We start from the raw sequence: 121,896 nt of genomic DNA on the forward strand, positions 1-121,896 counted from the left end.
TATGAGGTGGTAATCAAAGGAAGCTAAACAGCTATATCTAGCCCAGACTGTTATTCCCCAGCAGAAGCAGCTCTATAAATTCCCTAGAGATCAAGTCACAAGTAACATTCACTAACTGTACTCATAACCCCCAAGAGTTCCTAATTAATGTCAATAGAAGTTCCTTTAATGACAAGGAGGTTAAATGTTAAGATTGCAATGAAAAGTTACATTCTCATCAAAGAGGCAGGTTTTAGGTTTTTTGTTTTTTTAAATAATTCAGTATAGTCATTCTAACTGAAGTCACCTCAGTAAGATAATTCAGCTATTTGTGACATATCAGACATCTGGTTTTGCCTCATGTATTTAGTCTCATGAGATGTATTACATTATATTTTCCAAAGTTTTGATCATGGAATAATTTGCCTTGTCTAGGATAAATGTTTGCTTGGCCAGGGAATAATATGTGTGGGTGAGAGCAAAATCATAGTTAATTTGGGGGTAAAATTTCTTATAAGAGCAGATATAGGTATTTGTGGAAAAAGTGTTTTAACTTTTAAACTATTCTTTTAAGATAAATTTTAAGTTATATTTCTACAACTTAAGCTCTTTCCTGAGTAGTGTATAAAAGGAAGTTTTAGTGACTGATTGAAAAAATTTAACAGAGATAATTCTATGAAATCAATTTGTATTCTAACTTCAGGAATAGTAATATACCAAAAGTTCTAAGACAAAATTAGAATAAAAAAATTGTCCTAAAGAATAAAGTATCATTCCTGAAATTATACAACACAAAAATACCCTAACATGGTAGTGAAGAGAAGCTGAAAGTAGTGCCTGGATAATAATGTAGTACTATTAAAGGCCCGAGAACGAAGTCTTGGTACTACAAACACAAAATGGGGTCTTTTGTAGAGAGGGTGTGGGATATTCATGTTAACCCCTGAAAAAAATTACATTAGTAAAATGACAAACTTGTATGTGCACTGCTGCTTCATTTAAAAAATGTTTTCTGCTTTTGAACTCTACTGTTGGATTTACTTGGGGTCCTTGTTTCTTGCAGAGACTTTTTTTTTAAAGGAAAAACCTAAAATGGTAATATTGTTAGCCTATTCAGCCACATCTCTTTATCAACCAAGATGAAGAATATGATATCATGTTAAAAGTGCAGTATGTGTGGGGCGCCTGGGTGGCTCAGTTGGTTAAGCGACTGCCTTCGGCTCAGGTCATGATTCTGGAGTCCCGGGATCGAGTCCCACATCGGGCTCCCCGCTCAGCAGGGAGTCTGCTTCTCCCTCTGACCCTCTTCCCTCTCGTGCTCTCTCTTTCTCTCTCTCTCAAATGAATAAATAAAATCTTAAAAAAAAAATAAAAAAATAAAAGTGCAGTATGTGTATGCATGAGTTTTTATAAGGAAGATAAGGGAACAGACATTCTTCCACCTTAGGCGGTTCCCTTAGAACTGATAAAACATTCCTAAAGACTAGAGTACAGATGTACAACATCTGTAATGTCAATTCATAGCCTAATCCATCATCCATACACAGAAGTCAAGTGAGATCCCAAAGGCAAAATTTCCAATTAGTTTTGTCTGGAAACTTTAGGGCAAAGGTAATAAAATCAAGAATCCTGTGCTGATTCACTGGGAAAACATTTGTTTGCCACACTCCTTCACTACGGAACAAAAGGAGTCAGTGGTTAGTCTGGAATGTGATTCATTAGGAATATCTGGGTGATAAATAAATGAAAGGAGATGACAAATGGTTGTACAACTTGCAAAACCTTTGTTTTCTTTAAGTTCGACTTTTAGGGGACTTTAAAATGCTTTTGCAAACAAGAATTCTACTTCTCAAATTCTTTTTTTTTTTTTTTTAAGATTTTATTTATTTGACAGAGAGAGACACACAGCGAGAGAGGGAACACAAGCAGGGGGAGTGGGAAAGGGAGAAGCAGGCTTCCCATAGAGCAGGGAGCCCGATGTGGGGCTCGATACCAGGACCCTGGGATCATGACCTGAGCCAAAGGCAGACGCTTTAACGACTGAGCCACCCAGGCGCCCCTCAAATTCTTTTAATCATTGCTTTTCTCCTCATAGTCAGAAAACAACTTACTTAAGGTTATGGTGTACAGCAAATCACTCTAGAAGGCTAGAGCATAAAATTATTAATTCCAAACGGGCATTGAAAAGTTTAACTAGTGTTTATATTATTTTTGTGAGGAAGGTCCCAAGTTTACAAATTAAGCCTCTGGTCCCTCTCTATAAAATATAGTATCATATGTCAAAAAGCAGTAATTTGGGCATTAAAGTGGGTTTTTTTTCTGAATCTGCTAGTAACTTACTAGATATAATCAGACTTCTATCTCACATTCCTCTTTTGATGAAAAGCCTAGTAGTAGTAGTAGTAGTAGTAGTAGCAGCAGCAGCAGTAATAGTAATAATAATAATAATAATAATGCCTGCACAGCTTAGGTAACAGCAAGAATATAGGAGATTCTTTTTTAAAAAAGATTTATTTATGAGCGGGGGAAGATGGCGGCGGCCGTACCACAGCGGGCCTGGACCATGGAGCAGCTGCACAGCAAGCAGCTGCCCAAGAAGGACATTATCAAGTTTCTACAGGACCACGGTTCAGATTCGTTTCCTGCAGAACATAAGTTATAAGGAAACATTAAAAATGTGGCCAAGACAGCTAACAAGGACCATTTGGTTACAGCCTACAACCATGTTTTTGAAAGTAAGCGTTTCAAGGGTACTGAAAGTGTAAGTGAAGTATCTGAGCAGGTGAAAAATGTGAAGCTTAATGAAGATAAACCCAAAGAAACCAAGTCCGAAGAGACTCTGGATGAGGGTCCACCAAAATATATAAAATCTGTTCTTAAAAAAGGAGATAAAACCAACTTTCCCAAAAAGGGAGATGTTGTTCACTGCTGGTATACAGAACACTACAGGATGGAACTGTTTTTGATACTAATATTCAAACGAGTTCAAAGAAGAAGAAAAATGCCAAGGCTTTAAGTTTTAAGGTTGGAATAGGCAGTTATCAGAGGATGGGATGAAGCACTCTTAACTACAAGTAAAGGAGAAAAGGCTCAACTAGAGGTTGAACCAGAATGGGCTTATGGAAAGAAAGGACAGCCTGATGCCAAAATTCCACCAAATGCAAAACTCATTTTTGAAGTGGAATTAGTGGATATTGACTGAAATAGCAATGCTTCAGATACAAAGACATCAGCAACAATAAAACATGGCCTTGAAGAAACTTATGTAACTAATTAGAGCTGGTTACTATTGTAAGGGAAGAGTCAACTGGAAAATTCAAGAACTCCGATAATGTTTACCCAATCCCCAACTTTTAATATATATAATCCATTATAATTCCCTAAAGTTTGAAATATTTTACTACAGCTGTGTAAAATACTGTTTAAGGAGAAATGACATTCCTTTTACCTCATGTTGTAAACTAAAAGGCTCAATAAAAACATATTCAGTGTCTTGAAAAAAAAAAGATTTATTTATTTATTTTAGACAGAGTGCCTGCACGTGCATGAGTGGGGGGGAGGGGTAGACAGAGAGAATCTTCAAGCAGACTCCTGGCTGAGCATGAGGCTCTGATCCCACCACCCACGAGATCATGACCTGAACTGAAACCAAGAGTCAGAAGCTCAACCGACTGAGCCATCCAGGTGCTCCTATATAACATTCTATAGTAAAAACATATTATGGTAAGTATAAAACTGCTAACCAAAACAAAAAAATGTAAATTCTATACTTCAAGCTCCCAAGTTATAAGGACACCCTGTTGAAGTCATTTTTATTATACTGAATTAATTCGTAATACGTTTTCTTTTTAAAAAATTTTATTTTTATGTAATCTCTACAACCAACATGGGGCTCAAACTCACAACTCTAAGATCAAGAGTTGCATACTCTACCCACTGAACCAGCCCCACATCCTTAGACATGTTTTACTTTTCTTCTCTAAACCTAAACAACTTTTGATCATAAAGTTGATTTAAGTATTCACGAGAAGCGGACCACATATTTATAGAGAACTTTAAAAAAGTTATTATAAGTTGTTTAAAATAGATACCCAACAGGATAGATTTCAGCTAAACTGAATCTCCTTACCTTTCATTTAAGCACACATTAATAAACAGTGATTTAAGGGCAGGAAGTTATCCAGTCTATGCATACCCCTTTTGTTTTGGGAAACCTGGCCCTATGTCCTGGAGACCTTGGTTTCTTCTTTTGATGTGGTGATACTCACAAGAGTTAATAGATGAGTCATTTCTTGGGGAAAGGCAGGGAAAAGAGCTGATCATGCCTTCATCAAAAAAAGCACAAACAGACCTTTTCTAAGAAGGGCCTGTTCGGTCTTCCCGCAAGAGCCCTGAATCACTGCATACTTATAGACAGAGTCATTATACCTATACAGAGCAGTATCAAGTTATACCAGAATCCTACTTTTGCCAATGTCTTCCCTGGTTTGTTTGGTTTTTTTCCCTCTTACAGAAAGATAGACAGGTGAGCTATGAAGCAATAATCAGAAGTCAAGCAGGAAAAAACTAGAGAGATTGGCTAACATTTTTTTAGAAGAATTATTCTACCTCATGGCATTAAACAATTATTATAATATTTCTTTTACTGAACCTACTTCACTATTTCATTTCAATCCATATCCATACAGTTTTCCAAGTAACATTTACTTTATGCATTAAATAGCCAATAGTCACAAAGTATAAGAAATGTCTACATTAAAGGAAAAAAAACAGCTTTTTAATAGCACACTATAAAGTACTATATACATACTATAAAGCACTTGCTCATTAAAGGAAACAGGGAACTATATACAGAAGGGTTCTATAAATATTCAATAGCAATCAAGAGGTCAGATTTTTTAAATGTACAATTTTTACCACATACTTTAGTGATGAAATAATCCTAAACTTTAAAGCAGAAACAGGCCTTTGAATCTTACACAAAGGCCAGTATCTCATAATTAACTTTTATATTTATTTTATAACAAAGAGAAAAATATTTTTATATTACAATGGTCATATTAAACAAATGACTCATTAATACTATTCAGATGATAACACCTTGATGTTATAGCTTCTAATAAAACCTGATCTATTCCACAATGGAATGAATTGTTCCAAAGCTTTTCTACATCCCAACTGCATCTAGACAAGGCAATTCTATAATGTTTTCAATATGTCAATCTCTCTCCCATTCTGATCCCCAAAGGTGAAGGAATTCTATGGTTAAAATATATACGACAAAGGGGGTGCTTGGGTGACTCAGTTGGTTAAGTGTCTGACTTCAGCTCAGGTCATGATCTCAGGGTCCTGGGATGGAGCCCGCGTTGGGTTCCCTCACTCAGCAAGGAGTCTGCTTGTCCCTCTGCACCTCCCCTTGCTCATGCTCTCTCTAAGTAAAATCTTAAAAAAAAAAAAAAAAATACACACATACACACACACACCCCAAAGGGGAAAGTTATATGTAAAATATATTCAGCCTTCTATTTATAGCTCAGTATTTGGGTGCCTTTTACCATTATTGTTGATAGTTACTGTTCTCATTAGACTTCTTTTTCTAGGAGCTGGGTTTATTTGAAAGGAACACAGGGCTTGTTAAGGCTTTGTCCAAGAAACTGCTCCACCTAGTGTCAAAAGTGTTCACATATCACATTATTTGCGACGTTAATTCTTGCAAAAGGACTCAATTCTTTCTGTTATTGTTAAACAGAATAGACTTTATAAATCATAAATGGCACTTACAGTTTACAAATGGCTCTTTAATCATCTGCTTGTCTTGTAACTTCGTGAATAATAATGTACGTGCGTATAAGGAGCATGCCTAAGAGGTATTTCTCATTATCAAGTACCAAAGTTCCTGTTTATGTTAACCTGGTTGTTTACAGGATTATGAATCATATTTTTCTAGTAATGGGAAGTAATCCTAAGGTGGCTACTGAAATAACCCATCAGGTCTCCCAACTGTTTATAACAATCTAAACTTAATCCATAAATTACTTACTTTTCAAAACGCAACGTTGTAAAAACCAGTATTTAGTAACTGCACACATCAAGGATTACAACATGAAATTAGAATTAAATCTTGCCATCATCAGGCAGCTCATTTGAAAGAAATTCTCCCACTTCCCTCCTCACACAAAGTTGGTTTATTTTCCCTTAATGGTTTTCCACACCATTCAAGCATTCGCACAACTATACTCTCTTATAAAACATCATGTTAAATCTAATGTTATGACCTGGAAGAGAGAAGTGGTAATTCTTTTTTTTGGCAAAGGTATGAGTCAAATGCATGTGTCTTGTAAAAATCCTTAGAAGGTGGTTGGGTCACTAAGGCTCTCATACTCAATATGCTTCTTCTAATTTACTACTGTCACCCTGTGAGTTAGAGCAATGGTTAGCAAATTACAACCTGCCGATCAAATGCAGTTGGGCCACCTGTTTTTGTGTATAAAGGCTGATTAGAAAACAGTCTCATTCCTTTAAACACTGTCCATGGATGCTTTCTCATTGCAGTAATAGATCTGAGGAGTTGCAAGAGAGACTGTATGGCCTAAGATATTTACTATCTGGCTCTTTGCAGAAAAAATGCTGACCACTGGGCTGTCTAGCCCTGGGTCAGACCATTATTAAGGTGGAAATTTTGATTCATCCAAACAGAGATGCATGAAAGAGATTAACAGCAGCAACGTTACCTTCATTAACTTGTTGTTTTTACTCTGGGCATAATTTCCACTAGTAAATAAGCATTCCTGGATCACTCATGTTCTAAATCTTCTGAAAGGAAACCTGCTACATGCTTGTTAAGACTAAAATAGATTTGTTAATGGATTTCTGGGAATGAATATCCAAGAGAAGAGTGCTTAGAAGGCACAATCTGAGAAAAATCTGCCAGCTACGGAAGTCTTTTTACATCTGATCTACTTATAAAAAAAATGAGTAAAGTAAATGAATGAAATCAGTGGGCTGCACTAACTTACCAGGGAAAATTTGCTCATGAAATAGCACAAAAAGGAACAAAAAAATACCTGCATTAGAAATAAAATTGGTGCTCCCTTAATTTCCTTTTTTTTTAAGGATTTTATTTATTTATTTGAGAGAGAGACTGCGCAAGCAGGGTAATCGGCAGGCAGAGGGAGAGGCAGAAGCAGGCTCCCCACTGAGCAGGGAGCCTGACGTGGGGCTTGATCTCAGGACCCTGAGATCATGACCTGAGCCAAAGGCAGACACTTAACTGACTGAGCCACCCAGGTGCCCCTACAAATGCTATTTAATTTCTAATTAGTTATTTAGTAAGGATACTTTTCTTTTATCAAAAAATAAAATACCGTACCATACAGACATACCAGAGATCATAAGCAGGCTCATATACACTAAATAAAAAAACCAAAAATCACATTTTAAGTCATTCATTGTGCCTGGTGTTTATCTAAATTTAAGTAAATTTAATGCAAAAAACATATTACAGTGTTGTTTAGAAAGCAGAGAGTAAATGTAGTTTTATTTGCTGGGGAAATAAAGAGGCTGTAGTGATGTTCAATATAAAACTATTATGCAAAATAAGAAAAAGCCATATATAGATTAGGTCATTTTTCATCAACAGTCTTTTTTTTTCTAAAGATTTTATTTATTTATTTGACAGAGAGAGACAAAGCAAGAGAGGGAACACAAGCAGGGGGAGTGGGAGAGGGAGAAGCAGGCTTCTCGCTGAGCAGGGAGCCCTATACGGGGCTCGATCCCAGGACCCTGGGATCATAACCTGAGCCAAAGCAGACGCTTAATGACTGAGCCACCCAGGCGCCCCTCATCAACAGTCTTAACAGTCAGATGTTAGGGACAGTCGGTTTTGCCAATAAAGGAAGTCCAATTATTCTGCCTTATTATGCACAACACCCACCCCCCCCCAGGATTTTTCAAAGATTTTATTTTATACTAACTTATTCAACATATATTTATTGAACACCTACTATGCACCAGATACTATTCTGGATACCAAGAATACAGCAGTAAGCAGGGTAGAAAAAATTCCTGTCCTTAAAGAGCTCATATTTTATTTTATATACTTGGTTTTTTTTTTTTAGGGGGGAAGGAGCAGAGGGAGAGAAAGAGAGAGAATCTTAAGCAGGCTCCATGCCCAGCATGGGGCTTGATCTCACAACCCTGAGATCATGACCTGAGCCGAAATTAAGAGTCAGGTACTTAATCAACTGAGTCACCCAGGTGCCCCAAGAGCTTATATTTTAGAAGTGAAGCTCATACTTTAGTATCTGCATTTTATAGCATATTTAATTTTTCTTATTTCAGCTACTTGCAATTTCAAACACTATCCAATCCCTCAAATTTGAAACCCTTCCTACTGTCACTGCTTTAAATCAGGTAATTACTACCTCTCACCTGGACAGCTGCCTTCTAACTGGACTCATTTTCAGTTGCTTCCCCACCAAATCTACCCTCCACATTGCTGCCAGAGTTATGTTCCTAAAACACGTTAAAACTTGTTTGAAAAACGCTTTACGACACATAAACTCTGTAGTCTGATGTTCAAAGCTTTCCACAATTTGGCACCAACCTATTATCTCGCATGGGTCTTCTTTCCATTTCCAAGATATCCTACTTTCATGTCTCTGCATTCACTGCTTTTCCCTCAACAAACCCATATTATGAACTTTTCCTGTTCTTTCTCCAAGAGAATTCCTCCTTATTTTAGGGGTCCCAAAACAATTTATATCGCTATGAGAGTACTTACCACAATATCCTGCAGCATAATTATTTAATGTAATAGGTATCTTCTCCTCTATATACCCAATTCCTTTTGTAATTCACATAGTATTTCAGAATGTTTTACACTAAGGAAATGTTCAAGCTTTCTGAAATGAACTGAAATGAACTACTAGTGATGATTTTACGAAAGAATTCAATTTTTTGAGACTACATAAGACAACCCATTTGTTTGCAGTCTTAGTTCGAAAAAGTCTCAGAAAAATGAATGTTATCTAAGCGAATATTTCTGATTTTATGAAGTAGTTAGATGCCAATTTAAAAGAACAGCAGGGGTGCCAGTCTGGCTCAATTGGAGGAGGGGGTGCCAGTCTGGCTCAATTGGAGGAGCATGAGTTTGAGTCCCAGGTGGGGTATAGAGATTACTTAAATAAATAAAACTTACAATAAAATAAAATAACTACAGCAGACATTACTCATTTGTATGTAGACAAATGGACTATAAAATTTTTTTTTAAAGATTTGTTTATTTGATAGAGCGAGCGAGCACATGAGCAGGGGTAAACGGCAGATGGGAGAGAATATCCACACAGACTCCCACTGAGCCGGAGCCCAACGTGGGACTCAATCGCACAACCCGGGGCTTGATCTCACAACCTGTGAGATCAGGACCTGAGATGAAAACAAGAATCAGATGCTTAATCAACTGAGCCACCCAGGTACCCCCAGACTATAAAATTCTGTACTAAAACAGAATATTTAAGTATAGCATATATAGAAAAGTGCATTATGCATATATCCTAATTAATTATTATAGCATATCCTCTATCCAGATCAAGAAACAGAAACACACAATAAAGGGACATATCCTATTGGCTGTTAAGACTGATTGTAAAGCGGGGCGCCTGGGTGGCTCAGTTGTTAGGTCTCTGCCTTCAGCTCAGGTCATGATCCCAGGGTCCTGGGATTGAGCTCCGTACTGGGCTCCCTGCTCAGCGGGGAGGCCTGCTTCTCCCTCTCTCTGCCTGCTGCTCCCCCTGCTTATGCTCTCTCCCTCTTTCTCTGTTAAATAAATAAATAAAATCTTAAAAAAAAAGACTGAGTATAAAGTTACTGCAATGAAAACTTTTTTCAATTGGTTTGTCAATTTCTACAAAGTTTTGACTGATATTGAACTGATTTTGTAGATTAAAACTGGGAGAACTCACAGCCTTGCAATATTCTATCTTTTAATTTGTAAATATGATACACTCCTTTTATCTGTATCTTTCTACTTCCAATAATATTTTACAATTTATATAGAGGCCAACCACATCTTTTATTAATTTATTCTTAGATTTTTGCTCTTTTAAAAATGCTATTATAAAATGGTACATCTGAAAAATTTCACTCTCTAAATGTTTACTGTAGTATATAGAAATACAATTGGTTTTTTTTTGTTTTTAAAGATTTTATTTATTTGACAGAGAGACAGCAAGAGAGGGAACACAAGCAGGAGGAGCAGGAGAGGGAGAAGGAGGCTTCCTGCTGAGCAGGGAGCCCGATGTGGGGCTTGATCCCAGGACCCTGGGATCATGACCTGAGCCGAAGGCAGACCACCCAGGCGCCCCTATAGAAATACAATTGTTATATATATGTTGACCTCGCATCCAACAATTACACTACACTCCCCTATTAATTTTCCAGATTTGTGGAAGTTATCACCTCTCTGTAGTTCTGCCAAATTTTTCTTTTTATTTGTTTTTATTTTCTAAAGTAAGCTCTATGCCCAATGGGGGACTTAAACTCATAACCCTGAGATCAAGAGTCGCATGCTCTACAGACTGGGCTAGAGAGGTGCCCCAAGTTTCTTTTTATATGTTGAGTATATATTATTAAACAAATACAGATTTATAACTGTTACATCTTCCTGGTGAACTGAATCTTTTATTATTAAGAATGGATACATTCTGGGGCACCTGGGTGGCTCAGATGGTCAGGTGTCTGCCTTCAGCTCAGGTCATGATCCCAGGGTCCTAGGATCGAGCCTTGCATCAGGCTCCCTGCTCAGCAGGGAATCTGCTTCTCCCTCTCCCTCTGCCCTCCCCCTACCCCAGCTCATGTTCTCTCTAACAAATAAAATCTTAAAAACAAAGAATGGATGCATTCTAGAGGTGCCTGAGTGGCTCAGTCCATTAAGCATCCAACTTTTTTTTTTTTTTTTAAGAGAGAGTGACTGACCGAGCGTGGGGGTCAGAAGGAAAGGGAGAGAGAATCTCAAGCAGGCTCCACACCCAGCAAGAGCCTGATGCAGGCTCCATCCACGACCCTGAGATCAAGTCTCAGACACTTAACTGAGTCACTCAGGTGCCCCAAGCATCTGATTCTTGATATCAGCTCAGGTCTTGATCTCAGGGTTGTGAGTTTGAGCCCCACGTTGGGCTCCATACCGGGTGTGAAGCCTACTTAAAACAAAATTTAAAAAAAGAATGAATGCATTCTATAAACACTTCTTATCTCATACTCCTACTTTGATTTCAATATAGCTACATAAGGTTCTTCTTGGTTGACAATGAATGGGCTCATCTTTTTCCAACCTTTTACTATTAATTTCTATGTATTCATATTTTATGTATGTAGTTTGTATACAGCAAACAATTAAATATTTTTTAAAACTATTTTCTTTATATATTTAAGAGAGAAACAGAGAGAATGGGTGAGAGACAGAGAGAGAGCACAAGCTGCAGAGAGAGGCAGAGGGAGAGGGAGAAGCAGACTCCCCACTGAGCAGGGAGCCAGATGTGGTGCTTGATCCCAGGACCTGGGATTGTGACCTGAGCCGAAGGCAGACACTTAACCAAATGAGTCACTCAGGTGCCTCCATTAAATATTCTTTTACATTTATTTGTACAACAGGAAGGAATATCTATTCTACTTATATTTATATAATTATTGATATATTTGGATTTAAATCTACCAGCAATGGTTACTATTCATCCTGCCTGTTTTATGTTCCTTTTGTCCTTCCTTGTCTTCTTTTGGCTTGGTTTTTTGTTTGTTTTTTTCTTTTTAAGTAGGCTCCATGAACAGCATGGAGTCCAATGCAGGGCTTGAACTGACAACCCTGAGATTAAGACCTGAACTGAGATCAAGAGTTAGATGCTTAGCTGACTGAGCCACCCAGGTGCCCCTGGCTTGATTTTTTAAAAATTACTCAATTTTGGGGGTGCCTGGGTGGCTCAGTTAAGCCTTGGACTTCTGACTTCGGCAAGTGTCATGATCTCAGGGTTGTCAGATCGAGAACCCTGTGTTGGGCCCCATGCAGGGTGGAGAGCCTGCTTAAGATTCTCTCCCTCTCCCACTAGCCCTCCCCACCACCCATTCATATTCTCTCTTAAAAAAATAAATAAAATAAATAAATTTTAAAAACAATTTTTACCTGCCCCTATTAGTTTGACAGCACTACATTTTTGTAGTGCTTACTCTTTTTTTTTTTTTTAAGATTTTATTTATTTATTTGACAGAGAGAGAGACAGCAAGAGAGGGAACATAAGCAGGGGGAGTGGGAGAGGGAGAAGCAGGCTCCCCACTGAGGAGGAGCCTGATGTGGGGCTCGATCCCAGGACCCTGGGATCATGACCTGAGCCAAAGGCAGACGCTTAACGACTGAGCCATCCGAGCACCCCATGTAGTGCTTACTCTAAACATTGTAAGTCCTTGTTTATTACAGTGTTATATAAATTAGTATCTTGCCTTTAACAGGGCAATGCAAATACCTTAGAATAATCTTCAGTAATTTCAATTACTACAATCTGATTTGTAGATGATGTATTTTAATTCTCTTTATATATTTTAATCTCTCAAGACATTATCATTACTATCCATCTTAATTTAAATTTATCCATATATTTACTCTTTTCAATACAGGGTTTCAATACAGAATCACTGGGCTTCAATACAGAATCACTTTTCTTTGATTCAAAGAACACCTTTTAGTATTTCCTTTAGAGAATGTTTGCTAGTATCTTTATTTTTTAGTTCACAGGATACTTTATGAGTATAGAATCCTCCGTTGTTAGCTATTTTCTTTTAGCCCTTTAAAGATACCATTCCAGGGATGCCTGGGTGGCACAGCTGGTTGGGCCTCTGACTCTTGGTTTTGGCTCAGGTTGTGATATCCGGGTCATGAGATTGAGCCCCCAGCTGGGCTCAGTGCAGAGTCTGCTTGGGATTCTCTCTCCCTCTGCCTCTCCTGCTCTTGCGCTCTTTCTTTCTCAAATAAAGAATAAATTTTTGGGGTGGCTGGGGGGGCTCAGTCAGTTAAGTGGCAGCGTTTGGCTCAGGTCACGATCTTGGTGTCCTGGGATCGAGCCCCACATCGGGCTCCCTGCTCGGTGGGAAGCTTGCTTCTCCCTCTCCCTCTCCCCCTACTTGTGTTCCCTCTCTCACTGTCTCTCTCTCTGCCAAATAAATAAAATCTTTAAAAAAAAAAATTGTTTAAGAATAATAGCTAAACTATGTAAAATGAAATGACTGCTCTTTAAATAAAATCAGAGTAAGAATAATGATAGTATCTAAATAAAATCTTTAAAAAAAGATTAATGATAATAGTAGCTATCATTTCTTGAGGACTTTATACTAGCCACTGAACTGAAAAGTGTACATGTGTATTTCATTTAATTCTCAAAACAGGCTTGTGCTATTATCATTCCCATTTTCAGTTGAATAAACTAAGGTTTAAAAGTTAAGAAACTTGCCAAATATCACAGCTAGTAATATTTGATCAAGCATTCAAACCCAGCTGTTTGACAATATGCCTATCACCTTCCATGATAGGAATGAAAGATTTTAGTCCCACAACAAAATCATCTTCAATCACTTGCATATTCCTGAATAATAAAGAAAAGAATGGAATTACAGCATTATATCTGAAACTGGCCATGCCAAGGAAGTATGTCCTACCTGTAAATATTTATGTTACAACAGAAAGAAAGGCTAATAACTGTTAAACTAATTAATATGGAAAACTATTAGGAAAACTTATTTTCCATTAACTGGTATTATGTAGGTATAAATACAGATAAATAATAGAATACGTTTTTAAGTAAAACTTTTTGAGGGTTTCATATTTATCTAGAATAGAATTTGCAAATACAGTACCGTACGTTGATTGTATTAGCAATGCCACCTAGTGGCAGCCAAATATAGACATATTTAAAAAAGTACAGACACACTTAAAAAAGTTCTAGAAGAACTTGAAAAAAGTTCTAGAAGAGTGGTTCTTAACCTGTCATGGGTTACAGTCTTTGGTGAATGTAATATTATAGGTCCCTTTTGCCAGAAAGATGCATATTTGCAAAGACACATAACAACATGTATAATTTCAGGGCATTAACAGATCTCCTGAAGTCCATCTGATGACTATTACAATTAATGGAACAAACAACTAACCTAAAGGCCCAACTAATTCCCCTTGACCCTTGAGAAAAAAATCCATTCACTCCCCTTCCTTTACTCTCTGGTTAGTAATCAGTAATCCTGCATAAACAGTATCTAACTTTTCCTTTGTGGCTAGATATCTGTTCTCTGAAAACTACTAGATTTCCACTGTTTTCAAATCAATTTACAAAATTTAATGGTAGCCCACACTAGTCATTTTTCTCTATTGATTTTCATTAAATTTAATGTGGATCAAACAACTTTTACTTCTGATGTTTAAAGAAGTAATAAGAACCTTCAGGGCATCTGAATTAATTTATAACTTCAACCTAAAATAGAAATGAAATTATTGATTAACAAACTTAAAAACCAAGACAATTTTTCAATTTTATTTATTATTTTTTTAAGTAGGTTCCACACGCAATGAGGGGCTCGAACTGACAACCCTGAGATCAAGAGTCATATGCTCTACCGACTGAGCCAACCAGACGCCAAGATAATCTTTCCATTTTAAAGGCAGATACAGGTATCTAATATTGTAGGAACTTTGAGATCACCATTTAGTTGTACAATGAGTTATAATTACCTAAATGAAACTTTTAAAAGAGGTAACTTTCATACTGAGAAGAACCTAATTGGGAAATTTTGCTTATTTTAAACAGGAAAAATTTCCCTATTTCATTTTTCCCCCCTATTTCATCTTAAAGCCATGATTTCTAGTAAAGAGTACTATGAAGAAGAATGAATGAAATCTTTTCCTTTTGCTAAATTTGGTTTCTTTTTCCCTTTTTTACTACAAATTATTATCAAAAGGATAGTTAAATTTCTGACCAGACTATGCTCCTCACATGGTGACTTGTTTTCTTGATGAGGAGTTATATATGTATATAGAAAATGTGCCAGTTTCATTAGCATAAAAATATATGACATGAGAATGTTAGTATCACATCCCTATGTGAGAATAAAGGCTCATAAATGAAAGGAGGTATAATTAGGACTTTCCAAACACAATCACACTTCACAGATACAAGGCAAGAGGAGTGGTGATCTATAAAGGATAAACTCTGTAGATCATCACCAAGAAAATGTTAAGTTTTAAAAGTACAAACAAATTATTTAGAATAGCTTCTTAAATAACACAGATCAAATTTTTAAACCTTTATTTGATTCTGCTTTTGCTTCTGGTTTCCTCTCTATTTTATCTCTTCTATAACTACAAAATTTACAAGTGGATAGTCTATACTTATTGAATAATTTTTTTCCTCCACATCTGATACCCTATTGGTTATTGACTACCTTCCTCTTGGGAGTACTACATAAGGTAATTTATGTAAAGTGCTGAGCACACAGCCTGGCATATAGTAAACATTCAGTAATTGTTAGGGTATCATTCAGGATAAGCTATAATAACAAACAACCCAAATTAAGTAAATTAACAAACTTTATTTCTCCCTTACTATACATACCCATCGCAGGATGGTAAAGGGAATCTGCTCATTATAGAGTCTCAGGCTCCATCTTCATACAATGGGTGGGTGAAAGAGTATGACAAACCTTGCAGCTTCTGCCAGGAAGCAATAGTTATCACTTATGCTCACATTTCATTGGTCAAAGCAAATCTATGGCTGGAGTTAAATACGATGGAATGCAAAATCTCCCCAAAGGTATGTATACCATAAAAGTAAATACCAAATAAGGATTAAAAAAGAATAGAATCGACTTTAGTTAGTATTACTAGACAAGGACAATGATAAAGTTTGCTATTGTATTAACAAGTAGTACTAACAAGTAGTAACAATGGTGTTAACTTCTTGCAATCTGACGTCCATCTCAACCAGGCAATTGAAAAATAAAGACCGCTGACATCTTGTATTTTCCTTTCGCTCAACTTCCCTGAAAATTATTTTTTGTAGATGCTCATTTTTCTTCATATGCCCCATTACACTTAAGGAATCCTGGAAGGAAAGCCTATGTCTAAATGAAAAGGTCTAAAAACTAAAGATAATCTGGTCAAATGGAAATGTCATATACTAAGTCTTTCTACTTCTTTTTAACAAAGCCTTTACATACTGAATTTGTTTGCTATATTGGTCTTTCACCCATTTTTGATCACCTTTGTCTAAAAAAGTGTTTATCTATTTATTTATTTGATGGGGAGAGAGAGAGAGCGCAAGCACGAGTGCACACAAGCAGGGGAGTGGCAGAGGGAGAGGGAGAAGCAGGCTCTCCACAGAGGAGTGGAGCCTGATACAGGGCTCAATCCCCAGACTCTGGGATCATGACCTGAGCCAAAGGCAGACACTTAACCCACTGAGCCACTCAGGTGCCCCTAAAAAAGTGTTCTTTTGACAACACTGATGCATGATAAAACTCTGAGCAAACAAGGAAGAGAAGTGAGCTTTATCAACTCAATAAAGTACATCTGCAAAAAACCTACAGCTAACATATTTAATGATGAGAAACTAGAGGCTTTCCCACTAAGACTGGGAACAAGGCATGATGTTCCCCCATCACTCCTATTCAAAATCATACTGGAAGACCTAGGTAATGCAGTAAGAATAGAAAATGAAAGGGTACACAGATAAAGAAATAAAACGGTCTTTATTTGCAAATGAGATGATTATCAATGTAGAAAATCCTAAAGAATAAATAAGTCCTGAAACATTGTTATAGCAAGGTTGCAGTACACAAAGTTAATACACAGGTCAACTGCTTTCCTATATACCAGTAATTAATATACACAATCCATGAATCATGTCCCTAGGTAATTACCCAAATGAGTTGAAAACTCATATACACACAAAAATTTTGCATATGAATGTTCATAGCAGCTTTATTCATGATTGCCATAATATGGAAATAACTGTGATGTCCTTCAATAAGTGAATGAATAAACAAACTCTGAGGTACATCCAGACAATGGAATATTATTCAGCATTAAAAAGAAATGAGGTAGGGGCACCTGGGTGGCTCAGTCATTATGCGTCTGCCTTCAGCTCAGGTCATGATCCCAGGGTCCTGGGGTTGAGCCCCATGTCAGGCTCCCTGCTCGGCAGGGAGTCTGCTTCCCCCTCTCCCTCCACCAGCTGCTCCCCCTGCTTGTGCTCTCTCTCTCTCTGTCAAATAAGTAAATAAAATCCTTAAAAAAAAGAAAAAGAAGAAATGAGGAAGCAACTCATAAAAAGACATGGAGGAATTTCTTTCTTTTTTTTTTTTTTTAAAGATTTTTATTTATTTGAGAGACAGAGTGTGGTGGGGAGGGGCAGAGGAAGAAGCAAGTCCCTGCTGAGCAGGGAGGAATTTTAAATGCATACTGTTAAGTGAAAGAAGCCAGGCAGAAAAAGACACATAATGTGTAAATCCAACTATATGACATTTTAGAAAAGCCAAAACTTACAGAGACAATAAAAGGATCAGTGCTTACTAAGGGTTTGTGGGCAGAGGAGAAGTGGAGGGTAGAAATAAATAGGTGGAACACAGGCAATTTTTACGGTAGTGAAACTATTCCATATGATACTATAATGGAGGATACATCACATTACATATTTGTCAAACCCATAGAACTGTAAAACAAAAAATGAATTCTAATGTAAACAATTGGCTTTAGTTAATAATATATCAATGTTGGCTCCTCAATTGTAACAAATGTACCATACCAAAGTAAGATGTTTTTAACAGTGAAACTATCATCATGTTGTACATCTAAAACTAATATATTTCATGTCAATTATACTCCATTTAAAAAACAAAACACAGGGGAAGCTCTGTGTGTGTGTGTCTGTGTGTGTGTGTGTGTAAAATGGTACATGGAAACTTTATCCTTTCTGCAACCCTAAAACTGGTCCAAAAAATAAAGCAAGAATGCAAACAAAGCAAGCCAGCCAGCTACTCAGAAGGAAGGGAAGGGAAGAGAGGGAAGAGAGGGAAGAGAAGGAAGGGAGGGAGGAAGGGAGGGAGGGAGGGAGGGAGGGAGGGAGGAAGGAAGGAAGGAAGGAAGGAAGGAAGGAAGGAAGGAAGGAAGGAAGGAAGGAAGGAAGGAAAGAGGGGTGTGTGGGTTGCTCCACTGGTTAAGCAACCAACTCTTGGTTTTGGCTCAGGTCATGACCCCAGTCAGGGTCATGAGATTGAGCACTGGGCATGGAGCCTGCATAAGATTCTATCTCTCCCTCTGCCCTGCTTGCGGGCTTGCTCTTGAAAAAGAGAGAGAGAAGGAAGGAAGGGAGGGAGGGAGGGAGGGGAGTTCTTAGTCCTTTGCAAATTTCCCTTTTTTTCTGTCCAATCACTGACAGCAGCAACCCATTTGGATCAGGTGAAAATGTCACCTACCTTGCAATATAATTATAGCATCCTTTTAAATTTCTCTTTTTAGATACTTATAATACATACTGAATACCCAAGTGAACACAACACTGTTTTCTATTCAGTTAATGGTATCAATATCTACTCACTCAAGTCAAAAACCAACAATTATCTTTGGCTCCTTCCCACATAACTAAGTCACAACATCTTTATAATTGTACTAGTCACGGGACGCCTGGGTGGCTCAGTTGGTTGAGCGTCTGCCTTTGGCTCGGGTCGTGATCCCAGGATCCTGGGATCAAGTCCTGTATCAGGCTCCTTGCTCAGCGGAGACCCCTCTTCTCCCTCTGCCCTTGCCCCTGCTTGTGCTCTCTCTCTCAAATAAATAAAATCTTTAAAAAAATCATTTATATGATTGTACTAGTCACATTTCTCTAAGATTTGTCTTGTTTCATCCCAATGCTAATACCACTCCAACCACTCTTCTGAAATATTAAAAAATTTATGCCATCTTTTGGCATCATTCTGCTTGCCTTCTCTCTGCAAGTCCTTTTTTGTAATCTCCCCTCCTCTCCATACTTCCTGCTACCTCTAAGGAAGCCTCTGTCTCTCAGAAGGACTATTGTAACTGCCCATCTTCTTTCTCTCCCACTTTCAATCTATCTACCACACTACAGCCAGTATCATGTATTCAAAATGCGGATCTGGTTGTTTTACTTGTACTTAATTTTAGCACATTTAAAATAATTCTAGGGGCGCCTGGGTGGCCAGTCAGTTAAGCGTCTGCCTTTGGCTCAGGTCATGATCCCAGGGCCCTGGGATAGAGCCCCATGTTGGGATCCCTGCTCAGCAGGGAGCATGCTTCTCCCTCTTCTCCGCGCTTGTACTCTGTTTCTCCCTCTCAAATAAATAAAATAAAATAAATAAATAAAATCTTAAAAAAATTTTAAATGAAATAATTCTAAATACTCACAAACAAAAATCAAATTTACTTTGTGGCCTGATCCACTCTGGACCCCAGGTTATTATTAGCAGTGATAATGCCACAAAATTTTTACTTATTTGTTCAGATTTATTTATTTATTTATTTATTTATTTTTAAAGATTTTATTTATTTATTCATGAAAGACAGAGAGAGAGAGAGAGAGAGAGGGAGGCAGAGGGAGAAGCAGGCTCCCAAGGAGCAGGGAGCCCGATGCGGGACTCGATCCCAGGACCCTGGGATCATGACCTGAGCCGAAGGCAGATGCTTAACCATCTGAGCCACCCAGGCGCCCCCAGATTTATTTATTTATGAGAGAGAGTGTGTAAGAAGGAAGGGACAGAGAAACTTAGTAGGCTCCATGCCCAGTATAGAGCCACACCCAGGTGCCCCATCAGAAAACTTATATATGGGGCATTCCTATACACCAACAAGACAGAAGAGAGACAAATCAAGGAGTCGATCCCATTTACAACTGCATCCAAAACCATAAGATACCTAGGAATAAATCTAACCAAAGAGGCAAAGGATCTGTACTCAGAAAACTATAAAATACTCATGAAAGAAACTGAGGAAGACACAAAGAAATGGAAAAATGTTCCATGCTCATGGATTGGAAGAACAAATATTGTGAAGATATCAATGCTACCTAGAGCAATCTACACATTCAATGCAATCCCCATCAAAATACCATCCACTTTTTTCAAAGAAATGGAACAAATAATCCTAAAATTTGTATGGAACCAGAAGAAACCCCAAATAGCCAGAGGAATATTGAAAAAGAAAAGCAAAGCTGGCGGCATCACAATTCTGTACTTCAAGCTCTATTACAAAGCTGTCATCATCAAGACAGTATGGTACTGGCACAAAAACAGACACATAGATCAATGGAACAGAATCGAGAGCCCAGAAATGGACCCTCAACTCTATGGTCAACTCATCTTTGACAAAGCAGGAAAGAATGTCCAGTGGCAAGAAGACAGTCTCTTCAACAAATGGTGTTGGGAAAATTGGACAGCCACATGCAGAAGAATGAAACTGGACCATTTCCTTACACCACACACAAAAATAGACTCCAAGTGGTTGAAAGACCTAAACGTGAGACAGGAGTCCATCAACATCCTAAAGGAGAACACAGGTAGCAACCTCTTCGACCTCAGCCACAGCAACTTCTTCCTAGAAACATCACCAAAGGCAAGGGAAGCAAGGGCAAACATGAACTATTGGGATTTCCTCAAGATAAAAAGCTTTTGCACAGCAAAAGAAACAGTCCACAAAACCAAAAGACAACCGACAGAATGGGAGAAGATATTTGCAAATGACCTATCAGATAAAGGGCTAGTATCCAAAATCTATAAAGAACTTATCAAACTCAACACCCAAAGAACAAATAATCCAATCAAGAAATGGGCAGAAGACATGAACAGACATTTTTCCAAAGAAGACATCCAAATAGCCAACAGACACATGAAAAAGTGCTCAACATTGCTCGGCATCAGGGAAATCCAAATCAAAACCTCAATGAGATACCACCTCACACCAGTCAGAATGGCCAAAATTAACAAGTAAGGAAACGACAGATGTTGGCGGGGATGTGGAGAAAGGGGAACCCTCCTACACTGTTGGTGGGAATGCAAGCTGGTGCAACCCCTCTGGAAAACAGTATGGAGGTTCCTCAAACAGTTGAAAATAGAGCTACCATACGATCCAGCAATTGCACTACTGGGTATTTACCACAAAGATACAAATGTAGGGATCCAAAGGGGTACGTGCACCCCGATGTTTATAGCAGCAATGTCCACAATAGCCAAACTGTGGAAAGAGCCAAGATGTCCATCGATGGATGAATGGATAAAGAAGATGTGGTATATATACACAATGGAATATTATGCAGCCATTAAAAGGAATGAGATCTTGCCATTTGCAATGACGTGGATGGAACTGGAGGGTGTTATGCTGAGTGAAATAAGTCAATCAGAGAAAGACATGTATCACATGACCTCACTGATATGGGGAATTCTTAATCTCAGGAAACAAACTCAGTGTTGCTGGAGTGGTGGGGGATGGGAGGGATGGGGTGGCTGGGTGATAGACATTGGGGAGGGTATGTGCTATGGTGAGCGCTGTGAATTGTGCAAGACTGTTGAATCACAGATGTGTACTTCGGAAACAAATAATGCAACATATGTTAAGAAAAAAGAAAAAGAAGAAGATAGCAGGAGGGGAAGAATGAAGGGGAGTAAGTCAGAGGGGGAGACGAACCATGAGAGACGATGAACTCTGAAAAACAAACTGAAGGTTCTAGAGGGGAGGAGGGGAGGGGGATGGGTTAGCCTGGTGATGGGTATTAAAGAGGGCACCATCTGCATGGAGCACTGGGTGTTATGCACAAACAATGAATCATGGAACACCACATCAAAAACTAATGATGTAATATATGGTGATTAACATAACAATAATAAAAAACAACTTATATATGGCTCTTATGTATAACACAACACAATTTCAGATGTTCCTTGATTAAATCTTCATACTTGCTAAACTAGTATAACATACAGTACTGACTTTAATGAGAGTATAATACGTTCCTTCAAATAGCTCTTGAAGAATTCCTTCTACACTTGTGAAAAGCCTAACCACACTTCATTAAATCTGCACTTTGATCCCCCAGCAGAACTACTTAATTTATGGAAGCAAAGACTTAACTTTTCACTCAAATGAATTTTATAATAAATGATCATTTGTATGTTTCTAAATTCTTTACTGGATACATGGATCAATGGAACTAAAATAATAATGTTTCACATCAAGATATTTTATAAATGTCATTTTATAAAGGTTTCTCATGGATAGGAAAAGAAACAGGAAACATAAAACTTCCTCGTTTCAAATATCTTTAACTTATTGTGCAATTTCTAATTTTCTTTAGAATCCCTTTTAAGATTCGGCAGAATCTGCTACCAGGGTTGCTTTTTAGATACTTCTAAATTAATCAAATGCTACAAATGAATTCCTTAATCTGGTTTTCCCAAGGAATCTCAGAGGAAAGGTCTAGAAAAGAAGGTAACCTATAACCTGTAATTCTTTCTTTTCCCTTCTCCCTCAACCTCTCATATAGCATTATACTTCTAAAACTGTAATTATTTAAGAAAAACTAATATGGATTAGTTCTCTGAGATTTATGTCCCTATTTGGGATAAAATCAGCAACCAATCACAAACAGAATTCTAAAATTTGAGATTTTAAAGTCCTATAAACTTGGAGAAGTTATGAATTACAGATCAATTCTCAAATTATTCTTCAGGCCATTAATTCAGCAGCCTTCTGAACAATCATCCATTAATACTTATCTTCCCTGCTTCAGAAATGACTTCACTAAAGCATAAAGATCAGAAGTGTTTGCCGTGTTGAACTTTATTAGGTAACCAGTACCACTGTGACAACTTTTCACCTGTGTTTCCCCAATCAAGATCAAGCTATTTCAAATATGGAATTGTTTTCAATTCCTCAGGAACAGGAATAGAGTAAGAGAGGCATCCAGGGCACAAAATTTAATGAAACACTCACTCACAAGCCCATATTTACATGACCCTGAAAGTGCCATTTAAATTCTGTGCCTAGATGTCTTGCTATTCATCCCCTGGCCCTAGCTCTGCTATAATTTCAGTACATTTGGAAAACCTACCTTTTATCTCTCTAATTTCGTAAGTAAAATAGTATTTTTAGGAGTGGTACATTTTATATTTTGATTTAAAAGGACTTAAGAAAGCTTTTAATTCTACATGCATAATACTTCATTAATCACAATCAGTAAGAACACCAAAATGACAATCCCGGTGTGTATACGTGGTGTTCGAGGACACGAGGGACGACACCAAATCTCATTTGCTGATTAACAGAGAAAGTAAACTGCTCAAATTAACTCTAAGCCTTACATGGAATTTTGTACATTTAAAGAACTTCAACTATTAAAACAACAATTGCATAAGCAAAAGAACCATTATTCCAAAATCTGGAAGGATAAAAAAACATTTCCTGGCTGAATTAATTTAAGTAAACAATTTCATCTGCCCAAAGGTTTTTCCCTCTTCTCTTTTTAAATCCTCAACCCAAAAGGAAAAACAAAACAGAATTCTAAATCAAACTTAAAACACTTATTTGAGGATGAGAATGCTTCTAAAATGCAAAGGTAAGTAAATAAAAATCTTAGAATTTTAACTTCTGAAGTAAAAGCACCAATTAAAACATCTCTTTCAATCTTGCTTATTGTTATTCTTACCAGATAAAGGAGGAAGGTGTGCAGCCCTGTTCCAAGCCCAACAGAAGACAAAATTCCTAAGCCTATCCAGTAGGCATACAAAAGAAATTGTTTCTCTATACGTTGCACATACTGAAAAACAAAAAGGATACGTTAAAAAAAAAAAACCCAACAGATTTGTTTAACAAAAATGTGTTATTTATCACCTACAATCAAAATAAAACAAACCAACTAAAATAAGTTTCTAGTAGGAAGAAAGCATTAAGAGTAAAAACCCTTTCAAGAGACCTAATTCTTTTTGTATGTGATGGCAGAGAGGCAAAAAATTAATCTAATTGTAATAAAGCTTGTGTTTAGACCTTTAAAATCCTACTATTGCAAATGACATTTATAGGAAAAATGCAAATTACTAATAAGATAACTATGAGAATAAAAGTTTTAAAGATATCTGAAAGTTACAAAGACTCTAAGAAAGCATTGTAATAAATAGTGGTGAGAGTAGGGCAGTTATTTATATATTTGTGAATGGAATATATTCTTGTTTATTCAAGTAAAAAATGGAATAAAATTATTTTTGTATATTTAAGACCAAAATGATTTTTAAACAAGAGCAAGCTGAATGAAGTCCACTGAGGTATGGACTTGTTGGAGGCATTCCAGACACTAGATTCTAGGCTCTCACACTGGCAAGTAAATTCATCAAGCCAGTTCCTTACAAACTCTTAATGACACGCACAGATTTCTTCAAAATATTTAAAAGAAATGCATTTAAAACTATAAAAACTCTGTGACTAGAGGTTAACTGCTTTAAAAAATAAAATACCACTTTTAGAACCATTTCCTATTAGAATACATTAATGTTTTACTATTTTAACAAAAGTTATTAACAAAATGTCCTATTTTCCTTTCAGTTATGTTGTACTTACAGACTACAGGCAAATGAACTTCTCCCTTTTTATACATATAAAACCTACCTTCAATCTAGGATGAATATATCTGTTTGGATGGATCACAGGAGAGTGTTATAGAAAATATGAAGACTTTGGTGCTGATTAAAGGATTCATGCTATTCTGACTAAACATCATCAGGAAAGTTATGTTTGAATCCTTGAAAATAAAAATGATATATGCCAAATATAAATGCTCAGCAGCCACGAACTGCCACAAGAATATTTTTAATATTTGGTCTTAAAAGAAAGACAGTAAGATATCAGTTATGAGATAAAGTTAAAAAACAAAACCAAGTCTAAAAATGTGGAGGGCAGAAATTTTATCAAACCCACAATAGCTCCATTTTGAAACTGTTTGGGGAGGTACAAGGTACAAGACCAGACAAGCTGCTGAACCTCTTACCTGTTGATGTGCTCCTTCAACATAATACGTAGCTATCAGTACAGCCAGCAGCAGTAAAAAAGACACCACAATGCTTTGACGATGCCATAATCTTAAAAACAATTTAAAAACAAAAATAAATGAAATATCTCACAGGATTTATCACTCCCAAAACAAGTCTTGTTGAAGCATTTAGGTTATTTAGCACAGCTATAGGATCAGTTCTTTTGGGCTGAACTCTTCTATTCTTAAACACGATGGTCTCTTGGGGTACAGAAGGAGGTCAAGAGAAGATACATGGGAATAGAACATCCAATTTCTTATCATAAACCCTACTGTGTAGGCTTTGTCATACCCAAAAGAGAGATTGTGTTTACATCCCAACTTCTCACTGGGAGAGGCGTTATAATATAATGAAAAAAGCACTGGCCTTCAAGTTAGAGGACCTGGGTCAGAGTCCCTAAGTATTGACTTAGAGTGAGACACTTAACCAATCTGATTCTGTTTCTTCTTCAAAATCATTAATACAGTTGACCACAACATGGGTCAGAACTGCGCAGGACTAAATGTGGATTTTTTTACAGTATAGTACTGTAAATGTATTTTCTCTTCCTTATGATTTTCTTAATATTTTCTTCTCCTTAGCTTACTATAAGAATATAGTACATAATATATACACAAAGCTTCTGGTCAAAAGTAGGCTATTAGTAGTTACGTTTTTGAGGAGTCAAAAGATATACACAGATTTTTCAATAGTGTGGGGGTTAGCACCCCCAATCCCTATGTTGTTCAAGGGTCAACTATAATCATATATTTGTTTTACTAGTTTCAAAGAGTTGCTTTAAGGATCAAATGAACTGAAAAATGTTACAAAATGTTTTATAAACTGTAAGTACAATAAAACGTATGCTATTATTAAAGATAATAACTTAAAAAGGCAAGCCCAAAATGATAAGGCATGCAAAAGTTCAACTTGCTCTTTATGATATCTGAAACAGGGCTTATAAGTACTAACTTAAAGATATAACACATTTCCATGGCAAAGTCCTTTTTCATTGGCTCAAATTATCAGTAAAAGTGCCACGTATTCTGAACCCTGTCCTAAACAATCAGTATCTAATGTACACAGGCCCAATTTCCCCTAGAGGTAAAGCCAGGAAAAAAAAAATCTCATCTCCTATGTTCTCCTTTGCATAAAAGATTCAATGTGAGACAGGGGTCAACTGTAATAATACTGTAATAATCCAGTTAGCAAATAGCAATATGTTCCCCTAATCTACTTTTCTCCAAACTACAGAAAGGAAAATAAACATGTTAATTAATTCATTTTGAAAGAGCAGTTGGTAGAGTAGGAGAATGTTAAAGATTTCTAAAATTAGTAAATAAGGTTTATATAAAAGGTAATGGAAGACTCTTTACTTTGAGGTCCATTCCTTCAAGATTACTAGGATTTCCAGAGAAAAATACTGCAAGGTAATGAGTGGCTGTCTCCATAGGACAATATTCTGCCTTTCTTCCCGATCCCTCCTCTTCTTTTCATTCATTGAAGAGGGGTCTGAAAAACATTAGTGCAGAAATTTAAACAGAATGTTCACTTTTTCCAATCACTTTCAAAACGTATCTACTTTTCCATCCCACATCTGAAGGATACTTGCATATTAACCTCAAAAAACAAACAATGTGTTCACATGATAAGTCTTAGACAGGCTAGGTGATTCTGCTCTAATCTGAGAACTATTTTTGCAATTATTTTACTGTCAGGACACAAGTTTCCTTTCTTGTATGCTACTGGGATACTAAGTTAGCCCACCTTCTATGAAGGGCAATTATTATCATATCACAGAACAAAGTGATTTACAGTTCAAAATAGGAAGGCAAACTATTTGGTTCCAAATCTTGGCTACAAGTTATGTGACCTTGGGCAAGTTAGTTAACCTTTCTGTCACAGTTCTCCCTTCTCTAAAATGAAGATGAAAATAGTACTTACTTTTTTAGGGTCACTGCAAAGATTAAATGAGTTAATTATGTAAAGCTTTCAGAAGAGTGACACTAAATAACTGTGTAAGTGTACAATTAAGGTCATTATGAAAATTACAAATGCATATACCCTATAACCCAATAATCCCATTTCTAAGAATGATTAGGTATGAGGTGAAATGTCTCTTGTACAAGTTTATTCAACACAATGTTACTTGTCTAAGCAAAAGATTATAAACAACTTAAATGTTAACAGCAGAAAACAGAGCAGTGATTAAAAGTATGGTATACTCAGACAATGGGATACTAAGCAGCCATAACGAAGAAGTTCTTCATGTACAATTAAAGCACAATCACTAGGAAATATTAAGCCAAAAAAAAAAACCCCAAAAAAACCACAGTATAGGAGAGTAAATGTGTCATACTAACATTAATTTTAAATTCCAAGGGGGTGGGCAGCAGGGGAAGAATATATGAATGTACATGCTTTTTGAAAGAAAGGAAAGAAAAAAATAACATGCAAAAGCTGCTAAGATGAAGAGACTATATGACATATGCATGCCTATCTCTGAATCCTGAAACTCTTGGTGAAATGATATAAAATTTATCAATAATCAGAGTAACCAAAAGTCAGATAAGTGCTGCAAAATGTGTTCTGCAAGGCAATGTAGTGATCAAGACAAAGAGAAACTACTATTTCAGATAGCTTGCACTTCTTCCAATATAAGAGAATGTCTATGATATCACCATGCTAGAGTATTATTTGCAATATGTTTGAGATGCCAAACAATTTAGAAGTCAAAAAGAAAGCTATTACAATTAACAGAAGTGGAAAATCTTTCATTGTCCTTTAAACACATTAAGGAAAGTTCCTACTTGAACCATCTATGTAAATAAAAGCTGTAATTTTCAGGGCTTTTTTTTTTGGTAAATATATGAATAAGAGTCAAATATACTGAAATTTACCACAAATTCCAAATTTGGTGAAAATATATATTTGTCACAAATGAAAAATTTTAAATAAACCCACAATGATCACATTCTTTTTTTGATATTTGTGTATTTAGGACTAGTGTAGTAAGTAACTTTATAATTTACCTCTAAAGTTACAAAATAGCATGATAAAACAGCACCAAACAATACCAAATAAATACTTACCACACCGTAAGATTAACAAATAATAATCTTGTACCTAGAACACTGCTGATGTGACTGTGACTAGGCTGCTTCTGCTATCACTATCAAAATTCACCATACAGGCGCTGGCCCATAATTTCATTTACTATGAGGAGTAAACAAAAGATAATTACAGTACTCGCCCCTTATCTGTAGGGGACATGTTCCAAGACCCCCAGTGGATGCCTGAAGCCATAGACAGTACTGAATCCTATATATAATATGTTTTTTCCTATATCTATATAGCTGTGATAAAGTTTAATTTATAAATGAGGCAGCAAGATTGACAGTGGTAATTAATAATAAAACAATTATAAAAACAGACTGTAAGTTAAGTGAATGTAACTCTCAAAGTGTCTTACTGTACTGTCCTTCTTGAGATTACGTGATATGATAAAATGCCTATGTAATGAGATGAAGTTAAGTGAATGATGTGGGCACTGTGACCTGGCATTAGGCTATTACTACCATTCTGAAAAACAGACCATTCTGTTCCTGGACTGCAGTTGGCCACGGGTAACTGAAACCATGGAAAAAGAAAATGCAGACAAGGGGCAGGGGGGACTTCTGTAATCTTATATAAGACATACAAGAATCTTATTTTCTTATTAACAAAAGACAGTAAATATTAGATATATTTCTATTTTACCCCAATGAAAAGGATATCATTTAAACCTGCACATCTTCTCCGTCCAAGCCACCATAATTTACCTGTGAAGTTTCCATTATATTGTTCCTTGTTCATTGCTACACGTCTCTGGTCACAATTTTTTCCATTCTCTGCCATTTCATAGATAGTAACTCTGGAGGAGCTAATAAAGCAAAATAAAATCCAAAGACATGTTACATATTCTGCTTTGCATTTATGACTGAATAAAACTGAGAAACAACATGGTAGTAATATTCTGCATGCTATTTGAATAATGTGTCTACACTTTCATCTTCTCTTTTATAATCAAGATATGAATAATTTGTATAGAAACTCTAACAGAAGTAGTAAAAATATAAAAGCCATGTAGTTCTAAACCTTTTTCAGTCATTCTAGTGATCTTCCAGATTAAAATTTGGAGGCAATTTGTCTACTGCAGAAGGATATAAAATACTAGCACCTTCAAATATTAATAAGCTATAATATCTTAAGTTTTTTGGGGGTGGGGGGAAGGGCAGAGGGAGAGAGAGAATCTATTTTTTTTTTAAAGACTTTTTTGTCAGAGAGAGAGAGAGAGAACACAAGCAGGGGGAGTGGCAGGCAGAAGGAGAAGGAGGCTCCCCACTGAGCAAGGAGCCAATGTGGGACTTAATCCCAGGACCCCAGGATCATGACCTGAGCTGAAGGCAGATGCTTAACCAACTGAGCCACCCAAGTGCACCGAGAGAGAGAATCTTAAGCAGGCTCCACGCCCAGCATGGAGCCCAATATGGAACTCAATCTCACAACCCTGAGATCATGACCGGAGACAAATGTCGGATGCTTAACTGACTGAGCCACCCAGGTGCCCCTAAAGTTTTTCTGAGTCATAATCTAATATTATACACACTACTCAAATTTTACCAATCTTTCACCATTCTTTTAGCATTATTAGAAAAAAATGGATTATACTACCAAACATGTCAAAAATGTTGATACAGATCGAAGACCAATTTTATTTAGGAAAAAATTTTACTGAAAAAAAAATAAAAATTATAAATGTCTAAGATATGTAAATGTACTCTTAATATCATGCTTCATATTACATGTATAGGTATAAATTTTTACTTTAAATCCCTGTATTACAACATATAAACTGTGCTGACATAATTATTCTATACAAAAACACCAGACTGCCTATAACTGTTATCATTCTTTCAGGTGTTAGTAAAGCAAATTTCTACTCAAGAAGCACAGTACTTCAGGGAGCCTGGCTGGCTCCTGATTTCAGCTCAGGTCATGATCTCAGGGTGCTAGGACTGAGATGATTCTCTCTCTCCCTCTGCCCCTCCTCCCAATGCTCGCTCGATCTCTCCCTCTCTCTCAAATAAATTTTTTTTTAAGATTTTATTTATTTATTTGACAAAGAGAGACACAGCGAAAGAGGGAACACAAGCAGGGGGAGTGGGAGAAGGAGAAGCAGGCTTCCCAAGGAGCAGGGAGCCCGATGTCGGGCTCGATCCCAGGACCCTGGGATCATGACCTGAGCCGAAGGCAGACGCTTACTGTCTGAGCCACCCAGGCGCCCCTCAAATAAATAAATCTTAAAAAAAAAAAAAAAAAAAAAGGAAAGGAAAAGCACAGTACTTTGATCAAGTCTGCAACGCAGTCCTTAATACACTCTGAACGTGCCAGGAATCCTGCTAGACCTATATTCAGCTGATTACAATATGATATGGTCATGGATTTAGTCTTCCTATAGTTCGTTAGTTGGAACTATTTTATTCCTTAACTAAAATTTTAACTATAATTACCACTTGCAAAATACATGCTTTGTAAAGGAAAATAAGTGAAAGACTATATGTAAAAAGACTGAGCAAAGAGCATACATTCATCACTTCAACAGAAGGTGTCTTCTTTAGACACAATTCATTTGTGGACACCTTTGTTTTCTTGCATCATTTCTCAATAAGCAAATAAACAGATCAAGAAATAAAGTATAGGTTTCCATTAGCACAGATGGATAGCCTGGAGTAGATGATTATTAAGATTTAAAGTCTGAAAATCTTGATTTGCATCCCAGATTTGTCACTAACTAGTGGTGTGATCTTAAGCAAATCTCTTTTTTCTTCTAGATCTTTTCTTTTGTTTACTTGTTGTTTTTGTTTTTTTTAGATTTTATTTTTAAGTAATCTCTACATCCAACATGGGGCTCATACTCACAACCCCAAGATCAAGAGTCACATGCTCTACCAACTGAGCCAGCCAGGCACCCACAGATCTTGATTTTCTGATCTACAAAGTGAGAACAAATTATCACTGTCACAGGATTGTAAGGATGAAAGAGTGAGTGTATGTGTGTGTGTTGGGGCATGCATGTGTATAACCACATCAAAAGGGTAGGAGGTATATGAAGCAGTAAACTGCCTACACTAGAGAAACTACTTCACTAGTATATGCCTCACTGCTACCATTTCAATGATGTTAGTGTCTTTCATTCAGTGCTTATTTAAAAAATTCTGGAGTCTTGTACCAGGCTCTGAAGACATAAATATGAGTAACACAAGGTCCTTGTCCTCCAAAGGGTTCTTTCCTCTGACAGGGAAGCCAGATGAGCACAGGACTTCACTTAAAATGAAATAGATATATAGTATCTAACTTAGTGGGAAGAAAACAGGTTTTGGAATCTAACAGAACTGGCTTCAAACTCAAACTTCTATGAGCTTGGACAAATTTCTAAATCTCTCTAAACATCAGTTTCTTTAACCTATAAAATAGAGATAACATGACACATATCAAAGGGTTGCTATGAAGATCAAACAAGGTAATGTATACAAAATACTAATAGAGGCGCCTGTGTGGTTCAGTCGGTTAAGCGTCTGCCTTCAGCTTGGGTCATGATCCCAGGGTCCTGGGATCGAGCCCCACATGGGGCTCCCTGCTCCCTCTCCCACTCCCCCTGCTTGTGTTCCCTCTCTTGCTGTCTCTCTCTCTCTCTCTCTCTCTCTCTCTCTCTCTCTCTCTCGTCAAATAAATAAATAAATAAATCTTAAAAAATAAAATAAAATAAAATACTAACATATTATCTCACCTTTCATATGAACTCAATATATATACTAGCTGTAATGATGAGGAAGAAAATACAGGAGCAAGTGTGGGAGCTCAGAGTACAGTACATTCAGAAGAGTTCATAAAAGCTGGAAATTTGATTCTGCAAACTTAAGTCATACTTATGTGAAGATGTTTTCAAAAGATATAGTCCAAGCAATTACAAAAAAAGATAAATGAAGTTATTTTGTGAAAATCTCTAAAACCAGAGCATCACAATAGGTTCATAAAATGTAAATGTTCTCCACAAATCATGCTTTCTGGGCTTTATTAATAAAATTAACTGAGGATATTGAAGTGGACCATATAATAAAGGAGTGCAGGATTTCCTATCTTCTAATCATTTAACTAGAAGCCATATTTAAGTTCTGTAAAAACTTAAAACTGGTACATTCATATTAAGCCAAATTCTGTAGGCAATTTTTTTTCAGAGATGAACAGCCTATTTACCTATATCACAATAAATAAAATGTAATTAATTTGTGGCAAAAACATGAACAAGTCACAAAGGGGCATGTGTATTATGAAGAAAAAATTCTAAAACTTGTCCCTCTGCAAAACACTGTGATAACTGACATTTCCCCAGGCTTACTCTTTTCCGTAGTATCATCTTTAAGAGAAAAAACTTTTGGGTGCCTGAGTGGCTCAGCCGGTTGTCTGCCTTTGGCTCAGGTCATGATCCCAGGGTCCTGGGATCAAGTCCCGCATGAGGTTCCTTGCTCAGCAGGGAACCTGCTTCTCCCTCTCCCTCTGCCTGCCCCTCTCTCTGCTTGTACTCTGTCTCTGTCAAATAAATAAAATCTTAAAAAAAAAATTCATGTACTTAAAAAAAAAAAAAGATAATTTTTATCCAAAATGACTTTAGTCCATTTGAGTCCTTACATATAACAATGGTATTATGAAATTGTTTGAAGATGTTTTTAAAGATATTGCAACAGGAATTTTCATCTGAGCAAACAATGTGTTCTTACACAATATGTTAAAAAAGAAAACAGCTTACTGACATTTCCTACTCAAAAAATTCTCTGGAAAACAAAATAGTCTGGAATTTTGTTTTGTAAGAAATAACCAAGGGAACTAGGTTATTTTCTTTTAATCAGTCTACTTCTTACAAACAAAATAAGTTCACAAAACAAAATAAGTTCACAGTTTTGAAAAACTTTTGCCATTCCCAAAAGAACTATAAATATAAAGCCAAACATGCAAAGAATCACTTGTGTTCTAAATAGTTAAGCTTATAAAAGCATCAAAACTTTTTTGCATTTTAACCATTTTTGAAAATATTTTACACTATTCCTTATCTTTTAAAACTCCCTTGAAAACACCCTCATTTCCTTCGTCCTCGTCTTCCTCAATCACATATACACTTTGCAAAACTGGAATGTCCCTGGAACAACCTGCATCCTTATGGTCTGTCTGACCAGGTAAATGTAACTGGAGATAAACCACCCAACTGCACAGCTACTTTAAATTCATGCACTCTCTCCTCTCTGAAAGTAAATAATGTCTTTAAAAAAATTTTTTTGGAAATTTGTTATGAAACAATGACAGTCAGATTCCTAGGCGTGGGGATAAATCCAAAGTATTCCTAGCTTATTTAAAGGACTGAAATCTCCTCGAACAGGAATCTAGCACATATTCCTGACATCCAGTGGAACTTACTTGCAGTGAGAGTTGTAATATCAATTTTAATAGCATGCAACTAAGTTAAGTTTTATTTTTAAGAACGAAACTGTTGGGCGCCTGGGTGGCTCAGATGGTTAAGCGTCTGCCTTCGGCTCAGGTCATGGTCCCGGGGTCCTGGGATCAAGTCCCGCATCGGGCTCCCTGCTCCTTGGGAGTCTGCCTCTCCCTCTGCTTCTCTCTCTCTCTCTCTCTCTCTCTCTCTCTCTCTCTCTCCCCCCCTCTGTCTCTCATGAATGAATGAATAAAATCTTTAAAAAAAAAAAAGAATGAAACTGTTAAACTCCATAGGTCTGTGGATAGGATTAGAAGACAGAAACAGGAAAGAAGCATAACTCAAACATCAAATAATAATTTTCATTGTGAAAACATATCTAGATACAAGGAATGCTTTAAAAGGTTGCAACTAGCAGTTTTTAAACACAGCTGAAGCATTCAAAATGAAAGCCTGATATTAAGACGTGTGGGGTCTTTTGTTTCTGGCAGAAGTGCTGAGAAAATACTGCCAAAATCAGCTCACAAAGGTTCTTTGTAGGTTGTACATCCACTGCTAAGACTATAATATTTCATTCATTTTAAACATTAGCTACACTTGTAACGCAAAAACAATGTGAAACTAAATTACTTTGAGTTCCCTAAAATAACACAGAAAACATTTATGGATGACATGAAAAAACAACTCCCAGAGTAATATCAATTAGTGGAGAATTTAACAAGATGAAAAGGAAAAGAGGAGTGATGAAGCCATTTGCTCTAATTTTCTTGGCCACTGTATTCCAAAGTAAAATGAACACACTTCCTTTAAAAAAAAATCATTTATTCAAATGATTCTACTTTCTCATAAAAATATTAACTCAGCTTTCTCAATAATGCACACTGTTCTTCATACAAGTCATGCAAAGACAGCCAACTTGAATATTTCTTGCTTTCAGAAGTGTGTATACTTAGACTATTTAGTACATTCATTCACAGACTACTTCAAAACAGCTGTAGATTTTTCTAAAACTATTAAGATTAAGAAATTGCAATTTATTATTGGAAACTTAATAAATAATCTAAGCAAACAGTAATAAATATATTTTGACCAGTGAGGCTTTCATATAGTTTTCCACTTGTGCAGGGGTAAAAAGCCAAAGGTAATTCATACACCATGCACAGTATCAGTGACTATAGGATCATCTGACTGTAAGAGCCAGAGATTATCACATGGTTGGGCGGTGTAAAAGTATGTTCTCTGAAAATTCATTATTTGAGTAAGAATATATGAAAAAAAAAAAGTCCTTGAATCTTTTTGAATTTTTTAAAAAGATGTATTTACTTATTTTAGAGGGAGGGGGAGGGGGAGGTGCAGAGAGAGAGGGAAAGAATCCTCAAGCAGCCTTTCCACTAAACACAGAGCCCAACATGGGGCTCGATGTGGGGCTCAATCCCAGGACCCTGAGATTGTGACCTGAGCCAAAATCAAGAGCCAGACACTTCACCAACTGAGCCATCAGGTGCCCCTCTTTTTGAACTTTCTAAAGTCTTGAGGAATTAGACAACTTAAAACCTCAAGTTAGGATACAATTTAAACGCATTCAAAATCGCAATGTAGGGGCGCCTGGGTGGCTCAGTTGTTAAGCGTCTGCCTTCGGCTAGGGTCATGATCCCAGGGTCCTGCGATCAAGCCCGGTGTCGGGCTCCCTGCTCAGCGGGAAGCCTGCTACTCCCTCTCCCACTCCCCCTGCTTGTGTTCCCTCTCTCACTGTGTCTCTGGCTGTGTCTCTCTGTCAAATAAATAAATAAAATCTTAAAAAAAAAAATCGCAATGTAACTCCCAATAATGGTTTAGTGGGTTATGAGGGTATATATTTCTGGCCTAAACTGTCCCTCAACTTAACTTAGTGAAGTGTAAAATACATTACACAGTCTTCTAAAATTGTTGAAAAGGCCATTGCTCCAGATCTAATTTTTAATTAGATGAAATTTTAAGTAAAAATCCCTATTTTAAAAAGATACAACCTGGAGGACATTTTAGGGACCCCCCCTTTTTGAGAGTTTCACAGATTTGGGGGGAATGTTTATCTCTCATTTTATCTATATAAAATATGATTCTATGTTCTTTTGGGCAAAAACATGACTTTATTTTAATAGAGAAAATATGTAACTTGTAAAATTACAGCTTGAAAAATCTCATTTCTCCTTCTCTCTCAATCTACTAACCGTTCAATCAGTTTTTCATAACCAATGCAATCTCAGCAAAACATATTCACCAAAAAGATGGGGAAGTAATGTCAAGAATTGAAACAGTAAAAGGAGTAACATTCCAAAGTTGGGAGATTCAGCTGTGAGCCCTTGGGAATGTTACTCCACATTTCTGAATCTCTCTTTCTGCATCCAATTATCAGGCACATAAAGTAAATTATGGCCATAATTTTCTTTCTATTCTAATAGTCTAAGAATTCTACCTAGCCCAAGGTTAAGGTTTGGATTTATGCCACAATAACTACTCTGTATAGTGATTAATAGTTTACATACAGACTTGCTAAACTGATACTAACAACCCTTTGTAGGGAACAGTTATTTTAATCCTTACCTTCTACAAATGAGAAATTCAAGGGCTGGATGGGCCCTAAATTGCAATTCAGCAGCATATAAATGGCAAAGTGAGAGTTCCACCTCCCGTTTCCACATCCAAATTCAATGTTTTTTCTACTACACAAAACAGTCTAGTGAGAGTCCTTTCAATTCTCACCAGGGAATTCCGGAGTCACAGAAAAAATAAAATGATAATAAAATAGTTCCAGGGGCGCCTGGGTGGCTCAGTTGGTTAAGCAGCTGCCTTCAGCTCAGGTCATAATCCCAGGGTCCTGGGATCAAGCCCCGCATCAGGCTCCCTGCTCGGCGGGGAGCCTGCTTCTCCCTCTCCCTCTGCCTGCCTACTTGTTCTCTCTCTGTATCTCTCTGCCAAATAAATAAACAAAATCTTAAAAAATAAAATAAAATAAAATAAAATAAAATAGTTCCAAAAGTTTACCATGTTCTAGTATTTCTAAACATTTCCCATCAGTAGGATTAAGAGAACACTCCTCTTTGTTGATTCTCACGAACAGACAAATAATGGGACTGTCATTAAAATTGATGACTTCACCTTTGCTTCTTTCAGTCATTTCTTTGTGGGTTTTTACTGTTTGTGTATTTCTGACAAAATTTCAAATTCAGATTGCTTAACAGACTCCCTACTTTAACTGCCCCTAAATACCTGGGGAATATAAACTAGCCCATACAAGTCATTAATAAGAGAATAAGTTAAATCACAGAATATTTGCAAATGCCAAAGGTACACATTTCAGATTATTTAAATCAAAATAAAGGACTTCATACAGATAATTCTAAGCTTTATGATCTATGAAACAGATTTTTTTTATTATCCACAGTTTGGAAAAATACTAGAACTTGCTATATGTTATCCATCCACTGAAATGGTAGTAGTGTTCCCACTACACCCATTAAGATGGGTAAATGGAAATAACTGTTGGTATTTTTTGGTCATTTAACATTAAAGAGACCAGAATGACCTACAGTATTTTCTACATTGAACTGTCATTCTTTGCCAACTTTAAAGGGTATTTTGGGTTTTTTTCTCTTAAGTATTAAATAGCTTCCTGAAAATAATCATTTAGGGACCTCCACTTCTATCTTAAGAAAATTAGAACCTACTGAGTAGATAAAGTATGGTGTCATTATGTGTAACAATGAATTCTTAGCATCCAAATGGCTTCAAGATAGGGTTTTATAAAATAATAAACTAAAATACTGCACATGGAAAAATGCAAATTAAACTTTTCAGTAACATTTACTATGTGATGTCAGGTACATCTACTAGGAAGTTGGAGGGTTCCTTCCTCTCCATAAAAACTGGACCCTGGATTGGACATATTCTTTGAGAAATCACTGGTTTCACAACGGGAAGAGGCAGTCTCCATGGTCCCCTCTAACCCGCCAAAAAAATAAGTAAACTACACACCAGATCCAGAGAGACTGAATGGTCTAAGAGGTAGGTGGTTGTGAGGCATGGTGGGAAAAGAAGAAAACCTGAGCAGTAGGAAGGAAACTGATAGGAGCAACCGGCACCTGAGAGGGCTCAAGCTACCCTGAGAAAAGATTCTGAGAGCAACATCCCTGTAGGAAGACTGAATTGGAGGTGGAAAGCTGTATTAGTGACTTCTCCTTTAGGCAAAAACCCATGAAGAAAAACAGAATGTCACCTCAAAATATGCCACTTTGGCATACTGATTACTCTGAATTAAAGGCACTTTTAAGAAATGGCACTCTGTTTCTTAAAACGGACACTCTGACTCTCCTTTTTCTTCCTGAAAGCAAGAAATAAAACTCTCATGTAAAAGGTACCCTCCCTGTACCAGGAAGAAGGAAGACATTCTTATCACCAGAGATGGGAACTTGGGGCTGATAAATCTGTACAAACAAACTTTGTTAAATTAACCCTTACCTTCCTAGTTATTTCTTCACCATTTACTACCTCTAGATCAAACTTCCTTGTCTCGTCAATTCTTTATGAATTTATTGTTTCTTGGTCTAAAAGGTATAAAAGCGTCCTGCTCTGGTCACTTCTTGGGGTCTTCATTCTCTTGAAGGTTCCCATTTACATGTGAAAAAAAATAATAAAGTTTGTATGCTTTTCTCCTATTAGTATGTCTTATCTTAATTAAACTGTCCTATCAGTTTAATTCCCAGGTCCAGCAGGAGATCCAAACAGGTAGAGAATATTCCCTCTGCTATAACCACAAGGGCCACTAATGTAGTCCCAAGTCAGAGCTGCCTTTCTAGCTCTCATCAGAAGTAGAAGTAAACCCTCTTTGTAAATTAGGTCTGCTGGACTCCAACAGAATAAGATCAATCAATAAACTCACAAAAGTTCCAGCAAACAAGCCATTATCAATATAGACCCCTCCAATTGGCCCCACCAATCCCCTACCTCTTCAGGACAAGAACCACAGATATCAGAGATTCAAGTACAAATTAAGTATATTATAGAATAGCTATGTATAAAATGTTTACAGAACAAAGGATGCAATTACAAAGATGAACACACAATAAAAACTATCACACCTGAACAGATTTGAAGGAAAGAAAAACAAATGGAACTTCTAGAAGTAATAACTGTTGAAATTAAAAGCCAATGGATGGATTAAATGCATGGATCAAACACAGATGAAGTGAGCTGGATGAGCTATCCAGGGAATTTATTAAGAATGCAGCAGGGCGCCTGGGTGGCTCAGATGGTTAAGCGTCTGCCTTCAGCTCAGGTCATGATCCCGGGGTCCTGGGATCGAGTCCTGCATCGGGCTCCCTGCTCCTTGGGAGCCTGCTTCTCCCTCTGCCTCTCTCTCTCTTTCTCTGTCTCTCATGAATAAATAAATAAAATCTTAAAAAAAAAGAACGCAGCAAAGGTAAGATGGAAAATATAAGCAAATAGACACAGAGGACAGAATGAGAACGTCTATTATTTCTTTAATTGCAATCCCAGAAGAATATAAGGAATGGGAGAAATGTAAATTCAAAAAGATAAAGACCTAAAATTTCCAAAAATGAGTCCATCAATCTAGGAAGTAAAATATAACCCAAGTAGAACAAATAAAAATAAATCCTATCCAGAAATACTGCGACCAAATTGCAGAACACTAAAGTAAAGAGGTCTTGATCTTTTTTTTTTTTAAAGATTTTATTTATTTGACAGAGACACAGCGACAGAGGGAACACAAGCAGGGGGGGTGGGAGAGGGAGAAGCAGGCTTCCCGCTGAGCAGGGAGCCCAATGCGGGGCTCGATCCCAGGATCCTAGGATCATGACCTGAGCTGAAGGCAGACGCTTAACAACTGAGCCACCCAGGCACCCCAAGAGGTCTTGACCTTGAAAGAAGCCGGAAAGAAAGGACACATCGCTAAAAATGGAAGAACAGTGGTGTGCCTGAGTGGCTCAGATGGCGAAGTGTCTGCCTTCAGCCCAGGTCATGATCTCTGGGTCCTGGGATTGAGCCCCGCAATCAGGCTTCCTTCTCAGCAGGGAGTCTGCTTCTCCCTCTGCCACTCCCCTGGCTTGTGCTCTCTCTGTCTTTCTCTCAAATGAATAAATAAAATCTTTAAAAATAAATAAAAAATAGGATGCCTGGGTGGCTCAGTTGTTAAGCATCTGCCTTTGGCTCAGGTCATGATCCCAGGGTCCTGGAATCGAGCCCCACATAGGGCTCCCTGCTCAGCAGGAAGCCTGCTTCTCCCTCTCCCACTTCCCCTGCTTGTGTTCCCTCTCTCACTGTGCCTCTCTCTGTCAGATAAATAAATAAAATCTTTAAAAAGAAAAAAATCAATCAATAAATAAAAATAAATAAAAAAAAGGAAGAATAGTTAGAATAGAATGAAAGCAGAATTCTCAACAGCAACAATAAAAGCCAAAAAACAATGGAATAATATCAGAGTTTTGAGATAAAACAGCTAGTCTACAATTGTGTGCCCAATAAAATAGAGACAATAGTAAGCAATAAATAAGGGTATTTAACCAAGTATTGTAAAAAAAAAAAATAAAAGTGTCTGTGACGATAATTTTAAAAAGAAATGAAATGTGGATAATGACATATAAATTTGGAAGAGAAAGATGAGAGCTAACTTGTCCTAAAGCTGGGGAGCTTCAAAATAGTACTTGATAGAAAAAAGTCCAAATAGTTCAAATATGTCAATAATCAAAATAAACATAAACAGATTAAACTTATCACTTTGAAAAGGTTGCAAATTGTTATTTTTAAAAAATCCATGCTTGAAAGGCTGAAAATAAGACAAAAGACAAAAGTCATTATTAGGGACAGAGAACATAATGATAAAAGGTTTCACTCAGCAGGAAGAAATAACAATTCTAAATCTGAAAGCAATAATACAATATAGCATCAAAATTTATAACGTAAAAATTGTTAAAAATACACAGAGCAATGGATAAATCCAACACTGTACTGGGAGATTTCAAAACAACTGTTACTGATATTTCAAGCAAACAAAAATGATATTAAGCAAAGATAAAAGATTTTAACAACACAATTAAGAAATAAAATGTAGGGGGCACTGGGTGGCTCAGCTGGTTAAACATCTGCCTTTGGCTCAGGTCATGATGCCAGGGTCCTGGGATAGGGTCCTGGGATAGAGTCCCGCATCCGGCTCCCTGCTCAGAGGGGAGTCTGCTTCTCCCTCTGCCCCTCCCCCAAATTCGTGTGCAAGCACTCTCTCTCTCAAAAATAAATAAATAATATCTTTGAAAAAAAGAGAAAATTTCCTTAAAAAAAAGAAATAAAATGTAGGAATAGATTTAGCATCTGACATTTAGAGAATACAAATTTTTTCATAAGCCATTTATCATGATTAAGCCAAGAAACCAGTCTTAACATATTCCAAAGAATGGGCATCATAGACCACATTCCCTGATAACTCAGAAATTATGGCAAACAAGAGGCACCTGGGTGTCTCAGTCAGTTCAGTGGCTGCCTTTGGCTCAGGTCATGATCCCGGGGGTCCTGGGATTGAGCCCCATGTCCTCCCTGTTCAGTGGGGAGCCTGCTTCTCCCTCAGAATCTGCCCCTCCCCCTGCTCACATGCTCTTGCACGCACTTGCTCTCTCTCTCAAATAAATAAAATCTTTAAAAAAAAATTATGTCAAGGGCGCCTGAGTGGCTCAGTCGTTAAGCGTCTGCCTTCGGCTAGGGTCATGATCCCAGGGTCCTGGGATGGAGCCCCACATCGGGCTCCCTGCTCAGCAGGAAGCCTGCTTCTCCCTCTCCCACTCCCCCTGCTTGTGTTCCTGCTCTCGCTTTCTCTGCCTCTGTCAAATAAATAAATAAATCTTTAAAAAAAATATTATGTCAAACTTTAGTAACAAAAATATAACATTTGCACATACTTAGAAGTTAATGCACACAGTTTTAAATAACTCATGGGTCAAAATAAGAGAAAACTGAAAAATGCTCAGAACTACTAGAACTAATAAATGACTTTACCAAGGGCACAGGATAAAAGGTCAAACCAATACTCTATTAAATACCTGGAATAAACAATTAGAAAATTAAATTTTAGAAATTTCATTTACAACAGCATCTGAAAACATAAAATACTTGAGGTAAGTTTGACAACATACATAAAAGACCTGTTCTAAAAAAATAAGGAAAGAAATTGCAGAGAGCCTAAATACATGGGGAAATATACCATGTTCATTATTTGAAAGACTTGATATCGTTATTATGACAATTTCCCTCAAACTGATATACAGGTTTAATACAATCTCAGTCAAAACTCATGCAAACTCTTTTTTTTAAAGATTTTATTTTAAAGAGACAGCGAGAGAGCGCTGCATGAGCAGGGGGAGGGGCAGAGGGAGAAGGAGAGGGAGAGGCAGACTCCCCACTGAGTGCAGAGCATGCTCACTGGATGATGCTCACTGGATCCCAGGACCCTGAGATCATGACCTCAGCAGAAGTCAGATGCTTAACCAACTGAGCCACCCAGGCGCCTCTTAAGCAAGCTTTTTAAAAAATCAAAAGTGACAAGTGGATTCAAATTTATATGGAAATGCAAAGAACTTAGAATAGCTAAAACAATCTGGATAAAGAACAAAGTTGTAAGGCTTGCACACCTGATTTCAAGATTTATTATAAAGCTAGAGTAATGATAATCTGGTTCTGGCAAAAGGACAGATATAGATCAGTGGAACAGAATATAGAATACATAATTAGACCCACATATAGTGGGTCAATTAATTTTCAACAAAGGTAGAAAGCAATTCAATGGTGAAAGGAAAGTCTTTTCAACAAATAGTACTAGAATAACTGAATATTCATATGAAAAAGTGAACATCAACCCTTCTTTCTCAAATTCAACAACTGATTTGAAATGGATCATAGATCTAAATGTAAGAACTAATACTATAAAGCTTCTAGGAAAAAAAGGAGAAAATCTTTGCAATCTTGGAGTAGACAAAGTGTTTCTTAGGATTTAAAAAGCATGAGCCATAAAAGAGAAAATTGATAAACTGGACTTTACCAAGTTTAAAAACTTTTGCACTTTGAAACACTGTTAAGAAAACCAAAAAGGTAAGCTACAGGAGAGAAAATACTTGCAAGATACATGTATCTGACAGAGTTCTTGTGTCCAAAGTCTCTCTCTCTCTCTCTCCACACATATAGTAATAAAGAATGAAGGTGTTTTGTACAGGTATGGAAATAGAGAAAGCAACCAAGAAACAGAACAGAGGGCATTTCAAAAGATTCTTGTGTTTTTTGGAACTCTTTATGGCAAGATAGAGCAGCGGGGAAAGGAGAGATTATTCAAATTGGTTATCCATATAAGAAAAGAAAATTTGGATTACTACTTTGAACCATGCACAAAATTCCATTCCAAATGGATTAAAGATTTAAAAGTCAAAAAGCAGAACTTTTAGAAGAAAATATAAATACTTTTTGCCTTGGGATAGGAAATGATTTAAGACACAGAAAAAAGAGCTGTCCATAAAGGAAAAGACTAATAAATAAAACACTGAAATTAAAACTTAAATTCATTACAAGATATCTTAAGTGAAAAGATAAACCAGAGAAACACATAACTGAAAAGGACTAAACAGGCAGCTTATATAAAGAATTTACAATACTAAGAAAAAGACAACCCTACAAAAGTAAAACAGGCAAAAGACAAAGAGGTATTACAGAGCAGAGGAAATATATATGGCCAATAATGAAGATACCTACTTGATCTCACTTACAATCAAAAAATAAAGATCACAATGAGATACCATTTTTATCCAGTATGCTTTACTATATAACAATTTAGCTCCAAAATTTAGTGACTTAAAAAAAATCATTTAGTATTTCTCATGATTCTGTGAGTTAGGCCAGGCAATTCTGGTCGGGGCTAGGTTGGCTCTTGAGCCAGGCAAGTCTCAGATGGGATGCCTCATGTAAGGTCCCCTAACCCCAGGTTAGTCTGGCCTTTTTTCACACGTGGGCTCAGGGTTCTGAAGAGCCACAAGAGAAGACAGGCCCCAATGTGCAAGTTTTTCAAGTCTCTGCTTATGTCACACTTGCTAATGTCCTCTTGGTCAAAGCGAGTCACAGAGTCAAGGAGTGGAGTAACAATAAATCACATTACAAAGGGGTATGCATACAATGATGAGAATTTGTGACCATTTTGCAATTCAACACTCAATTTTATAATCCACCACATCATTCTTTACATGGATTCTTTCAGCAGAAATTAAGACAACAGCAAAGTTAGGAAGACAACTTGTAAAAAGCTGAATACTGGTATACTCTTGCTAGCAATTCTATGCCTAAACATATAGCCAAAAGAACCTCTTGCACATGTGAAGAGTTGATATGTACAATAATATTTTTAGCAACACCAGTCTTAATAGCAAAAGCTCTAACAACTCAAATGTCCATTGTCAGAAGAACAAATAAATAAAGTGGCATACAATTATACAATGAAATTTTATATAGCAGTGAAAATGGATTTTCATTTACTCATTTAACAAGTATTTACTGCGTACATACTATCTGCTAGGCATACTCTGAGATGCATCACTTATCAATAGTTATTAAGGTACTGATAAATTCAATTATTTAAATTTTTTTTAAGAAAGATTTTATTTATTTGAGAGAGAGAGAGAGAGAAAAATGAGTGATGGGGGGGAGAGAGAGAAAGAGTGAGAAGCAGACTCCCTGCTGAGCAGGGAAGCCTATTTGGGGGGGCGGGGGGGGGCCCACTCAATCCCAGGAACTGGAGATCAGGATCAGAGCCAAAGGCAGACACTTACCCCACTGAGCCGCTCAGGCGGCCGTCAAATATTTAAATTTCTAAAAATAAGACTTGCAGATACAGAGATCCTAGAGACATCCCTATGATTATTTAATAAAAAATTAAAGAAAAATCTTCCATCCCATTGAAGCAGTACTAAAATCTCCTATAAACAGATCTTAAAAACTAATAAGGGGCAGAAGAACCTTGTATATTCTCTTTGATTAAATGCTTTTTGCAATGTGGAGACTTGAAAGTTTCTGGAAGGAACCAGACTCAATAAGGAAGTGGTTAGTCAGATCATCGATTTTAACATCACTGGACTTTAGTCTCATTTAGACCATGGAGCAAGATTTGACAGAGCTGGCCCTTTCTTTTATTTTCTGTTTTTATTTTTTTAAAAGATTTTATTTATTTGCCAGAGAGAGAGAGAAAGCACGCACAAGCAGGGGGAGCTGCAGGCAGAGGGAGAAGCAGGCTCTCTGCTGAGCAAGGGACGGGCTGAGCCTGATGAGGAACTCGATCCCAGGACCCTGGGATCATGACCTCAGCCAAAGGCAGACGCTTAACTGACTGAGCCACCCAGGCGTCCCAGAGCTGACCCTTTCTTAAAAGAATTCTGAATAAGTAAAAACTTTCACATGCTTTATATATATATATATATATTATACACGTATACAAATATATATATGTGTATATATATAAAAAAAAAAGAAAAATCTCGTTCCCCTGTCCCTCATCTAGTACATTCCCTGCCAGATATAACCACTTTTATTACTTTAATATATCTGTTCTTTTTTTTTTTTTTTATCATTTTTTTCTTATTTGTCAGAGAGAGAGACAAAGCACAAGCAGGGGGAGCAGTAGGTAGAGGGAGAAGCAGGGAGCCCAATGCCTCGATCCCAGGGACCTGGGATCATGACCTGAGCTGAAGGCAAGACACTTAACGGACTGAGCCACCCAGGCGCCCCTCTGATAATTCTTTCTTCAAACACTCCTTGGCCCCCTTTTGCCAGTTCTCTTTTACCTGACCTGGGCCCTCTCCTTTTCTCTGTCTCTCCAAGTGATTTTTCTGGTTCTGTAGTTTAAAATCCTAGCCTGAACTTGTATTTCTGGTCCTGATCTCTAGATCTATGCACCTAAGAGCACATTTGGATGATTGCTAAGCATCTCAAATTTAACATGTTCTTTCTTCCTCATTCCCATCTCCCTTCTTGTAACAAACCTGGTCCTCCCCAAATCTTCCCTCTCCCAGTGCTTGGCACAACCATCCACCCAGTTACTAAATCCAGAAGCACAATCATCCCTGACTCCTCTCATTTCCTTACTCCTCACATCTAATCCAGGACCCAGTCCTATTCCAAATATATTTAGTATCCACCTACAGCTCTCCATTTTTTTGTCACCACTCTGGTCCAGGCCATCTTCATCTCTCACATAGACTACTGCCATGGACTCCTAACTTCTCTTTCCATTTTTATTCTTGTCCCCTTCAATTCATTCTTCACATATAAACAAGAGTGGACTTCTTATAAATCCTATGACTTCCCTACTTGAAACTATAGAAGGACTTCCTATTACACTCAATATCAAATCCAAATTCATTTCCATGGCTTGCAAAGCTCTATATAATCTGGACCATGAGTATATTTCCTACCTCATTTCATGCCGCTATATTCCAGATATATTGTGCTAGTCTCAGACAGGCACATATCCACATTAATTCTCTCAGACCCTTGTTTACTTCATAATATTTATTACACTGTGTTTATTCTTTTATTTCTGTATTTACTTTTTTCTCTGTTAGGCTCCCATTGAAATACCTGTTTCTCTATCAGGCTCCCAACTAAAATATGTTTGTCTCTGCTTCCCACTGTTTTCCCCAAAACCTGGTAAAAGACCAAGATACAAGATTTTTGCTCACTGACTGGATGAATGAACAGATATGGCAATAGATGTCATTGCAGAATAATCTTCCCATGCAAAGAAAGTGCTAGAAGATACCATTGAACATCAAATTCTGAAATTTCAATCTCAAATTCTGTTATGACTTACACAAATAAACTATTTACAATAATACCAAAAGGCTGAGAGAAGAGCCTACAGAAATACATCATTTTTAAAAAGAATCTCACATATGTTGTAAAATATACACACAATGAAATGTATACATATTTATTTACTGAACCTTCATAAATACTGAGCAAACAACATGCACCCTGATGTTTATAGCAGCAACAATAGCCAAATTATGGAAACAGCCCAAATGTTCATCAACTGATGGATAAAGATGTGGTGTACACACACACACACACACACACACACACACACACACACACACACACACACGGAATATTACTCAGCCATCAAAAAGAATGAAATCTTGCCGTTTGCAACGACATGGGTGGAGCTAGAGTGTATTATGTTAAGTGAAATAAGTCAGAGAAAGACAAATACCATATGATTTCACTCATATGTAGAGTTTAAGAAACAAAACAGATGAACAAAGGAAAGGGGAAAAAAGAGAGGGAAACAAAATATAAGAGACTCAACTATAGAGAACAAACAGGGTTGATGGAGGGAGGTGGGCGGGGGATGGGCTAAATGGGTGATGGGCATTAAGGAGGGAACTTGTGATGAACACCAAATGTAAGTGATGAATCACTAAATTCTACTCCTGAAACCAATATTACCCTGTAGTTAACTAGAATTTAACTAAAAACTTGAAACAAAACAAAACAAAAATACCGAGCAAACAATGGTCAAGTAAGCAGTAATGAAAAGACATGCTTTCAAAGAGGACTGGGAAAGTTTTCTCTTAGCAACTGCTCTGCAGGCTACTGGATGGTAACAATGATAACAGTCATGGTTAACTATATGCCATTCTAAATGCTTTACTTAAATCTATTCATTTAACCCTAACAGTAAAGGTACTGACTTCATTGTCTACGAGGGAATTGAGATGGCAAGAGGTTAAGTAACTAGCCAAAGGGTTGCACAGTAGTAAGAGCTGGAATTGGAAACAAGGCAATCTAGTTTATTAGCCCTGGCTCTTAACACTATCTACCTAGTCCTTCCAAAAAAATCTATAGACCAAGCTTATTATTAAAGAACTTCAAGAACAAGAGAAAACATCACAATGAACTACTGAAAAGACTATGTATCTTTGAATACCGACAAACTCTTCAGCAATTACCATTAAGCTGGGATAGGATTACTCAGTGGGTTGCCCTTGCTTAATTTAAAAATGCCTTAAGCTTTAAATGCCTTAATCTTATCTGACACAGAAAAGTATCTCCTGTTCAAATTTCTAAAACCTTCAAGGAGCATATTTTTAAATGAGCTTTACAGAGGGTTTACATAATATATAATATCAGTTTAGCAAACCCTATACAAAGCTGCTTCCCAAACAGAGTTTCTTGAAGCAATAAACTCTTTAAAAGTTTACCCCTCAAAATGTTTGCAAGTCTGTGAAGGCAGATTATTAACTAATACAACAACAAACAAATTATCACTTAACTCATCCAATTTGTTTACGAGGTTAGTAAAGATTCTCTAAGCTGGTGTTTATTTTTATACCAAAGAGAGAGAGAGAGACACCAAAAAAGAGCACTAGGCAAAAGAGCAGTGATAATAAGTATCTAGCCCTCTGATCTCCAAAAAAGGGGAGAGACTAAACAGGTTTTGTGAAATCAGTTGAAGCAAAAAGGTTCTCAACAAGACAAAGAGTTAACTATTCCTACAGTGGCTATTTACCCAGAATAAAATAGAGAAATGACTCTAGATTAATAGATAATATAACAGAATATTAAAATTATAAACAGTTTGGAGAAATTTTTTTAGCAAGAACAAAGAAATTAATAGTTTCCTCCTACTTATTACCAACAACATTCATTCAGTAGAGACATGTGTAACAAAGATACTCTTTTCCACTTGTCAGAAAGAAGACACCTTGATATCTGATAGTAATGAAGCCTTAATTCAGAATAGCTGTTCTGAAGAACAGAATTTTCTTTTATCTTTCCTTATTCCATTCCACTGCAAATCTTGCCAAGTACAGTGTTTTTGTTTTTCTAGAATTTACAATAAATCAGCTAAAAAGGGGGGGAAATATATACCTATAAATTCCTTTAATACATAAAAGACATCATTTTCATGCAAACCAGGAAATATTACCAAACCATAAAAACATGCCTGGAGACAACCTTAGCAGAACAGAAAGAACACCTGGGACCTCATTTCCATTTCAGGTTCTGGCACTACCTAAACCACATGACCTCAGGCAAGCCAATTACTGACTGTTTCTGAGGAAGACTATAACGATATGTTCACAGAGGTGGCTTTTAATTCTAAATATTGCTTTCAGTGGGTTTCGGTAAAATGATAAAGTTTTTTTACTTAATAAAGTAAGGCTACTTTTAACCTTTAGTTAATCATATATAAGCACCAAAAACTTCACCTTCCTCTGCACTTGGAAATTCTTAAGTGACAATATATGATGACCAAGAAAGATCAGATTTAAACTCCCAAATGCAAAACTATACTCATTTTCCAGTCACCGACTTATTAACCACAGTGACTAATTCAGTGGGTTACAGTATCAAACTATTCCTAAGTAGCTTTTGTTGGGTTCAAAGGTAGGGCAAAGATCATCTCAGAAAAGTGTGTGATTATTTTCAGATAAATAACACACAATATAAAACATCAAATTGTGAAATGATACAAGCAACAGAATTCTGCACTGATATATTTCCAGCTTTCAGAGTAAACTGACATCACCGTATTTTCATTTCTAGAGTGATTTCCCATTTACTAACTCACTTAATCATTGTGACAATCCTATGAAATAAGTAAGCAGTATTTTATCACCACAATCCAGACCAGCTCAAAAAGTTAGGTAACCTACCAATATTTACTCTGGAATGTGAGTCACAGAAATTAAACTGTATTAATCAAGTACGAGATATACCTCAAAGGGGAAAAAAAGCTTTAGTGTTTTAAAATAATATAGGCAAAGCAGTAAAATATAAAAGATTTCTACTACAGAGTCATTTCACACCCACACAAATTGGCCACATTTATCTAGGTACCACCATCCTTCTGCCAAAGGTCAATAAAACACATTCTAGAATTCATAAAATGTTGCCTAATAATTTCTATCATTTATGCTAAAAATACACAACTAAAATCACAGCTCATAACACAATTAATAGGAAACAGCTGTCAGAACATTAAATTCTATATCATTACAACAGCAGAAACACTTGTACACACTTCTCCAAAAAATCAGTGTAGTCTGTCTACAAAATTTCTGCCACCAGCCCCAAAGGAAAATTGAAAGACATTAAAGTTAGGAAAAGGAGCCGTCTTGCCATGATAGATAAACAGTGCCAGAACCTATAGGAGATTTTTGCATGGATTTGCAGAAAAACAAAATAGTTTAAACCTACTGGAGGTCATTAAGTAATCTTAGTGTGACACAGGGCCACATACGGCTTCTTGGAAGTTTAGAGGTTAAGCAGACCTCCAGGTTTTATTGCAAATACCTCCACTGCAATATAGCAACAAGGGGGGGCGGTCAGGGATTTGGAAGAGGTAGAGAACCCTACTCTTCATAAAGTAGTAGGAAATCCGTGAAGGGTCTTTGCAAAAGATCAACGGAGCGAAGGCCCCATTCCCTTGGCCACCAACGCTTTAGATGGCACTTACATGCCTGAATTTTGTTTAGCAGCGAATACGTTTAGTATCATGTATTACCATGTGTCAGTGGTTGGGGAGGTCAAATTGACAGGTCCTGAGAAACAGCTTGGTCATCAGCAGGGAGGATCTCCATTTACTCTGAGGTCCTAAACACCCAGGCAGGAAAAGATGGGTACTGTACAGAGCTTAGAACAGCTTCCAAGTCCGCGACAATGAGAGCGAATGGTAGGAAACCCAGTGTATGGGTTCACTGTACTGGTAGCCAACCATGAGGAGGTGTCCCAGATAACCTGGCTACCGCCAGACTGAGACATTCAGAGTCAGCAGCGCCCTAAAACACTGCTTGAAATCGAAATCACGGTGCCCCAGATCTGCATGGTCTAAGTGGGAGAGCTCCGGAAGAAGCCAATCTCTGAGGATAGTCTTAGGCTTCCGTCCCCAATTCCACGCGCTGGCTTACCTACCCGCTCTGACCCCGGCTTCTCCGGATCTCAGGATCCTGCAAGCGGCTCGCGACCGACTCTCACACCCGCCGCTGGGGTCTGGCCAACCGGAACTTGCGCGCGTCACTTCCGGTCCGTTCCCCCCCCCCCCCCCGCAACCCCTCGGGGACCGCCTCCAAAAGACAAAAGTTCCCCTCTCATTTCTGCAACCTCCGCGGATCGTCGCCGGATTTCAGCTCGGGTTTAGGTTCGGGACCTGTGGGCGGGGCGAGAGGAAGAATGACTGTTCTCTTCGCGGATCTTGATCCGGAACTTATCCAGGAGTCCCGGAAGAGATAACTCGCGTGATAGAAGCGTGTTCCCTACCCGAAAGAAAAACCGCAGAGGCGCCGAGTGAGGCGGTGGGGAGGTTCTCTGGGTAAGTCAGCCCTTCACAGGGCTAAGGAGAGGGATGTCATTCTCCATTCTCTCTCCACTTAGAATGTTTCGTCCCACTTCATTCCATACCTCCTCCCCCAGCCTTTCATCTTCCCCATAGACTGCTCCGCCCAAGTGGACGCTGGAGCCACTGTTCCTGTTCTGCCAGTCGTCCTTTGGAAGAAGGGACCAAGATCCTGGGAAGGAGAGGACCCAGAATTTCTGGTTCCCATCAACGCCTCCATTCAGGCAGCATCGATGCGCGCTCTCCGAATGTGAGAAGATACCGCGCAGGCCTCACATTCTGTTGAGTACTTACTGAATACCCAATGAGCGTATGAAGTTGTTGAGTCCTGCGAGGAAAGAAAAGTTTCCACGAATATGACCGAAAAATGTGTCTCTGTGTAACACAGACAAAATGTTCAGAGAAATATTTAATCCTTTAACGTGATACCCCCGCCCCCGGCACTAGACGCTGAGAGTATGATGTGCAGTAGTTATGTGTAATTGCTACAGCAGTTCTGTAAATAATTAAGATTGATTGGGGGATGATAGAGACTTTAGAGAAAGGTGTCATTTGAATCACGCCTTCGTGGCTGATTCAAACTTGTGTTTGTGTATTTAAGTGGAGAAAAACAGAAAATAATTTTGGGGGAGAGATTGCTTCTTGAAGGGACCCAGTAATTTGGTGTGGCTGGAGAGTACAGTATGTAGCAGGAGAGTATATTAGAAGGATAAAGTAGGTTGTAAACAAATTGTGTAGTGCTTTGAATTCGTGCTAAGGGATTTGTTTTATTCTTTAGGTGTTTAATCTGGTGGTTTTTGAGCTGGGAAATTACAGGATCAAATTTGTGCTTTAGAAGTACAATTTTAATGCCAGAGGACTAGAGTGAACTAGGACATGCATGAAGCAAATGTGGAAAGATCAGTTGAAGAAGTGAATTTTGGAGGTTTGAGGCCAAGAGATCATTAGGGCACTGGTAGTAAAGGTAAGGAGATAGATTTAACACAGATAAATTCAACAAGGTTTGGTAACTATATGTGGTAGGACAGAGGGGAAAAAGTCCAAGGTTACTCAGAAATCAAGAATACAGAAGAAAGAAGTTTGAGAGGGAAAGGAAGATCCTGAGTTCAGTTTAGGACACAGAGTAGAATACTTCATAGTACTCTAGCAGAAGCTGGAAATTCAAGATTGGAGCCCAGGAGAGACTTTAGGAGTCCTCAGCATATGACAGTTTGAGAATAAATGAGATTGTCACTCTCTCCTAGATGTCAGCTCTATTAAGAGTGGGACTTTGTTTTGTTCAGTGCTCCATCTTTAGGATCCAGAACAGTGCCTGGTACACAATAGGCCCTCCATAAATATCGATTGAATGGAAAGAGAGTATACAGACCATCACTGTCCAAAAGAACTTTCATGGAAGTATTCTAGATCTTAATAGAGTGGCCGCTAGCCACTTTCAAGTTGTTGAGCTGTTGAGCACTTGAAATGTGGCTCAGTGCAACTGAAGAACTGAATTTTTATTTAGTTTTAATTAAGGTTAAATAACTGTTTGACTGATGGCTACTATATTGGACAATGTAGGTATAGACTGAAAGGGCATCCGAATGTTTAAGCAGGGGTAATTATGTACATCGGGGGTGAACAGGACGTAGAGCTAGAGGAGACTGGAAAAAACCTATCAGAAAGATAGGGTGACAGATTAAAGAATTTTAGGGAGGAAAGTTTAAAGAAAAATTATCAGTGAGTTGTGGGGAAAGCTCAAGATGAGGCCTAAAAGGAGGCAACTCTATTTGGCAATTAGCAAATGTCTAATTCCTTAGCAATTTCAGTTGAGTGGGGAAGGGAGGCAGGTAATTAAAGAAGTTTAGAGGTAAAGGGAAGAGGAAAAGTCAGGCAGTGGTTTAAGGGTCAAAGAGGATTTTGGAAAGTTTTTTTTTTTTTAGGTTGGAAAGGCCCAGGTGCAGCTGGTGGAGTGGGATTAATGGGTGGAGTGTGGTTCAGGAGGGGATGGGATCAAGGGCATTGGTGAAAGGGGCTTAGTCTGGTGGAGGAATTAGAATGCACCAGGAGGAGGGTTTTATAGGACATGTTTGTTTAGCAGTGCCATCATTTGTCAGGATTATCTATGAGTTTAAGAATAGTTAGGTTTACTGTAGTCACAAGCGCTGGGTTTATTGGTATGTTTGTAGTGGAAGTACAGGGGCAGGCTGAAACACCTTTTGGCGGAGTTAGATGATAATGTGATCAGGCTGATAGGAGATTAGAACATCCTAAAGAATAAAGATGTTAGGATTAACATGTTAGAGACCTCATGAGATGGTACAGAAGCAGTAAGCTTGTTAATTTCTGGAACTTTTTCTGCTTTCGGTTTTTGCTGACTCTTACTGGTATATATGTTTTTAGATAAAGTTAAGATGATTAGTTTTCTGTCATGATCTCTAGATGAGTATCTTTTATACCACTTTTGCTAGTTATGTTACTGCAGATAAGCAGCTTCTCTGTTGGATCCTTATTTTTCTTTTTTTTTTTTTTTTAGATTTATTTATTTGACAGAGAGAGACACAGCGAGAGAGGGAACACAAACAGGGGGCGTGGGAGAGGGAGAAGCAAGCTTCCCGCAGAGCAGGGAGCCCAATGTAGGGCTCAATCCCAGGACCCCGGGATCATGACCTGAGCCCAAGGCAGATGCTTGACTGAGACACCCAGGCGCCCCTGATCCTTATTTTTCTTGTCTTTAATATGAGGCTTATGTCTTTTTTCTTACTTCCGAACAGCCATAATGGAAGTAAAGGGTTTAGTAAGTTATGCAACACGTAATAGGTCCTCTATATGCAGTTCCCTTCTCCAGATAATACCTGAATCTGGTATATAGGATATTTCGTTACTTTACAACCTAGGAGTTGGTGGAGAAAATCCTTCTGATTGTTGACATGGAGGTTATATATATATATATATATATATAATTTTTATGTAATTGAATTTTTGTTCATTTTGGAGTTTAGTTAGATTATCAGAGAGAAGTCCTGCTGACATGTAAACCTCATGTAGTAAATGATAGATGCATTATGAGATAATGTAGGTTCTAGTAAGAATTTGATATATTTTTTTCTGAATGCAAAAGCATCTAGAGCCATAAAGTACTGTGTCAATACAGCCCTGTCACCAGATGTCACACCAGTGAAAGGAATGAAACTAGGTACTGACAACTTAACGTGTGTGACCCTTTTACCTTCTGGCCACTCTATGTCACTCTCTTTTGATCCCTCCATGTTCATTTCTTTAGGATTCTGTTTTAGCCCTTCCTTCACTCTGTATACTTGTCCCAGTGGCCTCACCACTTTCATCACTTCAGTAACTTCAGATATATGTTGTTTTCTTAAATTTGTATTTCTGGCCTAGGCTTATCATCTGACCTTTAAGGTGGTATATCCTTTTTTATTGTTGCTGGACATCTCTAACCAGGATGTCTTTTGGTCAAACCAAGTGTTATATATCCTAAAATGATTTCAGTATCTTTTACTTTCAAACCTGCTATTTCACAAAAATTCTCTTCATCAGTAAATAGTACCTCTGTTCTCCATTTGTTCAAATCCAGGTCATTCTAAACTTCTCCCTTTCTTTTATCACCAGACCTCCAGTGAGTCACCAAATCATACAGACGTGCCTTGGCCACTTGTTTCCTTTTTCATTGACACTTCTCTTGTCTAAGTGACTATCACCTCATCTAGACTATTGGGAAAGGCAAAATAGAGCAGCATTAAGAACATGGGAATGAAGTGTACTGATACATGCCTGTACATGGATGAACCTTGAAAATATGCTAAGTGATAGAAGCTTGAAACAAAAGGCTACATGTTGTATGGTTTGACTTCTATGAATGTCCAGAATAGGCAAAATGTAGATTAGTGATTGCCAGGGGTGGAGAAAACGGGAAGCGGCTGCTAATGGGTATAGAGGTTTCTTTCTGAGGCACTGAATGTGTTCTGGGATTAGATAGTGGTGATGGTTGGCACAACCTTGTGGATATATTTTAAAAAATTGTACTCAATTATACACTTTAAATGGGTGGATTTTGTAGTATGTGGATCTATCTCAAAAAATTTAACATCTCCTATGCTATCCTCATTTATTTTTTAAAATTTTAAGTTTTTATTTTTAAATAATCGCTACACCCAGTGTGGAGCTTGAACCCACAACCCTGAGATCAAGAGGCACATGCTCCACCGACTGAGCCAGCCAGGTGCCCCCTCCTCATTTAAAATATTTGATAATACTGTACAATCTGCCTACCATATAATTTCAAAAACAATGTCCTAATTTTAACATAAATGAGAAAAGGAAATTTGACTGCCGTCTGTGGCATATAGATTATGCAATGCATAATCAAGGTTATTACTTGTCATCACTACAAATATGGTGGCCCCATGTATTTCAGTATATAAATGCTTACTCTTCCACTAGAAGAAGAAACTGATAGTTTGTGCCAATACATGGAAGCATTATGAGTCCAACAGCCTCAAATGTAGACTGATATAGGTGTTTTATTGGTGACCCAAATACCATCAAACAGCCTTGCTGAGGGAACAGGAATTTCTAAAATACAAAGGATAAAGGATGATCTTCCTTTGTTTTATGATAGTTATACTTCTGGTAAATTCAGTGTATATTAGAACTATGCAAAAAATACTTTGTGTCCATATGTATAATGAAGTTGGGTTCTAGTCTCAGATATTAATCATTTTTCACCTATAATTTGCAGTGGGGCAAATCTTCACTTCGTAAGACTTTTAGCATTCCGTGCTGAGGTCTAGTAAACGTCAGCAGTGCACCTCACTCCAGGCCCATTGTTGTGATAGCCAGAAACTTCTCTGTGCAGTTGGTACCATCCCCATTGAGAACCACTGGATTATGAAGACACAATTAAATGAGCACTATATTCCAGAGAAGGGATGAATTATTCTTGGTTTCCTTGGGTCCTTTAGACAACTTGGTGAAATGGAGTATTTCCTTCCTCTACAAGACTTAGGGAACACTGAGCAACAGAGCTTTATTGTATCCAAGAACAAGATAGATAATCCTTATGTTGAGATTCAAAATGACCTAAACTGCTTTACCTATATTCTTGAATCTTTTAGAATACACAGGGGAAAAAAAAAACAGTACATTAAGATCTAAGATATATTTTGCTTTTTTTCTGGATGACCTCATATAGTTTTAAAATGTTGCTGCTCATATATATTGTCAAGGTGTCTTGTCTGATAAGCCTGTATCTTTTCACTGCTATGTAGTGATAACTTTTTTCCTTTCCTTTAAGATGCTCTCCAAATCCTTGGTGATGGAATATTTGGCTCATCCTGGTGCACTTAGCTTGGCTGCTGGAGTTGCTTGTGGCATGTGCCTGGGCTGGGGCCTCCGTGTACGCTTTGGGATGATCCCCAAAAGCTCACTGAGCGAGACCGACACAGAGACCGGAAGTGAAGCAAGCATCTTAGGAGAGAGTGGGGAGTACAAAATGGTTCTTGTGGTTCGAAATGACTTAAAGATGGGAAAAGGGAAAGTGGCTGCCCAGTGCTCTCATGCTGCTGTTTCTGCCTACAAGCAAATTCAAAGGAGAAACCCTGAATTGCTCAAACAATGGGAATACTGTGGCCAGCCCAAAGTGGTGGTCAAAGCCCCTGATGAAGAAACTCTGGTTGAATTACTGACCCGTGCGAAAATGCTAGGACTGACTGTAAGTTTAATCCAAGATGCTGGGCGTACCCAGATTGCACCAGGTTCTAGAACTGTGCTGGGAATTGGGCCAGGACCAGCAGATCTAATTGACAAGGTCACTGGCCACCTAAAACTTTACTAGGTGGAATTTTGTATGATGGTCCCACCAAGATGTGCTTTGAAACTGTTAAATTCTAACAATAAAAGCTGAATTTCTCCCCCCATCCAGCTTAAGTATTTTTGAGATGAAAATCTGTTTCCACGTTCTTCTATAATGTACTTGGCTCAGTTACAGTTATCTTGGGCTTAAAAAAAAAAAAAAAAAAGTTGATTAAATGATCCTGATGGTTCAAGTGATAGCTGCTGAAACAAATGTTTATGAAAGAAACTGGTCACAAGATTGGGTTACAAGGGCAGGGGGAGGGGGGAGCATTTCCTGTGCATGGTCAGGTCCCTATGTGTTAATAGCTCTTCTTCCCCAAGACAATGTTGCTGTACCGCCTTGAAGGACCAGGGTTCAAGGGTATTCTCATTGGATGCAAACTATAGTTTTCCTGCCATCACTTTTCGGATGACTGATAGCTAACATTAACAGATCATGGTGTAACCCCACACAATGGGTTTACAATCTAACCTGGATTTTTTTTGTCTCAAAATTGAAGTTTTATAGCAGTTGATATAATCCACCTGTGCAGTACTTCATGTTCCCTGACCCACACTGGCCAAAGGTTCTCAGCAGTGCTTCTACATCATGGCCTGTAAGAATTCCTTTTTCTTCCCCCAACTTTCCTAATAGCAAAGGCCTTGAAAAACTTGTAAAATGACCTGTATGGACTTTGACGGTATTACTGGGCCCACAGAAGAATTTACAGTAATTGTGGAATTAATGTAGTGTGTCATCCCAACATCCTACTGTTTCTTTACCTAGAAGTTAAGGAACCAATTATTGAAGGGCACCTTTATTTCCCTTTTGATCTTTATATGCCTATCATAATTCCAGTAATTACTGTTACACCAGCTGCCCAGAATATGAAGGAGGTCCCAGTTCCCAAAAGCTATAGCTTCACGAAGGAAAGCCTTTTAGGGGGATCCTGACAGTACTTCTAAATTGAGTATATCCCTAAGAACTGATGATGCCAGAAGAGAATTTTGGTAACAGATGCACGTTAAGTAGCTCCAACTCTTCATGGTTAACTTCAACAGTTAGCATTAGTTAGCATTTAACTACAACATAAGCAGCACGGTAACACAACTTCAAGTTCTAAGGTCAGTGGAGTCTGGGCAGAACACTGAAGATTACTGCAGCCAGTCTTAGTTTCTAATATTTAGTCAATTTTATAGTTTATGCTGGCATGACAGCATAGGAGAAATTCCATCTGTGAATGATGCCACAGTAGCAACTGTTTCTAAATAGAATGTTTATTCAAAAGTGATGCAACAGCATGTAACTGAGATGAGGAGAACTCAATCGTAAATGCATGATTCTGGCTCAGGTAATTTCTGAGGCTCGCCTCAGAGATGGATGGCTCCAAGTTCAAAGACAGTGCATTCCCAACAGGATGGCCTGCTGTGGTTGACTCAAGTAATTTTAAGAAATCATGGTACATCTACTAGGATGAATTGTACACAAATCCTAGTAAATCTGGAAATACGTTATGCTTATTTCTTAGTTCACCTGTACTTAGTATTTATTTTACAGGGTGCTTAATCTTACAGTTCTCAGGGTATATTCTGCAGAACCCATAGTGTCCTTAAGATAGTTCCATGGGGTCAAAACTATTTTCATAATACTATTTTTTTTTGCTGTGTTGCCATTTGCAAAGGTGGGTAAAGCTGTTGGCACCTTTCACAAATCAAGACAGGAGCACCCTACCTATACAAGTAGTACTTCACAGCCCTATACTCAGGGTAAAAAAAAAAAAAAAAAAAGATTCACTTAATGTCCTTGATAAAGCAGTAAAAATAAATATATTAAATTTGACCTTTGACTATTTCTATTTGTCTTAATATTCTGGGTAATATTAACACTTCTGGTACACACTGAAATATGAATGTTGTCTTGAAAAAAATGTGTGGCTGAATTGTGAGCTGAGGTGAACTAGCAGCTTTTGTCATAGAAGATTTTTACTTGAAAGAACTGACAAACTAGTTATCCATCCAGACCTGGGTGTTTGGCAGATATTTCCTCGTAAATTAAATGACCCAATCATTTTAAGGAAAACAACTGACAGTATTCTGGAAACTTCTGCCTCTCCTCCCAAGTTTCCCAAAACTTTTTCCCAAGACTTTTCTGATGATACCAGTGTTCCTCAAATATTTTTTTTAAAGATATTTGTCAATATTTAGAAGACCTGTACAACTTAGTGAATCAGTATTTTCCATATAACCAATGCAATGATATAACCATAGCAATGATCCCTGGGACTTCATTCTTTTCGTGCATAGGTAAAAGATCCATTCAAAGAGACTAATGGATTTTAATAAAACATCACAAAAAGTTCAGTGTTACGGTTTCAGATTCCACATTTCAACTAACCACAAGTATCTCAAAAGGTACTCCTTTCCTTTCCTAATTACATATCTGCATGAGGCTAGACTTTCTTCACATACTTAAAAATGGAATATACTGATATAATATAGAAGCAAATATGAAAATCCAGCAGTCCTCTGTGAAGATGAACTTTGAAGAGACTTGCAAAAAACAGTGCAATACCACTCTTGTTTTGAGAAATATGGTTGATTCATAATTGTTTAACATGCAATGAGTTTAAGTTATATTTAATGAGTTTAAGATTTTATTTATTTGACAGAGAGAGACACAGTGAGAGAGGGAACACAAGCAGGGGTAGTGGGAGAGGGAGAAGCAAGCTTCCCATGGAGCAGGGAGCCCAATGTGGGGCTCGATCCCAGGACCGTGGGATCATGACCTGACGTGAAGGCAGACGCTTAATGACTGAGTCATCCAGGCGCCCCTAAATGAATTTTTTAAAATTTGTTTTAAATACTAATACAGTAAATATCAACACCTACAATTCCACTTAAACTAAAGCTCTTTGGGACCTTCAATAATTTAGGAGTATAAAAGGATCTTAAAGTTTGAGAACCACTAGTGTGAGAATGTCCACATGACTAAATTTACAGAAAATTCAAGCAGCCCTACTTGGAGATCATGTCAGTGTGTTCCTATTGTACTAAGTTGTACAATGTCTATGTTGAATATCAACAAGTATCGGATTTTTTGGAACAGTGGTACAATGGTACAAAGATCACTGAAAACATGTTTACCTCCTGAGAGGTTTCCCATTATATTTCTCTCCCCCTTCTTCCCTATTTCAGTTAAATTTAAAGAATTATAAAAACTCTTAATGCCCTGTTTTTAGTTCCTTCTCCCAGACCATCATCCTATTCAGAGTAATGTTTGGGAAGACACCTTAAAATAAATCATCAATTTGTTCTACCACTTACTGTATAATACTTTACTGCCAAGTCTTGAGGTAGGTAGGCATTGAGATTTAAACATACTCCTGAAAATAATTCTGGAAAGTACTCATCGTGTTAACATACACAAGAGGGAACATGTTCAGAGGTTCAGCTTGCTCAGGATTTGAACCTATGTCATACACCACAGTTTCTTTCTACGATAGCCCATTATGGATGGTTTATGTGGAAACTGTATCATTGGACATAGTATCACATTAAAACAGGGCTTTTTATTTCTTAAAGTTATAAGAAAACCTTTACTAAATATTTAACTTAAGGAAAAGAGATGAATTATTCCATTGGAAAAACAAAAACAAAAACAAACCGACAGCTGATTCGAAGTACAGGAAAGGTCCAGAAGAACAAATCTTGACTCTGATATGAATGAACTCCCAGGGATCATTGCTATTCTCCCTCATGATTTTGATAATGATGATGAAGGAGGGGGGGTGGGGGTGGGGGAGAGATCCAGCAGAAACTTAAGTACAGCCAGATGTTTGTAGTATGAAAAACCAAAAAAGGAGATGTTTTCTGTATGAAAAACCAAAAAAGGAATTTTCCAGCTAATACTATAATTTTTGATAGGAAAATAAGGGATGGGATGATTAAAAGTGGGGAAGGGCAGGGGTTCTAAGTTTAAAAAAAGAAAAAAGCCTTCCATGCAGCTTATGGTCATTTGCCCTACGTAGAGAATTACAGGGCAATATAAGGCTAGGTAGGGGGCTAACTATTGAGGATTAACAATGAAATGAACTTGAAGTAATATTCTCAGCCATAAAAAGGGCTGAATTCAAACACTGGTTAAAAAAAAAATTACTTAAAGTACTCATAATGTGGGGGCCCTTACTATTCATGATAAGGGACAGTACGTTAACTACATGCTTATATACTTTTATTTCAAGTTAATATAACATCCATATCTGTACATTTAAGTGAAATGCTTAAAAACCTAAGGTACCACTTGGTTAAAATGATGGAGATAGCCAAAATGTAGCCCACTACAGTGCTGTTTCTTCAGACTACTGCATGTACCTTATTTTTTTTTTTTTAAGATTTTATTTATTTATTAGAGAGAGAGAATGAGAGACAGAGAGCACGAGAGGGAAGAGGGTCAGAGGGAGAAGCAGACTCCCCGCAGAGCAGGGAGCCCGATGTGGGACTCGATCCCGGGACTCCAGGATCACGACCTGAGCCGAAGGCAGTCGTTCAACCAACTGAGCCACCCAGGCGCCCTGCATGTACCTTATTAACTACAGTAATGCACATGATGCAATGCTGTGTTTTCACATGTCCCAATCCTCATTCCGCTTCTCTGTTCCTGCCTCACTGTACTGCGCTTCAGTGTCCAATATGAAACTATCACAACCATAGTTCTTTTGGTTTAGATTTGAGAGATATTTAATTAAAACTGCCATTCTACATATTTCCACAGTCCAGTAATTTATTTTAAATTTGAGTAATTTCAAATTCCACAAACAAAACTGAAGAACAGCAATATTTTGTTTGAATTCTCTCTTCTGTACACTCAGTGATCTAAAACACCACAATATCCAACATACACAAACCTCAGGGAAGGGTTAGTAAATACACACAGATTGGAATCATGGTGCGCTTTGTTCCTGAATGGAATGGTCCCACAGAAAAAGCACAGGATACAGCACAACATAGGGGCACCTGTTACATATGAAGTGAGCAAAAACACACTAGCATTTTCTATATGCGTAAGGAGGAAACCTGCAGAGGTTAGAGGGCCTTTTATGCTCATTGAAAAGTCAGGCAAGTTGTCTGTAATGCATTTTTCAAATAATTTGGAGAGCACTGCAATCCAATGTAGGATATGCTGATTAGTGTTGTCTTTGTTGGCATTGACAGTCTTAACATGGTCACATACCAGTATTTTTGCTGTAGCTTTTAAGTCAAAGATTTAAATGCATTTAGACAATACATATCGAAAGCTGTTTACATACACTAAATTTAAGAGATTCAATATTAGAGTTTTTTTTTTCTTTAAACACTACAGAGTGCAAATCAGGTTCTTCACAACAGATTAAGTATTAAGCAGTTCTTCAAAGAATGACGGGAAAGAAAAAAAAAGCCCAAGTGAATAAAACATTGAAACTATTCCCCTTTGAAAATAAATTCTAAAATGATGCGGAATGTGAAATAAGCTTTTAACACAGGTGATCCGAGTTTATAGTTAGAAACAAAAAGTAGTCCTTCATGAAATAAAGATTATAAGAACATGTGCCTGTTTTCCCGTTATAAACTGAGAAGCGGGTAGAGACGACGTTTCAGTACGAAAATAGGCGACTACAGGATCAGCTTTCTGTCTCACATGCTGTACCCAAAGCCAGGCTGCGGCTGCCCATAGGGTGGTGCAGTATAACCATAGCCAAAAGGTGCCTGGGGAGGGACTGCAACACTGGGTCCTGCTGTCAGCATCAACTGGGGCTGACCTAGAAAAGAAAAACATGAAGGGACAGAGGGTGGGGGGGCAGGAGGTGGGAGAAATTGTTAGCATTGTAGGACTGTGACACTCTAATCTCACCCACTCGAACACCACAATCACAACTTAGAATGAGTTTGGTGGTGGCTCTTCTATCACAATTTTGGCATGACAATCACGCTAAGAAGGGTTCTGCCTAAAAAGCCAACAATTCAGGGCAGAGGACAGAACTATAACAGTAACTATGTTATTTCATTTCATTTAAAGCAATATTCACAGGCATGTCTGACATGACTGAGCAAGACAGCTGCCAATAAGCTCATCACTATATGGTATTCGCACATTAATATCTGGTGACAATATAATAAGCATAGAAAAGCTTAATTTTTTAATGGACGTGTTTTTCCCACAGAGAAACTTTTAAAGTTAGATTTAAATTTCTGATTTAAAGGGGTGCCTGGGTGGCTCAATAGGTTAGCATCTAACTCTTGACTCTCAGGTCAAGATTGCAGGGTCATGCAATCAAGCCCCAAGGTGGGCTCTGTACTCAGTGGGGAGTCTGCTTAAGATTCCCTCTCCCCCTGCCCCTGCTCTCATGCATGCGAGATCTCTCCCTTTCTCTAAAATAAATAAATAATCTTAAAAAAACAAACCCACCGATTTAAACACACCTAAATAGTAATGAAATGAAATGGTAATCTAATGCATATCTAGCAAAGAATCTAGTCCTAATTAAGAGAAAACAAAAATAACAAGACATTTAAATATGCATTAGATATGAATACATTAGAGTATACAACCTGTTTCAAATACTGTGTTAACACTCTTACATACTTCATTTTAAAAAAAATTTTTAAGTAAACTCTAACCCCCAACAGTGGGGCTCGAACTCACAACCCTCAGATCAAGAGTCACAGGCTCTACTGAATGAGCCAGCCAGTTGCCCCAACACTCTTATGTATTTTAAATAGTGGTTGACCACATAAAGAAAACCACCTATAGAAAACCTGCCTTATTTAAAGGGAGAAAACGACATAATACCTCTACCCACTCCCCCACAAAAGAAGTATTCTTAATCCCCTGAATGAATGTAAACCTAGGGCAAGGTTTCTCTCAGACAAGTGACCTCATGTCTTTCTTTTTTGTGAACCAAAATTGTTGTTTGTGAGCAAATTCTTTATGGAAAACAGTTTGTAAAAATAACTTTTAACCCCTGATACTGAAATTTTCAACTTCCTAGAAAGACTCTCCATTTAAACACTCTGAACACAAGCCAAATTCAGTAGATGCCCCCAAAGTATTATTGTTCTTACTGTGTTTCCTATCTCAAATATGTCAAACATCTTGCTCGAATCTTTTAACCTGCTTTAATCTAATCATCTTTAATCTACTTTTACATTTATCTTCTCCAACTTTATCAAAACTACAGTCCTCTAAATTCCCCAAATCCTTTTTATCTACAATAAAAAGGAGATAACTGTCATAATATATTTGTATATTACCATTTCCTTTAGCAAGCTGGTCACAATTTTAAGCTTTCCTCCAAAGAATACCTGGCTATAGTGCTATAATTTATATCCTTCTAATTCATTGTTCAAATGAGTCTGTTCACCAAAAGTGAAAGGGAAAAGGGAAGTAGTTCAGAGAAGAAATTAAATTGCCTTCAATATTCAGTGAGAGTCTCAAGATCCTCTCTCTCTGGAAAGTTCTCTAATAGAAATAACCCAGTTCTCTGCCCTGGTTAGAACTTAAAGAGAAAATGTACTCTTTATGAAAAGCACACTAAAGACAGCCTTGGCATGTTCTCTTACCTTCTGCACTTCTGAAAACTAAATTCATTAATATTTTTTCTTAGTAATTTACGAATCAGTGAGCAGGCAATAGGAAAATTTAAGTTATGATCTTAAGTGACTGTTTTTTATGATGTCTTTGCATTTAAGATGACCTTAATGAATAATGTCAATGTCTGCTTTAAGACTGTTTTCAGAAAAAGATGGTAGAATTATTCCTAAATCAATGAGCCTTTGGCACTTTAGAAACTTACTATATTTCTGTTTTGAGGTAGGATCCCTAAAGAATGAAAACATCTGTCTACTACTTTTCTGTAGGGTTAAAAAGAGAGCAAGATTACCATAAACAATAGGTTGCGTCTCTGTAGCTTGTTCTTCCTCTTTTCTCAGTGATTCCGAAGCATCTAACTTATCCACCTGGAGAAAAACAGGTAATGTTACTTAGCACCTCACAAGTATTACAAACCTAGGTTTATGGCAGAAAGTGGAAAAGCCTTAGTATGTTAAATTTTGTCAAAATAAAACAGACTAAAGAACATTCTCAGGCCCCCTCAAATTCATTGGCAATGTTCACAGTTCAGTCAAGGTGATTTTTAGCACTGTCATTATAAACCCTCAGGAAGGAGGGATTTATAAATGCCATAAAAGCTCACGCCAGGCTAAAACTGGGCATGCTAGGATGCAGCCAGCCTGAGGGAGGGAAATAACGAGAAGGAACCACTTTTTCAAAGGAAGTTTAAACCATATCATAGGTAATAATAATGAACTCATGACCAGGCAAGACTTCCCTCCCCAAAGGAAAAGATATTCAAAGAAGTAAATGAGTTAATGACTGGACAAATAAAATACTCATTTGGAATAAGCTATCTTTTGCCAACTGTGCACAGTTTCTGCTGATAATTGTTAGAGGTGCGGACTGAAGTTAAGACACGAAGTGGCTCCATATTCCATCTTTTTAGATAAAGACAGGCTGCATGTTTTAATGCTCTATTTTCTAAGAAGTAGAAATAGTAGTAGGAATGCCTAATTTTTGCCCCAATGTCCTTGAGGAAGAATTTTTTTTTGCTTTTATTTAAGCAAAGAAGTAAATGGCTATTACATGCTAACTACCCTAAATAAAAGTGGATAGTATCAGACAGAACTAATACTGTGGGAGTCCAAATGTTTAAAAAAATAAAGAAAAAATGAAAGAAAGGAGCTGGAATACACAGGTCCTTCCACAAGCTAGCTGAGTGACCCTGGCAAACCATTACACTGATGCTCAAATTTCTGTATAATGATAGCTGAATAAGATATTCTGCAAAATTTATTCTAGAACTAACATGATTTGGTTCTCTAATTCTGTGAAGAACTGGGGAGAAATATTAGGACAGTGGGCTTATGGGATGTCTACTATACAACTTCCACCTGCATTTTAAACTATATTTGTCTTTTAAACTATATTTAAAAGTCTATCATTATACTTGAGGTAAAACCAAAACTTCAAATTTTGATGTTATCTATTACTCGTGGTTTTCAAAGTCCTAAGTGTGCTGGGTGAGATGAGGGGCAGAGTGCAGGAAAAACTTTTAATGAATGTTCATGGCATATTCCTCAAAAAGGCAAATAGTGAAAACCACAAAAAAAGACATGCAGACTTCAGTGAAAAGCTATAAAGACTGGGTCCTAAAGAGGTTAAAGTAGCCCATAGTTTCTATTTGAAACTATTTAAAATAGTGTGTGTGGGGGCGCCTGGGTGGCTCAGTCATTGAGCGTCTGCCTTCGGCTCTGGTCATGATCCCAGGGTCCTGGGATCGAGGCCCGCATCGGGCTCCCTGCTCTGCGGGAGACCTGCTTCTCCCTCTCCCATTCCCCCTGCCTGTGTTCCCTCTCTCACTGTCTCTCTCTGTCAAATAAATAAAATCTTTAAAAAAATAAAAAAATAAATAAAATAAAATAAAATAGTGTGTGTGGGTCTTCACATAAGTTATTAAGGTCAGGACAGTATGTTGTATTTTGTCCCATATTAAATATTATAAATGTAAATCAAATGCATGCTAGTTTATCAGGGAATAATTTGAGAAAAGTAAGTTTGAGAAGAAAGTTGAGATGCCTTCAGATAAAATGTGGTTTTTCTACACTAGGAAAAGGGTTGGTTATGTTTTTGTATGCTATTTTCCTATTTTATAGCCTAAGTGTTCATGTGTTAAAAATTACCCCAATATCAAATTAAAAACAACCATGGAGAAGTACCATACAAAATACCCAATATTTGGCATTTAAAATTAAAAATTATTTCAGCTGTATACTTTAAAGCAAGTCTGTGCCATCAGGGTCAGATAGGGTTTTGCTAACTAAACAGTATCCAAGAGTAAGCTGAAGAGGTTATACAAAAAAGTACATGGATGAGTGTACATAACTTCCAAGTTATTAGAAGAAAAATCAAACACCAACCAAAAAAAAGTCACCACTGCATAATACATTTCCAGACTTTTCAAGGAAAAGAATCTGAAGTGAACACATGTTTAAACATTAAGGTCAGAGGTGAATCTGAGTCAGATGTTCAAGAAAGACGTCCTACTAAAGTAGTACACTGAAGATTTAGAAGAACTAGCAATATCACAATGCCCAGGCATGGACACAGGCAGGTTGGGCATAGGGGAAAAAAAACAAAAAATAATAACTCTGAAGGAATAGCATCAAATTAAGCAAAAAATTTTTATTTTTCTATATAAGAGGACAGCCTCTGGCACAGCAACATCCAATTTTTATTTCCATGACCCAATTTAGATTGCTCAAACAAAAAAAAAGCAGGGAAGGCTTTTATGAACACAAGCTTTTGTTAAGAGCTGTAACAAAAGTTTCTGATCCTTGGATTTAAAAAGAAAAATTAGAGGTAAGCATGTCACTGAGTTCAGTTCCATCTGTACTATTAAAAATTCACTATAATGTAAAAGGCTTTTCCACAAAGACTGCAATATGCTGCAGAGGAAAAGTTAACATGCAGTCAGTTATTTTGGTGTATGTGTGCATGAAAAAAAGGCAAAAGTACTGAAGCAAGAAGTGAGATCTGAAGATGATTGTTGCTATACAGGCTCTCAAGAAACACACACAGCCCACAGCAATGCTTTAAGAGTTTCAAAAGTAGTATGATGTAATTGCAATGACTGTTGTACATGCTTGATTTAAAACAATGCATAACACTGCAGTTCAATTACCTGTTTTTCACACACACGCTTTCTAACTGCCTTGCTTACTAGCTGCTGAAGGGCCTCACACACAATGCATTTTACTCAGGTTTGCCCTAAGTTCCAATGGTGATTCCAGTTTGGTTCAACATAATTCCAAGGCATTGTCCCCCACCCAAATTCTTTCAAATTTGTTTCAACTTTCCTTTACCTTCCCACCCTTTTATTACAACAATCTGATACCAAACATAAGTTTGTTTCTTATACTGGGATGGAGACAAGCCAATGAAGGAAGCAGCAACCAAAAGGTGCCTAATTACAGGAAGAAGTTAATATTGCTTTGTTATATACAGAAATACTCCATGTTGCTTAGCAACAATTATAGCAAGCTACTCTCATGATCAAAAAAGTTTTGATTCTTCTTGAAAATGGACTAGCACCATAAGAACTGGACACCTGGAGAAACATGAGGAAAGTCTCTTCGGAAGCAGCTAGTATCTCTTGTACCTACTTTCAGCAAAAAATTAGTAAGAATCAAGAGATCAGAAACTGGATCACAGTCCTTCAATACCAAAAAAAAAAAACCCCAAAAAGCCTTTTAGGGCATATATATACATACATAAATTCAACAACTGTCAGGCAAGCTCACAAAATAAAACCAGAGGCTGCTTAAATTTCTTTAGAGTATTATGAAAATCCTATTATGGTCCAGATACCCTGACAGGGAAGAGAAATTTCCTGAAACTTTGGAATTAATATGGAAACTCACCATGCTCGGTTTTTAATAATATATTTAAGAGAGACTGTGAACCAACTACTGATTAGCCTCCTTCCCTTCCTAAAGCCTATTAGCAGATTAGTAGCAAACATCTACTAATGTCCTACAGCTCTATTATAGTTATGTTTCAAGGGACTTGCAGAGGCTTTAGTGAAAATTTATTGGGGGGGAAAAAGCAGCAGCAGCAGTGTAGAAAAGGAAGGGGAAAAAATCATGCAAATTCCTTAGACTTAGTCCTCCAGACTTAAAGATGGAAAAGAATCAACTTTCACCTTTTCCTTTATTGCATCAACCTGCAAAGGAATTCAGAAGGTGCAGCTTAGAAAAAAATCAAATTCCATATTGAGCATAAAAAGGTAGAATCAGCAACAAAGGTTTAGGGGAGCAACATCTAACCACAAAAAAAGGCATGAGAGAAGTGAAAATAAAGGGCATACTGGAAGCAAAATTTAGAATTTTTTTTAAACTTCAGAGCTTATTGCAGAAGAATTTATGCTAGAGTCAGTGTGATAGAAAGCAGCTTATCGCTAGTAAAACTTACAGCATTTCGGTTAACAGCAGCTTAGAGCCAGGTCTCTTAAGTTGGCATTATGCATATGAAAAGAAGCTATTCTCATCTATGGCTAATATAAGGCAACCATTTTCTTACACCGGACTTCAAGCCGTTTTTATACCGAAAATGTTAATTCTTAAAAAGTTATAACTGAACACAATGGTATCTACTTAGATGGCAGCCTAAGGAAATATTCATACTGGGGGCTATTAGTAGTACCTTTTTTCCCCCCTTTACTCAGGCATGCTGAAGAGATCAGATGTGAAACTGATTTTAATAAGCACATTTTGCTTTAACAAATGGATCCTTTAGGACCATTTTAAAAAAATGTTCTACAGTAAAAGAGCTAGTAACTGTTGAGGATCAAGGGAGTAAAAAAAATATTATGACACCAAAAAGGGACACTAAGATTAAGTGAATTTTGTAAGATGATTATACCCACAGCTTGTTTAATGCATTTTGAGGTAATATGTTGTTAATTATTAACCTGCTATGACATTTTTAAATTAGGGGTTAAGCTACCAAAATACTGAAAAGATAAATGGGATGTTATAAAGAATATAGATTTTGCTTCCCCAGAAGAAACAGGCAGACATATTAAAGTCAAGAAGCAACCAAATAAAAGGGAATCTATACTACTAAGTTATGGATATCTGAGTTATAAGAACTGATTTGAGGAAGATGTTATTTTGGGCAAAAAAAAATCTTTTTAGTAGAGGATTAAAAGAAACCCAAACATACAACATAGGCATAACACTATTTACCCTCAGAAATACATGGGAGGGTAAACATTCTGACAAGTTAGTTTGAATTCCCTTTCCGTTCAATGTCCTCTGTCAGACACTACAAATTTCTGGAGAACAAAAATATTTTATGACAACCAAATGACTTACACTTCTAATAGAGAAAAAACATTTGGAAAAATAAATCTGCTGCATGTGGAATTTTATATATCCTAAAGATAAGTAGTTCTGAATACACCCAGAGGCACCATTACCTTTGTCAAGTATTCCTTCATGACCTGGATGAAATAGGGCATGGCAAAATCCATGATATTGTGCCTCCATGCAGTTTCCAGGACAACATCTGGCCTTAAAAGATCATAACAGGTAAAAAGACAAGCTCCAAAGCACTCTCTTTTTTCTTCCTGCAAAAACCACTGTAGGAGTTCTTCAGCCAACTCAGTATCTTTAGATTCAGAGGCATACTGCATTGCATCCTATTCAAAGGAAAGGATGAAGGTCAAACATTAAACTCAAATATACTAAACTGGCAAAATGAGTAATACAATGGGTGAGAAAAACATCACCGTCACATCATTTAAACTGAAATTTGCTGAAAGAAAAGATGACAGGGTAACTTTTTTTTTTTAAACAGAGGTTTTGAAATAAACAGAAGATGACCCCTAGAATCAAGAAAGTGACTTAATTACCATCCCCCTCAAGTGGGAGCTTACAGGCAATTCTCATATACTAATACTTGTATAGACCATAATCACTTCAGATATACATTTTTAGGGTCAGACAGATCTAGTACTTGATTTAATAGGCCTGCCCCCACCAACTTTATCCACCTTGTACAGGCTATCTTTCTTGCACAGCTCTACACTCTGTTTCCAGCGATTGTTGCCTTTGAAGAGATAAGCAGCAATTCTTCTGAACTCAATGAGTTCATGTTTTTCCAAACGCTGAGCAAGTGAGATATTGTCAAAGTTGTCGTAAGCATCTATTGATGTTCGCAGAGCCTTAAAAAAAAAAATCCAATGCCAAATCAGTTTTAGTTTAAAATTTGTTCCATCATTTTTTATCAAAACGTCATTACTGTATATGACTTGACCAACATGCTATATGATGTGTATGTATAAAATACAACTTGATCAATGAGTCTTATAATACAATAACCTAGATTCAAGCATCGAGCCAGAAAGTTGCAAGCTGAACAAGTATTGAGGTTCTTCAATTTGACTATATAACAATAAAGTCCTCAAAGGTACTATAAAATTTCTAAAGGTACAATTTTCTCCATGGTTTTCAGTATCAAGAACTAACTTGCATAGTTATGAAAATGGGAGGATTTTAATTTGGAGGATAAGATCTTATGCTTTAGAGAAACTCCTGATCCAAGTAAACATGGTATTTAGTAATAACAGATCAGCATGAGATCTGAACCCATCATGTTGATAGTAAGAGAAAGAAAAAAGGCAACTGGCTTAACCTTAACTCTAATTTTGTGTTTGCAAAATTCTTCACAAGGCAAAGTTTATTAAAAGACAGATACTAATATGCTATTGAGCCAGAAAAGCAGTGAATAAATACACTTAATACCAAGTAAGTTTTACAGACTAGTTAAAAGATCAAAGACTTTTGAACCTCACCTAAAATCTAGATGCTTAGAGACAAAGTATAACCATAATATTTTTCTAAAGCATTAACTAAGACATGATCTAAGCAAAATTCTGCAAACTTGGCAATTAAAATTCAGATTTATCAACCCTGAAAACATAACTAAATTCAGATCCTAGGCATCTAAGTACCTCCTGCTTACAACCTAAGGGATAATGGGCTTTTGTACCCCAAAACATATCAACTCAATGACTCAATCCTAACCTGAGTTTTGAGATGCAAAAACTAAAAGGTTTTACCTGATAATCTTCTTCTGTAATGAAGAGGTTGTTCAGTGATTCATTCACAGATTTGTTATTGTGGTTTTGAACTGAACGCAAATACGGTTTCACCAGTGGTAGCTGTTTAACCTTTAAAATAAAGAGTTTTGTTACAAACATAGCATATCCTTAAAGTTCAAAGAAAGTTACTGAAATCTGTCTTAGTTCCTTGCTATGAGATTCTGAAGGGTTTTTTTGTTGTTGTTGTTGTTGTTTTTTAAGATTTATTTATTTGACAAAAAGAGAGAGTGCACAAGCAGGGAGAGCAGCAGAGGGAGAGGGAGAAGCAGGCTCCCCACTGAGCAGGGAGGCCGATGTGGAGCTCAATCCCAGGAACCTGGAATCACGATCAAAGCCGAAGGCAATCGTTTAACCAACTAAGCCACAGCCCCGAGGTTCTGAAGTTTTTAAAATTACCTTGCTGAAATAATTTACTGCACGAGTATGATCCAACCGTGGAGACAGCACCATCAGCAAATCATTTAACAACAGAGGCTTGAATTCTAAGTAGAACTGTATTGCTCTGTAGTATAGTTCTACATTGGCAACCTAAAATTGGGAAAAATCCATATGTAAGTTAAGAGTTATTTCCTAATGAGCTCTCTCCTTTCGAAGCTTCTATGTTCTGAAGCAGACCACACACCTTGGTGATGATATCTTTGAATTGCCCTTCTTTCCATGCATCAGTTGGATGATTCATCATAGTAATTATGGCATTGTCATATTCTTCATACTTGTCATATAAAAACACCAATTCTGCCCAAAGATGAGCTTGTTCTGCAGCTCTAAGCACCTATGTAAGAAAGACTGAATTGCTTTAGATAGGAGTCTGTAATTCTAGCAAAAAGCCTAAAAAAGGAAAGATATTTTAAAGTTTTAGTTACAGCTATAGAGCCACCTCACAATGTTAAAAGGTTGGGTTACCTTAGGAATATTCACTCTGGACCAGAACAGCTCCAGGTGCTCCCTCATTTTCTGTGGCTTAAATTTAGAATATAGAATAGCCAATTCGGTAAACATTCCCATATGAGCTCTCTCAAGTCCCAATGCTGCTTCCAACATGGTTATCAGTTCTTCAAAGTATCCTCGATCCTAAATAAGGGAAATACACAATTAAAGATAAGACTATCTGTGGCAATAGCTCTCAATTAATAAGAGAGTCCTGTTCATTACCTGATAGTAGTTGATAAGTTCCTCCAATTCATCTGCATGTACTACTATATGAAGCCCACACATCTGAGCAAGACGGAACTCCTTGCCATCTACACAGGCGAAGCAGACCTATCACAAAAATTTCAATTACGTAAACTCAAATATAAACATGGCTGGTTAATTCAATTAATCAGTTTAAAGAGATTTCTAAGAATCTTAATTCTTCACTCAAACTGGTGTTGAGATTACCTCTTTCCATGTTCGAGTACTGTTAGCTTTCCTAGCTCCATCAACAGCTGCCTGATATTCACCCAGGTGAACCAGGGTAGATGCCAAGCGTCCAAAATTGGAAACATTATTGTACAATAATTTAGCAGCATCATACATCTTCTCATCGTAACAACGGTCACCAACCTGAAACAAACACAATCCATTTTCAGTAAGTGTAAACTCAATCCTCTTTCCAAAGTCACAACTCAATTTAATACTGAGAAACATTTTTTCTTGGAAATCATCAGTTGTGATAGGTTAGATACTATTTAAAAAGTTGCTTAACAGTTTATTTTTACACTCTGAAAAAAAATCCAAAGAGGAAACCCACTTGTTGGATATGAGCATTATTTGGCCCATTGATGAACTCTTCTAACTCTGCAAGGCGGTTTGTTTTAGCCAGGGCAAATATCAATTCTGTCTCCACATAGGACTCACGAGCCTTCTTACGGGCCATCTGCAAGTACTTCACTAGTTCTTCCCAGTTTCCTAGTTATAAAGAAGAAAATAAATCCAAACACTAACATCCTAACATTCACCTTTTCACTCAAGTAAATGAGAATTGTTAATTTCCTTTCTAAGGAAACAATATAGACAGTAACAAATGTAAATGAAGAAATGTATCTAAAATGGCAAAATTTCTATTACATTTCTGTATCATCACCGACCAAATGAATAGCTGAATTCCCCTTTCCCTTAAAGTTGTAAGATTAGAACTCGTTCAGAATTTTATGAGATTTCAGGGGTGTATGGGTGGCTCAGTCAGTTAAGCATCTGCCTTTGGCTCAAGTCATGATCCCAGGGTTCTGGGATCAAGTTCTGCATTGGGCTCCCTGCTCAGCAGGGAGCCCGCTTCTCCTCCCCCCCACTCCCCGCTTGCGCTCCCTCTCGCTCTCTCTCTCAAATAAATAAAATCTTAAAAAGAATTTTACGAGATTTCAAAATAGAAAATTAATCTTCCCTATGGACCTTTATAAGTTCACAAAATGCAGCCCCCCTATATGTGGACTGATGGAGTGCTAAATGTTTTCAACAAGTAACCATGTAGTTATTTCACTCCCACATAAATTCAGAACAGACCAGAATTTTAATACGTAGTTTAATCATAGCTTAGGTACATTTTCTGAGGTCACAAACACATAAAAGTAAGAAGTCATACCACTAGTGTTGGCAGCCTGAACAACCTCCATGTAGGATGAAGGATCATCTGCTTTGATATAAGAATCAATGGCTTCTTTCACCATTCCTTTCTGCAACTGGGCTTTTGCAAGCTGACTCCAGACTGCAGGTTCATTGCAGCGTTCAGCAAACTCATATGCCCGATCCAAATTTCCAATATGTTCAATCAAGACCTAGACAACCAATTTTTGAAGCTGGGTTATAGCAGAATGAATCGTGCCACATAGCAATTACATTTAAACAGTTAGGATTTTATTGCTTTTCTATTGCCAAAGCAATCAATTATGCTGGGCCTAACCGCACAATGCATATATTAAATCAACTCAGGCAATCTGAAGATCTACCTGAACTGCTGAAGTATTGACATCAAATTTTCGGAAAATGGCAAATGCTTCTTCAAACAACTCATTGCAGATGGCGATATTGGCAATATCTGGGGCATCATAATTATCCAGGCGATTAATATACTCCATAACACGTGTACGGTCAGCCTTGATTGCAGTGAGGATGAGGAGGTTTTGCAGATTCCTTTTAAGAAAAAAAAATTTGCATTATTTCAAAAGTTTATTAGTCATAAAGATTAAACCCTGTGGCTATGAAGAGTTTTTTTGTCTCAAAGGCAAGGTGAGAAGAGGAGGGTATTAGTAGAGTCAGAATTCAAACAACATTTTCTAATCTTTGTCTCTGATTGTTCCTTCTCAAAACTGATAGGCCCTAATTTAAGACTGAATATAAATAGCCAATGGGCCCTTCTAATAACATACCTGTGTTCACTGAATACAGAATTATCAAGGACAATTTTCTCCAGCAGTTCAATGAGTTCATTAGGAAGGTCTGCAGTCATAAAAGCCTTGACAGTTACTGACACTTCTTCAGGGTCCTGAGTCTCAGATAAAGCTGTCTGTACAACCTGCAGAGTATATAGACAAATATATATATATAGGGAGTTAAGTACTGAAAATCAAGGTGATTATGAAGACATTATCTAATAAGAATAAGCTGGCACCTCAGTAGAAAACATGGAGGAGAAATACCTTTAAATTCACCACACAATGGTTTTTCTACACAAATCCACATATACCCACATGTGTACTTCCATCCTAATTATATAATTTCTTTTTTCCTGATTAAAATATTATGCATAATAACCACTCCTCATCATCATTTTCATGGGGTAAATATGAATTCAACTACATAGATGTGGCAATAGGGGACTCAGTAATTCCTCTATTTTCGGCTAATTGTATGGCTCTCAGGTGCTTCAATAAATATTTTTTCCAGGAAGATTTGTTTTTTTTTTTTTTAAGGTTTATTTATTTATTTGACGGGGGGGGGGGGGGGGGGGGGGGGGGGGGGGGGGTGGGGGGGGGGGAGAGGGAGAGAGGGAGGGAGAGAGAGAGAGAGAGAGAGAGAGGCAGCGAGAGAGGGAACACAAGCAGGGGGAGTGGGAGAGGGAGAAGCAGGTTTCTTGCTGAGCAGGGAGCCTGATGCGGGGCTTGATCCCAGAACTCTGGGATCAAGACCTGAGCCGAAGGCAGACGCTTGACGACTGAGCCACCCAGGCACCCCTCCAAGAAGCTTTGTATCTAAAATGAAAACTTTCCTCAGAAATGCTTCCTAGATATTATGCAGCCATCAAAAGGAATGAGATCTTCCCATTTGCAACGACGTGGATGGAACTGGAGGGTGTTATGCTGAGTGAAATAAGTCAATCAGAGAAAGACATGTATCATATGACCTCACTGATATGAGGAATTCTTAATCTCAGGAAACAAACTGAGGGTTGCTGGAGTGGGGGTGGGGTGGGAGGGATGGGGTGGCTGGGTGATAGACATTGGGGAGGGTATGTGCTATGGTGAGCGCTGTGAATTGTGCAAGACTGTTGAATCACAGACCTGTACCTCTGAAACAAATAATACATTATATGTTAAGAAAAAAAAAAGATGGCAGGAGGGGAAAAAGGAAGGGGGGGAAATCGGGGGGGGAGACGAACCATGAGACGATGGACTCTGAAAAACAAACTGAGGGTTCTAGAGGGGAGGGGGTGGGGGATGGGTTAGCCGGGTGATGGGTATTAAAGAGGGCATGTTCTGCGTGGAGCACTGGGTGTTATGCACAAACAATGAATCACGGAACACCCCATCAAAAACTAATGATGTAATGTATGGTGATTAACATAATAAAAAAATTTAAAGAAAAAAATGCTTCCTAGGAGAGGAACAAAAAATTAATAACCTTCAATGTATTCTTTTCCATATTTGTACTTCTACCAGGAGAATTTAAGAACCATTATAACAACCTTCAATTTTTAGGGTTTTAAAAAAATGTTTTCAATTTATATGTGTGCAATATATTATGTATTTTAGTATAATTTTATTTTCTTCTACACTTTTTACTGCGTTCTCTCATAGTTAAATATGATATGGGTATGATGACGGGAAAGGTTTTATTCATAGTTAAAAAGATGAGCCTTAACCACATTTGCCAATTTTACCTGGTCAATTAGGGGTCTCCTGTAAGGATTGCTTTCCAGCAGTACACTACCCCATAATTCTGGATCCTTTCGGCGTACCAAATAGCGGGAAAGACTTTTGAAGAGGGAATTCTCATTGCAAACCTAAATAAGATCGATTAGGTTAGTTTCAAGATAAAAAGTAAAGACTTTTTATAGACTAACTTTAGTTTTAAAGGTTATTTCCTATGATATATACCCTGTTTATTGTTTTTTTTTTTAAATCCATCACTTTTACATATAAACTTGAATAGGTCATAACCAAGTTTTTATTAAAATTCAGTATGTAATCCTAGACTAAAAGGAAAAAATGCTATAAAGGACATTACTGGGGCAATGACAAAATTAGAATAAGATTTTAAAATTATTCTGTCAGTGTCAAGATGACTGAAGTTGGTATCTACAGTGTGGTTATGAAAACAGAGTATCCTTAGTCTTAGGAAATACACACTGAAGAGGTATGCAACTTATTCTCATATGTACATATATACATATATATGTATGTATGGTGTATACGTGTGTTTATGTATGAGAGTGTATGAGAACAAAAGTGATAAAACTACTGGGGTTAAAATGTTAACAGGTGAATATAGACTTAATTTACTATTTTGGCCACTTTAAATTCAGTTAGTGGCAGATAAAAGTTTTTTTTTTTTTTAAAAAGCACACATCTATAAGGAATGCTCTGTATTATGTAAAGCCACTGTGAAACTCAAAATTCACTAATCTAACATTATACAGCAGGATTTTAAAAATGCAGCCTTCTCTCAGTACACATTTAGCTAGTAGTACTCACATTAATAAGTTCCAGATCACACTGGCCACGTTCATAAGCAACACAGGCCAGATGTGGATCTCTCTTCTCACAATACTTTCCAACAACTCGACTGTCATAATAAGGATTTTCACGAAGAAATCTCTCTGGGTTGTTATTACTGTCTATGTAGATTTTGGCTAATGCGTTGTGAGTAGCAGGCTCCTCACAGCCCTCATGAATTCTGGCCTCTAGCCAAGGCAGAAGCAGTTTCAACCTAGTATTAAAAAAACAAAAAACCACATATACACACAAAACAACACAAAGCCACACGATATATTATTAAAAAAAACACACACAACTCATGACAATGCTAACTACAGAAGTACCTTAATGGTATATAATATGCTTTCCCATAAATAATTTTGAATTCTCAACAATTCTATTACATATTGGGAAATTAAGATTCAGAGATGGCTAAATGATTTGCCTAAATGATTACACAAAAGGTATAGAAGACTCTCTTTAGAATCTCCCAGTCCTATGTGCTATGTTATTTAGATAGGAAACAGAGAAAAGAGATTATAGATTCATACTGTTCTTTTTTTATACTGGACAAAATATCCAGACTTCAGATAAAATTTTTTTGGAAGTAAGATGGGAATGTCATGAGAAAATAGGCCAGATTATCTAAGGTTCCTTACAATTTTAACACAATTAACAGACATTACCTACAGCCAAAGGGGGCGATACCCTAAATACACAATGTGAACAAAATCCAGTGGCTTTAGAAGCTCTGGGCTTAGTAATTCTAGAAGTCATACGATCACTCCACCAAGGATCATGGTTTCACTAAGCTATAGCTTGTTTCAATGGTCCTTTTGACCACGGCTGAAGTGTTTAAAAGCACCTAGAGGGGGCTCCTGGCTGGCTCAGTTGGTGGAACATGCAACTCTGGATCTCAGGGTCATAACTTCAAGCACCAAGGTGGGTAAGAAGATTACTTAAATAAACAAACGTTAAAATAAAAAACAAAAGCACCCAAAGGAAAAACAGTAGGTCATATTTTGGCTACAAACACTCCCACTAGGGTAAAGACACAAATTTGTATTAAGGCAAAAAAAAATCATGATCCTATAAACAAGTGCAACCCAAGCAGATGTGCCATGGCAAATGAAAAAATAAACATTAGCTAAGGCACTTCTAGACTAGTGACTCAGATGTGAATCTAGTTTATCACAATATAATTTGTAACTTAAAGACCAAATTGTCTAACTACAACTATCTGGCTATTTGCCTGGAATATACAAACAAACAAGACTGTTTTCAGGTATTAGATTTAAGACTCAACTGAAACCTCTTCCTAATGTTAAATTGTTAGAACCTAGAATTTCAAACTAGGCTCAAGCTTTTAAAAATCAGTATTATATTCTGTATCTCCACTGTCCTTGAATACAGAACTTTTGTTTGAAATATTCAAATACAAATTCTACAAATACCATTTCTAGAATATCTATGCCAACTCAGGTTAAAATTAAACCCCACAGGTTTTCTTGTTATCTCTTCATAGTCAGAGTAACTTCCCCACTGTCAGACCAATCTACCAACCTCATTTACTACATCAACACTTTCTAAACACACTAGTTCATCAAAATGTCCCAGCTAAAAAAAGACTTCATGGTATAATAAATATTAGAAGCACTTATAATATATTCTCCTCTACTGGAAATTCAGAATTCATATTAAGGTTCAAATTAAAAATCAGTTTAACCCAGTTACACAAGGAATTCTTTTCTCTCATTATACTTGACATAATTTAGAGAAGAATTAGTTACTGAAACAGTGGTGTCATACCAACTAAAAACAGGTTTTTTACAGAGTTTACATTAAAAACATACAGTCAACCCACACAGCTGTAATTATAAACATGTAAATAATGTCTGACAAAATTGTAATGTTTTAGAAAACAGATTTTTTTTCAGCACTATAGCTAGCTTATCACTTCTAAATTAGGTGTCCCCAGGGAATTATGATCCATGTTTTATTGAATAGCTTTTAGGCAAATGGCAGTCCATATTTTTTATCTTAGCATGCTGAGAGACTACTAATTTTTCCCATTTGTGTAGGTTAAAATGGTACTACACCTGTTTCTTTTTTCAACCTCAGCAACAAGCTCATCAGTAGAGAATTGACCTCTTACAACAAGAATCAAGTTTTTAATGACATCTTCAGAGCAATCAACATCAAGCAATCCTCCAATAACCACAGGAAGTCGACTTGGATTCACCTATGGTTAAAAAAAAAATGCCATTATGTTATTAATAAGCAAAGTAAAAAGGAGTTTAAAAAATTAAACTCATTTCCCTCTTTTAAGCTCAATTTTAAAATTCAGTAATAAACAAAGAGTCTAAATTTACAAGTAGACAGAAAAAGTTAGGAGGAAGTCTGGGTTGGTTAATTACTTATCTCAGCATTGCTCTAAATTAAGTCAGTCCATCCAAAGAAGCTACAGTCACAGAATGTCTATGGAAGACTAAGTAAAAGGCCTCCATTACAGCAAAACTGCTTGTCTACATGGATATCTACATGGATCTACATGGTATCTCAGGGGTTGGGTTATCAAGTAAATAGCATGTAGGTCACCCAACTTCTTCAACTACAGCACTCCTTCTGTTTTATGCTTAACATGAAGGTAAAATTCTAATCTAAATAAGGATTCAGGGGGCGGGGGCGGGTACACGTTGACAGGAACTGTAGCAGACCGCTCCCATTTTGTACAGTTTCAAAAGGAAATGAAGATTACCAGAGTGTGAGAAGTAAAATTTACAATAAGGTATTTTTAAGTAGCACTTACCTTCTGTACATATATCTCTATATACTTTTGAAGATTATTTCTATATAAATAGAGCACCAAATCATGGACAAAGTCAAATCGATCACATACAATGATAAGTGGTAATTGATCTGTTAGCTTCGCTTCCTGAAAAAAGAACAAAATGAAGCCTTAGTTTTCTCCTTCTGTGAGCTAGCTAATCTATGTAAAATACGACAATCTGTTCTACACTGCTGGGAGAGGCCCACATAAACTTGGAAATGCCCCAGTAGCTGGTGTGTGCCTACCCCAGTCCCACTAAATTTTTACTAAGCAAAATACCAAGTCCTTTCCACATACACCCTTTACCAAAAAAAGTAACAAATTAAGATTTGTGAGCCACCAGTGGCATTTAGGATATAAAATCATCACAGTAGGACTTTCATTAATAGTAACATTGCAAGTGAGTTTGGAGTTGACTTAAGAACTACAGTCACATTTGAAAATTACGGCATAAATGGCTCCTAGTTGTTTCAAACTAATGATTTTTTTTTACCCCTCCCAAATTCCAATCTATATAGCCAGCCTCTAACACTATTACAATAAAGCCTACAAGGAGCAGCATGATGGTTTAAAAAAAAAAAAAAAAAAAAAAAAAACACAAAAGGAAAAAACATCTTTAAATTACCAATCGCTTTTACCATTACAAATACCAAGCTATAATCCTATAGATTGACACAGATGTTACAGACAGGTAGGTAAGACCTGTACCTGGGCATTTACCTGATACATGTCCTGTTACATTCCACAGACATAAGGTACAGCACAAAAAACAACAGTTTCCATCAGGAATTCATTTATACACAGTGAAACATTTCTCAATAAGTGATTCCTCTATGTCAGTCTACTAAGGAAGTACAATTAAGCAGGATAGGACTTTCCCCAATGGCAGCCACTGAGAACATTATTTGCAATGTTAAAATAAAATGGTTCCTAATTTTAGTGCATATCACTCAACCAATTATTTATAAATTATGTATAATCTGAAGATTAGCATATGAAAGGTTCAGAGAACACCAAACTAACTCTGGGAATCAGGAGAATTGCTAAATAAAAAATCAAAATGGCTGTAAATCTGAAGTGGAAGTCCAGCTGCAGATTTTTCCAATTAAGGAAAGTCTAAAGCATGTTAGCACCGTGGAAACTCTGTACTAACAGCTACAATCATTTCTAGAAAAAATGTTGGATCTACCTATCCAAAAGATTTCAGTTGGCCAAGTTTTTCCTACTAAATGAACATCAGAAAGTTAGTGCATCAATACACTAATCTTTATCCCCTTTAATATACACATAAGATATTATATACTTTATTTTACCTCTTAGAAAATACACTTGGAAGTAATGTAAGATTACCTAGGTGTTCTATTCTCATGCATGGTGTTTAAGACTTCTGCTGGTAAAGACAACTATATTGTATTTCTAAAGAAAACTTAAGATTGGAAAAGTAGATAAAAACTATATTTTCTTGACTGTCTAAATTTGCACATGATTTCACACATGGGAGTAATGCTATTAGTATTTTAAATTATTTACTAAAAAGGTTAACCCTCTAGCTATTATGGTTAAACATTTTAAGAACAAAACTGAAACTATATAAACAGGTTCAGAGGTTTTCTTAAGCATTAAGTTATTCACTTAACTAGTATTTACTGAGTACCTATAAACTGGACACTGTCCTTATGCAATATAGATATAGCAGGGAACAAAGTATTCTCTCAAGGAACTTCTGTTCTAATGGGAAAAGCAGTCTCTCAAGGAACTTCTCTTCTAGTGGGAAAAGGCAATGTCTTGTAACGTTAAGTGTTTTAAAGAAAAATAAAGCAGGACGTGGGGGAGGTGAAGATGGAATAGGGACAGGTTTTATTCTAAACAGGGTAATATGAGACATCCTTTCTCATGACATTTCATCAGAAATCTGAACAAAGGTAAGGAATTCTAGTCATGAAGATTTAAGAAAAAAGCAGAAAAGGGCACAAGCAAATGTCCTGGGGCAGGAGAGGGTTCAGGGAGTTCCAGAAATAATAAACAGGCCAGTGTGGTTTAAGTACAACCAGAAGAGAAAAATGGTAAAAGAAATAAGATCAAAAGTAGCAGCAGAAAGCAGACCATGGGTCTGAAGAACAGTTCCATGCTTTCTACAGAGAGCTACAGTTTCATAGGGTGAATGCATGAGCCAAATGATGCTAGTAAGACCATTTCATCCTGCTCACGGACTACTTCAAAGGAGAAGTCATAATCTACCAATCTTTGTATTTCTGGTGGCTAACATGTAATTGGCACTTGAATGTTCAAGATCAGAGTATTTTTCTTATCAGAGTTTACATATAACACCAGTCAATTTTCATACACCTAGTTATCTCCAAAAAGAAGTTTAATGACAGTGATGATGAGATGTAGCATTATAGCTACATTCTACAGGCCAATAAGGAAAGTGAATAAAGGGCCCAGTATGTTCTTTCTTACTACTGGGGTGAAAGGTTGAATACAATAGTAGCATCTAAGTACTAGACTCTCATCTCAGGCAGAAGACAAGACACAAGGTTTACCTCTAACTTGGGCTAGGGTTAAAATTCCTTCATCAAGTCAGAAATAACTTAAAACCAAAGAGAAAACTTGCCTGATAGAAAGTGATCACATGTTGACTGCCTCTACCTTATTTCCAAGGCCCACCAACACAGCTGATTAACAACGCTTATCACCTGAACACCTATGGCGTACCAGGTACTTGACTAGATCAACAAAGCTTCTGGCTGGAGACACTGAGGCTGAGGCACATTAGTCAATTTTCCTGAGGTAACAGCTAAACAAATACCGAATGAACAAACAATAGCTAATGACAGAAATAGAATTTAAACCAGGGCTGACTGGTTTAAAAGCCCAAAATCCACATTCATTTCCCTACTCTATCAGACTTGCACCTAATTCACAGTGTGATATGTGGAAGGGGAGTCCTCTTCTCATTAGATCTCAGGGGCTAAGCAACTTAAGGTTACACAATGCTAAAATCCAGAGGATTTTTTTTTGAAGCTCAAAATCATAATTAAGTGAAAATAGTTAAATTTAGCCCCATTTTACATATAAATGACTCAAAAATACAAACCCAATTCTAAAGAAAATGACAACTGAAGCCCAACAGTCGAGAGCTTAGTAACACCGAAAAAGGAATCAGTTTAAGAATCTAGTAGTATTTTTAAAAACAGCAAACAGTACCGATACTCAAAGGAGGAACTGAATTGTTGTCATGGGTACTCTAGTCAAGCATAGAGCATCAGATCTTTCTCATTTGGAGGGCTTTTTGACACCAGAAAGACTTGGGTTCCAATATATTGTACTAGCCAGGCTACTGAGAATATTCATGATGGCCAAGACATTATATAAAGCTATACATACTATGAGGGAAGGTTTATCTTTTAATCTAAAATATAAGGCAACTTCTATATTTTAAGTACCTCATTGTATTAAAACCTCTAAGAGTTTACCGTTTAATCTAGAGCCCAGTAGTAATTCTTCAAAAGAGCAAACAGCTAATAAAACTATAGATTTAGATAATCTATGTTATTTTAGATACAGCATAGGAGCAGGAAAAGCCCATTTTTTCTATTGAATTACAAAATAATCATTTTGGTTTTAGTTTCAAGGTAAAATTCTTCCAAAAGACAAAAAATACTTAAGAACTTTATATATAGTCTCCAGAATCATTTCATATATATATATATATTCATATATATAATTTAAATGCAAAATACAAATACATATATTTTTAAGGGGTAATCTAAGTGTTCTATAGTTTACCTGATTTTTATCGACAACTGCCAATTTTAAAGCTTTAATTTTTTTCTCATAGTATAACTGCTAGATATGAGAATAAGGCTTAAGTTAAGTAAACATCCCTTAGGTATGTTCTGATGAGCTAAAATTCTTTAAACCATTACTCTTCACTGCAATACAGGCAGTTCTCTATAACTAGTATCGCAAAGCTGAGGGGGGTTTTTTGTTAGATCTTATATTCAGTTTAGTGAATTATACACGATTAATATTTAGTTTCTAGAGAAAAGCTAATTTGATGAGAGAGAAACCTGCCCTTTAGATAACAAAACCTTTGTATATAAATAGAGACTCCTGAAAAGGACACTGAGGGCAAACTGATCTTAATCTTTAATAGGAGCATTCCTGAAATTCTAAAGTGACATTGAGAATCTCCAACCACTTTTCAAAATTTTTCTTCCAAATTTCAAGTGGAAGGAAATTCTTTTGACATAGTGCTATTTTTTTCTTCTTTTAAAGAGATGTTTGTTCTTAAGTATCACTTACCAATTCCCTTCCTTATTTCAAAGGAAACCAGAGTATTAAGTTTCGAAGAAATAATTCAGCACATAATTTGAGAATGATAAGAATTTCCCATTTAGGAAAAACAGTATTTTTTTAAATTTATTCATTTGAGACAGAGAGAGAGCACATGCATGAATAGGGGAGAGAGGCAGAGAGAGAGGGAGAAGGAGACTTCCCACTGAGCAGGCAGCCCGACGCAGGGCTCGATCCCAGGACCCTGGGATCATGACCTGAGCCGAAGGCAGACGCTTAACCATCCGAGCCACACAGGCGCCCCAGGGAAAACAAATATTTTAAAACTATGATGAAACCTGTGTAAAACTGCTGATCTTCAACCCAGCCAGAAAGTGCATTACTCAAAACCACTTACCTTGAGAAAATTCTTGACTCGCTCAGGATCATAGCAGTTGCTTTCTCTGCAGATTCTTTCTACTTCTTTGATCTGCCCAGTCTTGCAAGCTGCCTGAATATACTTAAAGTGCACATCTGGGTCCTGACTAAAGTTAACAATGGATCCCAAAAAATAAAAGAGACCTTAAAGAGACAAGTAATTGAAATTAAGCATAGGTGCACCTTTGAAAATGAAAGAACTGAAAAATATGTAAGCAATTAAAAGAAACATGTCAATTATACTGCTAATTTAAAAACCGTTAATACTGAATAGCCCCAAATAAAAACTGGGTTGCTCAAAAACTCAGTAGGAATACTAATTGATCCAGTAATCAGTTCAATAAATGAATATTCATTTTAATCCCTACAGAACAGACAAGTCAATGTTTTCTAGTAGCTGAGAAGTAGTTAGGAGGTAGCTACCTAATACTAAAGCTAATCACACCATGTTCCATATGAGAAATTTTAAATGAAATCATACCATGTTCCATATGAGAAATTTTAAATGAAGTCCCTTATAGGAGGTTTTCCTATATGTAGTTAATAGGAAAAATACAAAAGTGGTTTGAAAAGAATTTAGTGCAATGCTGTCCAACAGAACGTTCCGTGATGATAAAAATGTTCTGTATCTGCACTGTCCAATACGGTAGCCACTAACCATATGCACCTGAACTGTGGCTACAGAACTAAAATTTTAATTGTATTCAATTTTAATTACTTTAAATTTATATATAGCTACATGTCATTAGTGGCTACTATACTTGAATGAACAGAATCAATTTAGTACATAGTTAATAGATGGGAACTGAGAAAATTATTCTTATTCTTTCTGTCTAGAGGACAATAGGACAAAAAAAGGAAAAAAGACGACTGGGGACCATAAGTTTAGCTAATAAACCTAAGCATCATCCAACACTGATTACACTGATACTCAGTGTAGCAGTAATTCTCACATGGGGTGATTTTCTTCCCAGGAGACAGACATTTGGCAATGCCTGGAGACACTTTTGGTGATCACAACTGTTTTAGCTGCTACGGGCATCTAGAGGGAGAAGCCAGGGATGCTGCTAAATATCCTGCATGCACATGACAACCCACCCCCAAACCGAATTATTCAGCCCAAATTATCTATAGTGTAAAAAACCCCAAATTATCTAAAGTGAAAAGGTAGAGAAAAGCTACTGTATAGTGACAAGTCACAAAATGTCCTTGGCTAGAAACATTTGCCATTTTAAGAGTCAGACAACAGAAGTGTGAAATCTTATTATACCCAACTGTTAGTATTTTCATTTTATACAATTATGACAAAGCTACAACATATGTTTGTGTCTTAAAATTCTGCCTTTAATTCATCTATAAAACATCCATGCTGACAGTCTCATTCACTACACATCTCTAGAACCCGACATAAGAGTTGACATTTATTAAATAAAACTCAAATTGTGCCATAAAATTAGCTTGTAGAAAGACAGAATTTCCAACAGGACAAGATCATAATACCCCTCTTGGCTCTCTTAATTAAAAAAATTCAAACTCTTAATTACCTTCAAAACTCTTAAAAGATTCAAAAAGTTCAATCAGAGATTGAGTTGACAGTTGTTCATGATACTTCGAAGCCACCTGAACACAGATCTGCAGATTCTGACGAATATTGGCAGACAGCATGGCCCTGAGGCATTCTAGAGAGTCTTCTACTGATAAGGACCCAAAGTAATTCACTAACCACTAGAAGACAAAATAAACAGGTAAATAAATACATAAATGAAGTAATATTGAACCGAATGATGGAATGAAATTATCAGTACTACACACACATTTTCAGTATACCAATCAATCATATCGTCATCTGTTAGGTAAGAGACTACAATACCTCAGGGTTAAGAAGATGGGTGTGAACAACTGCACGCTTTATGTCATATAAATCAGTGAAGTGTTCTAAAGCACGCTGCAGCAGACCAGCCTTTTCACACAGCTGAGCGATATGAGCCCGGTCATAATGCGTGAACATCTGATTCCCTAGAATAGCATCTGCAACCTATAAGACCACAAATAGGACAGATTTATTTTATATCCCATTTATATAATTCTATATCCAAATTACATACTATTCAATAGTGAATAAAGGAGAAAGTAAAGGCCATCATAGTAGCTTCAAACAGCTTAATCTAAGAAGCTCTCAATAACTACTAGAACGTGGAAACATGCCTAAAAAGCAAGAAAAACGTACTTGAGGCGCATGCATGAGGTTCATCTCAAGCAACCGTGTCTGTAAAGGACCTTCAGATGGGCGATTATTCTTCAGGGCATCAAGCAAGAATGCTGTACACTGTTGAATTAGATTGTATTCCATAAAGACATCTACAATCTGGAAAAAAAGGATTTAAAGAGAATTGTTTTAAGATGTTTAAAACTTGCTTTACAATACTGTTGACAATTTGTAAATGAGATGGAAATTAAATATCAGTTTACATATAAAAAAACTGCCAGACCTAATCCCAGATTTAAATATCATCTGTACAATTTAACTTCATAATTTAAGAATAAATTTTTGTCTTCTGCAGTTCTTTTTAGTTCTGGTAAAAAAAAAATATTTTAAGGTACTATATATAATAGCAGAATACAATTAAAACAAGAGTTTTAAAATTCTGATGAACTATTTAAAATATACAAAATATGAAGGAGTCTGTGGTCCCACTTCCTATATGCATCTCTTCCTTCACCCAATGGCAGCAACCATCCTTTCTATTATTCCCATATTTTTCATGTATATATATCTCTAAACAAGATGGTTGTTTGTTTTACGTGTTTTAAAACTGTATGTAGGTGGTATTTTCCTGTCCATTCTTCTGCAACTTGGGTTTTTTTTTTTAATACACTTGAGGTTTATCCATGTAGACAGACACAGCTCTAATTTCTAAAAATTGAAAGGTTAACCCATTCTTCTCCAAAGCTGTTTAAACCCAGATCCACCCCATTCACTTTTTAAATCAACCTCTACAGAAAGAATACATTTTAATGCCTTTACCTGTGTGATATCAGCAAGAGGTTCTTCATCCTGAACTAACATTTGGGCAAACTGCTGTCCCTGATCTGGACTGATACGCATGACATTTCTCAGCAGAAATATCCAGTCTGGAGTATATCCAACCTAAAATAGACAAAAATTTGCAACTTTACTGCAAAGTTTCATTTTTATATCATTTAAAGGATTTTTCTACAACAGATTTTTGCTAATATAGAACTACTGCAAGTACAAATTCAGTTTTAACATGCTCAATTTGACCTTGGTTTATATTGGCAAACAGACACCTTGGTGATAACATATTTGAATGGAAAGCTATAAATTTTTATAACTGACTTACGCATTTTCAATGAATATTTCAAAGTTTCTTCTAAAAGGTAAATAGGCCCCTGACATCTTAAATTCTGAGAAGCTAGAGTGCCTCCTTTTTTTTTTTTTTTTTTTTTTAAGAAATCTCTCTACCCAATGTGGGGCTCAAACTTGACCCCAAGATTAAGAGTCTCATGTCTAGGGGCGCCTGGGTGGCTCAGTTGTTAAGCGTCTGCCTTCGGCTCAGGTCATGGTCCCAGAGTCCTGGGATCAAGCCCCACATCGGGATCCCTGCTCAGTGGGAAGCCTGCTTCTCCCTCTCCCACTCCTGTTTGTGTTCCCTCTCTCACTGTCTCACTCTGTCAAATAAATAAATAATATAAATAAAATAAATAAATAGTATCTTTAAATAAATAAGAGTCTCATGTCTACCAAATGAGTCAGCCAGGTGCTCCCACATGTCATTTTGGAATAAGTGTAATTCTATATGTGAGAGAGATAATAGGGTTTTTATACTTTTTCAAGTAAATCAAAATTTAAAGAAATTCACTATTAAACTTACTGACCATTCCTATAGGTGAGTTTCTCAATGTTTTAATGAACGTATATTGAGAACCTATTTCACTGAACTCACTTTTTTAGCATATAAAACAATCTTCTGGACTTGACCTGTTTCTGCAAAGCACTGAATGACTTTATTTGGGACATTAGCCCGCAGGTACACACTAAGTGCCAATGTAGGGTCCACAGATTTCACAAGGTCACCCAGTTCTTCTGAACATTCCAGCTGTCCAAGGGAAAAAGAGATTGTTTAGTAATCCATGAGCTATTTTATAAATGAGCAGTTGGTATTACTTCCACTATAAATAATATGACAGGCACTTACTCAATTGTCCCAGAATATATAATAAATATGCAAGAGTTGTGGTTAGTAAAGACTCTTGATCTTGTATTCACAGCACTGTCTCAGTAGAATTCTCCACACATCCTACTTAAGGATAAAAAGCCCACCAAGACTTTATATTTATAGATACAACCAACTACTTTGTTAGGAAAGGAGGTACTTAAAAAGCAGAATCCTGTACTTCTATCTATTATGAATATTCAGATCATCAGATCCACATGGCCCCAATTTTTCAAAAAAGAATTCAATTTTTAATGTAATGTTATCAAATGAAAATTTTTTATTTAAGGAGCCAGAGGAGGCTTACCCTAAGGACCCTTCTTAAAATTAAGGTATGATTTGTCTAAAGGATCTAAGCTCCATTATCATTCTGACTTTTAGATCTAAGGTCACAAAGCAGAACATACTAATTTTCAAAGGTCAGAGATTAAAACTTTACAATTTTTAGGTGGTATACAAGCAGATACCCTCCTTTGCACTATTCAACCCGAGTTAGTCAGCTGCCCAAACTGGAAAACAGCTTCCTTAAGAGTTTTGATTTATATACTAGAGTTGATTTTCTACTTTTAATGGTTGTCAGAAAACAGCATTTATAACTAAAGGGTTAAAAGTTCTACCAGAGTCTATACCTCTTAACTGAACATGCTAACTAGTATAGAGTTGACCAGTGTGTCCCTTTTACCATAAATCAATCCCATATGAACATTCACAAAAAAAGGTAATGATATCCAAAAAGCTTTCACACAGCTATACAGGTCAACCCAGTTACTTTGGCTATTCCCATCCTCCCTTAACTTAAACAATTAGGACGGACCTCAAATACTCGCTAGTGTGGCTAGTAACTATTCTTCAGCAGAGATTCCTGTCCAAGCATCCCCAACTCTGAAGCACTATTCTCCAGTATCCTATAAGACTGCCAGAAGCTGGGTCAAGAAACAAGGACTCAGAATTAGTAATGTAAAAATATTATCAATATACACTAAAACTGAAAGGTATAATAATACTAAAAGTTATTCACTACTCAAGAGTATTTTAAACAGTACCACCTCAATTCTTGACAGTGGCATACACTAGGGTAATTCACTATTACTACTTTGTCAAAAAAGGCTTTTTATGGTGGTATGAAAGGAATAATGCCACCAAGGAACTGTTTAAACTTGTTAGTTGCCTTACAAATAAGCAAAATTTTCCATAATGTGCTCTAAGAAACACAGTACTATTAGCTGCTCTGTATAAAAAGCATAAGAAAACCCTACAGTAAAGAAAGCCGGTTAAGAACAGATTTTAAAGACGCACATTAAAAAAATTTCAAGAAACTAGTTAAATATTTTTCCATGTAACGCCAATTAACATTCTGTGAAATCACTTTGGGAATCCCTATCACTGCTAATTAGACAGCCCTGATGTCTTGTATCCTATCAATGACCCAACATTTTATGTTTCCCTTGCACATCCTAACACTTGTTACTAGTAGCAAATACAACAATTCTGATAATACCTGGGAATTTCTAAAAGATGCGGTATCAAGTGTGGGATGTGAGATACAGGAATATACCCTATGTCCAAATGAGTGTTACATATGTTGACAAATATGAATGTATACTCAAGTAAGCGTCTCACACCAAACTTTTCCTAAAGCAAAAGGATAGCAATTTGCTTCCATGTTAGTAGTTTTAAGCACCAAGCAAGAATCCTGGATTCCATTCAAAAAACTGAACAAAGATACCCCATCTCAACAGGCCATAAAAAATAAATACATTCTCAAAAGGTAGTAAGTTACTGCATCTCATACAATCTGTCCTTGTTCTATTCCTACAAGCAGTAAATAATGGACATTTTGGTGCAGCCCAAATGTTTCTAACTTACTACCACGGTATTTAAATACAATCAAAGCAAAAGTATGTTAACATAAGTCAATATACCTTATCTTCTTTTAACCATTTCTCCAAAAGCTGTTTCCGCCCTTGCTGAAGTACAGGCCTACACAGTTCTAGGGATTCATATTTGTTTAGCTGACCCTGGTCCAAAAGGATTCCAAAGTACTGAAGTAGAGGAGAAGTTTGACCTGGCTGGGCTGGGACACTCTGGAACCGACGGATGGTGTCTGGGGTACGAAGGATTCCCTTTAAGAAAAGGAAATGTGAAAGACTCCTTTTAAAGGTGATCCAACATCACCCTAATAACTCCAAGGATCTCTTGGGTCAATCTTAAAAGCATGATTTCATCTACCAATATAACAAATTTCAAATCTTGCATACACTAACTAGCAAAGATTCAATGTTACATGTCTGGTTCAAGGTTATGAGATTATTCAGAATCAGAAATATACCAATCCAATTACAATGCCAGTGTGTAAGAGAATAGCATAATCGTAAAGTAATTATGGCTAGCTTTTGTTCCAGGTTCACATTAAGTGCAAACTTCAAAATAACGGATCAGGGTGTAGGGTGTTAATTCAGTCCAACGTAATACTAAGGTGATGAGAATAAATTCTGCTAAATTTCAGACAAATCTTCTTACCATAAACTAAACAGAATTTAATTTTCAAGTTTAGAAATAAAATCAGTAGTTATCATTGATGAGGGTAAACAGTGTTGTAACTAAGTAACTGAACATTACATATATGTAAATCATAACTTGCTAGATTCTAGATTCTACATAATCTTCTGACACTGAGTTTTAAAAAGCTAACCAAGTCTAGAGGCACTGTCAAGTAACTTATACTACAGGAAAATGCAACCTAAAAAGGGTTAGTTTCTCTGTGAAGAGTTGGTTCCACTTCTAACATTATTAGAAATAGAACATATTAACATTAATCCAATCATGGCAACTTCATTTCCGTAACTATTTACCTTTGGTGCATTAGCAGCTACCTTTGCTGCCTCTGAGTAATTTCCCTGGGCAAAAAGAGCATTAAATTTCCGGGCAAAGAGTTCTTCAGCACCAGCTAAGTTGTTACGTACAGCCATTCTCAGAGCCAAATCAGGATTTTGTAGGACGTTGGTGATATAAGGAATTATGTTTTCTTCTTCCACACATACTGACAGAACCTGAAATTTAAAGATTAATGAATAGCTGCAATGTATTCATTTGGATATCAATGATACCAAATTTGTTTAGAGCTGTTTACTACTGAATCATAAAGGTAATGAAATTGTGACAATTGCATTCTTTTTGCCGTAAAATAATTTTAAAAATTTAGGGGCACTTGGGTGGCTCAGTCAGTTAAGCATCTGACTCTTGATTTCAGCTCAGGTCATGATCTCAGGGTCGTGGGATCGAGCCCCGCACTGGACTCCGTGCTGAAGTGTAGAGGCTGCTTTCAGAGTCATTCTCTCTCTCTCCCTCCCCCTCCACTCCTGCACACACATGCTCGCTCGCTCTCAGAAGCGGGGGAAAAAAAAAACACCCCAGGAGCAAGAAGACTAAGGGCTGCTAAGCCATTTTGGGATTCTTAAAATATGGCCATATAATATACCACCTACTTCATACTATCTTCATACTGTCCAAACTAATTGCTTTGCTATCATCCATTCATTCTTATCATGGTTAATATCAAAGATTAAGGCTCTCCCATTTAGTTGAGCTCTGAAAGGCAGCTCTCCATATGGCTTATTGATTCTTAGGAGAGAGTCTGGACGATCTACAGGACTATGAAAAAGATCTGCAATCTAAATGAAATATAGGGCTCACCTGGAAGAAGTTTAAGGTATACGCCTTTTAACTCTAGGATTTTTTTTTTTAACAAGGATTTTCAGTAATTTTAATTACATTTATACTCCTAGAGGCCAGATTATATATTCAATGAGGGGAGGGATCACGGAATCCTCATGCACCTAAAATACTGCAATGTATGCAGTAGGAGCTTAATAAATGTAGCCATCAGTAAAGAAAACTTTCTAACTGCTTTTTATTTGGAGAACAGTTACTTACCCTTTCTCCTCCTAAAAAAAAAAAAAAAAAAAAATCACTGTCACAGAATGATGCCCTACTTGCCTAACATCTAAACTACTATCAATGGACGTGAGGCAAGGGAGCCGTCACTTCACCATCTACATATCCATTCCTCTCCCCAGCACCAGAGCTGGTTATACACCACAGCTTACAAACTACTTATACTATCCCAACAGCACTTCTCATATAATTTCTCATCTGTTTCTCAGTCACTATTCCACTAAGGACAGGGACGTATCTTTCCTTAGTTGCATTATTAGCACCAGCGTTTTGCCTGAAATAAATGCTTGATATTTGTTAAATGAAAATGGGAAATTTCTGTCCCAGTACTAACAAGAATCAATACAATCTGAGAACTCAATAATCAAAGAGATAGGTAACAGTGTACCCTGCCTATTCTATTTTTCCTTTTGAGAAAAATGAAGAAATTCTAACTTCCAAATGCTTTAACTTTTACAGGCCAGACCCCCTCCGGCATCCCCAAAGCTTAGGCTATCCTGTTGCCTCATGTCATTCTACTACAAATTAAGACATTAAAAGGAAGAAAAGTAATTACTTGTTCTTTACAGTCATTTAAAGCATTCCAGACCCTCACCCTTAATTTAGTGCTTAGTTCCCAGGAAAAATAAAGAAGATGAACAAATCCAGTTCCAATTACACTGCCTGAAAGCTTCCTAATGATTGCTACACCTTTGTCTTCCCCAAACACCAAATCCACAGATTCATCTTTATCCTATTTTAGACTGTTCTAGCAGATTTCTAGCAACCAGTACTCAAAATCTATAAGGGACAGAGAAGGTTCCTCTACCTCTGAAGTACTCACTCAGTTCTACCAAGTTCAGAATTTAAGTTAGATATTGGCAATAATTTTCTCTTGATAGCTTTTGATTTTCAAACCAATAGAAACCACAAACTCATTCCTTCAGGGCATATGTCCAGCTGCAATTGACTTTGATCAAAGACCAAAGGAAATGCCTTGAGGCCTAAGGTCACTATAAACACCCATCTCCCTACTCAAAGCAACTGGCACAGAAAATTTCTTGGGAAGGAGAATAATCAATAAATTCTCAGAATCAGAGTTATGAACGGCAAATATATATGGTGAAATTTTCCCAGATACTTTATTACCTTAAAAATATCAGCACAGTAGCAGAAATGAGGAAGTCTTTAACAACTTCATAATTATCACTAACCTAGTTCACCTAAAGGCCAATTCATTCCTGATTTTTCCGAGAGAGACCCATACAACTGAAAGCTACTTAATTTTTAAAGTTGCTTTAGTGCCAAGACACTGACTGGTACAGAAATACAATTAAAAGGAAAAGCCCCTTTCCTAATGAAGAATAGTGACTGAAGCAGTTAAACAAGCAACTGTAATTCATTGTGATAGATGTAAATGAGGGCTACCTATATTCTAAGGGTATAAAGCAGAAGCACCTAACCAGGTGTGGAGATGAGACAGGGAATGGATAGACAGGGAAAGACCCTTTCTCTATAGTATTAGTCTCTTTATATACATACCACTTTCCAGAAATTAACAGAACAAAGGGGGGGAAAAAACCCCTATCTACTTCCTCTGCTTACTATCGGGAAAAATACTAATTCGAAGAAAAACTCGCAAAAGGTAAGACCAGTAACAGTACTGCTTGAAATTTTAAACCATTTTTTAGAAAATAAGATAACCTCCGGGTGGAATATTTCTGATCATGCTAAAATACTAAGAAAACAGAAAAAGGATCACTTCCGACAATTTCGGAATAGCTAATATTTTCCCTATCTAATTGGATAACTTTCCAGGTACCCCGCAATAGCTATTATAAAATATCACTTTCCAACATTAAATATTTAATAATAATTAAAGAGTTAGGAAAAGAGATGTAGGAAGAATTCTCTAGTAGTTAACTGTCTTAGCAAGAAAAAAAAAAGAAAAAGCATACCACCTGTCAAATGTGACCCTAATAGCTTCTTTGCATGTAGAGTCATTTTTTTTTCAAGATTTATTTATTTATTTGAGAGGGGGAAAAGGGTGGAGGAAAAGACTCTTCAAGGAGACTCCCTGCTGAGTGCAGAGCCCAACTCGATCCTTGGATCCCACAACACATGAGATGGACCTGAGCTGAAATCATGAGCTGGACACTTAACAGACTGAGCCACCCAGGCACCCCAAGAGTCATTTCTTTTGACAATGAAGACAGATAAACACAATCCTAAGTGGCTATATGTTAAACAGCTTCTTCTCTGAGGCAGGATCAAAAAGAGACTTTTTTTTATCATATGCTTCTGTATTTTTATGTATATATTATTTCTGACAACCAAACCATTTCCTTTTTGGGAAGAAAAAGAAAAGTTAACAGTAGTGTTATTTCACTGCTTAATTTGTTTCGAGATTTCCTTACTTGTCCCTTTCTGTTTACTCCAATTATTCCAGCTGTGGCTTCATGAGGTGCAGTAACAAAGATTGTTTCTCCACTGATTCTGTTCATGTAGATACAGGTACCAGTCTCAAGATCATAGAGGTGGATATAACCATACTTAGTAATCAAGAACACTACATCATGCTTTTCACTGATCTGTATAAAGAAAATCAACATTTCAGTAAAATCATGAATCTACAAAGAGAAAATTCAATTCATTTGAGAGGTGCTAAATTCTAGAACTTTGACAAGAGGTTTATGTGAAAAAATTAATACATATGGTTTCCTCATTTTTATAGCCATTTACTATCCCAAGCTCTCACAGCAAACAAAGAATATGGATAAAATGTATAAAAGGGAAAATATAATTTTGAACTTAGGATAACCCAGTTTATGCATTACATGAAAACTAAGAATATTTCTTTACGAAGTTTCACTAATAAACTTTACTACTGAATAAAGGGTATTTTTCTAAGCACTACTAAATTATATTGACTGTGAATAGTAGTTTTGGTATTAATTTTGTTATCAGGAGAGATTTTAAAAGTCCATTTGTTTTGCTTAAAATACCTGCATTGCAACAGGAAAGTCATTTTGTGCTTCTGGAGGGAAGAAAACATCCACTGCCTTCTTTGGAAAGGGCTGGTTTCCTGTAGGGGGTGTGCCAACTTCAATGATATGTAACTGTTCAAAAGAAAATAAAATTGATACAAATCTCTCTCATTCAGCAGTTGATCACAGCAGCTTTATTTGTAGCCCCAGACTGGAAACAACCCAAATGTTCTAAAATAGGTGAATATTAAACTACAATACAACTATACCATGGAATACTCCTCAGTAGTAATAATAATAAAAAAAAAAAATTCTCGTGGACATTATGCCAAGTGAAAAAAAATGCCAATCTCAAAGGGTCACATGCTATACAGTTCTATTTATATAGAATTCTTGAAGTGACAATATTATACAAATGGAGAGTATTAGTAGTAGTTAGGAGTTAGAGACACTGGGGAAGAGGGGAGGACATTGGGGAAGAGGGGAGCAATTGGGTGTGACTTATATAAAGGAACAGCTGGGGGGAATCTGTGGTTATAGAACAGTATATATCACGAATCTACTCCTGTTAAATGACACAGAATGATACAAATGTACCAATGTCAGTTTCTGGTTTTTCTACTGTACTATAGCTATGTAAGATGGTATTACTCAAATTGTGGTCCACATCTATCTAGTCACCTAGGGCATTTAAAATATAGGTTATGGGCTCCACTTACTGAGTCAGACTCTCTAGATATAAGGCAAACAAATGTACATTGTAGCAAAGTTGAAAAACATCAAATTAAGGCCTTTGGTAAAGACAAGCAAAATAAAGTGTCACTATAAACAGCTGATATAAAAAGTTGTTAAAGAACATTATTCATTTTAGACAAGGATCATAAGAAAATTTTATTTTAGATAAGTATCACTAGAAACAGAATTTAAACAAACTAAGTCACCTCAAATCTGAATATTAAAAATAAATTAATGAAGGGAGAAGACTATTTGAAATTAGAGGACTAATTAAATTAAAAGAGAGACAAAGACAAGTTCTCAATAATTTCCAAAGCGAAAACTTACCTTCCCTCCAGCTTGACCCCGTACTGCAAAACAAAATAACGTTGATTCTTCTGCATTTCCTTCCATCTTAAATTGCGCGAAACTAGCCGCATGTCCTTCAATGGGCTGAGACACTTTCCTATCTACAGAATATAACTGCATAGCTCCCACCACACGATTTTGCTACAAAGGATCAAAGAGAACGAAGTTTGGGGACCCAATGAATCTATAACTCCCAGATTCATCAACCAGTAAAATAATTAAAATGCTTCATATCACCTTTAGCAGGATTTGTAATTCTTTATAAATTTAGTCTCTCAATGTAGATTTGATACCTCTTAATTTAAAATCTGGCTCCAACATTATCTTATTAAAGCTTAACATGAATATTTAAAATGTGCCTCAAAAACAACCACCTCTTTACAATTATCTTGAAAAAAAAAATCAATTGGTAAAAGAGTATTCTGAAAATGTACATCAGTATAAAGCCATTAAGCTAGCAACCTTTATTTCTTAAAAAAGACTTTCAAAATTAAGTCTGATTCGGGGCTCCTGGGTGGCTCCATTATTAAGCGTCTGCCTTCAGCTCAGGTCATGATCCCAGGGTCCTGGGATGGAGCCCCGCATCAGGCTCCCTGCTCGGTGGGAGGTCTGCTTCTCCCTCTCTCCCTCACCCTCTCCCCCTGCTTGTGTTCCCTCTCTCGATGTCTCTGTCAAATAAATAAATAAAATCTTTAAAAATAAATAAATAAGTCTGATTCACCAGGATTAAACAGAGAAGACATAATTTCAAAATAAATTGCATTCTCTATACCTTTTATTAAACATATAGAAAAATGTTACCTGTGCAGATATGCCAGTCAGAAGTAACCACTTTTGCTTTGCATCTGTACGATAATTGATAATCTGGCACCCTGCAAGGCTAGAATGGCGATCAAACATTTTCACTGGCTGAGACTCTCCTTCCATACTCCAATGATAAACTGCATTATCCGTAACAAGAGCAACCGTATTCAAAGAGATCCATTTCCAGAAGGTGACATCATCAGTCATGGTATGGGCCTTCATTTTACTTTTCATTTCAATGTTAAATATCTGAAGAGTTTTCCCAGCTAAAAACAAAATTAAGAATTATGAATCATTAGGAAAGCAAAGCTCAGGATAAATTATTATCTAGCTAGACTCTCTGTAACAAGATCTGTAACTTCAAAACAAAATGGTTCTATCAGGAGACTAAAAACCAACTACAGAAGTCACACCGATAGGGCAGCAACCTTTGAAGAGATAGCTGAGACTAAGCCAACAATCTATATCTACAGCTGAAGCGAAACTATATTACCTCTACTAAAGACATTTTAAATAAATACTATGACTTCTATAGAATTCTAAATCCCAACTGAAAATGAGTCTGAAGACTTGAACAGTGATGGAAAACAAGGTTGTAGCCCTCATGCTGATAATTAAGAATGTTTATGCATAAACTAAGTTAGTTGGTAGGTACACAGAACAAAGCAAATCTGATACAAACACATGGGGGAAATGTCTACTTTTTAAAAGGCAGTCATCCCCCATCCAACCAAGTCTTATGGAAACTGCCTTTTTGGAGGAGGGTCTACTTCAACTCTGCCTTGTACCAAGCACATAAGAGAAGTGCCTGCTACATCCCACTGGTTTAAGATACAAAGGGAAGGGCAGAGGTGCTGGGAAAAAAGGAGACAAAGGACAGTGTCAGGTGCTGTTAATATGCTGGAGATGCGAACAGAGTTCAAGCTTCATCCAATGAAGACAACAAACAGTAAAGGGAGGATGAAATTTGCGTTGAGTGTTAAGAGGTCACGGAGTCAGATGCAAAGGCTTGTACTTATAATTTGAAATCCATCAGAATGAAAAGTGATTTGGTCTAAATTAACAGAAGTCAAAGCCCAAAGCGATCTCGAGGCTAGCTAATCCACATTAGTCCTTAGAGACTAAAGAAAACTCCATTCCTGAGCCACTGAGAATCTGGCTCTTGAAAAACAAAAACGGTAAGGGGGTGGGGGGTTGGCAGAATGGGACACAAAACACACAGCTTTGTACCATGACCCTTCTTACCACATGTATAAAAACTTCTTCCCTAAAACAAAGAATGCTATTCCCATCCCACACAATATGTAACCACAACCGGACTTGAACAATTGTTAGTTACAGTCCTGTCTATAAAAAGAATCGAAGGGTTTAAAATTGGCTTCAGAGGGAAGCAGTATTTGGGAATGTCTTACTTCCCTTTGCTGCCTTTCCCAGCCCCTCGTTAACAGACTTTTATTTATTTCTACACAAAAGGGGTTGGAGTATATGTATGTAGGGTGATTTGGACAGGAGGGCAAGATGACAGCTTAACTCCATAATATAGACATATAGGCACAAATCTATAACGCTATTATTACAATACTCTGAAAATCTTTGCAATTTATTCTTTTTATGTAACAGGACAATAACTAATACAATCTAATTTAAAATAACTCACCATCTGCACACATAAGAAAGCATTAAGAAATGTGATAAGATAACAATAACATTAAAAACAGAAAAGAATTATGAGAAAATTAAAACGATGGCCCTTTAATAGAGAGGTGTGAGAGCTGCTAAGCAGTTCAATCTAAATTCTTTAAGGAGGCTGGAGGAAGCTTAATACCTTAAAGTATAATACATGTATTGTTTAACAGAAGCAAGAAGCTTGCTACTGTAAAACATGTGGTCCTAGGTGAAAGCTGGACCATCTTTCCTTAAGATGAGATCAACAACTCCTATCTTGGATATGTAATGGTAACATAGTTATCTGACTATGCTTGCCTCCAACCCTGCATTTAATCTCCAACCAGTATTACTACTAAATACAAAGTTTAAATTAAGTGAAGAAAAATCTGTTTAAAAACCTCAGCACCTTTAACAACTCACCCACACATTTATCAAGAAATTACTAGGAACCTGAACTCCTCCTACTACTACCAAGAAGAAAAACAAAGCAAAATACAGACAATTAAATGCTTTTTAGAGTCAGCCAGCTTGTCACCTAGTCCTCTCACAAACTTCTGTTTTAAAGGGTCAGTTACATTCTCACTCTATAGTTCAAAGGAAAAAAATTAATACAGGCTCCAGACAGTATGAGTTTCTTTGAACTTAGATTGATAGGTTGTACAGTTCCCTACTGTGAGAACCAAAAAGTTAATGTGAATAAACTCTAACACCCTTGATCCCAAAGCTTTAATATCCACCTACATATATACACACTTCTAACAATCAGGTTAAATTTAAGACTTTTTTTTTTTTTAAAGTAGGCTCCACACGCAATGTGGTGGGGCTTGAACTCATGACCCTGAGATCAAGAGTTGTATGTTCTACCCACTGAGCCAGCCAGTCACCCAATTCAAGACATTTTTAGAACTTGATAATCTAAATGAAACACACACCTCAAGTATAAAAAAGGCAAAGCATAAATATAAGTTTATCTTCATAACAAAATCCTGCCATGTTTAAGTACTAATATTAAAGTATATTTTATTCCAAATATGAATCACTAATTTGTCTTCTCTATATGGAGTTATACTTTTAGCACAGTCTTATCACACAGCAGATATAAAATTTAAATTCATTTAATCTAAAACTTAAAATTTTTCTAAATAGTCTACGGTGAGGAGAAAGGAAGACATTTCATAGATATATGCCAAGTCGTGAAAGCAGTTAAAATCAAATTTAGTAATAACTTTGCAGATTTAACCAAATTTAATCTACATGCTGAAAAGGTAAATCCTAATTACTGTATTTGAATAAATTATACATGGGGGAAAAAAGAAAGAAATCCCCACAATCTTTTATACCTTTCAATGCAATTACTTTGCTAGCTGGATTCATGATGGCGCTGTCTGCTGAAATTGGTCTTCGAATTGGATTACTTGGGTCATTCATATCAATGATTACCACCTGGGCCTGCTCTCCTACTTTCTCTCTAATGCAGATGAATTTGTCTGACTCCATAGTTAGGGTACTGAAGCCAATGTTTGCTGGGTTTATACCCAGGTTCTGGAGCTGGGGGAAAAAAACAAAAACATAGTAAGTCATGTTACAAAGTGAATCAGAAAGACTTGACATTCATGTACTGTCATCATTACAAATCCTCATTTAACAATTAATGCTTTCAGGTCAACAGTGACAACTCCATCACATTCATTCAAATGAGGCAATTGATAGCCAAATGATGGACCTTCTGTTCTTCCAACAAATATGGCATTCAATTATTTTGTTATAACCTTATAGTTTTAACTAGAGATGTGTAACTCGGATTAAAACTAGGAGGCAGAACAAGTACATAAAAGGGTAAAGGACTGAGCTACACCTAAGAGCTAGTGGGTCATTAATATTCTGAGTGACTAAATGTAGTATTACAGATTAAGTCCCACTAAAAAGTTACCAGCAGGTTTTATTAGCCTTGGCCAGACTAATTTTTTTTTCCTCCAAAGAATAGTTAAGTTCACATGGAACAAAATACAAACAAATATGAAAAAGCACAGGGAGAAAAAAAACAAAACGAAACACACAAGTCTTCCTTCTGCCCAAGTGTCCCAGATACCAATTTCCCTCCTCCTCAGAGACCACCACTTTCTTATGGACTGGCTGAGCCAAGTTAATTGTATTTTATCTAAATTCTTCTGTCAAATTCTGCTAATAGGACTTAATTATAACCAGGATAGGATCTGAATAAAATACAACATAAGATTAAGACACTGGGGGCACTTGGGTGGCTCAGTCGTTAAGCGTCTGTCTTATGCGTCAGATCATGATCCTGGGGTGTGGGGATCGAGCCCCACATCAGGCTCCCTGCTCACATCGGGCTCCCTGCTCGCTGGGAAGCCTGCTTCTCCTTCTCCCACTCCTCCTGCTTGTGTTCCCCTCTCCCTCTGTCTCTCTCTCTGCCAAATAAATAAAATCTTTAAAAAAAAATAAAAAGATTAAGAGACTGCACTTAACTTTCACTTTCCTCTTATACCTCAATGACTGCAAAGCACACCAGTTATAATGTGTAGTTACAGTAACACTGAATACCAGGGCAAGGAGTCAAGCAATTGTTTAACTATTTAATACAAACATGGTAATGAAATAGAAGATTAACTGGCTTTACAAACTCAGGTATACACAGCAAAGCAAGGCAAGTATACAAGCTATGAGGTAAGTAATTTATAACAAATTTGGTTACAATAAAACTTTATAAATTATTAATTTTCATTTCTTCCTGAATTTAACTTTATAGTAACTTTTAGGTCCAGAACTAATGAAGGACGATAAATAAAAGAGGTCTCCAACCACTTATAACGGGACTGTGGGTGGCCTTCCAGAGGCCAAGTTGTCCATCTAGTTTCAGAGGTATACACATCTATTTTTCTGAGTGGACGGTTCTCAAACTCTTGTAAATTTAATCCAGTTACCTTTCTAATAGTTTGGAGAAAAAATTCCAAAGTCTCCCAGATCACCTAGAACTCTACGTGTAAAAGCAACACATTATCTTCTTAACTATTCTGTAAAATAAGAATTCTGTGTTTCTAAGTCACTACACCAAATATTCACATAAGACAAATTTTGAGGCTCAATTGTCACAGCTTAAGTCCTACAATGTTAAGAAGAGTAAAACTTAATAGTGTTAGTCAAATAGTAACTAATTGAATCCCAAATTATTCCTCAGAGGCAAGTGCAAGACAACCATAAAAAAAGAAAACTTAGGAAAGACGGCAGAGGAAGAAAAAAAAGAAAATCAAGAAAACTTTGTTTCTTATTCCCGAGTAGGTCTCCAAATAAATGCAGTCAAAAAAGCATGCTGTCAACAGTTAGCACTGACCTTCAGCCTCAGGGCAGTTTTATTTGCAGAAAAAGCAGATTTGGTTACAAACGGGTGGGGTTCTTGCACTCCTTGCAATCTACATAATCTTACATTCTTTTCTCATTCTTCATTTACACATTCTACCAAGAAAGCTATGCATATATATTTTTGATCTTCTCTACCAAGAATGTACTAGTGCTATTCAAAATATTCCATGTGAAATAGACATACACGCTGTATTTAAAAAACAAGAGGCAAGTGTCAAGCTCTCACCAATTCCACATGTTTAAACATTTTAAAAAGCATACTTAAGTAATTCCCATTTACACTACTACACAGGAAATTGCTCCTTCCTAAAAAGCTTCTCCCAGTTGTTAGGATAAGTGACAGAACTTCTTCCTATCAGTTAACAGAAAGTTGTATTTGATTTCACTTCTTCAAATAACGTCGGTGAGATTTTTTTCCTTACTAGTGATACTTTTCAGTGAAAGTGCTCAGAACACTCACCAATTCTTCCCATATTTTCCTACAACATATTCAAAAGGGAAACATCCCAAAACACACAGTAATAAGACAAGACACCATCACTGAAAGCAATTTTGGCTTAGGTACATCCTTAAAATAGATCATATGGGGCGACTGGGTGGCTCAGATGGTTAAGCGTCTGCCTTTGGCCCAGGTCATGATCCCAACGTCCTGGGATGGAGCCCCACATCGGGCTCCTGGCTCGGCAGGGAGCCTGCTTCTCTCTCTCCTTCTGCCTCTCTCTCCGCTCATGCTCTCTCTCTCTCTCTCAAATGAATAAATAAAATCTTTAAAAAAAAAAACAGATCATATGAAAGGGTTATACTAGGTAACTATGTCTACTAATATCTGCACAAATAAAGACGTTTAAAATGCAACAATGTTTTTAAAAAGGTTTTATTTTCAAAACAGCACAAACTAACCAGAAAAAATTCTTAGTCAATTATAAAAGTCTGATGGTATAGGAACTATCTACCACAGAAGTTGTGCAATAAACCACTAATAAACTCAGAGGACATGTAAGAGTCTCCAAACTTGCAGCTATTTTCAGAGAATACACAATAATATCCAAATTCTGGCTACATTTTTTATAGTCTCAATTGACAAGATGTTGTTACCACTGAAGCTGGGGATATTCTGTTCTGCTATATGCTTGGAAATTCCTAGTAAAAATTTTTTTTAACTTCAAAAAGTTTCTACTTTTTGATTATAAATTAAAAAGAATATGGAGTCAATAAACTCAGGTCCAAGAAAAGGGGTTACTTATTTTTTTGAATAGTTATTACATACATATGGCAAGTATTCAAACAGTACAAAAGGGTATACTATGAAAAGTCACCCACCTATGTTTCCAGTAATACCTCTCTCCCCCCAGCAATTAGAGATGCTTTTCCATCTTAGAGACAGCCTATGTATATGAAAGTATAGATTTCCATCCTCCCTTTAAAAAAAAAAAAAACACACTAATAGCACATGCACAAAACCATACAAATTATCAACTGCTCCCTTTTGAAAGAAAACCAACTCGAATGTTGCAATTCATTTGATTTCCACACTACATTTTGGGCCCTAGTCCTACTGTAGGACTTGACACTTAAGCCTAGTTTAGTTTCCAAAAAGTTTAAATAAACAAATTTACTTTTAATCAGCCAACCCAGAACTCTGTGGAGAGTCCTGGAACTGCATGTTAGAAATGATACAAAAATGGGGCGCCTCGGTGGCTCAGTTGATTAAGCGTCTGCCTTCGGCTTGGGTCGTGATCTCAGGGTCCTGGGATGGAGCCCTGCGTCAGGCTCCCTGCTCAGTGGGGAGTCTGCTTCTCCCTCTCCCTCTGCCCCCCACTTGTGTTCTCTCTCTCAAATAAAAAAGTAAAATCTTAAAAAAAAATACAAAAATGTTTCTTTTTCCTTCTCCTCCCCTTCTCACCCCAATTTGGATTAACATGCCTGGGGGGGGAAACACTACATTTTTAGTTTTTGTAGTGAGACACAGTATTTCAGATTCCCCATTATCTAGAGAACACAGAAGGTTCTTCATTCAAGTAGACAACTGCTATAAAAATATATAACTTTGATTATAAAGTACAAATGCCATCCAAAATTAGTTGGTTCTGTGGATTCTTAAGAAAAAAATGTCTGAGTTTAATCCCAGTTTTGCCTCATAAATGATCATAGGGAAATCAGTTATCTGTGTATCTGTTTCCTCTTCTGAAACATCTAAGATCCCAGAATTATGAGGATTTAATGTAGAGCACTTAGAACAATGTCTGATGCATAGTAAAGGCTCAACAGATACTATTAGAACACACATCAGTATTTAGGCCAGTTCAAATTTAGCTTTTTTTGTATTTGCATTTTACTATCTGCTTAATTCAGCTGTCCTACAGGTTGCTTGAAACCCTGGGTGTGAATATCTTTTGACTACTGATAATAGATTAGTGGTCTCTGGGTGCTTAACTTAGACACTGTGAAATGCCTTTTTTTCCTTCTTTTTTTAAATAGAAAATTACACTTAAAAACTTTCAATTCTGTTCTTTAATTTGACTAAGTGATGTTAGGTAGAGACCAGAATCTCCAAAACCACCTAACATTTTCATGCTAAGTAACCTTATTTTAATTCCTATTTTTAGGTGCACCATGGAACATTGCTAAGGCTTTCTAACAAACTTGGCAAATATGCCTCTAACACCTTTGCTGAGGAAGCAAGCTGGGAAAGCTAATGCAAACAGATGGCATAAGGTCAGTATCATCAAAAATTCTCTTTGCCCTAAAGAACTCAGGACTAAAAAAACAGAAGGTAAAATGTAAAGCAAACGTAGAATTTCTCTCCTCAACGTGCAGAAAAGTTTGAGGCACCTGGTACCAAGACACACACAAACCGATACCTTTCCAAAACCAGAGTTTCCCAATCGGCCAATACCACACAATTCCAGGTCAATTTATCCAATTAAAGTTCTTCAAATAAAAGAACTTTCTTAAAGAGTGAAACCCTCTTCCATCTTTGCCCTGCAATATGTCTAATTAATGTTACAGAGGCAAGGTTCATCTTACACAGAAAGATAGCATTTCTTTTCCTATACTTTTTAGGACAATTACATATTAAAAGAGGTTTATGAAATTAGGAGTCAACACTAATACAAATAAAAGACATAAATAACAAAAAGTGAAAAGCTGTTCCTTAAAGAAAGCCAACTTAAAAATGGTGAAAGACCAATGGAATTTTTGAAGTCACTCTTTTTGCAAGTATTACAATAATTAATTCAGGGAAGGGCGCCTGGGTGGCTCAGATGGTTAAGCGTCTGCCTTCGGCTCAGGTATTAATCCCGGGGTCCTGGAATCGAGTCCCGCATCGGGCTCCCTGCTCCTTGGGAGCCTGCTTCTCCCTCTGCTTCTCTCTCTCTCTCTCTCTCCCTCTCTCATGAATAAATAAAATCTTTAAAAAAATAATTAATTCAGGGAAGAATCAATGGATACTAAAATTAATGGATGAAATTTCCTCCCTTTGGTAAACTGTAGTATGGTTATATAAGAAAGCTATTTACATAGTCTCACACTATTTCCCAAGATACTTATTACGAAAGGGAAGAGAGGGGCGCCTGGGTGGCTCAGTTAAAAGCCTGACTTCAGCTCTGGTCATGATCTCAGGGCCCTGAAACTGAGCCCCATGTTGGGCTCCCTGCCCAGTGAGGAGTCTATGTCTTCTTCTCCCTCTGCTACTCCCCACTGCTTGTGCTGTCAAATAAAATCTTAAAAAAAAAAAAAAAAAAAGTGAAATGGCATGATAGCTTGAATTTCTTTAAAATGTTTAAAACAGAAAAAGTAAATATTGCAAAATACCAAAAATCTAGATGACTGGGATATAGCTCTTCCCAGTCTTATATGAAAGCTTGCAAATTTATTCAAGTTTTTAAAAAAGATTAAATTCTACTCATAATAAGGTTACAGAAACTGAAAATTAAATTGTAAGGAATAGATTTTTATTAGGTAATTTACCTGTAGGGCAAGAAGGAAGGATACAACTTTCAAAAGGTAAAGATGATAAACCAAAGAGTGATATAATTCAAGTGTAAGAGTTATGCTCTGTAAAGGAGTTGTGCACTGGATGTCTGCCCAATCAGAACTAAGAGGTTTGCTGCACTTAATACTATCCAAAATAGTGGCCACTGGTCACATGCAGCTATTCAAGTTTAAGTAAATAAAATTTAATATTCAGTTCCTCAGTCACACTAGTCATAGTTCAAGTACTCAACAGTCACATGTGACTACTGTATTGGAAAGCGTAAAACATACATTTCCATCATTGCAGTCTAACCAAGAGCATTGTTTTCAGACGTTTTCTTGGGAGTTTAACAAAGAGAAAAGGAAAACTTCTTTAACATTAAATTCTGGCAAAATATGAAAGACAGTTGGTAAAGTTACACAAGAATTTCAAACAAGACAAGGAGAAGCAGAAAAAAGTAGAACTTTCAAGTTTCAGAGTCCAGATAGCTACAGGAGGCTTGGGGGTGAAAAATCTGCAAAGTTTAATACTAGCAGAAGTGAGAACCCAAGAAAAACTCCTCAATCTGGGTGCCTCTTTCCCCTCAAGAAATCACTAGACTTTCAAATAGGGAAAGCCCAGGGTTATAAAAGACTGAGAATATGCAGATGTAGTAAGATGCCATCTCTTCAAAGAACTTGAAAAAGGAGAGGCCTGTCTCTATGCTGGGTAAACTACCACTGCCTCAATTTCTCAATATCATGAAGCTTTTGGAGAAAGAGTACACATCTGTATGATGAATCCCTAATTTAAAAAACTGTAAGTGTGAAAGAGATTGTATTAAAATCAAAATACGGTAAAAAAAATTTTAACTTCAGCAATTTTAGATTCAGAAATCTAAGTTAAGGATTCATAACTTTTTAATGCTTTTAAAGCTTTGTTTTTTGGGTCCTGGTTTTAAAACTATACTTGATTTGATTATATGTGTGGCAAACAGAAAAGAGGAAGTGTCCATCCTTGCTTGAGGGCAAGCAAAGCATGGGTAAGTGCTACGTGAAAGGTTAACATGAGTTAGCACATATCAAGCACTGTGGGGCCACATAAGCACTCTGTTTTTTGGATTTCTATCATTTTACAGTTATCTACCTCAGGGACTATGACATCCTAACATATACTATTCCAAAAGAGATTGACTCTGATTTCATGCTACTAACATTACATAAACCTAGGGTGGGCCAATTTGCTTTGTTCAAAACACATGTTATGGGCGCCTGGGTGGCTCAGGTCATGATCCCAGGGCCCTGGGATCGAGCCCCGCACTGGGCTCCCTACTCCATGGGAAGCCTGCTTCTCCCTCTCCCACTCCCCCTGCTGTGTTCCCTCTCTGTCTCGCTCTCTGTCAAATAAATAAATAAAATCTTTAAAACAAAACACGGTACTAAAGACAGCTTAGGAATACCTCCATATAACAAGGAATCAGGAACCCAGTAATGGTGAGTCAGCACCTTGTTAGAATACATTAGTGATCAACCTATGAAAATATTGTTAAAGGGACCAAATGGACTATTGATATATGTAACCCAAGAGTATACATTAAAAAAGGAAAAAAGTAGTAGCAGAAGACAATACAACCAAGTAAAACTATGCTATTTTTCAATGCCCAATTCTTGGACTAAAGAGGAGACTCTGTGAGCTCAGTCTGTCTCCGCAATCAATCACAATTGTTTGTGCCTACAAACATCTTATAATTAAAGGAATATTAGTCTTGCTTTAAGCCAGCAATTGTCACATTTGATCAAATAGGAACATTCACTGCAAACAGCCTTTACAATCATACTCAGGGAGATTGCTTCCTATTGAATGACTAGTAAACTCAGAACAGAACTCATTTACCAGCTGTATCAGCTGAAAATCAAAATACCTTAAAACTTGTGTTTATGACAGCATTACTAAGAACTTATGTTTCACAATTAGTGCTTGGCTTTACACTTTCCAGATCCTTCCTCCTTGTTTCATCTGAAGAGTTAGAATGGAAAGGAAGTATGTATGAGCTACTACATTTCAGACAGGACTATTCTGTAAGTGGTCTATGTATATAGCCGTATTTCATTTACCTTTTCTGTAAATGAATCTTGTATCTTGATACAGACTTAATAGGTGTTACCACTAGAGTAAGGAAGTCAACAATTTGAGAGAGACCTGCTGATACTTGGATATTACTCAATGCAGTTACTCTGAAGTTAAGTGCCTAAAGATTTGGTTAACTTCCTATCCCAAGTATTTCACTCAGCATAATTTCCTTTAAAAGTCCCTCAACATCCTCTACCTTCACCTAGTATCAATCACAGTGACAAAAAAATGCTGACAGCAGTCACTTCATCAAGCCCTTGAAACTAGCTATGAAACCAGCAGAATGTCAAATAAAAGCTGCAGTTGCTGTCTTCTACAGGAAATGAAGAAAAATGCTGAGAATGCAGGATTCCTTTAGTTCTTCCATCAACAGGATACTGGCCATCGTTTTGTGTGCTCCACACATTTCAAGCAAGTAAAAATGCCTTTAACTCTTGCTGACCCTTTGCTTCTACAGCACATTAGCTTTTGAGGTAATCACTGTCTCTTAGGAGAATTAGACTCTGGTCGCTCACTCCAAAATTAAGTACTACATTCAAGAAGGAACCACAGTTGGACTGTAAGACTATCAGCTTTGGCAAATTACCAGGAAACTCAAAGAGCATTTTTCCTCCTTAAAGTCAACTACTGACTGGAAGATGAAAAAACTTTAAATTTGACTCATTCTTAAAAAAATATTCCAATGATTAGATGAAATGTCACACACTGATTTTGTTCAGGCTGCAGGGGAATATAAAGAAATGTTTACGCCCCAAATCATGCACTCTCCAAAGTTACGCCCTTTACTGTGTAAGTGCCATTCGGCTGGCACAAAACAAGTGGACGCTACCAAAGTCATGCCTGACTAATTACAGGTGTGTACGTATGTGTGTTAGAGGTAGGGATGTGGGCGAAGGGTCAGTTTGGATGTCCAAATATTCTTTTCAAAGAACTAGAAATGAGTGTTACTTTGAGGGTTCAAGATTATAATAAATACTTAGTGCTGACTTAACATAAAAAATTTCAAACGATGATCTGAATGTCCCTAGGCAGACACCAAAGACTTGGTTTCCTGGTATAAGTAACTACAACATCTTGTCAGTTTCCTTACTATTAAAACTGTAAAGGTTACAAAGAAACTTCATTCTATGACACAACTTCCCAAAATGTATTTTTAAGTGGGAGCCCAGTGATTACTACTGCTACTGTTGCACATATTCAGGTCTTTTTCTACCCTATACTGACAGACCTGCTAGGAAATCAGACATTATGCGGTTACTGCTCATTTTTCTAGTTGGAGCAATCATTTAAAGCATGATCAGCATGTAGGTGCTACAAGCTACAAGACCAGTATCACTTTTTTTACATTTGAGTCACTGAAATATTTCCTTGTGAACCTAAATGCCAAAAATTCCAAGTTCAACAGAGTGAATGAATTAACACTCAGCAATAAGAGTTACAAGCTTTCTGAAAATCATTTAATATTAACAAATTCAGGGAGTCTGAAACATTAAAATGACTAAATGACCAGGATTTATTTTCTAATATCTACTGAGCATCTATTATTTGGCAACTTAACATCAACTCAATATTTTATAACCCACTATTTAAGTTTTGTGTGAAACTGCCTTTCTTTACTTACTTTGTGTTAAGCTACAAATCTGTCATTACTACTAAGGTAACAACCTATAGGGAAAATAACGGGTTTTAGGCTCAGAGGGTTTTGAGTGTACAATTTGTTCCTCATGTCCTTTGTTGTTTTTTTTTTTTAAGATTTTATTTATTTATTTGACAGAGAGAGACATAGCAAGAGAGGGAATACAAGCAGGGGGAGTGGGAGGGAGGCTCAGCTGACTTCCCGCTGAGCAGGGAAGCCGATGCGGAGCTCGATCCCAGGACCCTGGGATCATGACCTGAACTGAAGGCAGACACTTAACAACAGCCACCCAGGCGCCCCCTGTACCTCACGTCTTATAAAAAGTGGAAAAAAACTTACCATCTCCAAACTCTATAGATACTGCTTCACTGTCTGACATTCAGGGTTAAAAATGTAAGACTACCTTGATTTTTGATCAGGGAGAGGGTATGCTCTGGATGCTTGCAGATTTTTTGTTTTTAAATTCATGGTACTAAAACTTCCCCAGGCCTGTCTCAAACACTGAACACTTTCAATCTTGCTTCTTCCTTTGTATCAGTTACATTTTCTTCCATTGTCTGAAAAAAGCTTCCATTCTATTTTTGTTTCTATAGTTCTTAGATTTGTAACCTATTCTGTCACACCTCTTCTTTCAATTCTGTGATTTCTTTCTAAGTTCAAAATCTTCAAAAAATTCAAGTTAATCTTCCACATTGCTGATTTCTACAGGGGCAATTCTGCTGTGTCCGGGATCAACTGTTTCTGTATATGTTCTATTACTGCAGCCTTTTACCTCCATGGGTCTTTCTATTCATATTAGATCAAGTTTTTTTTATATGCCATAGATGATGCCAACAGTTTTCTTCCAGTTCCAGTAGAAAAAAAACTCTTATTTCCTCAGATCTCTTCCTAGTTTTATGGTATTTTTTTCCAATAATCACACATTTAAACAATTAATGAGCAGCTACTGTAGCCAGACACTACACTAATACAGAGAATTCTACAGTGAATATGCTATGGCCTCCTCTATTCAGCGTGTAACAAGCACATAGCAATTACAAGGGTGCCTTGAGGTTACAAGGATGCATGCTTAGCCCAGATATATGTGGGAGTATACACAATGTCTCAGAAGAAATGGAAATACAATCTGAAGCAGACACACAATTTAAGGGAGGACAAAGCTACAAACAGGAGAGAACAGAACTAAAAATACCCTATGTGCCCAAATAGGGTATTCATTTTAGCAAGTAAACTATTCCCTGGACACCCAAAAAAACTTTTGACTAGTATCAGAATGTGGAAAAACTGGACCTCTCATACATTGCTGGTGGGGATATAAAATGGTGCAGCTGCTATGAAAAACAGTTGGACAATCCCTCAAATAATTAGAACAGTTCTAAACCACAGGACCTGGCAATTCCACTCCTATGTATATATCCAAAAGAACTGAAAACAGGTATTCAAAAAAAACCTTTAATGTTCATAGCAGTACCATTCATTTATAATAGCCAATGGGTGGAAAGAACCCAAATGTCCATCAACTAATGAAAGGACAAATAAAATGTAGTGTATCTATTCAGCCATTAAGGAATGAAGTATGCAGACATACTGCAACATGGACAAACTTCAAACATTACGCTTAGTAAAAGACAAAAAAGGTCACTTATACGATTCCACTGATTGGTAAATCCATAAAGAGAGAGCCTGTTAGAGGTTGCAGGGGATAGGAGGGGGGTGGGAATGAGATACTGCTTAATGAATTTGGGGTTTCCTTTTGGAGCAATGAAAATGTTTTGGAACTAGATACAGGTGATGGTTGCACAACATTGTGAATGTATTAAATACCATTAAACTGTTCACTTTAAAATGGTTAATTTGGGGGCGCCTGGGTGGCTCAGTTGTTAAGCGTCTGCCTTAGGCTCAGGTCATGATCCCAGGGTCCTGGGATCGAGCCCTGCATCAGGCTCCCTGCTCAGCGGGAAGCCTGCTTCTCCCTCTCCTACTCCCCTTGCTTGTATTCCCTCTCTCGCCATCTCTATCAAATAAATAAATCTTAAAGAAAATAAAATTCTTTAAAAATAAAATAAAATGGTTAATTTTAAGTTATATGAACTTTATCTCAATTTTAAAAGAACTTTGGCCCTGTTAATATAAATTCTTAGGGATTAGATATGCTTAATACATAGTTCAAGTAGTCATTTGACTTAGTTTATAAAGACATTTAAAATTATAAAATAATTTACAGGGGCACTTGGCAGTTAGTAGAGCAGATGACTCTTGATCTTAGGGTCATGAGTTCAAGCCCCACATTGGGCATGGAGCCTACTTATAAAAATAAATAAAATTATAAAATAATTTACCTGAAAATGTTTTTCTACTCTTTACATTTCAGAAATCATCTTAACTCTTCATATGCACTTTTTTTACATCAGTGTTTTCATTAGCACTGGAAAGTCATCTCCATTCCATTGAAGTGCTTTTTTAAAAAAAATCCATTATGGAACAGTCATGGAAATTTTACAACCTGCCTAAAATTTCCATTTGCATATTAGAAGAGCTGTTTTTTTCACTTGTTTTTGGATTATGATCTCCAGAAATATACCCCTAACAGATCGGGTTTTTGAGGGATGTTTAAAATGTTTCCTTACCACATCCAACAGTTATAATTGTGAGGCCAGAGAACAATAATTATTAGATATGCTACATTTACCTCTTATCAATCCAGATTTCAAGCCTATGAAAGCCTTCAATGAACAGTGTTGTAGTATTCAAAACAGAATGGTGAGGGGCGCCTGGGTGGCTCAGTCGTTAAGCGTCTGCCTTCGGCTCGGGTCATGGTCCCAGGGTCCTGGGATCGAGCCCTGCATCGGGCGGGAGGCCTGCTTCTCCCTCTCCCACTCCCCCTGCTTGTGTTCCCTCTCTCGTTGTGTCTCTGTCAAATAAATAAATAAATTCTTTAAAAAAAAAAAAAAACAGAATTGTGAAAGGGCTCAATAAATGTGCAGACCCAAGTCTTTTAACATAAGGAAACTCTTGGGGTGCCTGGGTGGCTCAGTTAAGCCACCTTCGGCTCAGGTCACGATCTCAGGGTCCTGGGATAGAGTCCGGAGTCGGGCTTCCCACTCAGCAGGGAATCTGCTTGTCCCCCTCCCTCTGCCCCTCCCTACTCGTTCTCTAATAAATAAATAAAATCTTAAAAAAAGAAAAAGAGGAACCCATTTAAAAGAATATATATAAAAAGGAAACTTTCTTGGAGAATATTTTATGGTAAAAAAGCAAATTACCTTGGATTTTCAAGGTTCAAAGGGAGGAATATACAGTATTGCAGAGTGGGGAAAGACATGAAAATGAAATTTGTAAACCATGTTCTCCCTATGCGTTTTTTTTCCCCCCTAATTATTCATCCTCAAATAAGGAGAGTGATCTAAAGTCAGCTGTTTGCTAAACTGAGCATACATGGATAGTTCTGGCCTCACTGTGTCCACAATGGTGGTTTTTAAGTCCTCCTTCTCAGCTATTCAGAAACAGATGAAGGCAACTCTCAACCCAATTCCCATTTTCATCTACTCTGATTCTCACATTCTAGTAGATGGGAGTCATCAAATGGGTTCTGCTCCAGAGCCTCCAGGAAGAATACAACCCCGCCAAAACCCTGTTTTCTCCTATGGGATTCATTTCAGCCTCTGTCCTCCAAAACTTTAATAAATTTGTGTTGTTTAAAACAAACAAAATTACCTATATAGATATAGACACAGATCAAGGTCATCATAAACTGCAATCCCTAGGACCCCAGTGTACATCACTATTAGAGTTCTTCCTTTTCCTACTCCAGAAATGGACTGGATGTAGACAATAAAAGGAAAGAATCTGGTGTAACTCCAAGAGCTTGGCTTCAATAACTAGATAGATGGTAGTTTTCTCCTTTAGCTTGGCATGTATGTTCTACTCTACTGGATAAAGGGAGACTCCCCTCTAGCATAGGGCTAAGAACTAACATTTGAGCGTCTCTATAAGCTAAGTCTTACACTATAAACACACATACCGCAGTCTAACTTCACAATTGCCAAAAACTAGTATTTTAACTTCATAAATGAGGAAGTTGAAAAAAGATAAAAAGATAGAGTTCAGATTAAACATCTGAGACATCTTCTACAATCACACACAGAATTTAAATTTTTTAATGTGGCAAAATGGTTTCAATGTACTCAATCCCTACTCTTTCAGAAATAAGGTTTAAAATCGGCTTTAGTTCAGAACTTAAAGTCCTTATTTACCCAATGATTCAGAACAGGAAGCACAACCCTACAAGTTTGTAACCATTTTTCCCCTCTATGGTTATGCTATTCACACTGAGCAAACCTGTTCAACTCCCACTTTCCTTCTCCCCCACCTCAAGCACCATTGTTTTCCTAGAGTTCAAATTTTATATTAGTATAAACACAAAAACATAAATAATACAGTAAAATAGAAAGAGATTTCCTGCTTTCGTAGGTGGCTTCAGACTGGAACACATTCACTCTGGTCATTAAGAAAAACTCCAGACATGTTTGAGAAGCTCAGCTTTATGAGAGGAATAAAGATAATACTCATTACAAGTTAACCTGATCCCAATCATTCTGCACAATTTTCTAGTGGGAACTTGAATAAAGCCCTTTAAAAACATCATCCAACCATTTAAAGCATAGAAAATCAAATGTTGGTGCACTGGCCCCTACTTTTCCCCTAATATAAAAACTATTGAGGAGTGCCTGGGTGGCTCACTCAGTTAAGCACCTGCCTTTGGCTCAGGTCATGATCTCAGGGTCCTGGGATCAAGCCCTGTGTCTGGCTCCTCTGCCTGACACTCCCCACCCCCATTCTATCTCTAATAAATAAATAAAATCTTTAAAAAAAAAAAAAACCAAAAAACTATTGACCTAGAAACAAACCACTGGTAGAATGTGTACAAAGAACACCACAACATGGATGGCAAAGTGCTACATTTTGCAGTTCAAATTATATAGATCACTCACCAAATGAGGCAATGTGCCACAATGCAAAAAGACTAAGCATTAAAGTCTGACCACCCACTCACTAGCTATGTGACTCTAGAAGTTAACTTCAGTTTCCTCATGTGCAAAATAAGGCTAACCCTACCTACCGGACAGGATTTTCTTGCTAATTATAGGAGATCATGAACACAGAATATTTAGCAGTGTTCTTGACACAACAGTAGGTACTCAAAAAGCTATAATGATCAATTAATTTTGATATTATAGATGTCAGGACAATTAAGATTTGATGAATAGTTATTCCCTTTAAGTAAGGACAAAATAAATTATGTCTCTCATAACACACACACAAAAAGGAGACACAAAATCCAAGTCTGACTGATGGGTTTTGTATAATGCATTCAGATCCAACCCTCCTGCCATCCCTTCAGGTTAAGAGCATTAGCCACAGGCACTTGGCCAAAGGGGGAAAAACATCTAGAGCTATAAACTTTGCTATGGTTTACAAGTTGATTTGTGAAGTAGCTTTAGCATGGTTTATATGTAAATAAATTTAGAGAAATAACCTCATTCTAATATAAAGGATGGAAATATTAGTTATGAACTCATTTCCCATCTAAGTGAGAATATTCACTTTAACACTACCATCTTATACGAGGACATATACAACACCAGCAAAGGTCTGACTAGCATTCCAGGTGGGTATTTTATTGGGATATAATAAAAAAGTAATTTAAAGATTTCTTTCTCGGGGCGCCTGGGTGGCTCAGTCAGTTAAGCGTCTGCCTTTGACTCGGATCATGATCCCGGGGTCCTGGGATCGAGCCCCACATCGGGCTCCTTGCTCAGCAGGGAACCTGCTTTTCCCTCTCCCTCTGCTGCTCCCCCTGCTTGTGCTCTAATAAATAAATGAAATCTTTAAAAAAAATTTCTTTCTTTTGGGCACAGTTCCAGAGGGGGATCAGTTTTGTATCATATAAATATTTGTATTAAGTCCTGCACAGCATCAAACACTGAATATCATCCATGGTTGCAATTATAAGTGGACAGCCTTTGCCAACTAATCAATGCAAGCTATAGTCCGTATTGTTCACCACTTTGTCCCTAGTCTAACACAGTTGCTGATAAATACTTAAATCTTAGGTATCAAATATTTATAAACCATAAAAATCTAGGTCTACAAATAAAATACTGTGTCACTGGTTGTGAGATACATGAATAAAATGTACTAGACAAAAATTATATAGCTAAACAATTAATGTTCCTAAAGTGCTACACCAGGTACTTCGGAATACATGATCTCAGACCTTTACAGTAACTTTGTGAGGCGGTAAGCCTATATTACTGAGAAAAAGAGTCTTAACCTTGTGTTCTTCAATACTGGAGCCACATTTCACAAACCACATGTGATACTGAGCACGTGAAATGTGGTTACTGTGACTGATTTTAAAATTTAAAATAATTAAAACTAAATAGTAACTAATAATTGATTCAATTATGGAAAACTTATGTATGTCTGGAATAACCTAGATATGCAAATGTGCTTTTTCAACTGTAAATACTATAAAAGTTAAACACAGATCAAATATTTCCAATGAAAATAGGATCTGAACTGAGATGTGCTCTAAGTGTAAAATACACATCAGATTTTGAAAAACCAGTACCCCAAAAAAGGAATGTAAAATATCTCATTTGAAAATTTTATACTCCTTTCATATTGAAATTATAACATTCTGGGTCAAATTATAACATTCTCGGAGCAAAGTCCAACAGAAAACAGCACAATAGGATCCTGTATAACTTCTCCTCTTAAGGCCATTCTATTTCCTTGAAATATTCTGTGTCTGAAGACGCAGGATCAAATCCTATTCTGACAGTGTTCCCTTGGGTGGAGTCTCACTTTAACTATTTAATAAGGATGCCTGGTGGGATTAAGTGAACACCTGAAAACACGAAGCCACAGTCATAGGGAAAAACAGGCTCTCACTAGAAGTCGGCTGTTCACTTCATTCACTAGTCATTGTTCATCACCACCATGTCCCAAAAGAGACAGCAGGATTCAACACTTTTTTTCAACTAACACTTTCAAATAATGTTTTAATTTTAGTTAATAAAATGTCAATATGGATGGTCAGATAAAATCTTCACTCTTACAAAATCCATCAGTATGGCCTGTAGTCGTGCAGTCCAATGTCATAGACAATAGCCTCATGGGGCCATTTACATTTAAACTAATTTTAAAAGTTCCTCAGTCACACAAGCCACATTTCAATATCCCTAAGTAGCTAGTATAAATATTCACCATGGAATTTTTTTTTTTAAGGGAAGAATCTTAAGTAGGCTCCATGCCATGTGTGAAGCCCAAAGTGGAGCTCCATCTCACGACCCTGAGATCATGACCTGAGCCAAAATCAAAAAGTCGGATGCTTCACTGACTAAGCCACTCAGGTGCCCCGGAAGAAAGTTCTATTGGACAGTAACTCTCAAAAGGAAAAAAACACATGAGTAACAGTGACAGGAAAAACATATTATTAAATATAATTCAAATATCATACGGTATGGTTTCTAAAATCATGTACTGCACATACTAAAATGAAAATGATGGTGGTTCTACACACACACACACACACACACACACACACACACACACACACACAGTTCCAGGTTTTAAATTATTTCCTAAACAGAGTGAAAGCATATTCACTAGAAGTAGCCACACCTCTTTAAGCTGAGTATCAACTGACATTAGGAAAATTCTGAAAAACATGATACATCTTAACCTTGGAAGCCATTCCCAGGTTAGACTGTAGCAGAATTCCAGGGTGTATGCCTCTCCAAGCAGGACAGTTACACATACAGCATATCACAGTAATACTGAGCACTGCTTTCTCTTTGCAAGTCAAAATAGCCATAGCAAGAACCCCTACCATTCAATTCACAACATATTCCATGCCTGCATTTATGGATCAAAGGTAAAAGAAAAGGGTGGGGAGAACCCAAGAACCTGGGAATACAGCAGAATGTGCCAATCAGCATAAAGAAACTTAATGTGCCAAGAATTGAGAACTGCAACATTTTATGTGTAGTCCAGGAATTTTTTTAGAATCTGTAACTCTAGTAATCTCTTGCTCAAATAGGCACTCATCTGTTGACTATCAGACTAAAGATCCAAAAAAAAACAAAAAACAAAAAGCAAAAAACTTCCTAACTTAAAATATTAACATTCATTTGAGGTAGTTCCAAGCCTTGATGACAGGTACTTCAGTTGGCCATAATAGTTAAAAACAAATTTACAGTTCACCTTTAGAAAACTTTCACAAAAGCTAACTCTACACTCAAGTTCCTCATTCTTGTTCCCAATTTTTATCCTAAGTGTTTCAGAAAGTTTTCTGCTACTTAGCAAACTGGCAGGACTCAGATAAAGACCTGAGATACCAATTAAAATAATCCCTATTAACTTTTAAAAAAGGGATAAAAATGAGAAGTGAGGGGATATTCTGGAAGAGGTTAATGACTGTGGGGCTCTTTGCACAATTAATCATTATCAGCTGGAGTATACAGTCACACTAGCAATCTTAACTTTAGGCGTGGCATATTACTACCAAAAAATGACTGAATTCTTCAAATACACTTGCAAAGCTGCTTTATACTCAAATCTTCAAATTATTTCAGAAGGAAATGGTTTCACTTGAGTATTTGCAGAAACTCAGAAATCAGACCCGTATTAAATCTGTCTTCAATTAGTGACAAGGCTGGATTCCAATCTTTGGGAACATTTAACAATTCTTGTCTCCTCTTTAATAGAAATGAAAAGTTACTGCCCAAACCACCACTAGTCAAGAAAGTAAGTTTACTAACGGGAGATACCTCTGCCTTGTAACTAGCAACTATACCTGCTTCTGTTTATAATTTACAAACATTTGTCTGCAGAAAGATTATATTTCAGAAACACTCTAAGTGAGGAGCCTTTTTCCCCTCACACTCAAAAATATTATTTTCCTAAACCTCTACATTCATTTACATCTCACTCTAGCAGAAATAACCACAGCATTTTGAATTGAGCAAAAACAGTAACTTCTGTGTCCACTCTGTCACTTAAGATTTTTTTTAACCTTTAAGTGTTCCATTACTTCAGGTGAGTTATCTGAAAACCACAGATCACCATTTTACTTATTTTTTTAGATTTATTATTCAATAAATTTCAAGACATAAAGGAAAAAAATTTCTTGCTCGTGCAAAAATACCTGTAAAGAAACATAAGGTTATGTTACTGATAGCCTAAATATTCATATTCAACCTTTTTATTAAAAAGAATCTTTTGTTTATCAACTGGAGAAAGTCAATAAAACAGCCTTCAATGGTGTCCAGTAGGTCACTAACAATGTCATGTCAAACCGCAACATCTTTTACCATTATGAATTTAGGCCTTCAGAAGATTGAGATGAGGCAGGGCTCTTTAAGGAAGTATTTGGGAAGAAAGCAAATTAAGATGCAACCAAAGTAAAACCAGCTTGGTGAACTACGAAAATCAGAAGCTTGGAAGAGGCTTAATTCAGTCAAGCCCTCCAATGATCATCTGCCTCGGCCCGCCACGGGCACACTGCCAGATAAGACAGTATGTTGCCTACAAGAAAATGCACCATGGGAAAGAACTCTAGAACCTACTAAAAGGAAGCCAATTACAGACCAAATAACTTTGCATATCTCCAAAGCAGGTGTGCTCTATCTCCGGGGCTAGGTTCAATTCCAAGCAATCCTGAGGGAGGTACTTACACCAAGCCCACGACTACCTGCTACACTCCAGCAAACCCCAAGATAACCTCTGGATAACTCTTCCCTACCTCTTAAAACGAAAGGGGATAAAAGCTGCACCGTCCCCAGAGAAATGAGGGGAAAAAAGACGAGTACCCCGAGGGACCTTGACCCCGCTCACTGAGACTGACACCGCCCTGACAAATATGTTCCCCCATTCTATTCTCCTTCTGTTCCTTCAGTGACCTTCTGTTCCAACTGCCTCGGGGAAGGCAAGAGGCAAGTCGCCGCCGTTCCCCCCACCCCCAGGGGAAGGTGCCTTTCCCAGCGGAGAGCCGCAGAGGGAGGAAGAAAAAAGGTTGCTCCTCCCCAGCCCACCCGCCCCACAACTGCTGGGTGCAGACACGATGGGGGAAAGGGAAGAGAAGAGCAATGGGAGGTGACAGCTCTGCACTGGCCTAGGGGATGAAAATCCCTGGTCTGGAAGAAACGCGGGAGAATTGCCCCCCCCCCTCCCCGCCCAATCTACCCAAATGAATGAACTGAATAAAACGGCGAAAGGGGAGGGAGTTAGAATGCGCAGTTCTTACCACCCAGGAAGTGAAAATAGAGGCCCTCGAACCCAGGCCTGGCTTCGCTGCCCTTCGCACCCCGACTCTCGTCCTTTCTATCCAAGCCCCACATCGTTAACTCTTAAGCTTTCCAAGATAGCGCCCCCCTCCTCCATCTACCCCAAACACCAAAACCCACCCCCCTCCGATCCTGCTTTTTCTACTTGGGCCCAGACTCCAGCTTCTCCTTTCCTACCACCCTCTCCACAGCCCTCACCCGCCCGGGCCCGGCCGCACCTGGAGATGCTCCTGAAAACGAATTGGCAGAATCTGGGCCATGGCGCTGTCGGGGTGTATGGTCTCCTCCTGTCACTGGGGCTGCGGGGCAGTGGCTGCCCGGGCTCTCCAAGGGAGAGGAGGAGAAGGGGGAGGGGGGGAGGTTGGGCTCAGCAAGATACTCTCCGGGGACGCAGGAAACTGGCAAGCAGACGAAAGAGCTCGGGTCGGGGGCGGAGGCTCCAGGGTCCGGGAGAGCCGCAATGGCGGAACCGGGCGCAGCGCAGACTCCGGAAACGGCTGAGCCCTGCGGAGGGATCCCGACGACAGAACTCCGCCCAAGTCACCTCACTCCCTCCGCCTTATGTACCCCTCCACGGAGAGCCGCGGTGCAGTGGGGCGCAGGAATTCGGGGCGCACTGCGCCGAGGGCCTCGCTTACTGCTGCGCCACGAGGGTAAATTAGAGGACTCGAAGGGACTACTTTTTTGGACTCATCACTTTCTCCAGCCTCC

The 121,896-nt window shown here is 37.2% G+C and overlaps 3 protein-coding genes and 1 pseudogene across 10 annotated transcripts in view; 2 read left to right on the forward strand and 2 right to left on the reverse strand.

Moving 5' to 3' along the window:
* VMP1 (vacuole membrane protein 1) overlaps positions 1-50,706 on the reverse strand; it is a 139,429-nt gene extending 88,723 nt beyond the window's left edge. For 3 of the 5 annotated variants that reach the window (XM_073879545.1, XM_073879544.1, XM_025851556.2), the window contains exons 1-5: positions 50,579-50,706; positions 28,887-28,987; positions 26,442-26,577; positions 25,044-25,134; positions 23,712-23,822 (exon numbers count right to left, since the gene is read on the reverse strand). In XM_073879545.1, coding sequence (XP_073735646.1) covers positions 23,712-23,822; positions 25,044-25,134; positions 26,442-26,577; positions 28,887-28,962 — 414 coding nt within the window. In that variant the 5' untranslated portion in view covers positions 28,963-28,987; positions 50,579-50,706. Of the gene's footprint in view, positions 1-23,711; positions 23,823-25,043; positions 25,135-26,441; positions 26,578-28,886; positions 28,988-38,083; positions 38,219-50,574 lie in introns of those variants that run through there. The other 2 variants (XM_025851557.2, XM_025851558.2) reach the window with 2 other exon arrangements.
* LOC112808433 (peptidyl-prolyl cis-trans isomerase FKBP3 pseudogene) lies at positions 2,510-3,273 on the forward strand (annotated as a pseudogene).
* A 117-nt stretch (positions 50,707-50,823) lies between the features above and the next one.
* Positions 50,824-56,914, forward strand: PTRH2 (peptidyl-tRNA hydrolase 2). 3 transcript variants are annotated; one of them, XM_025851559.2, is made up of 3 exons: positions 50,828-50,975; positions 51,096-51,280; positions 56,293-56,914. In XM_025851559.2, exon 3 carries the CDS (start codon positions 56,293-56,295, stop codon positions 56,830-56,832), a length of 540 nt encoding a protein of 179 aa, XP_025707344.1. In that variant the 5' UTR covers positions 50,828-50,975; positions 51,096-51,280; the 3' UTR covers positions 56,833-56,914. The 3 variants fall into 3 exon arrangements, with proteins under 3 accessions (XP_025707347.1, XP_025707344.1, XP_025707346.1); XM_025851561.2 differs by having other exon boundaries at positions 50,853-50,975; positions 51,077-51,280; XM_025851562.2 differs by lacking the exon at positions 51,096-51,280 and having other exon boundaries at positions 50,824-50,975.
* Positions 56,915-61,593: 4,679 nt separating this feature from the next.
* Positions 61,594-121,695, reverse strand: CLTC (clathrin heavy chain). Of its 2 annotated transcripts, XM_073879510.1 has the most exons (33): positions 121,404-121,695; positions 101,075-101,282; positions 98,064-98,332; positions 97,242-97,403; positions 96,198-96,311; positions 95,610-95,783; positions 92,112-92,309; positions 91,182-91,382; positions 88,990-89,142; positions 88,050-88,172; positions 87,252-87,389; positions 86,895-87,059; positions 86,569-86,749; positions 85,005-85,168; positions 80,288-80,413; positions 79,578-79,720; positions 77,476-77,710; positions 76,662-76,784; positions 74,932-75,077; positions 74,512-74,695; positions 74,148-74,340; positions 73,320-73,477; positions 72,968-73,132; positions 72,740-72,847; positions 72,491-72,658; positions 72,210-72,359; positions 71,984-72,115; positions 71,546-71,656; positions 70,478-70,648; positions 69,902-70,123; positions 68,624-68,644; positions 64,748-64,823; positions 61,594-62,626 (listed from the first exon to the last, which is right to left on the reverse strand). In XM_073879510.1, the coding sequence occupies exons 1-33, from the start codon at positions 121,443-121,445 to the stop codon at positions 62,502-62,504; spliced, it is 5,049 nt and encodes a 1,682-aa protein (XP_073735611.1). In that variant the 5' UTR covers positions 121,446-121,695; the 3' UTR covers positions 61,594-62,501. The 2 variants fall into 2 exon arrangements, with proteins under 2 accessions (XP_073735611.1, XP_025706846.1); XM_025851061.2 differs by lacking the exon at positions 68,624-68,644 and having other exon boundaries at positions 121,404-121,694.
* Positions 121,696-121,896: the final 201 nt, after the last annotated feature.

This window comes from Callorhinus ursinus, unplaced genomic scaffold (genome assembly GCF_003265705.2).
Source record: "Callorhinus ursinus isolate GAN/ISIS: 27379988/994484 unplaced genomic scaffold, GSC_fseal_2.0 scaffold34, whole genome shotgun sequence".
NCBI lineage: Eukaryota > Metazoa > Chordata > Mammalia > Carnivora > Otariidae > Callorhinus > Callorhinus ursinus.

Excerpts from the sequence above, each read along its gene's own strand:
- PTRH2 (XM_025851562.2), top strand. The coding sequence starts at position 56,293 with ATGCTCTCCAAATCCTTGGTGATGGAATATTTGGCTCATCCTGGTGCA.
- CLTC (XM_073879510.1), bottom strand. The coding sequence starts at position 121,445 with ATGGCCCAGATTCTGCCAATTCGTTTTCAGGAGCATCTCCAG. Across the intron at positions 79,721-80,287 it reads TAGAGATATATGTACAGAAG|GTGAATCCAAGTCGACTTCC; the intron begins GTAAGTGCTACT and ends TTTTAACCATAG. Across the intron at positions 72,659-72,739 it reads AACTTATCAACTACTATCAG|GATCGAGGATACTTTGAAGA; the intron begins GTAATGAACAGG and ends TCCCTTATTTAG.